This window comes from Sceloporus occidentalis, unplaced genomic scaffold, assembly GCF_023333645.1.
Source record: "Sceloporus occidentalis isolate IW3139 unplaced genomic scaffold, rSceOcc1.0.p SCAF_30, whole genome shotgun sequence".
NCBI lineage: Eukaryota > Metazoa > Chordata > Lepidosauria > Squamata > Phrynosomatidae > Sceloporus > Sceloporus occidentalis.
The window spans coordinates 6,889,605-7,033,783 of record NW_028317010.1 but is presented as its reverse complement, the minus strand read 5'-3'; the positions used below and the strand labels follow the sequence as shown (position 1 = coordinate 7,033,783).

The window sequence follows — 144,179 nt, the reverse complement described above, 5'->3', positions numbered from 1 at the left end:
TTAAACGTCTTATACATTCATATAACCAAAAAGCACATTTTTATTTACATGCATATGGAGTGCTGAATTGATGGTGCATTTTCGGATTAACATTTATCTGGCATAATTTCACTTGAAATATATCTTAATGTTAGAATCTTTAAAGTCTAAATTCACATGAGAATGATTGTATCTCTGATTGGGCTTTTTTACTTGATATTGTGATCTACGTTTTCATTGCAAGGTTCTTAACCAAGAGGAGGAATAGGATCAGGGTCTTCCCTATAATGTAGGGTGCTCACCAACTGGTTTTCTTTTCTAGGGACACATTATGCGAGTCCCAATATTCAGTAGCAATGGCATGATAACCAATTTTATATAACAATCAAAAAAGAGCAAATTACCAGAGCTCAAATCTAAACATGCAAAGAATACCTCTGGGTTTGAAATTGGAGCACTGGTAATTTGTTCTGTAAAGGGGAGTCACCTAAGGTGCTAGAAAACCCTTACAAAGTCTGGAGGATCTTTCCATGGATCATAGCAGGTATTATAGGCTTGAGCACCGCGGCATCTTCTGTCCTAGCACTAAGGCCACTGGTTCACATGACTAGAGGCAGCTCACCCTATTGGACGAATAGAGACCTCCCTTGTAAGCGAATTTAATGTATGTCTTATAAGGCAGAGGAATAGGACATCTAGTGTCACATGTGGAACTATAGGGTAAACTCAAGATTAGGTTTAAAACATCCCAGATTTATGTATGCTATGTGGCTATTGAGACTAGTTATACCTGTGCTACAACTTCTTACACGTATAATGTGATGTCGGTCTTGGATATAACAGACTCCGACAATGGTGACCAGCGTTCTTTATTTATTTATTTTCATTATTCTAGTGTTCCTATAAGGAGAATTTGGACACTCAAGAAATCACTGAAAATAACTCATGGTCTCGATATTCTCAAACAAACTGTAAGAATGTTTAATGAAAGGGAACATCTTATAGGTAGAGAGTAATTTGCATGTGATCTAAAACAAACAAGTTCTTAAACAAACAGCTGTAGACCATTTAACTACCAGGCCTGATAGGTCATCATTGACAATTCTTCATTTACAAATAACACCTTATTATAGAAGTACTTTTAAATAAGTGGAAGGTGACATGCGAGTATGTGAATATTTTCTATAATACATTAGCAGAAACAGAAACCTTCTTGTAAAGCAGGTTCTTTTGACACCATTTTTATATATTGCAACATTGAGCCCCAAAGCATAAAAACAGGAGGCATAATGGTGCTTTAGAGCATCTCTCTTTATTTCCATATATGAAACATATTTCTATACTGGGTGAGGAAACTCTTCATGTGTTTTTACAGCTAACTTTTTTTTACTATCCCATTTGCATAACAACATTCACCAAAATCAAACTAGTTTTTATAGGTCAAATCATTACATATGTATCAAAACATTACACAAGTTTTAATATTTTCTAAGGCTATTGACTTAACGTTGGATGTATGTGGATGTTAATTATTTTTTACTTCTGTTTGGTAGAGTTCCTAAAATAATCTGTACGTAACTTTTACAATTGATAAACTTGGGATAAAAAAAAAAGGCTTTTATATATTAAACTCAATATAACGATCATTAAGATCAGTAGCGGTTTTATTCTTACAGCTGTTGAGCCCTTTTTCCTTAATACAGAGAGGAGGTCAAATAAGTCAAAACGTACATTGTTTCCCTTCTACATCTCCCTTTTGGCTAAAATGCAGTGAGACAAAATGTGGACACCTAAAGAAGCCGGGTGGAATTTTCGGGTAGGAGGACCAGCCTTTACTAGCCATTTACCTGTCTAATGCTGACTCTGACATCTGATGAGGCAGCTTCCTCTGCTGTCACCCCCTTAGGAGACAGGATTTTTCAGCCCACACTTTGCTTAGTCCTGGCTGCTCTTTCATTTACTCTTTGTGTCCCTGAAATTTGCCTGGACTGTGCATTTTTTAGTCATACACCAGCAAAGGACAGTATGCTTTCATTTCGTCATTGTACAAGAAACCCACATCACCTCCCACACAGTACTTTCCTCAAAGAGTGAAGCAGGATGCCTGCTTTCTTTGAAGAAGCACATTTGGAACAATAGGATTCCCTATGTCTTGACTGCCCTCTATAATTATTCCTTTCTCACATGACATGTGAGCATACTCATCCATATCTGTCGGAAATGTACCCATCATATAGCAGTGATTGTTGTCTTGTGCCACATTGTGATTGCTATCTAGCTACAATCGAAGGGATGGATCATATCCAATAATGATATTACCAACCTCTAAAATCTATCAATTTTATAACGAGACAAAGTCCATTCTAAGGATCCATGATTTCAGGTGTTTATAGAATTTCAGCGGTTTTTAAAGCATTAGAGAGTCAACAAAACAAAAATCTTGACATGTCTTGCTTTAGGATTGAGCAAAAACAGAGGCAAGTGAAAATTTCAAATAGCAATATCAAAAGACATGCACCTAAGTAAAGAAACATATTTCATTAAAAAAATAAAAAAACCCATACATGCAAAAATCTTATTTTATCTCCTTTGTATTCATTTAATGTTTTATGTATATTTGCACAGATCACAAATAAAACTTTTTTGCAACTGTTTTTTCTGCCTACTTTGTTTGTCAGTTGGTTAAGTGTACTGAACACTCTGATTTATACAGAAATATAGTAAAGCAACACGAATGTAGTGTTATTAAGGTGATACTATATCTAGCAGGCATGTATTTGTTTTTGTGGGCACTTGTGGTAGGGGGAAAAAAATCCAATATTCAATATTCAAACATCATGGGTGTTTGATTTACAATGTTTTTTAAGTTAATATTTAATGCTTTAAAATATAAAACATATTCTAAATCAATTTTAAAAAAAAAACACATTCAAATCTGAGGGTGAAAGGTTTTGTCAGAAATTAGTCCTCATAGTGTGTATTTTTGCTGTTCGCAGTATGTTGACCAATTGTTATGTATTTCCCTGCATCTAGCCGCACTGGGTTAAGGCAGAGGTGGGTGAGGTTTGCTAAGTAAGGATACAGGAGCAGATCCATCAGCCTATATATTAATACCATTTTGGAAGTAAATGACACAAAGATAACAAAACGGATGAAGAAAAATGAAACGATGGATGACACAAGCTTAGTTAACTAACATCTCTGATGGAAATAGTGTTTGTGCACAGAGGGGATGGAGATCGTTTGGCCTACCATCTGATCTGCTACTGAAATCATCATTAACCACCCTCTTACTGGATGAGGATTATGAGAGTTGTAGCCTTATAACAGTCTATCTCCACATACTGCTTTCACGTGTTTCAATTTATGTCTTACAGTCTTAGAGTTCAAAGAAACCTTTATACTGTTAGGCTCACGGAAGATAGTAAGAAAATTAATGTATGCATTTTAAGGTAGATAAGAGAAAGAAGTGATACTATGATAATGAAACAATGAAGTCATAATGGTTTTTTATCTACTTGATGACAGCACACCACCCACCATTTAAAATAGCCAGGAGGACACTACACTATTGAGGGCAGTTACAGGTGAGGCTTTAGTATATGATAGAACTCGCCAAATTTGGGGTATTTTGGCGTAGCGCCGGGCAAAGCAATATATGGCCATATAGTGTGATGGAATCCCCAATATTTATGCCTTAATTAGGTGTTTGAGTGGTATTTGCTGGGTATGCACTGAATTCTTACCTTATTATGGTACATGATTTACTAGTATGCTTTTACTGCATACTATAGAGGCTGTGCCAACCATAGTGTAAATGGGCCGCTTGGGGCGCATTACAGATCTCCCTTGTAACTGGCTCAATGAGCAGTAGTGATCTGATTCACAGATTTGTGGTTGACTGATGCCAAAGCCACCTAAATTTATCCGTCTAGATCTGGAATAAACTTCTGATTACGGTATATCATTGACTAAAGCACTTCCAAGCAGAAGACTGTATGTTATTTAAACCATTTAAAAAATAGGGAGATTAGGGTCCCAAAAATGGACTGTCCTTCCTAAAAAGGGACAACTGGGAAGTATGTACTTGTAGATAACTCAAAGACCCATCGTACAGCACTGGGAAATATGGTGATCTACAAATCAACACCTAATAATTGTGCTGAATCATCATGAATATTTGATTCTTGATGTTTGTTTTACTGTTCTTGTTGTGCTGAATGACGTGTTTGGAAATCCTAGTCTATTTTATACCTATATACTTTTATTTTAATTATAGCTTACTATTTGCTGGATCTCTTACAACTTCAGTAAATCACATTTGTGGTGCTTATTATTGAAAGCATCGTTAGAGATTCATATATATTTTCTTTTTGAGGAGTGCTTTCATTTTAAGATAAGCCATCTTTGCTTTTTAAGATCTTTTTTCCCCAATCCCACCAATGATATGCATTAAACCCATAGCTGAGTTTTCCAGTTACTCAGCTACTGGGTTGCCACTCGACGCTTCTCTGCTTAGAAAGACCCAGGGAAGTCACAGAAGAATAGGTGAGCCCTCCCTGCCCTTCTTGTAATATGTTATAAAGCAAATCAAATATTTTCAGACCACTATATTACGTAATCATTTGGCTGACGGTCCTCTAAGGCCAACTTGTTGCCAAGCCCCTATAACTCATTGCAAATAAATACTCTATGCTTTACGAGTTTGCATTTTTTCCCATTTTGTTACTCATTTGTTTGTGTTCCAATTACAGTAATAATGGTTATTTATTAATAAATTAGCAATGAGGCTTCTTCAAAAAGATTTTTTGATTGCCTTAATTAATAATGATAATAGTTTGCTTTTAATTATGAAACGATTATTCATCATGGACTCCTATATCTGATTATAATGTGTTTGATAGTAATTATAATAAAACTGCTTCGTGTCACAATAACTTCTGAGACTTTGCAACATAATTATTCTCTGGCATCAATGTTTAGAATCCCTAAATTAATCGAGGCAAGATTACCATATATTTGTATGTATAGCAAAATTCTACTAATGGTGAAAATGCTATTTCTTTATACATATTTTTTTTTTAATTTATATATTTGGATTCTTTATTAGGAATAACTGCTTATTCCAAACCATTGTTTGCAGGCTCCCACTTAAGTGTCCATCACACTTCTAGGTTTAGTTAAGCATACCCGGGAGCCCCAGAGGTTTTAGGTATCACAGTTGATCAACAGGCCTCCAGGAAGCTCCTTCTCTGGGTTGGGGAGTAGCGTTGGCCACCACTGCTTTCAGCCCACTCCCAGCACAGTTTATGAAATGGTTCTTTCATTTTCCTTGTCGTGATCATGTCTCATCCTCATCTTTGTTGGCATCATGAAAAGCTTCTACAGTGAAATTCTTTTTTTTTGGTAGCTTTGGACGGTTGGCAGAAGAGTTTTCAGGTATACCCAGGCATACCCAGCGAATATCATTCCAAAGGTATTTATCTAAGGCATAAATATTGGGGATTTCATATGTAAGGAGAATTTGAAAATAAACTTGCTAACTGGGCATGAACCTTCTTGACTGAAGTCAAGGAGCGGAAACACAACCCTCCCATAAACTCTCACTTTTTGTCAGTAAACCACATTTTTTATTTTAAAAAGAAAATATAATGTAAGGATTGTAAGGAACCTGCTTGTAAATTTTGAACATTTTCCTAGACATACTTAAAACGTATACTTTAGTAATGAATAATCAGTAATTCACTATATAGCTACATTTCTCATTAAAATAAAGCTGGCACAACCACTGTGAGACCTCCCCTCCCAATGTTTTCTCATAAAATCCAAATCCAACAATAAAATGGTTAGAGTGTGGAAGGCACCTAAGTCACAATCCCAATCTCTAAATGGCAGCATGGATGAAAATCTTTTACCAGCATGCCAGCCAGCTGACCTCATGATAGATCTAGATTTACCTAGAGCTTTTATCCCAAGCTGGTCAAGGCACTCAACAATGGCAGAGGATACAACGTGTGCCGCTGTGTTTTTATGCACCAGGTGGGACATGGTGGGTGTGCAAATTGGAATAGTAAGGTGTCCAGAATCGTGGCTCTTTGGTGACTTAAAGGCTTTACATAGGAACTAAAACTTTTTTAGACATTCCAATTTTCTGCTTCAAAGGCATCACTAAATAAAACAAGTCATTTTCCAAATACTCTATGTACTTAATCTTTAATTCTCAGCATTGAGTTTTCAAAGTCATCAATATGACAGAGAGGCAATATTGCCTCATCTGTCATGATTTACTTAATGTTTTCTGAATATAGTAATATTTGATTAAAATTTAATGCAAACATATCATATCACGCCGCATATATTATTGCATCCATCAATCAGGTAACTGAAATAATGAAATGCTGAGAGGTTGGGTAAAAGGAAGCCTAATTCCCAATGTGTCATTTGAGTGATTAACAGAAAGATACAGAGAGTCAGTCGGGAAAAAAAAGGTTCATTAATATGCATTAGCTCCCGCTCTTCCATGTATCATCATAGATGTGTTAACTGTAGTTAAAAATGATTTTTTAATTTATTAAACAAACAAAATATTAATACCCAAGATGAATGGACACTATTAACTTTTATAATGACAGAATGTGACTTTAATGCATGTAACATAATACATGTTTGGAAAACTGAGACAGCTAATAGGTTAGCCTCGCTATAGGTTGAGTGATTTATGCTAGTTTGGATCCATAACAAGGTAAAGAAATGAGGCAGTTTCTCATAAGAAATAAAATGTATTTATTGCGGCTTTATTTAGTTGACAGTATTCAGCCAAATGAATAGCACCCTGCCATGGGGCACCATGTTTTCAAGAGACTACTAACCAGAATCAGATTGGCCAATGGGCAAACCTGGCAAATGCCCGGTGCTACGGTGCCACCCATGTGCCTTTACTGCCAGTTGTGTGGCAGATCACGTGCCTTAGGGTACAGCCGCCAGCACGATAAATGCGACCACATCCTAGAAAAGTAGGAAGAAGAATACACAGCATGCAACTGCATTTATCCAACAGGCAGTATGTATGTCATTTATGGGCCATTGGCCTTAAAGTCACTAAGCCAATTTTAATCTCTAGTTCATCTCTGCCAGTAACTACCTTACACACTGGACTAGTCTTCATTTGGTTTCCACAACTTTAGACTTTTAGATACAGTTCTAGGAAACTGATGCTTATGTGGTTACATTTCTACCTCTAAGGTGTATTGTGACAGGAGCTTTGCCAGCTCATTAATTTTCATGGCATCTGTGTTGTGTTCACGTTAGTGTAATTTTTTATATTGTCAGTTTTAAAGTTATTGTTAATTTAGTATTTTCCTCTATAGCACTATAGAATCTCTATGAATTCATAGAGAACTATGAATTCTCTCTCCCTCTGGGTGCGGAACGATCCCATCAGTACTAACAGCTTCACATCCCGAATGCTGTGTCCAGGCTGACAGAAATGTTCTCCAAAATCAATGGCTGCTTTATGTGCAAATCATCTAACGTGGTGTACCTCATCATCATACCTGGGAACTTCTCTGCTCTGTCTACCCGGAGCCTTCCCTTGCGGGACGCGGCCAGGACTGCACATTGACATTGGTCGGCGGTCCTGCTGACGTTGGTCGGCGGTCCCGCTGACGTCGGGGGCCTTCCCGCTGGCAGCAGCAGGAAACACCCCCATTTCAAGGAAAAAATGGGCGGGGAGCAGGGCGTGTCAAGACCCCGCGACTCGGAGGATTCGGGTCTTAACCCGGAGGATTCGGGTCTTACCCAGCAATCTCCGGGTCAAACCCGGAGAGTTCCCAGGTATGCTCATCATGTGTGCTAAATGCCCAACAGCATTGTACGTGGGGGAAACAGGCCAAGCATTACACAAACAGTTTAATTCCCACAGGCATACCATCAAACAAAAAATTGATACAACTGTTGGAGAACACTTCTGTCAGCCTGGACACAGCATTCAGGATGTGAAGCCTTCAGTACTGATGGGATCGTTCCGCACCCAGAGGGAGAGAAAACTAATCTGCCGGTTTAATACCCTACTCACTGGCCTCAACAGAGACAGAGAATTCATCTCCCATTATAACATTACAAACCATTAATCCTCTCACAAACATCAAATTAACTACAAACAATTCATTCCTGGGAACATTTGACATCTTCATGGATCTGGCATATGTGAAATGGTTTTATGGCCCCTCTAACCAGGAGTAAACTGACCAAGGATGCTCTGACTAAACCCTATCTGTCGATTAGATCTCTACTAGTCCAGCTAATTTACTGCAGAGCCAATTCCCCAATACCTATGTGTTTATTTAGAGTTTTTGTTAACCTGTGAATTGTGCTTTTGTATTTAGAAAATTCTGTTTTAGCTTTATTAATGCCTGAGGAAGGGACCTAACAACTTGGTCTCGAAAGCTCGCAATTAAACTCTCAGTTAGCCAGTAAATGGTCTCATTTTAACTATACTTTTCTCCTGTTATCATTTTAAACTATAACATAGATACAACTTCTATGTGTATTTAGAGAAAGGAAAAAAGTTCAAGTAAACAAATGAGTATACTTAAAAACATTATTACTTGTGATTTATAAATCAAATTGATTTATGAAATACAGAGAAAATCACTAAACAAAAGACAATTGCATGAAAACAGTAGATTTTTTTCCAAGCAAACACCTAGGCAGAAATAAAGCGTTGGAAAAATATAATTCCTTTTTTTAAATAACACATAAAGATAACTAATAATGAAAGCTGATCGATGTCATAATTCTTTCTTTTAGCAGCCGAAAGTACAGGCAACCACACTAGCCAGCTCGAGAGTGCTTGCAAAGCCACGTCTAACAAATTAGCCATTTATTTGCTTTTAAAGCTGACATGTAATGCTGTGGACTTTGCTTACTTAAACCATTAGTGTGCAAGGTTCACATGAGCAGCGAACACATTTGTTAAGGTTAATGTCCTCAATTCTTCCCGACATTGACTCTGATGTCCTTAGGTTGATTTTAAAGAGCATGTGTAAAGACAGCTTCCTCGAATGAGACGTCCAAATGAAAAAGGTTTCAACTTGACCTGCCACCAAGGCAACTTGCAGTGATTTTGTAGACTCCTGTTGTGTGCAAGTCTAAACAACATATTACATTCAATTAAAATATTAACAATATATGAATTTAAGGGATGTTTTATAGCAAGGCAAGATCCTCAGCTATCTTCAAACTATAATCATCAACCAGTATCCCAAAAGAAAATGAGTGCGTATGGAAACGCTGGGCATTGGACAAAGTCTGTTGTAAAAATAAACATGATAAACTGTGCTTGTGTTTTCTAACTTTTCATTGTTGTTTGCAATGTACGACATTTTACATAAAGGGTATAGCACAAATAAAGAATATTTCATGTAGTATGAACATAGCTTGGGACTTCCTGGGGTAGGCTACCCAAAGCTCTCCCTCATTTTGGGGATTGGCTTTGTGAGGTGTGAGACTAGTTAGCCATGTATGTAGGGGTAGCCGTGCATAGGGGAGTAGTTAGCCACAAACTATGTTGAGTAGAAGCGAATAAAGGCAAGGAGACTCAGGGGAGCAGCCCTTACCCGGAGGCTCTTGGTCAAACCAAGAGAGGTCCCAGATATGGAAATTATTAATTATTATTACTATTGTTATTAAATAATTAAAAAGAGGCATAAATAAAAACACAAATCAAACTGTAATTTAATGTCTTATATGTGAAATAGTGGTTAAAATATCAATGCAAATTACTTTCTAATGATGGTAACATAAGTATACCAATCATTAATGAAATCTACATAATCAAATTGTGTTGTGATGACAATGCATAGCCTACAATCTTCAGATATTGGCAAATGATCAAAGGTTTTAATGGGGTACAAATGCAGAACTTTGGGTGCAAATTTCTCAGTTTGCATAACTCTGCAAACTCATCCCCTTGAATTTTATTTTCATTATTTCACATTTTTACGTTTTTGACATTTTAAAAGTGTAGAAAATATGTTACATATTATACTCTGTGATTTTTGGCATTAATTAAAGACTAATAGTGCGCTGATTCCTCTCTGTGAAATGTATGTGTCCAGGAAATCATTGCTGATTTGGTTACCCAGCTAACAATGACCAATTCTGATTCCAAGAGCTATGTTCTCTTGGGTTGAGGATATTCACTTGGTTTCCCTGGTGACTGCTCCATGTTTTGCACTTTGACTCAGAATTACTTTTTATCAATTTGACCTGTTCACTTTTTACTAGAGGCAACACATAATGAGCCAATGCATCTACTTTAATGACATGTACAATTGTAATTCACTAATGTGGTGCTAATTAATATTAATTAGCAAATGAAAAAAATGACAATGCCTGTATGTGTGAGTACATAGTCTTTTAGTAATTAGTTACATTTCACAAGTAGACATTTACGTCATAAGTGTAAAAAATGTATTGAATAGCATAGTTGAATAATATGTTAAATATGAATGTTTACTAATTATTGTAAGTTGCATTATAATTAACAAAAAGTACAGGACACTCTGCAAATAGCATTTCTTGCAATAGCCGGGACCCAGAGGCCTAACACAAAATACAGGGGCCACTGCAAGGCTGTCTTAGGGGGCCCATGTTGCTCCACCCACAAGTATACCACACCCACAACAAGCGAAACCTTTATTTTATGCTTCATCACCTACATCAGAACCTGGAAAGTCCACAAACCCCAAACTATACGGACCTCGCTCACATATTTACATGTATGTGGGAACTTCCCAGGATAGGCTACTTGGAGCTCTCCCTCTTCCAAGAAAATAGCTTCATGAAGGGGCGTGGTTAGCTACATATAGAGGTGGGGTTAGCTACACAGGGGTGGGGCTATCCACAGACAGCCTTTAGTGGGTGGAAAGTGGACAGGGAGTGTGTGGTCAAACATCGCTCCTCCGCCCGAAGAAAAAAGAAATTTACCCAAAAATCCCATGTATGGAGAGTTCCCAGGTATCATTATTTCCCAAACAGATCATCCCAAATAAGACCTCCTTGGTAATGAACAAAACACAACCCTCACTTCTACAAGATATAGGTGTCTTTAAAACATATGACCTAAGGTAGAGGCTAGTATGCTAGACGAAGGGTTCAGCTAAGTTCAGCAGAGTAGGTGGAGCAGTACTTAAAAACGCTTTGTATTTTTGTACAATAACCATGATTTGGCCCTGTGGATGGCTGGGTGTTATGTGTGTAGCAGGGTGCTTGGGACTGAGGTGTTTTGTATGCTTGTGTGTACGTAATTTGGCTGAGAATATTGTATGCGTTAGTCTGGCTGAGAGCATTATGTGTGTTTGAGTGTATGTTGGTGCGTCTAAGAGTGTGTCTGCATTAGTTTGGCTAAGGATGATAACTGGGTTTGATTTTGCTTTCGTTTGGCTGGTGAGGGTCCATCAGTAGGGGTGAGTGTATGTCATTGGGTCAATCTCATAAAATATTTCCCTTTTTAGAAAACAAATCCTCTGTGTTTAAACGCAAGGGGGTTCTCCCCTGTTAAAGTCATCACAGCCTCCGCAGCTTGCTCTGCCCAGGCATTGAACGTCCAGCTTTTCCTTGTTTTGTTAATTCTTGACTAGAGTGCTCATTACTTTCCATAAACATTTAGAACCTTGTTGTTTTCCCTAACATAGAATGCAACTCAAAAAGAATGTTTATGGGCCCATCTTAATCTAATGCAATGCCTTCCTAGAGCAAAAACGTTAGGGTATATAGTGGTTTTCGGAGGATTTTTCCTGTGGCCACCAATGCAGTAACAGCCAGGATTCAGATTCCTCACTCCAGTAAGACAAGGGATACATTTACTAAATTATAAAATAATATTCATAATTAGATGTTAGGTCATATATTATCCAAAGATTATTAGATTAGAGAGGACACCACTACTAATGCCTTAATTGCTTGAAGCCCCTAACATGTCCAAGAAGTGGTCAAACCATAAAACTTAATATATACTTCACTAGGTACATCGATCTGCTGATGCAAATGAGATCAGGCTGATGCAGCAGTCCAGCACCAGGGCTGGACTGGGTGGCCCGGCACTTAAGTGCCGGCAGTCACATAAAGACGTAAGTGTGGCTGGATATACCAAACCGTACGCTACAGTTTTATTGTCATGTGGCCAGGCGTATCCAGCTGGTGGCCACTGGAGAGGCAGATCAGGCACATACGGAGAGACGTATGGCAGTAGCCCACCGGATAAAGGCATTTACACTGAAAGTGTTTGAATTCCCAATGATTGGGCGTTTCTTTCCTGTGGTGTCAAAACTAACACTGTAGGTAGGTCCTTTCGGTCTGTACCATCCCTACTGTGGTCCCTGATGATCCCCACTGTTGCTAATCACGCATAAGTGATCAGAGTGAGCTAATACTAAATAATATACTAAAAAATACTAAAAATGAAGCTAAAAAGAAAATTACCTTACATACTTAATTAAAAAATTTGAAAAAAAATTAAAAAATTGGCCCTAAAAAAACATACGCAAGTGGAATGATACTATATTTGGAAAATGCTGCTGGACACTGGTGTGTCAACAGACATATAGTAGGTAGTGAGTTACGAAAACATGTTTTCCTACAAGCTAGTAATAGAGTTAATGTATGGATACTTTGAAAAACACAACAGACATACAGTAGGTAGTGTGCCAGAAGAAAGTGTTTTCCTAAAAGCTAGAAATAACCAGATGTCCAGACCGTGATAATGCATGTGTTAACTATCGCAAATCCAAATTAGGATACAGACATATTAATATATTCCACAGATCTGTTTCCATTAATTATTTATCTTATTATGTTTATTATTTCTCTCTGCACAGAGACACAACTGAATGGAGTGATAAGCTTGGTGATATTTACTTATGCTCTAGTGCCACCTAGTGACCATCGCTGGCAAAAACGAGAAGCAAAAAAAGCAAGGAATGGAAAAAAGGAAGATATGTTATAACAGCAACTGCATTGTTTGCCTTCTCTCTGGCAGTTGCGTAAAGGTTTAAATCCAGTTGCCAATCTTCCTTGCAACAGGAGCCATAATTATTTTACCAAAAGTGCCAGGGCTTATGTACCATACCTGGGAACTTCTGGGCTCTGGCTAACCAGAGCCTTCCCATGCGGGACGCGGCCAGGACTGCCCACTGACGTCAGCGGGCGGTCCTGTGACGTCGGCAGGAGTTCCCCCGTGACGTCGGTGGGATGTCCTGCTGACGTCAGTGGGCGTTCCAATGATGTGAGTGGGTGGTCTAGCTCATGTCAGCGAGAAACACCCCCATATAAATGGAAAATGGGCGTGCCGTGTCAAGACCCCACCACCTGGAGGATTCGGGTCTTGACCCGGAGAAGCGGTGCTTCACCCGGCAATGCTTATTTGCATACCAGGAAACTTCTGGGCTCTGGCTGCCTGGAGCCTGCCCTTGCGGGATGCAGCCAGGACTGCCCACTGATGTCAATGGACGGACTCGCTGATGTAGGGGGCTTTCCCGTTGATGTCAGGAGGCGTTCCCTGTGACATCACAGGCAACACCCCCATTTAAAGGGGAAATTGGCGTGGATGGGGGCCTGTCAAGATTCTGGTGATGACCTGGAGAACCGGTGCTTCCCAGGCATTCTTACGTACTCACTCACTGATTTTTTTTTTACCATATGGAATAAATGCAGGGTAAGAAGAGAATGGCCCGGGAAGGGAATGATTAGTCCGCTTCCTCTCCACTGTCAATATGAGAAAAGTCCTTCAGCTGACTGCAACCTTGTCCCTCGTCAACACCAAGCGCTTACTGCCGAACCACAAAATGTCCTTTACACGGCACGTCAAGCACCAAGCATCTTCAATAACACCCTCTGCCTGGGAAAAGTCGGTAAAGTACTCAATGGTAAGACACGTACATTCTTTAACCTGTGCCCTATAACTAAGACGCAGCAAAGTCTGTGAGGAGTGTCTCATCTGTCACTAACCAGGTAAAGAATTCTCGAGGGAAAATGCATTTTATTTTGATGTATAAACCCCCCTTTACGCTGTTCACACTAATGTTATTGTAGAACATTGTTATACACTCATATCCAGCTGACATTCTGAGCTCTTAAAAAGGAATACATTGGTGGGAAGAGTAATGGAGGCATCTGGGCCACAGTAGGGGACACGGGGGGGGGGGGGGGGGTATCATGTTATGTAGCAATCATGCCACCAGTAATGACTTGTTCCAGGTATCTGCCCGACAGTCCAGGGCAGAGGGAATCCTGCGCCAGTTGTTTGCGTCGTGGCTGTAAAGATGAACGCTGGCCAAGAGAGCAGCCTGCTTAAAATTTCCAAATTGGGGCAGATAATAAGTGATTTTCTGCCAGGACATCTTTTTTTTGTTGGATTGGACAGGAATCAGAGGTTTTCTATTGATGATCTAAATGCTCTGCGAAACACACTCAACTACATGGAGTTTGTTTTTTTTGGTTGCTATGGTTATAAGACAGCTTTTAAAATGTCCACCATAATAACTTTCTATAAAATAAACTTTAAGCCTGATTATGTTCAGACAGTAAAACCATTTTTAGAAAAGAAAAAACGATTGGTTCTGTGAAATACATATTATATATATATATATATATATATATATATATATATATATATATATATATATATATATTAATTATCTTATATTATTACTCGTTACAGGTATAAGCTTGCGGCTTGAAGCTTTCCATACTGTCACTGACGCGGTCTGTTATGGTCATAGAAGTTTGAACACACGAGAGAAAACTGACAACAACGCGGCGACCATTTAATTGGATACCGAAATCCGGAAAGCCTATGGTGCTGTGTGCGCCTCAACACGAGGAGACATACAAGTAACGTGCCTTATGCCTCTTGCGTTTAGAACTCTATGGTAAACACCGGTCCAGGCGGCGGAGCGTGTGACGTATAAGGTGGGCGGGGCTTTAGGAGGAAGTTGTTGTTGCAGCTACTGCGGTAGGAGCCGTAGTGTGTTGACACCAGCCGGGATCAGCCCCAGATTTCCCCCGAGTATAGCGGTGACAGTGAGGCCTGATGATTGATCCCAGATACAGGCTTCTCCCTGTACAGCAGCCATAATCTACACAGAGCAGGACTCCATGGAAGTGATGGAAAGTCCTCTGAACCTGGTGAGTAGCTGCTTCCTGCCACACAGGTGCAGATGGCTTCGATGTGTACACTTGTTACTCGTCACTCATTTGTACCCCATAATGTGACATTAACACACTACTCAGCAGCTGCAACTCCCATCACCCCTCACCTACTGCCCTAGAGTGATGGGATTTGCTGTCCACCAATCACTGGGGACAGCATATGAGCTGCATATGGCTATTAGCTCTCTGTATAATTGGGCACCTTATCGTTTTCCCCTTTTTATCAAATGTTTTAGGAAGTGAAAAAAGGAACTAGTTTATTCCTCCTTGGCGGTGAAAGGGTTACATTTAGGTCGAAAGAAAACCAAAATTGCCCCCCCCCCCCCCGAAAATACCACTGCAGTTATTATGAAAAATGTATTAAATATTACTTTAAAAACTGGATCTCTCCAAAAATATACAATAAACCCTTTTCTTGACAAAACCGTGACCCCATCCTAAGAATGTTGAGTGATTCCGGCGGCCGCGGCCGGGGATCGGATCCTCTCCGTAGAAGCGTTTGCCGCCTCTGTGTGCTTTCTGTCGGAAAGGTCACCCTGTAATGGAAATCCTCCATTTATATCCCGTCTGTAATTAGAAATACCGTTTCACGTAATAAACCTCGATGTGCAAGGGGGGGCTGGACAAGCGGAATCCTCGGCCATCTACAAGGTGTACAGCGCTCTGGATTATGGTGGTGCTATATAAGTCAATACAAGTAGCACGTCATCCACAGGCGTAGCACTTTGGGCCCGGATTCCCCGGTGTCCCTTTGTTTCTCGTCTGGCAGACCTCGCCTAGAGTATTGTGTGGAGCTCTGGAGACGTCATCTCTAGAAGGATACAGAGATATCTAGAGAGCGTCCAGAAGGAGGTTATCAGACTTATACATGGTTTGCAGGATAAAAAGAATAAGGAAGGATGTAAAGCTTGGGGGGAGAAGAAAAGAGTGGGGGTGCGGAAACATTTAAATACTTAATGGATTGAACAAAAAAACTTGTTTCGAAGAAGAACAAATGTTCGAACAAGAGGTTGTGATCTAGACCTAGAAGGTCAGAGGCTTGTAAATGCGGAACTGCAGATACAGGGGGCCGTGGGAGGGATGACGGTAAATGTTAGATAAATGACACCGTAGCCCCCCCCCCCCCCATAATGGAGGTTACTTGTGAATCCCGGAAGCAAGCGAAGCCTCCTGACGGTAATCGTGATTATAAAATATATTATTATAACGAAGGTTTTTCCTTCCAGGAATGGCAAACATTTTAATTAGCAGGTAGTTTAATAACCTTCAGCCTCCCAGAAGCATTAATGAGGGACGTTTCCTTGAATGATAGTGATGTATGTAACACGATTGTCATGGCTGTCAGCAGAGGGTTAAATGGTCCCGCAATCTCCCTGTATTTGTACCCAACAGCAGTATTGCTGGGATTGATCAGTACTTTACGATGTCATAGAGAAGGACCCACCAACTTTAAGCTGTCATAGCGTTATTCACACTCCTACACCGTGCCTGTTTTCTGTATTCACTCGCATGTACTTCTGATTCGGGACCTACCTTTAATCCGCACGCCGTGCACCGCGGGTTTGTTCGGATCCCTCGCCGGTGTACAATGAACTGGAAATTAGAACAATGAATTAAACTCAACGTTTTGCACCGGATATTCCTCGCATTCGATGGGAATAAGGACATCCTCGATATACGTTTGAGGACTTCAGGACACAGCCGGAAAAAAGGGCAGACGACGGGCTGAACGCTTCGTATCGGCTGCCAAATTGTGTTTTTCATCTTTCTTCATAATGTGCATTTTTTAACAACGTAACGCTGACCGTCGCACTGCTCCCTTCTCTTGTATGAGCCACTCTATGGGGAGTTCGAAGCTTTAGCCCCATCACGGGGCAGCTCTGGACGACACAGAAGAAAGGAAGTTACGGAATCAAAAACATGCAGTAATATTTTGGGAATGGTGCGATTTCTGGCTTTCTTAGACATGTAGAGGTTTATGTATGAAGAGCGATGGTGTAAAGTAGTAAAAGTGAAGCATTTACCATGGCAACCAGTGGAATCTGCCCACCGATTGCATCTATGCACCAGGATTGCTCTTGGTAAACGAGGCTAATATAAATATAACTGTTTGTTAGCGGGGACAAGAGATCAAATATCGACTTGTCTAGCAAATAAACCATTTAGGATGTTTTCAACGTAAAACATGAAGTTCAACCGTGAAGAAGAAAAAAAAAAGATTTTTTTTCTGGGTTTTTAGACACTTTGACCAAAATTGAGTTAATAAAACTTGTTGACGCGGCAAATCTCTGTTTATTTACCGGCAGGAAGGCTGCGCATGCCGACGCTTATACTCACGGCTCTTTGCAAATGAAGAACGAGGGAGATGCGGACTTAATGACCGAAGCCAGATATCGCAGCCCTTTCTCGTTTGTTGTGATGCTGTCATCCATCGCACGGTTAATTAGTGATACATGTTTTGGAGTTTTGTCAGCCTCTGTTATTATAGTTCTGGGGAATTAGTCAGGACGTACGAAAAAGTGTCCACGTGATAATGTCATTAAGTGTCATTTAGCATAATTACTAAAATATGCTAATAGCTGCAGGATACACATGCTGACTACAAACCATGACTTACTCACTTGTTTGGCCCATAAAATGCAAGCGTCTCCATTAATCACAACGGTTAAAGCGGAAGTCCCACTGGTGTGGAGCGAAATGCGTTGGTGCAGCCGTAGCCTTCTCCTCTATAACACACAATCCATAGACAGAGTTCTAGAATAGAAGGGGTCCGGTATTATATGTATTTTATATGTAAATGCAAACCCCCCTATGTTAAAATAATGTGAGCAGATACTTTGTGAGCTGTTACCGATGGCTCCTGATCATTCATCGTCCAGCTTACAGCTTTCTCCAAATGAATCCCAGGGAATCTCCAACCGGGAAATAACCAAGGAATGGCAAAAAGCCCCTGGTTTGAAACTAATTCCACCCGTTGAAAAACCAAAAGCGCACACTTGTTTAATTAAATACACACTGTGACCTCTGTAAGTATCATGTCTACTTTAATTTCTCTTGTGTATCGGCCATGGAGAGAGAGTAGTCTGTTGAAAGATGGGATTGGTTGACCAGTCCGTGGAGAAGGTTACCAGTCCGTTTAGTGTCAGATATTTACGACGTAATCTGCTGGTTTTTATTTCTTTTTAATGTCTGCTGGACGTTTGGAGACCTTGTCTGGGAAATATTGTTATCTTGCTGCTTTGTGGGGATTTACATAAGAATGTAAGTAAATAGTGTAGCATATGCTGTTACATCATGTTAAATAGCACTATTGTACCCTGCTTTTGGTGTTTATTGATTCAATAGATGGTCAAAAATTAAAAACTCATAAATTGGATTCTACCAAAATCTATAATAAAAGCAGGTTGTGCCCCCTGCGTCGGGTTTCGGTACCCAGAGCGCCAGAAAGTGTCCCTTTTGCTGCCGTTGGTTCTGCATCCTGCGCCCACCGGGTGCTCCACAGCTGCTTCTCCCCGCTGGCCAGGACCTGCTCTGAATTATACCCGGAAGCATACAATGTAAATGTCTTATCAGAGGGATGGTTACAGCCGATGTACGTCCATTCTTATTAATGTTTTGTAGCCCTAACCGTTACTGGCCCTTCTGTTTCTTGGGCTTGGTGGTTCAGAGTGGTTCTTATTGAACTGCTTTCTTCTACTACAGACACAGACTTGGAAATGGTAACCAAACAGCTGATCTGTATCCCAGTGTAAGACAGCATTGCATACAGACTAACATCTGGTTTTACGTATTTATACCATTTATTATATTTTTATAGGCGCATCAACAAAGCAGAAAAGCAGACCGGTTTTTGGCAACAGGCAAATATGAAGAGGCAATCGCGTGCCACAAGAAAGCAGCTGGTACGTAACCAGGACTAATAAAACGGAAAACTAATATTTTTTAATAATAATGGCATGTAGTGCCTAGTTTTGTAATTTTGTCGGAATTAACGCTTTAGCTCGCGGAGGAGGAACTCCTTAACTTGCGATCAACAGGTTTGGAAAACATTAGTAAATCTTGCCCCTCGAATTGTAAAGAAACAGAACCTGAGGGTAAACATGACTAATTCAGTCCGTGTTATGTCTCTGGCTTTTTTAACCTGTCATGGACAATTGCATGTTTCCAGACATGACATCAATGGCAGTAAGCATAACGGGGGACATTTAATGGAGGTTGTTACATTACGGTACAGGGTTTTGAAATGTGTTGGAAACAAAAATTGTCTGGGGGATATTATGGTTACTGTGCCATGAAATCCCAGATTCCTGATCTAATATTACGCAAATATTTTCTTACATTTTCTTTTAAAAATATTCATCTTATCCACACAAGAAACATTGAACACTTTAATGACCTTTCCCTCTCTCCATCACCATCTACGCTAATACCATCCCAGCATTTAGAAAATATTATTAGAATGAATGGGATTTACTTGAGTAAAAAATCCTATCGTACACAAAAAGTACAATCGGGATCTACAGTTAAGGAAAAAAATAGAAATCAAATCCCCCCCCCCCCCCCCATTCTTTCTTAAGTAGGCAAGTTTACATCTGGTTTATACTCGGTGTTCTTGCTCTCTCAATTATTACCAAGGCGCAAAATAATACTTAAACATCACATTAATTACATGGTGGGTTTTTGCAGAGATAAAATGTCCTCAGTGCAGGGTGCTAACCAGTTGACTAGCAGATGTATAGATAAGTTAAAAAGAAGAGTTTGCCCAACATCTGTTGGCCTGCAAATATATATCTAACAAGTGGGCAGTGGAAGCAAACAATATTGTGAGCGCACTAGGGGTGCATCCAAACAAGAGGGTGACTCGGAACCTGTATATGTCATAAGACCAGCTTGCCTAAACCCCTCATAGTCCATACTCTTTCAGTTTTAGGGTTAAAATGGGCACTATGCAGTCGCCTACAGTGCACCATCTGCTGGTTTCAGTATCCGGGACGTTGCTGCAATTCATGCTACGTTGCTGATCTTTCCCCATTGCTTTGGTTTAACGTCATACACGCTTTCTTTTCTGCAGCCTACCTTTTGGAGGCCAAGAGGCTGACCCAGTCGGAGCAGGTAAGGTTACAATACAAGACATTGCCAATAGAACAAGCCTTTGAAATGCTGTTCCGCCCCGTCACATCAATAATTGCACTCTACGGTATGCCAAGAAAATGCAAAAGCTATAAATCCTCCAATCTCCCCCATAGCAAAGAACAATCCTTCTGTTAGAAACGCATTGCTTTGTGCCTAAGCCCCTCCACTTGTCTGCCCAGTAGGTTTCTGCGTCCGTGGAGTGGATATGGTGCCAGCGCTAACCCGCCTTAACCAGTGGATAAAATAACATTGTGCCTGCATGCAAACACATAAATATTATTATATATAGGTCTATGCAGTTTGGCTCCAGTGTATTTTGTTACTAAAATGAAGACTTTTGTTGCATTGACATTCAGCTTAAATCCAATCTGAAATGTCTGTTCAACATAATTCACACGCGCTAAGCACCGTGCACGTGAGCCGAGTATTTATAGTGAATCTGCGTCCGACCAGCAGGACATCACCAGAGATTGTGAGGAAATCCTTTGAGTCCATTACATAAGGAATTCTTTCCATTGCCCATCGTGAAGAAGCACCACATGTCTTCGCTGGATAATCATCTTAGAGATGCCGTGTATTTTTCTTTTTTAAAGGGCCGCTTTGTGCTCACCCTCACCCTAAATGCTATTGCCCCTTGCTGCAATGCTTAATTCATATAAGCGACGCTCTTAGATAGTGAGGGAAAATCAGATTGATTGCAGTTGAGTTCCGAAAATGAACAAGTCCCAGGAGACCAGTTGGACGACTTTTTTGTGTGGTTATGGATCTTGACCGATGTAACTTCTAACACTCTTCACTATCTGCGGCTTAAATGCTGCATACATCTGTCAATCAATTTGTGTTTCAGTAGGAGAATTGCTCTTGGGCAGGATAACGGCCTCATTTCTGACTTAGTTCTGGTCAACTCTCCAGCCCAGCAAAGGCCCATACCAAGTCAGGACACTTATGTATGGTTTCTAATGTATGTACGTGCCAGTGACCATGCATATGGAATAATTGCCTCAAAGCAACTCGTTTCCATGCTTAAAAGAACAAATTAGCTGTAGGTCCCTTAAAGACAAGGATGGCAACTGTGTGAAGGTTTAACCTACTTGATAACTGCACAAGTCTTCTTTGTCAAGTATTTACTTCTTGTCTTTTGTGACTTTCCAATCCTGAAAGCTTTCCTTATATACTTCTTGCCTAGAAGCAATGAAACTGTGTATTGCCGATTGTATGTGTGAAGCTTTACAGGGTGCTGCAGTTTTAAGCAAGTCTAATAATGTTAATTTTGCTGGGCAGGCTCAACTATCGTTGGAACTACAACGAGAAAGCCATTTCAAACAGCAGTTGTTGATCCAAGAGAGACTGAAGAGGGCAAGAAGAGAGGATAAGCTTCGAACCCAACAGAAAATGACCACCACGGAAAAGGATTCAACTGCTCATCTCCAGACATCTTACAAAATGTCTTCAGATGATGTTGACAGCCAAAATACTCTTGTTTCTGCAGGCCAGAAATCTAGTTCCAACCCAGGGAAGTATTGTCAAGAAACCCGTAATATCCTCGAAAGGGAACCAGACTCTCTCCTCTACTTGTTACAAAAAAGGAAAGAACCGTTGGAGGAGTACAAGGCGCACCGAACTCCAAAAGACGACAAAACAAAACTGGAAGAGCAAGCAACGAAAATCAAAGACCTAAACCTACTGGTGGACACTCTCCTTGCCGAGAATGAAAAATTAAAAAAGGAGAACAGAAAGTTGCGCGCTGAAGTGTTGAGATTGCAGAAGACTCCGGAAAAGGAACTGGACATAGATACTGATTTTGTAGAAAAATCAGAGCTGTGGAGTATGCAGCAACCAGCAGGCAGCACAACCAACCCTTCGACTGCCTGGCAGAAGTTTATAGCCAACGCTGGGAAGAGCGCAGACATTCCTATACCCAACCTTCCACCCTTAGACATTCCTTTACCAGAGCTTCCTCCTCTGGAGCTTCCGGAAGATATACAATCTCAACTTAAAGGACTAATGGATAGCTAGAGAACTTACTTCTATATTACAGCCATCAGGATAGGGAATATGATCAGGGCAGCAGTACAGTAAGGCTCGAAACTCCTTACCAGGAAGGAATGCTAGTAGACATGTCACTGTGAATCATTCAATCAAAGTTTTTGTCAAGTCAGATCTAAGAAGTGAAAAGCAGGCTCTTAAAGACAATATTTCTTCTGTTTTATTTTTTAATACAACTGCCTGAAATCACATTGCGAAAAATGTTACCTAAAGAGTTAAGTAATGTATAATTCCATAACAGAAATAACGCAGATCCTAATATTTAATAGTAGTATATTTTAACCTATGCTTTCTGTCATGCATCCAGAATGTATGCATCTGATTATGCACAACTGTTGTGTGATCTCAGATATGGTGTGTACATAAACACCTCATGTGTGTGCTACATTGCACTCTTACTCCAGTTTTAACCTCAAACCAGGAGAGACGATGTACAATATATATATATATTTTTTCTTTTACAAATGGAACCAAATTACACGTTCTTCTATTTCTAAATAATCAGTTTACAAAATAAAAAATCAGGGTGCATTATTATTAAAGTTGATGCATATTACTGTATGTGTTATGCATTGTTTAAAAATACTTACTGAAAATATCAGTATCTTGTTATAACGGTGCATGAGTGCCAGTAATGCTGAATGGCAGTATTTGATTGAGAAAAAAAAAAAGCAACAATAAAGGGTGTTTTATATAAGGAATTTGAGATTTTGTGTTTCTTGAAATCTGAAAATCACAAAAAATTTAAGTATAACAAGTATTGGTGCCCATAAACAAAATATGACATAACTCATTTGCGGAAAGTATGAGCAAAAAGTACAAAAATCTGAAAGATAAATATCTCTAGTTTATGGGGAAAAAAATAGTGACACCTAATGGACAAAGAAGGAAGTACACCTTGTGGATATTTAGTATTGTACTAATATTACAGCTTTATGCCAAAGTGAAAAAATAAATGTCACATTGTATAGAATATCTCTCTGCGTAAGGTAAGGCGTGAAATCTGGATATTTTGTCATACTACTTTCATACTGCGTATAAAACCTCTAGTGCAAAGTGTTCTAGTTACCATGGAAACGTTTAAAAGAGTAAACCCCAAAGGATATTAGGTAGCCCCTGGCTTTGGATTGTACATATTTGACAAGAATTTTACTATACTGAGAGTGATAGATAAACACGTATCTTATACCCCTAGTTTAAAATACTAAGGCACTTTCATTGAGGGGTTCAGTGAGGTGGAACATACATTACGGGAAGAAAGAAAACATCAAAACATGCTAAATGAGATGTGCGTTAAACAGTTTTTATATTGTCCACTCCTAGATTAGATTTTAAATAAATGTTGTTTAAATAAATTGACGGCAAATAAATTGGCCCTCTCAGTATGCCATTGTTTCATCTTATTTAAGACCTCAACCCTTACCCGGTCCTTGATCTTGACTTATGTTTTGGGTAGCTTTATGCCCATTCCATTTATGTTTTAATTCCTGAAGTTCACTAACCTCTACCACTTCTACTGGAAGGACGTTCCACTTACCACACAGTGGGGGGCTGGCGGGCTCGTCAACCAATGTTCACGATCGTTCCCGAAGACATGGATGATGCCATTTTGTGTATTTCACATAAAACCTGAGTTGTGCTAAGAATGTCTTATAAGACATATTAAAGATGATTATGGAGATGACTGAAGAAAATGAAAGTAGTTTTGCTCTCTAAAGACTCTCCTTGAAACAGTCTTGGAAGGTCAGCTACAAAGTAAGGCTTTGATCCCGCACAACTTATGCTCCTGCTTTCATCACAACTTCAAAACCCATATGAAAGCAGACGCATCCTCATCTATTGGCGGAATACTTTGAACTAACTACTGCTAGAAAAATAATTTTGCTTAACAAAAATGTATATGATATGGCTTACGATATTCTTTATTAATTTTATCATAAGGAGAAAACAGTTTTAATAGAAAGTGTTCATAGGATATGTTCATATTTGTATACCAGTATGCGTGTAATCATGTTGCTGGACTATGGTGACCTTTGCCATTCAGTAGTCATGTAAACTAGCCGGTTCCTAAATGCTCCCTACTGAAATCACCATGAGAAGCGTGAAGGGGAAAAAAGAAACAATAAGGGAATCCATAAAAAAAGAAACATTATAATAAATGTTCCGGTAAACAAAATGTCCATGTGGTGGCGCCACTCAAAAAAAGATTGTAATAAGTCAGCCAATCACATCCTTAGTGAATCTACAGAGGGAATTTATTTAGAGTAGCGTTAATCTCAAAATAGCACCCAAGCCACACACATAACAGAATACTCGGATAACGTGGAGTATATAATGTTACCGGTTCCGCTTATCCCCCTCCAAAACGCTATTTACTAAAGTTGCAGTGTCGCTGCGTCTCAGCATGGGGTGTCACACCCTCCGTCCAGGAAACCTCTTTTATTTACTTTACAAACATAGAAAGTGATTTCATCAAAACTACTAATTTAAGCCTGGCTAGATTTAACTATCTCTAGTAGCATACTGGTTTATCAATTAAGTTAAGTTCCCTAAGTAGCATTGAATCATGTTACATATTTACACTGGATTAATTTATTGTCTTAATTAGGATTCATCATGCAAATAATAACTCTCTCACATTTTCCAATCCAATTTATTCTGTATCTAGATTACTATGAATAAAGTAATGATTCATTTATTTACCCATTCCATTGTTTATTGTATTCATATTTTCTAACACATTTATTGGATTTCACAGTCTGTATAATTAGTTAGCAGCTCTCCTCGTTTTGTGGTATATTGTGGTTGATGCACAAGTAAAAAGAGTTATGTGCATGAGCTAGCGAGATTATATATATATATTATATATATAGGTACTGCTCTCTTCAGGATTTTTCTATTTGTGTGCTTATCCCTCAGCAGACTAAGCCAAGGGCTTTTCACTCACCCTTACCGTCACTCACGCGTTCCCTACTTTTTCCTCTCTCAATGTCTCCCTACCTTCGATTACCAATTCCATCCCTGCGGAAGCTTTGTTTCTAGTCTCGTCTCTTCTCTTTTTTTCTTTGTTCTCTTCGACCCCGCTACGTATCATCTCTGTTATCCGGAGTCTCCGCTCACACCCTCTCCTCTGATTGGGATAACGGGGGAGAGGCTATCCTCATGGTGCGTGCATATGGGCTCTGTCCTTTTGTGGAAGTACTCCAAGAGACCAGAATACTGCAGACGGATCCACAGAGAAAGAGGTACTGGAACGGAGCTGCGAAAAAGGAGACAGGGAGACGCCGACAGATAAGATAGGGAGATGCCGACAGAGCGCGTGAGCGAGTCTGAGAGCAGCAAAAGCTGCCTTCATAGGGTCCTCTATTCAGGCCTTTTCTTTTTTCCTTCCTTAAGTTTAGGGGGGGTTGTCTTATAATCAAGCAAATACTGTATTTAAATAAGTGATATTTGTGACATTACCGATTGAACTATGAATTAAAGAGGCCTATCTGCAGTCCTGGCAGGGAAACACCAGGAACGGCCCTTTCCAATTCACTGATTTCAGGTTGAAACCACACCCCCACTGCTAACTCGGCTTTAGTTTAACAAACAATTGTTACTAATTCTATAGTCCTTCTTCCCACAAAGTTGAAAAACAAAAAGTTGAGGTTATTGACCAAGTAGTTGTAATGAAATTTTTTAAGTGTATTTTTATAATATTCCATAATGGAGCAGCGTTTATTTTACCCGAGGCTGTTCTTAAAGCTCAGCTCACAGCAGCTCATTTCTGTGTGCTGATTTCGATCAGCCGTAACATTATAACCACTGACAGGTGAAGCGAATAACACAGATAGTCTTGGTATCATGGCACAAAGTTAACGTGTTAGAAGCTGGAAAAATGGGCAAGCGGAATCTGAGCGACTTTAATAAGGGCCAAATTGTGATGGCTAGACGACTGGGTCAGAACATCTCCAAAACTGCAGCTCTTGTGGAGTGTGCCGGTCTGCAGTGGTCAGTACCTGTCAAAAGTGGTCCAAGGAAGGAAAAGCAGCCAAGGCTCATTGGCGCACGTGGGGGGCGAAGGCTGGCTGCACGGTCAAATCTAACAGGCAAGCCGCCATATCTCACTGCTGAAAAAGTTAATGCTGGTTCTGACAGAAAGGTGTCACAACACAGACTTAAAGGATCTGCTGCCACCATCTTGGTGCCAGATACCCCAGCACACCTTCAGAGATCTATTGATCCATGCCTGGACGGGCCAGGGTTGGTTTGGTGGCAAAAGGGGCACCTACACAATATGGTGGCCATAATGTTATGGCTGATAAGTGTAAGAATGTTAAGCTTCTGTAGGAAACTAAGAACACGTTAACGAAGAACAAACAGGGGCAGAGTGGGCCTTGTAACAGGAACGCCTTAAATTTACTTTGTTGGCTACTAATTTGGCATCCAGCACCACACGAATAAACACGTTTTATCAACATTTGAGCTTTTTTAATGGAAAATGTAAAACCCCTTTCAACTTCAATGTACAAAGCATGTGTAACACTTGCACCTTTAACAAATTAAAGCAAGCCAATGTTCTTAAAAAAATACATCATTGAATGTATATATGTATATATTTACATAGGATATTAAGTTTAATATTTAGCTTCAAAAGTTCACATATTTTTTTCCAAAATGAGACAACTTGTTTCAAATAAATTACATCTTTTGTAAATGTCTAATTATACATTGAGTAGGCTTCAATAAAGCATTGAAGTGTCTGTCTATATACGGTCTTCTATTTTAGAATATACATAGTTTACAGTTATTTGGCAGTAATCTTTAAGATTATGTCATGAATGATCCCGAATGCAGGCAATAGCTGGTGATTTGTGTTCCCCCCCCCTCACAGTTACTGTCTCAATGTAGTGAAAAATATCCAAATTATTTTAGCAAACTATACAGGTCACATTTACATTTGATCAACAATATAGCATAGAACTTTTCAAATTTCATTTTCAAAAAAATAAATACATTTAAATCTTTTAACATTTTTTTCACAAACTTTTAAATGTACACTATAATACAACGGTAAGCACGCTCTGAGGCTTTAACCCTTTAAGTGCCAAAGTGGTGCACCAGGCAATGTGGTTCACCCGTCTGGCACTCAGAAGGCAAAAATTTATTGACCCCCCCCCCTCTGCATGATGGACCATCAATGCACTGCAGAAGGATGGGGGGCGTCCAGGTCTGCCTTGGGGGGGTGACTCAGACTGTGATTGTGAATGGTATACTGGTGTGGTGTTAGTAACAAGCAAATACTAGGAGTGGATTCTCTTGGCACCAATGTTCTCCGACTTTCTACTTCATGGGTACGCACGTCCGTTTACGTTCTCTTTTGTACGAGAATTTTAAACCCAGTTCATTCATTTTCACTTTAAGCTTCGTCCATGTCTTCCATTTCTTCTTCGTAGATCTTCAATGATTTTACCATTTCTTTCACGGAATGGTACAAAATATTCTTAACCTGATCCATCCAAAAGAGAAGGGGGGAGAAAAAAAAAAAGTTAGCAAGGAACATGATATTAACATGGAAGCATTTAAATACCCTATGGTAAGTGAAATGGCCACAAATTAAATGCTAAAGTTGCTGTCACACGTTAGTCGAAAGACAAAGAATTCCATTTTCAGGAGAACCCACCGCATGATGATACTTTGAATAGTAAAAATATAGCATACAAGCATGAGAACCCCACGCCGCTGGGAAATACTGCATTCTCACAAAAATAGCTTCAAACTTTGTTTTAAACTGATATGGCGAGTGATAACGCAAAGCTGCATGTTGGGGGAAATATTAATGAACCCTCTAGTAATGACATAAGACTTACACATTTTATTGTGTTCGTGTCTGAAACATGTGCCTCCGTATCATCCAAAGGACTTACTACTGGAAAACAACCGTGTTTTCTTTCTCATTTAAGTGAGACCTCAAGATAAAGGAGTTCTGTTCAGTTCTTACCTGCAACTTATCATCATAATTGATTTCTTCTTTAGAAAGCCTCAGCTCTTGAGTTAGATGAAATGATTGAACAATATGTTCCGGGGACACAAAGTCTTGAGTCATGTGGATGCAGCTGTGGAAATTTTGCACCTGTTGTGAAAAAAGCACCCAAGTTATGCAAAGAATATCTATATACACAGGTTTACACGTAATAGACGGTAGTCTCACAAGATCACAGGTATCTACTCCTCATCCAGTTTATATATAGTTATATATATATTTATATATATATATATATTATTTATATATACACACACACACACACACATATATATATATACACACACACATATACACCCACATTATTGATATGTATCTCATGTATGTTTCTAACAGATATGAAACACATTCCTGCTACTCCACCTGATATATCGCTCCTGCTGGTAAAATGATGGCATCACCAAGAAACTGGACAAGAGTATAGCTTTTCACACCATAATCCTCCAGGAGACTCTGTCGCAGTTTCTTATTCAAGTACCAGTTTTGGTCTCTTATCGGGTCATGGTCAGGAAGGATTTCTAGACATTGCTCTTTTGCAGCCTGAAAGAAAAACAACATGAATTTGTTAGACAAAGTATCTCTCGTAAAAACGTCCAAATAAAGTATACTTCAATATCTAGCACTAAACGAAATTTTGTTTATTAGCAGATTCTGGAGACACACTGTAATCCGGAGGTGATGTGAGCGTTACATGTCAGGAGCCCTTCACTGTCTTAAAAGTAGTTATACTTTAACAGATCCATCGTCAAAGTTAGAGAGGCATTAATGTCGCTTCCGTACAAGAGCAAAAAGGGTTATGCCCAGAATTATTAGCCCGCCATTCTCTTTCCTTTTCTTCTATAGAATCTCCTCCGGCAGACATATTTGCAGCTTGTATCTCTATGGTGTAAATCCCCGAAGGAATAGAGTAGAAAGGGGAATCCTTTCAGCTGGGAATGCTTCGCTTATACTGCAACCTCACACTTTTTACAATGGAAGGTGCACTTTACCTAAATGCAGTTATTTAACACAATCCTATACCCTCCAGATTACTTAAACAGAGATACCTTCCCCAGCAGATATCATTTCCCTTCTATTGAAATGAAATGTAAAATGTCACCTTATGCAGAAATTCCCTTATTTTGTCGGCATCTCTGGTCTCGTAAATATGCCACAGAGAACCAGGTACTTCGTTGGAGTCTTTCAATCTTTTTCTTAGACACTCATCCAAGTCTTCTTCTTCAAACTTTTTTACTACACCTTTGGAGAGGGAATGATTGTTACTTTTCAATACAAGGGCTAGTATTTTATTCTAAAGAAATCTAAAGAGTTTTTGTCCGTGTCTGTGTAATATGTGCCACTTATGTGACTCCTTGCTTTAGTATAAGGATACAGTTTAACGCCTGTACCGTCAATTTGCTATATTTTATGGTACATGGCTTAAGGAGAGACGAAAATGTAAATTAATGGACATCTCCCCAATACTCTTTAGGAGTTATCCATCCCCACAGCTCAGGATAGCCCAAAACTATCCAAATTTCTCCTGGAATGTCACAAAACTGTATAATGATCGATCGGCACCGTGCAAATAAATCCGGGGTACCTGATTTGGATACTATTCCATTCCCCTTTGCTGCACCAACGTAGACGAGAATGTTAACTAAATCTGACACTTCAATATGAAGATTTGTTGTTCCTGTGTCTTGATCCTTCGTTGCAATAACTCCTGCAATTTAATAAAGCCACACATTTATTTCTCACAATTATTACAAATCAAAACAAAAAGGACTTTTAGGTAGAAATGTACTCCACTTGTCCAACCGGACGGCACAACCACACGGCAGAACGTTGGGTGAATGCTGGTAACATTCGCTATTGAGTTGCAAGGTAAAATATTCCTGTTTTCACCCCTATGAATTTTATCCAGATGTAACTAGAAGAATATATGACATGTCCTGCTTGAAAAATGTACTACTATCCAGCTTCACTTGAGTTGTTGCAGCAGATCTAGGGAAAGAACTGCATTAATCAAATTAATTACACTCAGGCTGCAGAGCGCTAAACGTCTAAAGCAGACTCAACGGTTTATGAGCAGGAATTGAGCCCGAGGAACACGACTCCAGACCGATGGTTTGGTCACAGAACACAAACACTCAGAATTGTGATAAGTCAGCTTCCAGCTGCTGTGTTATATTACAGAACTGAATGAGGACACCATGCGAGGCTGGACTGGTTGTTTAGTCCACCTACAAAACTATTTCAACATCAGACCAGTCGCCAACAGTGCGCACTAATGGCCAAGTTGAACGCGTGTTATTTCTGCAATGAGGATTTGGTTCAGAACCAGGATCGACTATCCATAATCCACGTCACGTGCCTTTTAAAGGCAGGTTTATTCTTTGGTCTTGATCCGATACGTTAGAATCGGGAGTTAGATTATTGAAAACAAAACTCACCATATGCACTACACATTCTTGGTCCCAAGTCTGGGCGAACAAAAAACGATGGCATATATGAGGCAAGGTTAAATTTCCCATCCGGATTGCAGTATTCTGGCACAGGTAGCATTTTAAAGAATTCTTCATGCCTGATAAGATTTGGAAGAGAAAAAATATATATATAAAATGGCTCTATAAATTGGACATTTAGAAATATATACAGTATCTGAATAAAGCGGCAACGCAGACCCTTTTGGAAACGTTGCCATTGAGATAATAGAACTAATATATATAAGAAGAATATTTAACAGACTTTACAGTGATTACGCAGCGGCAGATCACCTTACCAGAGGCAAGTTATTTGGGCAATCAGACCCACGATGTCCGTGCCAAGAAGCTGCCTCGCTAACGGTCTTTTTTTGCTGACTACCAGCACTTAAGAAACTATTTGACACAACTGATGCCGCTGTTCGGATTCGAAAACACTGCAAGGTCTTCAAAAATCATTACAATGAAAGCCTACTGCAGGCGTTCCGAAAACACAACAGCGCTTCTCTGAGGGTTTTGTTAATATAACAATTTACTGAAAACACGTCTACGCTACCTCACTGGCATCATGTTTTTGAAGTCTTCTCCAGAGGGCTGGTCCTTCAATTTCAGGAGAACCGTCTCCCCATTTTTCAATTTTTGTCGCTCTGCGAATTCAAACCCAGAAAACATGTTAGGCCGGAAATGACTGCAATGTGACAAATATCTGTACATTTACTCTACTGTATGCAATTTCAAACTACGGTTCAGGTTTGTTAAGTGAGCCAATTATTAAGCTCAAGCTCTACTCGTTGCAGAAGGAATGAAGCCAGAAAGATCCCTGGAGTGGGAGCGAGGAACGGTGAGATCCCGGTATTGTGCATACACTCTCCAGGGCACAAAAAAAGCATAAAATTACATCAAGGGGTATTTTCTCAAGGTTAACTTAGTATTAGAATAACAGCTCTTGCAAGCGTATGTGAATTCAGGAGCAGATCTTACTTGCGACATCTTCAAATCCATCCCAAAACTCATTGACGTTCCCGCTTGACACAATGCCCTCTTTGCAGTTTAGAAGGTCTCCTTGGTGGTCACCAAAATCATGGCTCACTGCCTCTGATCTCCACAGGTTGATGTTGATCTTTGTGTGTGTTCCAGATACAAGCACCGTCTGAAACCCAAAGTAAATTACAATCTAGCGCTGCTACGGCCCGTAAAAACTCGTATCATGGAGAAGATGTGCAGCGCAGACATACTTCAAGTAATTACTCCAGCAAAATGGACATCAGAAAAACTTGGTCTTATAAATGTTAACCAAAGATAGTGGCTTATGCTTTACATAATTACAGTATTGTAGTTTGCTTTAAAGAATCACGTGAATGTTTTTTTACAATAAGAAATACTATAGAGCTCTCACTGTTCCAGCTTTTTTCAGCCGTGGCATTTTTTCTTTGCAATGCGAGTTAAGCAGGGTGACAGAAATGTAATTTTTTTGCTGGGCCGCACTTTTTGTTGCCCATATTGTGCTTATTATCAAGCTCTACGTAGAAGAACAGAACCCGAGCTTTCATGTTACACGAGACCGAATGCACAGATATTTCCACTTTACTTAATTCTCTGTTGGAATAAACAGGAGTGTAAACGCTGCATGTAAACAGTAGCCGTAGAAATACTTTTTATTATTGCCGTGCGATGCTAAGGCAGGTACGCGCATTAACAGTCTGCTTAGCATTTTGTAGTTTTTGACACCACCACACGACATCCTGACATACTCTATATCACATCTGCTACACCAATGTAATGCCGTCCATGAGCCAAAACATATCCGCGTGATGTAAGAGCTCCATATGTCGTGTGCGAGAATAGGAGGCTGAAAACTGTTGGTTGCGTGCGTGTGTTTTGGAGACCTTTTAAGGTTCGTTGTACAACTGTGCGCTCCTCAAAAGAATAAAAATGTTCTTATAATTGGTTCCAAAACTCTTCTGCCAACACTGCTGTTTCAGGCCTATATTTTCTGATAACACAATGTTTGTGAAATACTTGCACTTTGGAGAGGTCATCATACATGTGACTAACGTGATCAGGCAAGCTACTTCAGAGATTTCTTACATATTCAAAGTATTGAAAGCAAAACCCAACGCGCCACCAGAAACCTGTGCAAACAAAGTACCTTAACCTCCAAACTTCATTTCAAATCATTGGGCTTTTGTTTAACAGAAAGAGGACGATCCTTTTAAATGGACTCTTGCTGGTACTAAAGTAGACACACTAACCTTTCCCTGTTTCCAGTACTCTCGAAAGAGCTTCCAGTTGCCGCTGTATTTATGATCTTGTAACCATAGAATGTGCCTATCACAGATCCAAGAATGTGGGATTTCGTTGTGCAATCTCATGCCCTCCTCCAGAGATGGCTTGCGGCTTTCTGTAATTTCCTCTTTTGGCTCGGTTTTTACGTTGATTTTGGGAGCCCTTGTCGCTGGAATTTTATTTTCGACCACTGAGGCGATTATGTCATCCAAGATGTTTGGCATGGACCTTCCACCTTTACTACTCTGTTCGAATAAACATTTGCCACAAGTCAAAAACAAACATAGCCCAATGCGCCTGACAAAGGCTTCATTCTTCAAAACACTTAATTAAGAAAGACTTAATGCTTATTTTTTCTATCCCTGTTTCAGTCCTGCTGTAACATCAAAACATCTCCATTGGTTTGAAGACATGCGATTGAATGGGATGTTCTTCCTCGATCTTTACTACTGCAAGTTGCTCCTGCCTCAGTACTAAACGGCTTCCCACAGAAAATTGGGCAATATTTCCCATATACAAGAACAAATATAGAAAGGGTTCCCAATATGTCACCATAAACAAACAATCCAACTGGACACAGGGCTGATCCAGTTCTACTCCAATTAAAATATTGATAAAGTCAGGGACTGCTGGTGGTTTTCTACATTGAGAACTACTGTACTGTGTACGATACCAAGCCAGCACAGCCCCTTCTTGCAGAACGCTTTCTGGGATGGTCCTTCATGATATACAGTGAACTGAAATGTTGAGCTAACCTGCAAAATCCCTCTTAAGTGAAATATACATATATATATATACATACATACATATATATATATATACATACATACATATATATATATATACATACATACACATACATATATACATACATACACATACATATATACATACATACACACACACATATATATACACACACATATATATATACACACACACACACACCACTATGAATATTAATGTTGCTACGGATGGGGGACCCTCTATTGGTTCTAGAGGAATGAGTGCCGACTCTGCTGGGGGAGGGTGTAATGCAGAATGCCCCCCCACATGACCCTGGCAGTCATGCCTCTGCTAACAAGCTACAGTAAGACGTGTAGACATGTCAAAGGTCCTATTAATACTTGGTGGAAAAATATTTGTGTTTCGATGAGGTTTTGCAAGCGCACTGCCAATGTTTTTCCAATTACTAATAATGGAACCTTTCACATATCATGATAACTTGCCAGTTACATACTTCTCTACCCAAAATAACATTTCACGGTGTTGGACTTAATGTATACATATATAAAGTGTAATAGGGAGGGGTGCAGAGACCATTCAAATTAGACGTGCAAGTGTTAAAAAGACTTTACACCCTTTTGTCTGGAAATCTCCGCACCGGGGTTCAATGTGATGTAACTTGTCGGTGCCAATTAAAAGCTACAGTTTGCACTTGTATGCGCCATTCAAAAATAACCATTTGCCACTCTGGTCTCTACTTGGTTGTCTTTGGCGAATGAGCAGAGTCAGACAAGATATTTTGCCAAATGTTTTGCTTTTCCCATCTAGCAGATTTTTCCTAACAGTTCCCTACTAAATGTGAAACGGCACAAAACACGGGGTCTGTTTGGCTTTCCATCAGGTTTGACGGTGCGGGTGCAGGGTGGCAGGCCAGTGTGAAGCAGAGTATTGGCAAAGCCAAACACGGGTTCAGTCCTGTGCAAAACATTTACCAAAACGTAATGCACGGAAAGCCCATAACAAAAATAAATGGGGATCCATTCATCATGGCAATCCTCAAACAATATCTTAGAATGATGCGATAATGATGTCGTATAAAGACGGCACTTTACTTACTGGAGTTCCTGCGGAGTACACAGGAGCGAATGCAATGCCAGCATCCGTAGACCCCAGGCGCAGTTTCCCAGCGGTAGTAGTGAGCAGATCGCGTAGAGTTGATCCCTGTTCATTAGTTTGAGATGTGGGGGGAGAGGTTTTACAGTTTACAGTTTCTGAAGTGACCTGGTCTCTTTCTTCTTTGATATGCTTTCCAACCGGGCATTCCTTGTTTTCTGCAACGCAGAGGAAGAAAGGGCTCGGGATGTAGTCATACAGTGGCTCTTTATAAGGAGAATTCAGAAAAAAAAATAGATTTAACAGGTGTCAATGAAATGGCACAAATGACAACCCCTTGTACATGTAAGCTTAACACTTTGCTTTAGAAGGATACATAACATATTGGCATAAATTTAACATGGTCACTGAACTCCCACATCACATTAATCAAAACAACATGGTTTGCATCACACTAGACCACCAAAGAATACACACATATGACACGTTGATATATCATGTGCATTTTTTTTTTTAAACAATATACAATGCACCCAGGTCAGTTTTCATTTTTCTTTATTTTTTTTTTTTAATTAAGGAAGAGTGCCTAGAGCTCCATAAATACTAGACAGACAGATCGATGTAAAACAAGAGTGAGTTAGTTGTGAGGACCGTACAGATGAAATTGGCATTGGCATATGTAGATGTGTGGAAATTATTTAAAATAGGCAAAGTATGGCTTGGAACAGAACGCCACACAGTATATAAAATACAGAGCTCCAGGCAAATGCCTAACGTATCCCGTAAGAAATGCAGCCGTGGATATTAAACCGGAACTCCAGGACTTTTGCTAAACTAAGCAGCATGAAGTCAGTACCTTTCTTTTCTTCCCTGGACTTCTGCTCCGCCAGATCCGCCAGCCAGTGCAGTGAAGACTGGGACTCGGTTGACGTTAGCTTGCTGTCGGTGCTGGAATCGCTCCCTGGGCTCGCGTTACCATTTGTCTCTGGCTTTTGAGAAATGCCCTGCGGCTGAGAATCCGGCAGACACAGCGATATCTTATTACTGTGGTTGAGTACATTTTGCAAGACCTGAAGAATAGAAATACACATTTAATTAATAAAGAACATGAAGCCTTATAAGACTTGACATGTTTTTTGGAACATTAATAGCCAACTTACTGAACCCCACAACGTAGGGCCCCTGCCCAATCTCCACCTGTGCAAAGGAGCAAAACCTCTACAACACAGGCAAATGAGGCTGTAGAAGTTTTGGGTGTCAAAGCCCCTCTGTAACCCATTTAGAACCAGGCGCTGCACACAAAACAGCCCACGGCATTCATACTAGCCCAAATTGTGCTTTTGTTTGCCTGCATTGCGTTCTTTTTTGTGATTTACACTAAGTACACAAACTTAAGCAAATAATGACAGCATAAAGTCTCACCTGTGACACCCCGTTCAGTGCTGGGAACTTGCCAGACTGCGAGCTTTGCTTGATGGCACAGTGACAGTATGACTTGATGCCAAACCTGTCTCTAAGATGATGCATTGCCTCAAGGAGATCTGTCAACACTGCAACAGAACGGTAGCCAGAGTCAGACCTATCGATAACCAGACCCTGAATAAACCCCGGCCCACTTTTATTATAGCAGCCTCATGTAATACAACATTACGGTCCATTTATAAGGAATTTTACTGCACGCATTATTTCATCCTCTGCAGGACTCCTATGATTATCAATGAGCACCCACGGAAATTACAGGTAGTGGCAGCAGCCAACAACATGGATGCTAGCAAAACATCCGTGTTTATGTAACATACATGTGTTTGGAAGACGTTACCGCCACTGATGTCAACGGGAGTTCAGCTCTCTGGCTAGGATATTCTGAGCGTGTGCTGTATATATAAATGAGGCAGATAGAATACATGCAAAATCCACTATGCATTTAAAAAGGAAAATAAGGCTGGAGTGGACCTTTGCATATTATATATATATATCCTTAATCTTAATGACACCATCTGGCATGTACTGTATTTAATAGACAAAAAAACAAGTATTATATTAAAAAACCACAGGCTCAAAGTTCAACAATTTGCATGTTGTGAGTATGGTACAAAACATATTGAGTAGCAGCGGAAATGGACTTACCAGAACTTGGAATAATCTGCGTGGGCATCAAGTGCTTGTAATCATGAGGCTGTCCTTTGACACATTTCATCCAGGTATATAGTTCTTTGTCTGCAGAAGAGGAGAATCTTAGTTCACGAAAGGCAAACAGAACAAAATGTTGCACAATCGTTAAGAAAAGGCGATTTAGCTAGCAAATACATAGGTCGAGACAAGTGTCTTAAGCTCTACTGCAGCACTACGATACAAGCTCATTTATTTATTTTAGGTTAGTAAACCTTGAATGGGAGATTTTGCCCTTTTTATGCTCTAATCTACACATTTCTTACCAAATCTGTCCATGATTTGTATTCCCAACATGCGTCTATTCGAAGAGTTGAGCTACATTCACCTCTGTTGAAACACTCATATCTTTTTCACATTGTACAGCCAATACACTGGATTTGCAGCATGCTCACACTGTTTGGTAGGCCTCGTATTATACATTTGTATTATTTGAGCCTGAGACTAGCTTAGCGCACCGACATTTTTTCTTTTCCCTGTTTGCACATATTTGAGGTTGTTGGCTCCTCATCAGTCTGGTTGCAGCTTGCTGTCCAGGGGTTAATAGGGAGGAGGTTTAATTGCACCTCCCCCAACACATTAATGAGGTTTTGGTAGCCGTATAAACTGCTTTGTGTGCCCACTGTGTAGGAGGTGAGAGTAGGTTCTCACCCTATTGAGAGTGTGCCTGGCGGGTGAGCTTAATTATGCTTTGGCCAATTCATATAACCAAAACCTCTCATTTATATTATGTTTATATATTTGTTGCCAACTTTATTAGGGTGAGAAGCGCAGACAGTTTTTGTTTTTTGTATACATTGTACAGCCAATACACTGTTTTTGCAGCATGCTCACACTGTTTGGTAGGCCTCGTATTATACATTTGTATTATTTGAGCCTGAGACTAGCTTAGCGCACCGACATTTTTTCTTTTCCCTGTTTGCTCATATCTTTTTCAGTACATCTAAAAGAAAGCTAGGTCTTGTATAAAAACCTCAAACAAAGTGTTCCACACATAAATGATACTTAAGAAGTTCTAATGAACATGGCTTCTTCCTTATGAATTCTACAATACATTTTAGCGCTAACAATAACATAATGGATCGCACTTTTCTATTTATGTATGGGAATTATATATTTTATGTCCGGGTACATTAAACGCGTCCTTGTTCTTCTAATATGCTGTAGAAAAAACTTTTTCATGGTAAATATCTCCCTGGTTCAACCATCATCAAAGATCATTTGAGTGTATGTGTTTTGCATCTGCTCCACGTATTTCTGGCCCATTACATTTATAGCAATTAAATCAATCCTCTTTTCCATATTATAGATCCGATTAAAATCCAGCCTTCGGAACAAGGTCCAGGAAATTGTCTCGCACAATATATCTTAACGCTATTGGTCAAACTCATTACTCGGGGGAAAAGAGAGGGGGCTGCGTCTCATGTAATGATTCCCGTGTTGCCATATCTTGTCCAAAAACTAGTATTTCTAACCCAGTCCCAATGGTGAACCGTTAGTGGGATCACACGACACACGATGGACCCGGTCTCAAGCACAGAGGTACATATTGCACTAGCTGATTTGATTTGATAAAAGTAAAATGCATAAAATCTATACATCTTACTATGTAGATATTGCAAACTACTCTTCCTGAATAAAGCTCAATAATTGATAGTACAAATATGCTCACTTTAGTAAATACTAATTATAAGTCGTTCCAAACAATATCACTACAAGGCTGTTTCAGAAAAGAAGAATGGTCTGTTCTCTATTCTATTCTGAGTTGGAACCAAATCATCACATTGTGAGTAGGTCAAAAGATACAGGTTTGATTTGAGATCAGCTCCCCCGCAGGCTGCCCTCTGAAACTGGCTATAAAAACGCAGAAGGGGAGCGTTGGAGCGCAGAAATAACGAACATACACTGAAAGCACACAGCAGACTGCTAAACTAAGCATTTATAAGATAAACAGCGAACAGAATGAACCGGTTCATACAAACCAACCTCGAGAACTTTTCCTTTCCTTTGCTTTGTAACAATCCAGACAGACCACAAATCCACATTTCTGGCAGACCCAGTGAATGTTAAACAAGGTGGCTTCACAAGCATCGCACATCTCGCGCACGCCCCGGACTGCTCGCTTCCATGCGATTTTTGCTGAAACGCAGAACATTTTAGAAAAACATTAACATCTGTTTCTGCACAAACATTTGAAAACTGGTATTCCTCCCCCCTTCCCCTTTGACCTTGGCCGATAAGGTTGTGTCTACATGAATGTTTTACTTAAAGGTTCAGCTCAAATAATCCTGTTTTTTTTTTTTTTATACAAATGTAATTAATGTATATTCATATAAAAAATAGTAAAAAAAAAATCTCTTAAGAAATGACTAAAGAAAAAAAGGGTTAATTAATGTATAAACATAAATATCAATACAAAGGAGCAGTCTGGTTGTAGCTTTTAATCTTGGTGTCACAATCTACCTTTACGTATAAACGAACGAAGGGCTCTAGAGAGCATTTACTGAACAGAAACATTACTTGCTGGCATCGCACAGATGACCCCCTCTATACAACGATTGCCACCTCAAAGGAATACGTGAACGCTGATCACGTGCCAAAAAATATGTACCCTCTCCTCACATGGTTTGTGAGTTACCCGCTGAAGTGGCTGCACAGCGATCATACCTGGAGACTTCCCAGGGCAGGGAGCCCAGAGCTCTCCAGGGGTAGCCCCATACCGCCGCATTCAATGGGTGGGAAGTTTACAGGTAGAGGCCGTGGCCAAATACACCCCCCGAGAAAGAAGCAACGTACCCAGGGGGACAGTTCCCCGGGTACAACTATGACATCATATCCTGACACTTTGTAGCAAATAATAAAGGGGCAGATCTGTGCCTAGCAATCAAGTTTCGTAGGAAAATCTGTGCCCTCAGATACAGGGGTTTTACCAGGAACCGGTACCATATTAACAAGTAAGCATCATAAAAATCCCAAGCAAGAAATACACCTACCATCTTTTTTTACCCAGGACATCGCTGCCTTTTCAGACGTTACTAGCTGGCAGAATTTATCTCCGATGTACCCCAAGACATATTTAATTGTATCCAGGTCCAAATCATCATCATCATAGTTTTCATGAGTCCATAAACTTAATGCTTCGTCGTCATATTGGTCAGGAGATGAAAATCCATCAATTCTCACCACTCCATTTTTACTGAAAGACAACCTAAGACAGAAAAGACATCAAACAAGTGAAGACTCCAACCAAAATGCACTACTAGAATCACATTCAAAATACGTAACATACATGGACTTTTTTTTGGCGATCGGCACTTACCTTCGGAAGTAATAAAACCTGCAAAAAACCGGCGAGTGGGTGGACTCTTCCCCCTTTTTGGTACGGATCAGTCGGCATTCCCTACATTTCTGTAAATTTGGCCCAATCTCACAACAAGAATCATCCTGTAGAAACGACTCCCCGGTTTGCTTCAGTTTCTTAACTTTTCTCCAGTCTTTTAATACTGAACGAGGTATGCCAGCTGAAATCACATCGACACAAAAGGGAGAGAAGTGTGAGAAATACACAGCAGTGAGTATCTATGTGTATCAATGAGCATGACAAGCACTACGGTACAGATGTCAATAAATGCTAAAACATAACATTTACCCCATACATAACTCTTAACATTTATGATACCCCCTTGTGAATTTGGTGATCTCTCCCATACAACATGAAGATAGCCAACTAAATCCATAAATCACTGGAGCATTCTCATACTGATAACCCCAGCCAAGTTGTCCTCAAAAGACAGGGCAAAGATCAAATACGATGGGACTTGTGATACACCGAAGGCTTATGCGATCTCATCTTACTATACGCGTTGGCTACAAGACTCCGAGACCAATGTGACAAATTGCGAATTCTCCAAAAGCTATTTATGATTAGGCTTTTGTCCAAGGAATTTCCTAAAACTATATATATATTTGTTCATGTGCATGGCATCTATGCCTCCCATCTCTCGGCTCGCTGCTCACTGCGACCTTGCCATAAGGTTATCACTAGCGGGTCAAAATAAAATTAGAAGTAAATCAATGACACCCTTCAGACAGCAGCCATATAAATAAAGGGGGCAAGCGACCAGATAGATTCTGTGCCAGTAACACTGATTCTGTGCCAGTAACACAGACGCGGAAGGCTTATTAAATCTAATACAAGCACCAGGAAACATGTATGCCGGCATTCTCTCGGGGAACTGTATATATTTACAAGCTCATAGATCGAAACTAGCTCGAAGCTCAAGCTACATCATGTGGTATACATGGCTGAGATGGTTCTGCAGCCAGAGAAGACTCAAGTTCTAAGGGGTTCGCTTCGAAACGCAAAAAGCAAAAGTTGGGTTTGTTCCAATAATGAAAAGCGAGAAGGCGAGAACACGATCCCAAATTGTGACTATAGCCATCTCGCCCTTACGAGCTATTTACTTATAGTGCACTCGCTTATTCTTTTGCGCGGTTCTTATGTCAACATCTTAATTGCAAGCTCAGTAATCCGATTGCCCACGGAAATGTTTGAAGCGTGCTTACAGTTCCAGCTACGCCGAGGTTCGGAGACATGCAAAACATCGCCTGCAGTAAGGAAAACAGACCACAGGATAATTTCAGGCCACGTTCACCTTCAGGCAGTCAATCCTGCTATAGGAGAATGACTGAAATGTGGCAATGACTTTTCTGATGATGCAATCGGAGACTTTTATAAATACCAAGCCTTCAGTTTAAGATTTAATTGCAATTCCCAAAACATCAGAAAAGAGAACAAATCTGCTTTCAATGTAATCAGTGCAGTTCAGCTATGTTTATAAAAACATAAGTATTATGTGTTATTAGGAAACCTCATGAAAGAATCAACTATTAATCTTAAACGGGAGACAGCAGAATTTAAAGAAATCACAGACCAGGAAGCCCTGGCTTCTGTATTTTTACTGTCAAGCTGGCTTCTACATGTCTACACAAATCTGCCCAGCACTGACTACATATATAGTGAAGACACGCGCGCCTTTTGTGTTTCCATCTCTGTAGCTGCATCGGAGATCTATGGTTCCAAATGAAGGGACTTTTTATATCTCAACTCAGCGGGGCAAACAATGCCTAGTAATTGCTTTCCTCGTTCTGCGTCTATTCAACACACATGATAAAAAGCTGAGCTTTCTAATGGAATGAATAAACTTGTAAGCAAAGGTAATCAGTAAACTACTTTGCCAACTAGCAAAAATAAGATGTTTTTCTTATAAATTTGTAATTCACATAAACTTTCCACCTCTTAAGCTTTGGAAAGAGGTTAAAAGAAGGACCTTCGGAGTGGACCACTGAGGAATAAAAGAAGAAAGTGGCCCTCTGTATAAACACACAACAAACGCTCTTGAAACGTGGCAGGAAAGCGCCTGTTGGTCGGAGCCGAGATTCTCACACATACTTACTGCTGTTACTATTGCTCTGTAGCTTCAGTTTGGTTTTCTCTTTGGCACTCCTGCTGAGAACACCGTTGGGTTTTATTTCCTCCTCTTTGTCTGTGTCACCTTTTCGCCTCTGCATATCATTTTGCTTCTTTTTGTACGTTGGCTTGGGCTGTCGTTTCAGCCTTTGTCCCGACTTGCTCTCACTTTCATCCGAGTCATCGCTTTCGGAGCCGGATTCGTAAGTCCTTTTAACTCTCCTCCTTGTAAGCCTATCTTGATTAGGAGACTTGTCATCATGCGTTCGAAGGTCTAGGTTATTTTGAAGCTCGCTAGAAGTTGAGGCTATCAGATTAACGGTACAAGGCTTAATCATTTCAGACACAATAGCGCCTCCTGCGCTTTCTGTTTTATTAGTGTTTTTATCTTCTTCCGAATGTCTAGTAAGCCAAGCCTTTTTAAGTTTGGTATGGTAGTTTGGCTGGCTGCACTGGGAAACTTGCCCGTTGCCTACAGAGCTTGTTGTGTTTGTGGAGCTGCTGGTTGCATTGCTGTCTGGAGAACTTGAGGTCTGCGAGGTCAGATTTTTCATAGCGTTTGTTTCCGTATCGCTGACATTAGAGCACTTTAACTGAGCCGCAGCCAAAGCCGCCTTGTGCTTTTTTAAATGGATAAAATCACTTGAAGTAGAATATGCAGCACATGGTGGAATCGTAACACCCGTCTTACCCCTTACTGTGTTGATGGGAAGAATGGTGGTATCTCTGCTCTCTTGAGCTTGTGCAGCTGCCTGGTTTACCGCTTTAGAACTAGTGCTTTCTATCACAGTACACGCCGAAACAGAGCTCGACAACAAGTAGGTTACTTCTGATCCACTGCAGCTTGAAACACTTGTGGTTGTGGGGGCAGAGGTGGTCACGTCCGTTTTTGTACTGCACATTATATTGGTTCCAGGTGCAACTGAACTGGGAAGGCTGTGTGTGGGGGCGTGAGAGCTCTTCTCGAAATTCACATGAGTGCTGTCTGAGTTCATAATTGGCTGAGCAATTCTTCCAGTCTCCCGGGCTTCCAATGGTTTTAAACAATCCGACTGATTTATTCCAGCTGAGGCTCTCTCGCCAACACGCTCCTTTGAGAGCAACTGACTTACTGGCATGTTATCGTACTTCATGCTCGAAGGTGGGCGTACAATGACTGATGCCGTTGCAGCATGCGCCTTCACATTATTTTTCTCTGGCACCCATCCTCCCTTGTTTGAGTTTTGCTTATCGCTGGCCTTCCAGGATTCCTGAACACTCCTATCTGAACTCTTCTTATACGTTGCCGATGCTTCTTTAGGCTCAGGTACAAGAGTGGGAGGTTTCTGAAGCTCCTGGATTTTGTTCCCTGTGTTTACTGGCTGTACTGGAGTTAGTGTAGGTGGAGAAAGGTTGCTGTAACCGGCATCTTTTCTGTCTAGACTGTGATGAATTGGCGGGTGGAACACGGGTGCTCTGTGAAGGGCGGGCATGCTGCGGAGTGCATTGGAAGATGAAATGGACAGCTGGGTTGGACTTCTACTATCGCCTCTGAAAGAAGTAATTGTATGAGTTGTCAATTGTTGAGGCAGCTGCTCATTTACTTTGCCTGTAGATACCTCTTCAGGCTGATGTTTAATCAGCGGTGGTGGCTTGGACAAAGAGGACATATACGAGTTAAGAGTAGAAGAATTGGATGAAGAAGGGCTTGCCCTCTGCTTTTCAGAGTATACGTTTACAGGTTCCTTGGATGCGAACGCTCTAGGGGGATCATTTGCCACGCTATTGGACAATGTGGTAAAGTAGTTACTTTGCGGCAGACTTTGAGCTACAGAATTCTTCATTTTGTACAATTCTGTTATGGGGCGTTCCGCGTTATTTTCCTGTTTCACCACGTGGCTTTGCGGGCTGCAAGACACTACAGGCGTCACTCTCGAATAGCCCTCTATATCCGCTTCCTGTGATTTCAACTTTACAGGAAAGGAAGAAGAGTCAATGTTCTCCTGAAGGATTCGCCTATGTTCTTCTTTGTATTTATTATTTCTCTCCCCTGTCTCCTGTGCTGGCCTCTGTAATTTAGCGTGGCTCAAAGGATCCATATAATGTCTATGTATATGGCTGTCTTTCCCAGGTTGTGTTCGGCTGTGTTCTTGCTCAGCCTTTATGGGTGCTGTAGTAATTGTGCGTAACGGCTCACTAAATGGTTTCTTCTCGGTATCCCTGTTCAATAAAAGTGAGAAATTAGATTTTGACATGCAATCAGGGAAATATCCCTTACAGGAAACAATTTTTTAAATGTTTAACCTACTCTTTATGATGGTCCGTTTGCTTAGACAATGGGGGACTTGAATGCGTAGCCAGTTTGATCGGTCGGTGGGGATCTGCACTGGATGGTCGTACGGGAAGATGACCCATTAGGAGTCCATCTGCCGAGGTCACAGGGGTAGGCTGGTGTAACCAAGGACTCGCTGTGTTCTTTAATAGGAGGAAAAATAAACGGTAAGAAATAGTCACGCTTTATTTACGCATTATACAAAATTTTGGTTTTTAGAAACACCAAATGTCACCACATATCTATTTACAAAAAAGTCACAAGGAAATAGCAGACTTTGTTAAAACAGCAATAAATATATAATAATATAATTATTATTACTGTCCCCTCTCAAAGAGGTTAACTGAAGCCGTCTTCGTCAGACAGTCCATGTAAATCAGTAAAATAATGAACCAGCCATTTCTGCAAGAATACAAATTTCATTCTCTTCCCAACAATGTTTAAACAACGTAAGGAGCTTCATAGTGACAATTCTTGGCATCTTTGGTACTTGTCACAAGTACAAGGAAATAACTGCATACATTTTTAAACCTAAGTAGCAGAAGGTAGTCTGAATTACTAAGTTTTGGGGGTATTCTGCAGGTTTCAGGCAGCATGACATACCAGGAAAAAAGAAGGCTGAGTGTTTTACAGTTGTCAGATGCTGGAAATATTGGGTCATGGACAGAAGGCAACAGTGATGAACACATTTATTTTTAACTTAAAAAACCAAGGGGATTTTTTTCTTCAGCGCAAGAAGCTATGGCGACAGGCAACACAGGGAGAAATAAAAGCAGCTCATCAGAAGGATACGGGGGAAGCACTGCGCTCCGTGTTACCTCCTAACGTCCTACTGAGGAAAGATTCCAGCTACAAAGCCACGGCTCACTGACCTTAACGCAGCCTACTCAGCGGCTGGAGGTGACGACAACATAGGAAGGAGAAGCAGAAAAAGAGGCGCTGGGAAACAAATCTCTTTAATGAGGCTGAAGTGGCAAAAACCTAAGGGGTTGTAGTGTGTGATATGCTGCCCCCTACAGGTCCCATGCTCAGTGGCTCTGGGTAAAGTTCTTTCATGCCACTATTCACATACACTACCACTTCACTCACAGACCACTCACCCTTTTCCAGCGACGCTCAATCATTCATTTGGTTACTTAATGACATAATGTAGGACAGTATTTTAGCAAACTATACAATGAAATCAAATGCCATTTACACAATCTATTTACATAAAATGCACACATGGAAAATGTATGTCCTAAATGATTCTAGCCAAGGTGTTTACATTGGTCTGCTTCACAGAAGGACGTCATATCTGGGGAAGTCTGCGTGCCAACTTCCATTAGTGTTCCATTTCCCAGTCTCCTTAAAACAACAGTCCGTGTTCAGGATATTAGGCACAGACCAACATCAATCAATACCTTTCCCAAAGAGCACTAAATGAAAGGAATGGGAGACTAAAAAAGGCCTCTCTCTCTTTTATGAGGGTCTGATCAATTGCGAGATGTAATATGAAAGTCAATCTGCCTCCCAATGGAAAGGAGAATAACGCTTTCAAAGCCAATATGGCTCTATATTCGCTAAACACAGTTGAACCAGATTACTTAATATCTATAATCGCAGAGAAGGCAGCATAAAAAATATAAAAGCTTCAGCCTACAGAATCTGGTGAAGAAGCAAAGACTCTCAGCGACATCCCAACACTAATATATCAGGACAGTCTCAATGCCGGCAAATGTTAAAATGGACAAGAATGGATACAAACTCTCATGATTTGGCACGTGAACGTTCAAATGTAAACAAAAGACAATAAAACTTCGCAAGTGGTAAGGTTATAATACAATATTTACAAAGAAAAAAAAACCTGAATCACCCAGTAACAGAATTAACGGAATACAAAGCAGCTAGGGAGTTGAAATAAAATTTACCACCGCTTCATCACAAAAGAATAAATGTGAAAAGGAATGCCATGTTTGTCGCGTGCTATCACGCAAAAGGGTAAAGTGAACCAACAGGTCAAAAGAAACCTCTTCTCTTCGCGGTTAATATGGATAGTGATAAAAATGACAGGTTTCGTACAGCATAATTACCATTATCAGTACAATAATAGAGGGCTGACTATATCAGGCGTCAAACCAAGACCCGCATTTAGCGGTGACTGCTGTCGCTTTTAACACATTGAGTAATAACAGGCAAAGCTTGGAAAGGCCAGGCTGTTCTGCATGTAAGCACTGCCTCGGTTTACTTGGCTGAAGTTTAAATCTTAAAGACATATTACCCTTCTAATCGCAGCCTCTGCATTCACATGGTTTTCTGGATGCACCCATTTTGAAGAAGGCAGACCAAGACTTGAATAGGCATGGCTTCCATTCGGATACTGCCAGATAATCGGATAAAGTCCCAACTGGTTATACGAAGCTGGAGGGTGAGCCTGGCCAAGAAGATGAGGAGGCTGGTGCTGTAATATTTGCTGTTGCTGCTGATGTGCGAGTGCCAGGTGGCTAAGGCTGCTGGCATGTGCGGTCTCGAGCTGCGGGTGACCTCCGAGCAAGGAAGCGGGAGGCATACCCGACAACACGGTCGGAAGCAAATGAGGATGGTGAACCGAATGGTGAGAGGAGCTTCCGAGAGGATGAGCGTTCATCGCAGACATAGGCGTCTGATTTGCTGAGGACGTCAACAAATGAGGATTGGCTGTTAGTGCTGGATGATGGCTGTTTGGAGGTAAACATGCTCGATGAGCCGGAGGGTGGAGGGCAAAATTGTGCTGGTGCAAATAAGGAGACATGTGATTGGGAGCAGTCTCTGGTCCAACAAGTGCTGGGTCCCTGTAAACTGTAAAATGTTCATTTTTGTCTATAATAAGAGGGCTCTTCGTAGATTCGATGGTACTCACTCGTGCAGCTACTGGATGAAAGCTGGACCTGCGCGTATCACAATCCAGTTTGCTCAAAGGTCGTACTGTTCCAGAACCTTGACTGCTATGATAATTTAACTTATGTTTTATTGTATCTGGAGAATGAACAGACCGAGACTTCACAACATCCAGAGAAGAGTTGAATTTAATTTTACTAGAAGAATCGGATATATGAGGTTTTGCCTTGAGAGCGTCTATGGACTGTTTTTGAAGCCTCTTCTGCTCGTCCGTTAAAGAAGTGCTGCCCATGATTGGGGTATGGTGTATTTTATCTCTGTCATTTGCCTCCTTAGTGGGCTGGGGCAATTTTAACACCCCCGAAAGTGCCAGTTCTGCTTTATTATTAGCAATGTCATTCCAGCCATGCTCTGAAGCCTGCTTCTTGGAATCTGAAAAATTGACATTGCCAAACGAGGGTTTCAGGTCGGCATTTTGCACGTCCACCTGCGGAGGAGCCTGCAAGCCGAACTGACTTGCACTATTTTCCTGGGGAACTTTCTCGGAACTGTTCTCGCTATCTAAGACAATAGCAGTTTTGGGCGTGGGGGGCTTGGCAATGGCCTGCTCATTCCGCAAAAACTCTGTAGTGCTGTTTTTCTCCCCCACTTTATCTTGAAGATGCGGTTTATTGGAATTCTGCTCATAAAGTGCTGTCTGTTCAGAGACAAGGAATTGAGGCTTCTCCTCCTGCAGCTGTAAGTCGGCTGACTTCATTCTTTCTGCTTCTTGATGTATTTTATCTTCCTGTATTTCATCCCAGGGAGAATGCCTATCTATTAGAGTCTGTTCCTCGGCTCCCTCGCTACTTTGGGATTTTCCTTCGTCTCCATTTATCTTTGAAGTGTTCTTGCATTTCAACTCGTTCTCAGAATTCTGCTCAGAGGAAGAATCTATTATCCTTTTATTTGAGTTTTCTGAGTCGCTGCTCTCAGAGTAGTCAGAAATATTGTCCGTACGCAGCCTTTTAAGAATTAATTTCTTTTCGTCCTCCTCTGGTTTCCTCCTTTTGCTGTGAAAATGTTTGTTCCTCTTTAGGTTTTCTGCAAAGAGAAATACAAAAAACATTTACAATCTCACGGCGTCGGCAAAGTAAATTACGTTCCCACATTTATGTTCCCTTTAGCTTTTAGATGTGCTATGGAGGTGCTCCTCTCATTCGCATGCAGTGTCATGACTCAACTGGTTGTACATTTGATGCAATCATCATACTAGCCAAGAAATGTTTTCCCAATACTACACTAGTTTTATGTATTATAAAAATAAAACATGATGGTCCATTGGACAAATAACATAGTATTATAAGAATATCAAAATGCTCACTTTTGACAGAGATTAAAGAAAATGACACCATTTAACAAATAACTTTCTGCCTTGGTTTGCTGAATTTAACAGCATTGTGTACACACTCGCTGACGTGGATGTTCGGGATATATTGTATGTTCCTTAATGCCATAGAAAGCCTTATATAATTCATTATGGGCTAAGCCATCTTCAAACAGACCAGTTGATGGTCACACAGGTGGCTTAGTGCGTTTCATACCTGGTCTACCAGTTCCATCATATCTCTCTTCTTTAATGCGATCTTCATCAGGCATGCTGCTGTCGGATCCCTTTCTTTTGTTTAAGCGGGCATTTCTGTGGTGCTGATTCTGTTTTGAAGTGGAGGTTTGAGAATTCATTGCTGGTCTCGGACTATTAGCTTGTGCCCGTGTATAATGACCCTGCAACAAATAGAACGCATATTGTTTAACAAGAACATTAAAGATAAACAAATGAAAAACGGTGTTTGAGGATCAAACGACAGCCCAGCACAAAAAATAATTATATGACGTGTGTGTGTGTGTTTACGTACACACACTCATATCTACACACACTCTCTATAACAATCCATCATCCACTCACACTCATCCCCACTGAAATCTACAAAAGTCTAGATAAACAGTTTAATAGAAATATATGCTTACGTGAAGTTACTATCAGTGCCTGAGACCTCAGATAATGCTGTACACCCCCCCCCCCCACAATTTTATGGTTTTCAAAATACTGTAAGGGGGAGAAAATACTTACATGAATTGTGTTACTGTTCTGGTTTAAGCGAGACCTACGACGAGATGTGATTCCGATATTTTCACCTTTTAACAGAGAGTAAACAACATCATCTAGAAAGGTCATCTGAACCATAGAAGGGTCAACATTCTGAGGCTCTAGTACCTGGTGGAAGAAAAAAGTCATACATTGTACATACGGTCAAATGTTAAATAGAAAAAAACAAACAGCGGCAACAGTCAAAACCATAGCTAACATATACTAGCATTTCGTTCTGAAAAGAAAGTAACGAAATAACTTCACGGAGACTTAAATCCCATCACTTTCATCCGAACACATTCTTTAGGACAATTAGAACAAAATTCACACCAAAGCATTTTTAGTGCCAGGTCCACTTGAAAAGGGGAATGGAAAAAAGGCTTTTGGATTTTTCAGTAGCTCATGATAAGAAGTATGCTAGTTATTAAAGAATCTACCAAATAGGATGTGAAGAAATGTGATAAATGGCGGCCCTGATTCACAAATCATGAGATGACAGCTGACAGATCCCGAGCGTCTTCTTTGGCTGGTAAAATGCAAGATTAAAACTGTAATACATGACTGACCGTGCTAAGCTTCACTAAATATATATAGCAATAGCAGTCACATGACAGGCTTCCCCGGATTCATTTAATGTGGCTTGCTGCACTACTTCCACTGGACATATATTCCAGGTATCTACTACCCTTTCTGTAAAGTAGCACAGAGCACAGTATTGTGTCATCGAGAAGGTGGGGATTTTAATATTAAAATTACCAGGCTTACCGACTGCCTCGAAATACGAATGGAAATCGTGGATTGAATTGATCCTTCGTTCGACTTGCTGATAGGCGGCAGACATACTACGTGTTTGGGGAAAGGATCAAGGTTATCTATGGTATCTCGGACTCACCTGGTCATTCATAACAATCATAGTGCGGGTGAAAAGGTCATGGTGAGTAATTATCCCAGTGAACCACTGGGTGGCAGAGTCCTGTCTGTACACTCTCACTCGATAGCCGTTTAAGGAATAAGGACCTACAAAATAAGGCAGAGAAAACATTTAGACTCTGGGAAATCCATAGATCCATCGACATGATCCCAAATATTAGATCAGCAGACGGTTACACTACAAGATACAAAGTTCATTGAAGCAGTCTCTCCAAAGAGGTCCTCTAATAGCAGAAGGTCAAAAAATATGGCGCCCCCTGCCCCACAAAAATGCCCAGATGGTATTTATTAAAACAACGCATCAAGGGAATGTTTTGCTATCTCATTTAAAAAGATAGCAACCATACATGCATACATTAATGCAAGTCCAAAGTATAGAGTATAAATACTAGCCCAATGGCTAAAATGCTATTATTCCAGCTTTCTCGCCTCGCGACACGGACCCCACAAATAACGAAGCTGCGCAATCATCACGCGTGTCATTCCTTTACATCTGGCCCTTCAAGCCACAGGACTGGCATGTTAGCGGCAAGCCAGGTGGAGCAAAGAAAAAAAACGTGAAAACATTACCCCCTGCCGAAAAACCTCCCCGGGGAGATCTGCCCAGTTATAGGAACCGGCAGGTAACACAAAAGGCCGTCTCAAATAACTGAACTACCAGAAGAAAAAAAAATCCTCCCCGGCACTGAATACAATGTCAAGTATGCAGGTTAGGGAAGATATGTGTGGCATTCGGTCATGTCCATCCCCCACCCCTTCCCTGCAGTAACTACCCCCTGCCTCCTTGATCCAGCTTTGCCCTCCCCACCTCCAATAAGTCTGGTTCCCATGTCTGTTAAAACAATCCAGAGTCCGGGAAGCGCGTAACATCCTCAATGGGCCGAAAGGAGGATTCTACGGCAATCAGCACTGAGAGGACAAATGTATGGAACGCCCCGCGGGTTACGGCCTTTGGTGAGGCAGATGTCATGTCACACCTTGATAACCGAAATCTAATTTAAAGCTGCTGTTCCACCTACTGTGCTGACTTTAAGACATAAGTAAATGCAGCCCTGGATCGAGATTTCCTAGTATTATTCAACGTTCAAATCATTCCCGGAATCATTAATTCTGTAGTCAGGTAAACTTTTGCCGTATTCATAATGTTTCTGGGGCTGCTGGTCATTTGACGTTACAAGCAGGCAAACGTAGGTTGTTGCCATAGAAACCGGCACAGCTTGAAGGTGACAAATACAGCAGGGCTTATTTGCGTACCACGCTACACAGCCTAGCTAACGCTTTATCTAAGGGGGCCGCATCTTGAAAAACAAATGTTTAAAACACAACCACACAAGTGATTTCAGGGCCTGAGTACTAAATGATGCTTTAATCTTAGTGTTAAGAATATTCTTCTTTTGGACACATCCCCAGTGATTGGGGTTTGAGGATGGTTGTGGTCACTTGTGAGATTAGTGAACTAATACACTTGAAACCACTTCTCTCTTGTAAACAACGTGTGTCTAGAGCCACATGGGGACACGCCACGCTGAAACCTGAAGCCAAAGCCAACAAACTAGAGAGAGCAACACAGATCTCTAAATGCTAAAAACAAACTCCAAACATGCTTTTTCTTTAACCCGTTCAGTCCCCTTAGGACATACCGGTTCTTCCTTAAAACCTGTGCCAAGAAGCCTTTCTTGGTTGTATACTTTGAGACGTCCTGACTTTGTTGCCGCAGTAGAGACATCTCCCTGCCGCTACACAGGAGATCAGACAATTTAACAGCCTGAAGTCACCCCCGTCGGCAAAAGTCAGTAAAGCTGACCTCCTGCCAACTGATCATGAGTTGCGGCCAGCGCAAGTACACCAGCAAACATGGAACGGCCAATCACGAGATCGGCATTCCCTTCCGGTTAGTACCAGTGCTGACACCGACCAGAAGTTCACGCGAGAACAGAAGAGCCACAGTAGGGCTCTCTTATTGCTCCCCCTGCTGGCTGATCGCACGCATTGTGATCAGCAACACAGTTTTTTTGTTGTTTTTTTTTTTTTAAAGTGCCCTTTAGGCCTCCCACTGAAATTTTCTTTAAATTTACTACCTTGAAACCCCTTAAGCCAATAGTATTAAAAAAAAAAAAAAAAAAAAAAAGTAATACAGAGTAATACGTAAAGCATGGATATGGCCCTCTTGAACGTGTCCAAAAAACACCGCTAGCCCTCCTGCACCAGCCTTTGCATCCGTGGTCTTAAACAGAAGTCTAAACACACTTACCTTGCATAAAAATCTCCTGAACTTTATGTTCTTTTACCCAGGCCTTCACCTCTTCATGAAGCTGGGGGTTGTCCCTGAGAACTGGATTTAGACTGTCCACTTCATCCTGAAACACACAGAAGCGCTACGTTTAGCATCCTCATAAATACTATAAATGTACTCGCACCGGCAAGCGGCAGCAGCGAACATCAGACAGGAATTTCTGCTCCATATTTAGTCCTTGAATTCAGAATGCAGACAGTACTCCGTCCAAACAAGAAAATCCATGTATTTTTAGCATTGAAAATAAAGACCAGGCAAGCCACACTGCATAAAAATTATTATATATATATATATATATATATATATATATATATATATATATATATATATATAATTAGTTTTACTATTTATATGACGTGCTGCAAACCAAAACATTCAATATTCATATTACTTAAATAACCTTTCTGCCGATACGCTGTCAATCACCAACCAGGAGCTGCTCCATCCACACATATTAGGCCAAGAACTTCTCAATATTAGAAAAAAAAACAAAAAAAATAAACCATGGAGATGTGCCGCTACTTTACTTACAATTCTAAACCAGCGGATATCAGAAAACAGGACACACTTGAAGCTTGTTTTGGTATAGCAACAATACACTTGTCCTAGCATCCGGTGACTATCGCCTATACTTAACACGGCATAGGAAACGCGTCCATGTATGAGCAGCACAGGAGTGATGGGAGTAGTCCTAACACTAGTTTAGGTACGAAATTGGACTATTCATGTAGCAAATTAACCGGCGCCTTATTGTTGACACGGATTAAGTGCTTCGAATAGAGTAAAGTAATAAAAAGACAAATGACAAAATAGCCAATAAACAGCCAGTCGTGACTAATTCCACCGCATCTCATCATAAACGCACCATATTATCATCCTAATCATTGTCCGCGAGATAAACAGACAGCACAATAATATAAATAAACTAAGCTGGATATGTAATATAATGGCTACGTATGTAACACCGTTTCTAAGTACTGTCAACTTATTTAATAATCACTATGCATTCCCGGCACCAAAAAAAAGTTAAGTTGCCTGCCTGGCTCCTAAAATAAACATACTTTTGTCAAATCCTTTATGGACAAGCATTAGAAATAAATGCATTTATTCTCACTTTTCCCCTTTGCAGACACAGAGAAGTAAAATCGCAGCCACACAGCCTGAAAAACACGTGAAGTCATCAGAAGAAAGCGGACAATCGCTGGGCTTTATCCAGTGACAAGAAACAGATTCCATGGCGCTGTACAAAGGGTGATCTCTTTAGACTAAGAGTTATCAGCTTTCCAAGTACAAACGCAAACATTTTCCACAGTACGTGGAACTAAAGGGCCACCAAAAACATGCCCAATCGTAAAATGCAGCGATATAGCTTTAATAAAAATAAAAACAGAAGCCAACACCCAGGCGGCATCTTTTGCACACTTCTATACTGCAAAGATCCCACGTGTGTACACAAGAGCCCGCTCCCCCCTCCCCACTGACAGATAAAGCTAGCAGATGGTTTATGTGATAAGACGAGCTGACCCCGTGGTCCTTGTGAGGTCACTCTGACTTCTGAAGGCCAGAATTTCATACAGAAACCACAATTTTGGCTGCGAGAGCAAGCCAGGTCAACAAAAACAATTTACGGTTGTGTCCAAAAACACAAGTACACCTGCATTCGGGTGAGATGACGCGAGACAATCCCTCACTCCCCAAGCTCAACAAAAATAAAGCCGGTGCGTGTCGCTGATTCATTCGCACAGAGGTTTCTTCTTCTTGCCCGGGGGGGGGGGGGGGGGGGTGAATGCGGCTCCCGGTAAATGGGAAGTGCAGATATCGCATCGCTTTCGTTCTAAGCCGCCTTGTGATTTTGAGATCAGCTCCATAGTGAAGAGGCTCCACGTTAAAGATCTGCCTCGTCTTCCCAGCTCTCCTCTAAGCGTTTTGCTGCCAAACTCATTCATTTCTTGCTCTTCGGAGACCCTGCTTGTCTGTAAAGCCGGCGAGAAGGAGTGGGAGAGACGGGAAGTGTACCTTCCTAAACACTGAGCAGATAAAGAAATATTTGCCTTTGTGGTGCCGCTGGTTAAATGTCGGGGTGGAGCAATAACTTTCACGTATCAAACTATTATTGATGTGGCTCACATGGAAAGTAGCTACACAAATTGCATCCAACGACAAACGTGTCTGCCTTACAAATTATATTTAAACTGAAAAACAGATGCAAGCGACACAAGTGTACTTGAGACTTTGTTTTAAGTGCAAGAAACAAACCACAAGCAGAGCCGGACCAAGACCAAGTCTTCTACACAATTCGAATGCCAATGTAGGCTTAGATCTCTTGTGCATGCGTTGCACCAGATTGGTGGCATTTTCTGGGACAGGTACTGCTATAGAGAGGTAATCATGTGGAGTGGTATGAAGGCCATGTTTGACTAATGATAACGACTGAAATACCCTGGAGGGGCGAGCACCTCAATCACATGACAAGCTTCTGAAAGCTGGTACTTCTGGCAGGACGGGAAAAACAAACAGCACTTGTTAAGAAATCCCTAATGTTGCAAACATCACCGCGAGCGCGGCGAGAATTATTAACTTACACATGATTCATCCCGGGATGGGTTTTACTAAGCCTTGAACTCCAATTCTCAGTTCATTGAATGTGTATACAGCGGGAGGTGTAAACTGCAGCGTTCTTCAACGCTAACCAGGATCATGTATGTTTCACTGCCAGCTCCAGTATGGCACAATTATTCCATGTCTACAGGCTAGTTCATCTATGACCATATAAAATGTTTGGCAAGATTAGCCAATTGCAAACTCAAACGTCTACTGTGATATATTTATACATCGGGCTTTTATCAGTGTTATTTTATGACATGGTGAAATCACATTCTTATAGTTGCTGGCCTTGGACTTCTCTCATCTAAGCACGGGATCCCCCGGGGAGCGCCCTAACCCACCAGTATATCACACGTAGAATCTCAGAATCTGATGGCACAGAAGAACCGTTCAGCCGTCTGCTCATTTTTCTTGATGTAAAGACCTTAATCAGCCCTTGGTCTTGTCTTCAGGACAGCCATATGCCTTTCCAATGTATGTTTAAATTCCCTTCCTGTAACATGTATATTTATATACATCCACACACACGCCAGGTAGACGTGAGCACATAGTAAGTGTGTTTGAGGTCAGAGCCCCACCCCCGCATCTGCTCCTTGTTCTCAGCGAGTAATTAGAAAGCCTCAGGTAGCTTCCTGGCAGGAAACGGCCCACACATCGCCCGACTTTCTGCAGCGCTGCCCCTTTGTTCCACTTTTCTCAGTGGGGTAATGAACCCACGGGCAGTTTAGAGGGGGCAATTATGTACCATATATATACCGTATTTGCTCGATTATAAGACGACCCTGATTATAAGACGACCCCCCAAAATCTGAATATTAACTTAGGAAAAAAAGAAAAAGCCTGAATATAAGACGACCCTAAAGGAAAAAAGTTTTACCAGTAAATGTTAATTCATGTAAACTATTTTTTTTAATAAAAGCTATGATTGAGAAAAATATTTTTTTTGTTTTTATTTCTTGTATTTTCCAACCTGTCCCCCAGTTACGCACATCTGCCCCCAGGCTTGCCACTCCAATATGGCACTGTGGCCCATGATATGCCTTTTAACCCTCTATATGCCACTGTGCCCCATGGTATGCCTTTTGACCCCCTATGTGCCACTCTGCCTCCAGAAATGCCTTATACCCCTATATCCCATTCTGGCATTTAGGGGGTTAAAATGCATATTATGGGGCAGAGTGGCATATAGGTGTATAAGGCATTTCAGGAGGCAGAGTGCTCTATTAAATGCCCCCTTAACGCCACTCCAGAAATGCCCTATGCCCCCATTTAACACACACACACACACACCCTATACCCCCATTTAACTAACACACACACACACACTCTCCCCTCCCCTCCCCTCTCAGCCCTCTCTTACCGGTGCTTCCAGCCGGGGCAGCGGGTTGACGTCGCCTTCTGCTGCAGCCGGAAGGGGGTGGAGTTGGCAGCGGGGGTTTGTATCCGTCCGTCGCGTATACTTTCCCCGGCTGTCAGAGATCAGAGTTCCCCGCACCGGTGCGGGGAACTCTGATCTCTGACAGTCGGGGAAGGTTTGCGCGACGGACGCAGACAACCCCCGCTGCTAGCCACACCTCCTTCCGGCTGCAGCGGACATTGTCTACGCGGATCGCGTAGACGTCAACCCGCTGCCCCGGCAATACAGCAGGAAGCACCAGTAAGTGTGTGTATGATGGGGGGGGGGGGGTGAGACAGGAGGATCCAGGTCCCCTGCAGCGGTGCGGGGGATCTGGATCTTAGTCTCCTAATCAGACTCTATTTGAGGTCTGATTAGAAGACGACCCCGATTAGAAGACGAGGGGTATTTTTCAGAGCATTTGCTCTGAAAAAAACCTCGTCTTATAATCGAGCAAATACGGTATATATCTACACATACCTACCTACATACCCACACACACACTGCAAGAACAAGTAGCATAACGTCCATGGTAACGCTGGTCTATCTAGTCCTGACCTGGGGGTGATTCAGGTTTCCTCCCGAGACAATATTACTAAATAATTACTGTGAATAAAAATGAGCAAGATGCCAAAACCGGCACGTTATTAAACCGTATAACATAGGGCAGCAGAAGCGGAACTGGCAGCGCTGTCATCTGGCACAAAGTTATGTTTAACATGTACCAATACAACGTGCTCTGACATTCTAGCAGCCAAATTGAAACAAAATAATGATGCTTTCACAATATTTTAGAGACGCTGATTATTTAGAATCCGGAGCCTTTGGGACCTGTCTGTACGCTCCAAAAAGCACGGGTTTATTGAGCTCGACGGAGGCTCCCGGCCAATGGAAAGTGACAGACGTATAGTCGCGGACCCCCTTCCCCCGCACTCCACACACCTACGTCAACCAAGTCTGGTCTTCAGGATAAGAGGACAAATTCCCCAAGAGGATCCGCTTTATTTTTAGTAGAAAAAACGACTTGTTTCATCATTAATACAGCTTTCAATGTTGATAACGAGCTTAAGTTATTGTTGTACACCACAGTGTATGACATACTTGGCGCTGTACCTCTGAACACATGCTGAACCATACTTTCCATAACTGATGTCACATAAGCGAGGCTTCAACAGTAGCCAGCTGGTTCTCCACATAGTGAAAACCTTACGAATTCTGGCACAACAGGTGCCTCGGGTACAATGCACCCCAGAAAACCAATTAATGCGTTCAGACAGCTGTGAACCCGTTATCCCACTCGCCTGCCAATACAGACACCGCAATTATTCCACTCGCCCGTAAGACAAAGACCGCTTGTTATTACCGTCACAGCACCAGGACCATCAGAATGCAGAGAAATGCTGGAATATTAACGGGTTTGGATGCAGCTGTCGGCTCCTTCAAAATACCTCTTGAACCACTTAATTAACGCAACAACCAGTTATCTGCAATTCTTTGGCCTAGGTGTTTGGCCAGAGCTCAATTTATATTCTATTATATATAATATAAAAGTCACCAACTGCACAAGAGGCTTTACCATTAACAAAACACCATTCTTATCACTTTCATTCTCCTGTTTATATAGCATTACTTTATATATTATATATTTTATATTAGATATTTATATTTGCGTAGATGAGACTGGCCAGGCTGACTGTTCCTGTTTACCAACGCACGGTAAAAACGGGAATTCACTTTAATTTCTGTTCCGTTATATTGTAGGTTTAAGTGATGAGGGTCACAGAAGTGTTACCGTCGCGTGACGATGTGCAGAGGAAGGGCAGCAATGTTTACAGCACGGCTTTCTTTTAATTTTTGATGCAATCTGCCAGTAGATTAACCAGAACACTCATTAACCAACTGGCATGCAAGCGGCGGCATGCAATTATGTTACTCATTATCTGCGACAACTGCCAACAGCCACGCCGACAAGCTTCATATTCCTCTCCGGAGCCGACACCACGATGAGGCGATTTACAAAATGATGTCATCCTTCGCAGCGGAGTGTGACAGCATTGTAGAACTTTCTCCACTTCTCCGCCTAATTTACAGGCCATCCGTATTTCTTCAGCAGGAGAGCTATATGAAGATAATTACACCGAGCTGCGCCCTGTAACCGGTAACGAGCACGCCGATCTACATACAACACTAAAAACAGATCCAAATTATTCTCACCGCCTTCACTTATCGGGCACGTTGACTGTGCTTTTTTACTTGAATTAATGCAAGTCCCCACTATGGGTTAACCATTTCATGCACTCATACTGAAATGTACCAAGAATAAAAGGTGCTGCTCCACAACACGCTAAACTCTAAGCACATCTGTCATTTTCTTCTTTCTTCTTAAGATTTAATCACAGAAAACGTACTATAGAAGCCTTTTCAGTTTCCAAAAGCAACAATCTATCAACGCTTGCTTTTGGGTAACATAACAATTAAGTGTTCCCGGCAAGAAATGATGAATGGTGCAAAGATTTGACTTGATTGAAGGGTTATTTCTGGGAAGGGTTTATGCATTAAGCAATACTAGTAAAGGTTTCTAATGCTGTGTTTAATCAGACAAGGGTTACATTCAGCCCGGTAGTGAATACGATCGCCTCTGACTGAAGGCCTCGTTTGAAAGGACATATATGTGACAGCCGGGATTTGGGGGTTTACCGCGTTCAAAGTCTTTGTAAAGGAGCCTTCCCTGTCGCTCTTGCTCTAGGAACAGAACAGTGTAAGGGAGCATAAATAAATGAATACCAACCAGTGTTTTATGAAACATGACTACGGCTGGATGGAATTACTGTTCCCAGCAGATGCCTGGCCTGGAATCAGCATTCCGCGCACGCACACTCGGAACATTTCAACCGCAGCTACAGAGCACATCTCCTCTAAGCGATTACAGCTGCCGGGGTTGGGTTCTCACAGGGCTTTGCAGGAGAGGTAAAGCAGACCCCTTAGACAGCGTTTGGTTTAAAAAGCCAGTTTAAACAACCTCTCCCCCCTCCCCACCACCAGCATATCAAAATATTACCCACAGGGACCGTCTGTTCCCGTCTATAAAAGTGACATCTGAATAACCTTGCTATACAGCGACAATAAAAGGGGTAGAGCTGCACATACTCTATGGAACTTGAAGCCCATGGCGATTGTCCCCTATTAAAACATTTAAATGCGTGCAGCGGAGATGTACCAAGGAGACAATTCGTTCTTTTCTAAATGGTAATGATTGTCATTAAGCCTAATTTAATATCTGCCACAATCATCTACAAACGGCAGCGGTGCAATGACCAAAACAACGCTCAAGCGCAGCACTTTGATTGGCGTGAGGCTGGCACGGCCAGATTACACTGTATCCCGTCTACGTGCTCGGATCTGGCACTAAAAACAACCAACTGATCAGGGCTCAGATGATTTTTTTTTTTTTTGGTGCAAGACAATAGAAATATTATGGTATTTTTTCTTATTTCACATGCTGTTGGGTTGCTAGATATCAACATAGCACGAGAATAAGGGATTCATTCAAAAAGGAAGGGCTGCATTGACTTTGAATAGCCATTGTGCTGCAAATTAGTAGCCTCCAGTAAAAGCCATTTGCCTGAAACCTGCAAAGTCTCAGGAAAGAGACAGTTCAAAGAGACAAGAGACACTGATTCTACTCAAGAGTCACTGCCGGGGAGCTGGGCACCTGCTACCATCTCGCATGTCACCGGAAATCACCGACCACCTACTCCCCTCCACCACACTGAGAGTTCACACAAATAACCCCAAACACCAGGGGTGGGAACCGAGCTAAATTTAAAGAGACAGTTGCTCGGCTCTTTTAAAAAGGTGGAGCGTAAAAAGTAAACAGACTTATCATGAAAACAGACCTAGAGATGGAAAATGCTAAACCTGGAAACAGATTTCTTGCATGAAGGCAGCGTCTTCCCCAAGACTGCTAACAGAGTGCCTTGCTGCTGTGTATGAATGAACGCATATATTCAGTCTTTTTAACGTGGCTGCCACACGATGCACTGCGCCAGGCGGACACAGCAGAAAGTAGATTCAGTTGATGATGTATTGGCGGCCAAGTAAAAAGAGAAATGCAATTTACAAACACAGGCGCGTCGTAAGGCTTGTTTCACAGATAAAATACCAATGCTATTGATATAGTTCTGCTGAAGTGACACTAACCACAAACAAAACATACGACAAACATTTCACAGTTAAACTAATGGGCACGAGATGAATGAACCTGATCTACGTACAATTCTTAGTAACTTAAAGTTATTATAAAGGCCAAGAATGGATACTACTATCCAAGAGAAGCCACCAGCTCTGTCTAATACTAATACCAAGCCAAAGAACTGACTATTTTTCACACTGACCTAAAACAAACTCACCAGTGTTTAGCATGCTAAGCAAAGACGTATTATAGAGCACAATGCAAAAGGCGTTAATGTAACCTTAGTAAAACACCCGGTTATCCTGCAAGAGGACAATAAGCCGTGAGAATAACTGCAAAAACCAGAACAATCACGGTTTCACAGAACATTGCGGGATGCAAACAGGTACAATTAACACCACCTTATTTATTGATACATTTAATAATCCTTTATACTGACGCAAAGTTATACATGCCAAATAGGATTTAAAGAATGAGGAATACATATGTAATTTACATTGTAAAAAATTAAAACAAAGCCTGGCCCATAGGTCATCATGCCTTCTAAATATATTAAATACAACTGCATATGTGAAAAGGAACAGCCATAAACATAACATAAGAAAAGGAGAGAGCGAGAGCGAGAAGGAGAGAGCGAGAGCGAGAAGGAGAGAGCGAGAGCGAGAAGGAGAGAGCGAGAGCGAGAAGGAGAGAGCGAGAGCGAGAAGGAGAGAGCGAGAGCGAGAAGGAGAGAGCGAGAGCGAGAAGGAGAGAGCGAGAGCGAGAAGGAGAGAGCGAGAGCGAGAAGGAGAGAGCGAGAGAGAGAAGGAGAGAGCGAGAGAGAGAAGGAGAGAGCGAGAGAGAGAAAGAGAGAGAGCGAGAGAGGAAAGGAGAGAGCGAGAGAGGAAAGGAGAGAGACAGAGAGCGAACAAGATACATTTTCAAAACGTTTATGCTTTAATGTATGCTTTATAAATATAAATGCACAAACCAAAGACTTTCTATAAGCGGGGAGACCTGATGACACCGAATAATTCAAATATTCCCGCAACAGATCAGGCATTTTTTTTTTAAAAAAGAAGAAAAAAATCATAACATCAGCAACATTTATCTTCCGGTTGAAGAATTTTAAAGCGATGCTAAATAAAGCCTCGTCCACATTCCATGAAATACTATTTTTAACGTGTGGCGAGCCCTCTGCAGCATCGATAGAGAAAATACCAGTCCTGCAAACCATTCACACAGAAGTACCGATCCAAAAACATCAAAAACCCCTCTTCCATGATGCGCACGGCGAGCACTCGATAAATAAATGTTTGTTTGCGGTCACAGAAGGATGATGCTCTACGTAATGTATCAGCTGAATGGGTTAATGATAATGTTGAGCCGGTATAGTCTGCATTAAAGCGGAGCAGGAATAGGCTTTAGAATTAACATGCGGGAACGAGCACATGAAGTTCAGCAATTCAGAAAACCAGCCGTGTGGAGGCGGGAAGCACGTCCATCATGTCAGTGTGTTTCTTTCTTTTCTTGGGCTTAATGGTTTAATGGCCCCTTACTGACAACAGGCCACTTGATATGTCCTTCATGAAATGCACTTGGAGCCGTGTCCAAGCCAACCCCCACCACAGCAGGAATCCCAACAACCTGGAGAAAAAGTACCGGATAGAAGACCATCCCCTCGTGAAGAACATTGTGTACCTGGAACGGAGTGCGGCAACAGACTCTTTTGAAAGGAGTTGCGTGTATTTGATGTATTCTCTTAGTTGCAGTTCACAGCTCCGCTAGCCAACGACGACTTCGGCTTATCAAGAAGCCAAGCAAAAGACCCAATACTTCAACAAAACATTAACTAGGAGGCAGATAACACTACAAAGACACACAGACCTTGACGATGCGGGAGGTGAGACAGAAGAGAGACAATATCTTGGGGAAGTGGACATCTAAGACTGCATCAACATGACAAATAGAGGTACAAAAGGTAAACGCCTGCATATAACTCGGAGAAACCCTAAACCCCTGCAAATCTTGCAATCCGCTCGACCTCTCTTAGTTTGTGGCTTACGTCGTCCATGTTGTAGAGCTTTAAGGGCAGTACTCTGTAAGTGAACATGCAACGTTGGACTGCGACACCACCAGCTATAGAAGTGCCTCGTACTAAACTACTGCTTTAGTTTTCATGGCTTCTTAACGTTCAGTAAGGTTGAAGTCCAGTGCAGCGGTGGGAATAAGGGAGGCATTATACCGCCAGCTGCAGGGGTGACTCAAATTTACAAAAATAGCCTGCTGAAGCTGCCCATGTGTTCAGCGCTGTGTCACAGCATGCCTGGTGTCTGAAACATATGTCTAGTCTATGAACAAACTCAATCGAGCCGTTCCGAGAACAAGTGGCCGACGAGCGGCTCAGAAATTCTGCCTCAGACGTGCCCCGAGCCCTGGAAAGTCGAGCGTCTCTATGACCTACTGTGGGATTATCAAAATATAGGGTGAGACCCAAATAAACGGCTAAGAATAAGACACAAACACTGATGTCCCGTATATCTGTGAGTACGCCATATGTCCATATTGCAGAGATTTGGTCACTTTTAACCCACCGTAAGCATGCTGTGAAAGTCGCATGATCTAGAAGATCTCTCTAAAGATTGAAATTGCCTAAGTGTCACGCGGTAAGCCTGTGATATGGTTCAAAGGCCGCATTTAAAACAGCCTGCACATGCAAACGACGGGGCCCGTGTAACCATGGCTAATGAGCCACAGTCATTGCGGACATGCTTATATTGACTAAGAAGTTCTTATGCAGACTCACATATTTCATGTAAGTGGCCAGAAGCTACTAATAGAGATCAACCTTCCCTTCCCAGCTAGTTTTATGACCCCCATACATTAAACATTTATAGACTGGGGTTTGCCAAAAATAGCTTTCCAGATGTTGTTCGGCTAAAATGTATACATGATTCTGATTCAGCCTTTAGGCAGCGCAAGACCGATCATCCTGGGAGCTCAACAGTCATTTATCAACAGCTTAGATATTTGCCGACCCTGATACAATCCAGTGTCTACACAAGCGCATAGTAAATACGTGTGATATAACACATACACAACTCGGGAGATGCCTCTTTCCACCCCGTTATGAGCCAATTATCTCACGTGCGATGCTGAAAGCATCAAAGACAAAACACGGGATTTTAAGGAATTAGAAGGCACCCAGACGGCTGGGAATTACGCCTCGGGTAACATCTAACCCCGAAACATTCTCACTGCATTCGGTGTGATTTGTAACAAACCTTAAGGCAAAAATGAATCTTTGGAACCAGGTTCTCGATAGTGTTTTCCACGTACAGTAAAAACAGGTGCTCTGCGCATGCCCAAAACAACAGCATGGTTACTATGATACTTCACAGATCTCCCATGAACACGGCCATCGTTACCGTCATAAAACACAGGGAACCAAAAGCAGAGTAAACATCTTGCTTCTAAAAAGTTCTTTGTGTAAGTCTATTCTTTACTCCCATCACGACCGGTATATTTCAGCCCCAACGCCACTCGAGTGCTTTTATGCTCTCTGAGCAAAGCTGCTGTTTTGATGTGATTGAGGATGGCAGTATAATTCTGGTCTCCAGAAAGTCCAGGCACTGATCCAAGAAAATAAAAGTCAAGGGAGCAGTCATGACAGAAGAATAATAACCTGGAATTGGATGGAGAGAGCTTTCGGTGGAGACAGGGAGGGGACGCTGATCTGGAGCACTCTGTAATTCATCCCCCTACCGCTTAATGTTTCCTATCAGCAGTACCACCGCAAGATAAATGCCTGTGACACCGGGTGAGGACAAACACATTAACCTTTTTAGCTCCTGCAAGGGGGCAAAAGGGGCCATGGATTAATAAAGAATCCCCAGACATCAGCGAAGACTGGAAATCATATTTATTTCATTTGCAGGTGACATTGGAATTCTTGAAGTTGGAAGCATGTGTGTTGCTCTAGATGTTCTGGTACCAACAACGCTACATATGTAAGAATCATGACATGGCTCCGTGTACCACGCAAAGTCACTGTTCTAGCAGGTAACAGGGGCACAGAACATGCTACAGCTCGCGGTTCACCACAAACACACGCAGATGTTACAGATGTTACATTTCCCCCCCCCCCCCTCCTATTCCATCAGTCAGGACAACAAGGTTATGGCTTCTGGCCAAACGAGTCCTGGGGATGCCAAAGCATTTCAGCGACTAGAGGAGCAGGGGGCATGACGGGTATCTTCTGTATGTTATGGCAACCGAGGGTGAGGTATTCTGATAATAAATGGTATTAGCGAAGCACTTCTAAATCATACTCAAGAACATGCTTACATCTGTGCCGCAACACCGACTCATTCGCACAAAACAATACCTTTCACGTCAAACAGCTAGGTATCGAAAACGGGCACCGCAGAGATGAGACTGCATTCCCCACGCAGTGCAAGCCTTCCGCGCCGTCCATGGCGAGCTTCAGTCCTGCTGTTCCAATTCATTCACAGCCCACTTTTAAAAGCTCTTCCCTACGGCTTTGTGGGTTTGTTAGAGAGAAGGAACCCCGCCGTGCAGGAAATACAAATGTAAGAGCGTAAGTTCCAGTGGTGATAAGGGAACAACGCAAAATCCTCCTCATTTTCTATACACGTCTGCATGTTTATTTCACAGATGAGATAAACTCTCTAGAGGGGCGATTAATCTGGCGCCCGTCCCTAGGAAACAAACTCACGTTGACACATATATCCTTAACGCCAGCCATGGACGGCTCTCCAACCTCGAGCTCATTAACAGGGAAATTCACTACAGCGGTCATAACGTTAAACGTATTTCTCCCACTATGCGGCTGAACATTTTACTAGAAAACACACACTTTTATTATGTGATTACGCCACACCGGGAAAGAATTTGAAGCATTTGGCAGGATATCTTCAGCAGCGCGGAGCATGAAACCTCCAAACACGCAGATGTTTAGAAGCCGTAAAGTTGTACGCAGTTTATCGCTGGTCACAGCGTGCCGGCCGTGACTACTGTAAGAAACCCTGACCCCTGTTATTTGTTACAACATGTTCTATACACTAAACACGGCACTTCTGTAATGTTATGACTTCACACATGGGTCAACGAGTCACCGAAGAACCCGATGGCTACACAAGCCACCTGTCATAATAATAATATTATATATATATATATATATATATATATATATATATATATATATATATATATATATATACACACAAAAGCCTGCATGTTAAGGGCTCCCAAGAGAAAATACCCTAAAAAAGCAAAACATTGAAGACAAAAAAGGGTTCTTATATATTCACATAACTAGGAAGAGCGAACAATGCAGTTTTTGGTGTCACATAACTCCTTTACTAACAACCTCAGATCCGTTTCACTTGCACACAATCTCAGGCGGCAAACTGGCCAGTGTCTGCAGTCGCCCATAAACCACTGTATCTGATTTATCTTAACAATAAGAGATAGATCCTTCAAAGAAAGATCACACCCTACAGCAACCCCAATTATTTCACCCTTAAAAGTCGTTAGTTTCCTCTAATCTGTGCATTTTCTGGCCGTTGCCCATCCTTTTGGTTCTAGCCGTCTTCCAACCAGCTGAAAATACCTAGAATTCTGCTCTCATTTGCAATCTGTCAATCGGGACTATTTGTCTTCTGCTTATACCACGGTCATTACCGACTTTCTCCATTTCACACGTATGATGTCATAACCTTTACATACATTTTTAACACACTCCCAATGTCTTAACAGACGAGACATGCCTGTCTGTACCTGTCGTGGGAAATGGGAACTCTACTGAGCTGAAGCCAGCTGCTCGGGTACATCATTACAGTATATTACAATGAGAACAGAGGCCAACAGAAGGCACTTTCCAAAGAAAGCATTCGCGCATGCCGATGCAACTAAATAAATATATGGGTCAGACGCGCGCTCGGCACTGTTGCTGGCTAAATTGCTTCATTTACACAAGCGACTGCACAGATTGCAAAATTCACGTCAGCATTCCTGCTGTGGAGCTGCTAACAAAACAGCTATCCTCAAATAACCTCTGAGCTGATGAAGAAAGCTTTGAAATGCAAGAGGTCTCTAAGGATTTGGAGCAGTGAAAGGGAACATCAGCGAAGGAAACATGGCACCTAAACAACATAAAAAAGAAAAATTCACGCCAACTCCAAGGCAGCGCGTTCTTAATTAAGAACCACGATGACTGGATAGATTTCTTTCAGAGATCGCCTGATTACAGGACTCCATTATCTCAGGTACATTGTACGGATACCGCCCATGGGTTGTACTGGGCTACTGTTGATGGGGTGCTATACACACGGAAAGTCTAACTTCTAGCTAGTATTTATTTGATCACTGAAAGTCGGAACTTCCTTTCTAAAACACCACAGTGTAATTATTTTTTTTAGCGGGTTCTCTTCTTCAATCCCTGGAGAGAAGGGGAACAGAGAGCCAAACATTTTGCTCACAATGTTTCTGTAGCAACCGAGGCGTTCAAAGAACTGTCACCTTATGCAAGGTCAGGCGGTGACGCACAGCACCGCTCTCTTCGTCTGCTTCACCGTATGAGATAAAGTAATGAATTTCAAACTACTCATGCGCTGCTGGTTGCTTGTACGGGGTAATGGCACTTAACGAACACTGGGTGATTTCTACATTAATTCAACAACCGCGCTTAACTTCTTGTGCTCTCCAAATACTAAGCGTCTCTAGATGTTTCCTTATCCGTAACTTCTAGATGTACATGTCCATTCCTGGATAGCCCTGTACATGAGTTTGGTTCACATACAGAGGATGGCATCATAGGCTACAGGACCAAACAACTCGATGGTGGGTACTTATTCGCAGGCAAAATGGGGGGCGCAATATGGCAGATTGAAACCCCAAAAGCACCCACTTTGTCCCTTATGAGACACACAACTCCACCAGGCTCAGCCAAGGCAGCATTATAGCCCAAAACACGTTGTGGATCATTGTTAAGCCCGATACTTGCTGGTATTGTGGTTAGTTGGACCGTAAGAAAACTCGCTTTACTCCCTTTTGGCTACTCTGCCAGATTGTGTGTGTGAATTGTGAAACCTAACACAGCTGCCAATGACATACAACAAGCTTTGCTGCAGAGCTGAACACATGTGCTTATGTTTAAGAAAGGAAAAAAATACAAGCGCTCATGCCAAGGGTGGGGTTAATTTAGAAACGAAGGAAGGATTATAGATGAGACTCCAACAAAAACAGAGTCGGCCAGCACTCTCACGCAATTGGGAGGTACTGAACATCCAGATTATAAAGCCTTGGGCAGGGGCTCCCTTAATTTCCTCCTTCAAGCTATTTGATTTGTGGGTTTTTTGTTCTATTAGAAACCATTCAATCCAGAATCATCATCTGTATTCAAACTTCTATTATTTTTGGTCTAGTTGTGTATTCCAAAGACATTTTTGAAAAGACTACCGTTATCCAAGCTTGTGTTTTGAAAGCCGGGCTTTTCTTTGTCAAAACCATTCTCTCTTATGCAGTTGGGGCAACGTAAGCCGGAAACCTAAATAACATCGTCTGCATATGATGCACTAATCATGTAATACCTGCTCGTTCCTCCTGCCTGTAATCCACACTTACAACTACATGCAAAAACACACGTTACTCCAGGTGTGAGGGAGGTATGCCCAGTACTGGTGTGCCAGGCCCCCTGCTTGGTGTGTGCGTATGTGTGTGCGTGTGTGTGTGTGTGTGTGTATGTGTATGTGTGTATGTGCGTGTGCATAGTGCCAGTCAGTGTGTGTTCTAGTTTATGTTAGATAATGCATGCATGTGTATGCATGACTATGGTGTTAGCATTTATGAATGTATAATGTTACGTGTGTTAGTGTATGGAATGAGTGAGTCTATGTCAGCATACAGTGTACATGTGTTAGTGTGTAGTGTTAGCAAGTGTGACTGCAAGGTGTTAAGTGATTGTGAGCATATGGTTACATAGGCTGAAAAAAAGAAATGCATCCATCAAGTTCAGCCTTTCCCCCCATCTTTTAATTGCTGTTGATCCAAAATATGATGTTAGCATGTGTTAAAGTAGAGCATGCAAAAGTGTATGCTAGTTACAACTTATGTGGCAATGCAATACTCTATTAACTTGAATGTAGTAATAATTGAATGTATTAATACGGTATATCAGCTTATTAAATGGATTGTTTTCACTAATGTATCAATTCTTTATTACATGGGTTAATATATATTTGCAAAATATTGAATGTATTGGTCAACACCGAGCAAAAGTTGGGTATACACACTGTGGCATTTACAGGGACACAAAAACTTAAATACGTCTGCAAGAAAAGGGCACTAAAATAATCTAAAATTTAGGACCTTGAACAAGGTCTCAGCCCAAAGACTTTAATGGAAGCACAACAAACCAAACACTTATTAATATAACCTTCATGAGCAGTCGGCAGGCCAGAGCTTTTTGCTTACCTGATAGGGCTGAAAGGCACTATCTTCAGTTGCGAACTCCAAGTGTTTCTCCACCAAAAATTCTATTGCCGTGATGGAATTATACGCTCCCTTTCCCACCAGGGCCTTGAAAGCCTGAATAAGAGAAAAACAAATCTGATGAGATGTCTAGAACAGGCTGGATTACAGATATTAATAGAAGGTCATGAGATGAAACCAACAAACGCGCAACATGCGCAGTAATGGCATTGTGAAGATCATACAGAAAATACAAAGGCTACGGAGAAGCCCGTGCTTTATCCGCTGAAATAATGATACGGCGGTCATAAAAAAGACAGATAACCAAAACTATTCTGATGCAACAATCTTGCGTTACCGGTTACTTTAATAATAAGCAGTGTATAATATTAAAGGCCGTCTACTAGAAACCATTATCTGGGAACTTTCCTTACCATTACCCTATAATAAGCCGACATCCTTAGGCTCAGAATTTTAACTAGTTATCTAGTTAACAGATAATGACATTGTGATAGGGGTGTATGAGTGAATCTGGTTTGTTATTTCCACAACAGCGGAATAAACCAGTCTGTGATAACACAACCCTTAAAACCTTGCACCAGGATCACATTTGTCTTTTCCAAGGCTGCCATTGGCTTTTCAAGATATAGGGAGAACAAAGTAAAGAACGCAGCTGAAAATTTCTGTTTAAAACATGGTTTTAGTGACTTCAAATAAAGAAGCCCATTGCAACCAGCTGTATCATTTTGTGAGATCCATGCTACAAGCTTTTATGTCTCCACAAACTCTGCATATGCACTTGACCCAAAACAATTAATGAACTCCAGGGTCTCTAATGTTATTTTAAACGCAAGCTTTCTTTCTAAGAGATAATTAAGGAAAACATATCTCAGGTCATCATTACATTGTTATGAACGAAGCTGCAGTCTTCTGCCACCGGAAGGTCATAGGGAGTGGTATTTATTCACTAAGCGAGATAACGTCAGGTAAATCACTTTTTTGGGGATAACACTGTTACCGGTTCATAACGATCACGTCATGACATGTCAACCATTGCCCTGAGAATAAAGTAATTTACACGCCATTTAAATCAGCAAAGATATTGCAAGATTCATTCAACCATTTGGTTTACCATGTAGCAACATCAAATGGAAAACACCATTACAGCCTCAACTCACTATATGTCCTTCGTAAGGCATTCACACGTATGCTACGGTTTCAGATCCATAAATATTTGGATATTCTTCTTAATATTGGCCTCCAGCCAAAGGCATGTACAAGTCAGATAATCATATAATGAGCAAAATAAACTAATGGCTGTCCATGAGGGCAACAAAACAAAGCAATAAATACTAATACATCGAAGCAACAGTCTAAGACTCTGCTGTTATTCTGTGGAGTCTTGAAATTAGGGACAATTTTCGTCAGCTTTGTTTCTACTTCTAAAATAAAACCTGCCATTAACGGTTTCTAATGAAAATTGAGGATAGAAAAATAAAAGGCAAATGACATCTCCCCTATTGTATGCGTGATATGGCAACAGACGTGTTTAATGCATGAAACTGCATTTCCCTCAAGCTAGGTTGCCAGCGATAAAAAAAACAAATCTGGGCTAACTGCTTAATGATTACCTAGGACCTGTGATAGTAAGTGGAGCACAAATGGCCACTAAAAATAACATATATGGAACAGACTTAAAATAAATAAAGCAGGTCAGCAAAAATGAAGGAGGAGAACACGCCTGATTGCTCGGTGTGTTTTCCCCACGGTTACGCAATTATTTTGCAAGAACATTGCACTTCCCAAGAGAACACAGACTATAACCACTCAATGTTTATATATATAATGTAGATCTAAGGCTGCATACACAGTGGCAAGGCACCCAGTAGCCCAAGGCGTTTCACGGCATACAAATCGGGCAATATGTTCTTTAGTTACCGGAGGTGGAAAAACACCACTTCTAAACCATTTTCCTCCTTCCCTGGCTGCTTCTACTAAAATAAGGAAGTGTTATCTGGAAGCATACTTCATTTAAATTACCGCACGTGCTCTCCGAGTGAAGTAAAGGTGTTGTGGCAGCCGACGTACGTTACTGGAACACCCGCGTTCAGCTAGGATCTACTGCCACTTACACCAATGTCGCAAAGTACGTACAGTGTGCTTAAGTATGCTTCCCGGTTTCAGTAGATATAGCTGGGGGGATACATCTTACACAACGTCTTATGTCATGAAAAGCACACACTAGTTCGGCAATGTATAGATGTGGCAAGTTTCTAGCAAGCTCAGCAAACACTACTGTCTGGCAATAACTTGGCACGAGGCTACCAAGCACTGTACACCGATCTATGCTTGATGGCTGAAGAAGAGACCGAAGATGTATGAAGAGCGTGTGCTCTAAAGCTTCCCAGTTAGCCAGACCGCCTTGACTCAACGTGGTTCCAGTATTTACATGGTTTACATTGTTTCCTGTACTTGACATAGTTAACGCTCCAAGTCTAGGCTCTTCTTCTTTATGTGAGAAGACTTACTGGTCCTTCTGACCCCTTCTAGGAAGATCTCTAGCAGGACAATTGAGTAAATTGTTCTGTTGTTGGTTGTGTATATAGATAGGAATCTAACAGCAAAAGCAGTACCAGAATTCAAGGTGCCAAATATTTTTACCTGTCCTACATACACACACGGCCTCCCCTCAGACAGGTCAAACCCTGACCTTTAATCGGTCCTCAACACATCACACTTTTTCAGCATTTCAGGACGCTTTAAGGGGTTGTTCTATTTTTTTTCTGCAACATCACACAAGTATTTTACTTAAATCCACCGCAAAGGGTAGGGGCGCATAATCCTAATAGGATTATAAAAACAGCCGGATGGCTCCTTAGTCACGTTTTCTCAAAAGTAACAAAAACAAGGCAGCGGAGTCCAGGGCTTTCTGCTGTAAAGCTGCTTCTGGATGCTCAGCTCCCTACAACGCGACCTGGGAAGCAAATTCACCGAAACTACATCATTCAAGACCGCGTTCTTGTTTTTTTTCCTCCCGTTGCTTCAGAGTATGAAACGAATCGGAATTTGACAGCTTTATCTAGGAATAAGGTCGGTGTTTCGTCACGGGATTTTATCTAACTTTCTAGAACGAGCTTTGACCTGAATGGAAAACTAGAACAGGGGGTTTTATTTACAATGAAATCTGTGTTAAAGCGCTATTTCAGGGCGCTAATGTCTGCCGTAACCGCAAATGCCCTCAACCCGCAGGCTCTGTGAAATAGGATGTCGTCGGTGTGCCGGGGCGGATGTGATGCGGTGCTCTTCACAGGTTCACTTTATTTCGCTACAGGCTGCCAAATCGCTCTGCCCGGGAGCAGCCATAACCGATTTGTTACTACCCCCGGGGTAACAATGTCTTTACTGCTGGGGTGCATAAGCCAAGAACCACGTATCATAGCCCTGAAGGGTAGGTGACAGAGCGGCCGTGTGCCGGAGGTGCCAGAAACCGTCTGAAATCCCCCGGATCTCATGGAGGGGAGGGCAGCTATGGCCTGGCACACATAGTAAGAAATGCCTGGCTCTTTATCCTGTTAGGGACCCGAACTGCCCCACATTTCATTCACACGAGTGAGAAATACATCACATTCACTATATTAACCCTTCAAAAGGTGTACACCCAAGGAGCATGCGAAGGGTTAAAGATGATGCAGGAAATGTCTGCAGACTGACATGCGCCCCCCTCCCAAATACGAAGCCAAGCTGCACGGTAACACGGCATGGCCGGTCTGCACACGACTGGCAGGACGTGAAAGCCCGGAGCAGCGGGTAACCGGGCACATGCACCCAACACATATAGCGCCCACCCTGCACCCGAGGTAATGGGAGGGCTGGGGTTCTCAGCCCTGTGCCCGGATATAGGCGGATGCAGCCTGGCACGCGCACGGTTCCCCGGCACAGGCTGCCGTTGACCTATATATCTGTATAGTGAGTGAATTACGGATGTCTACCTGTGTTTCTCATTCGGTGGATGGCCGGTAAAGAGATCTGATCGTTAACTTGCAGCCAAAGGCCAAGCGATGTCACAGAAGGGAAGAGACTTCCAGACCCGGCGGACGGGTTTGTGGCTTCCAGAGCTTGTCGGCAGATGACGCGGAATTAAAGCCGGGGTGGTGGGCGAAGGCAGAGGAGGCTCAGGGGCTGGGATGCGAGCTCCTGTGCGGCTGATCACAAGTCACCGAGCAAAAGATCTGGGTCATGATAACCGAGACACCCGGGTCCCAGGAGGCCGCTTACATAAGCAGGGGGGGTTGCTAGAAGCCTCCTTCTGAGCGGCAGGGAGGTGGGGTCCTCCCCGCAGGCATTGCCGGGCTTCCCAGGGAGTCGCAGTGATCAGCGTAGCCGACTAAGGATGGCGGATCTCGGCTTGAGGAGGCGGAGTTGCTGCTGGAGGGGAGGGTGGAGGCTGCACAGGCGCTCCCAGCAGACAGCCAGCTCTGCCGGCTCGGGGGGCGGTGTAACTAATCTGCCGTCACAGGTGCTGATGGAGTCACTTCCAGGCCGGGTCACATTACTCATTACTCATGTGGCCGGCTCGTACACACACGGGGGGGCGGCGGCTCAGACGAAGGTCACATTATTCCAGCTGCCAGACGCGGCCTCAGACTGACAGCTCCTCGCACAGCCTTTCACTTTCCTCTGGGGGTATTTTCCGCTTCATTCTTCCCTAATCATACCGAGGAGCGGCCGCAACCCGCCGGGCACCGCCGCTTGGATACAAACCGGGGGTGGGGGGTCTATGTGTAAGCCACACCATGAATCTGATCACAGGCTAAGTGTAACGGCCATGGCACCGGAACTAGGGGGTTACACCTTACAGTCCCCGCCCCCTTTCTTTAATGGGGGTCGCCTATATTACTCAGGTTTAACCCCATAGCTGGGGGCACCTATGGAGAATGTATCCCGTACCTCTGCATTAACCCTGCAATGAGAGATGCAGAGTTTGTAGACTGCTCTTTCACTGTAACAAGTTCAATCAGCAGGGGCTTTTCAACGGTTGCTATGGAGATAAGACTACTTTTCAAGTGACGCACACAGCATTCCTCGTGTACGTGCGGCAGTATGATCAGCGATGGGAAACATTGTAGATGGAGATCTTCCTGTACTTTCAGAAATGTTAATGGTGTTTGTCATTACGTTGATTATATAATATAAGCGATAATCCACTGAAAACACGAACCTTTCCGAGACATCGGATGTTTAGAGAATATTAATCTCTTGTCTCTGATTAAACACACCATTAAATGATTTCATGGTGGCCGTTTCCGCAAACTGTTTGCAGCGACGCCTGCCTCCATGTGGAAGAGCAAACCCTTCTTATCTCCCTCGCCCACCGCGCATGTATCGGCCTTGCTCGGGTATGCTGCAGAACGATAGGCGCCTGTTTATAGTAACTGTTTGTTTCACAGATAGGTAAACACCGGCCAGGGAGCAACGGCTATAAAGTATGCATACAATATATATACGTCGCAGGTAACCGACACATAGCACTCCTATCATTCCCAGCCAGCCTTTGTACGTCACGTCTGAAAGTCATGGGAATTTTACCTTAGTAAAAGATCCCCGAGGTACAGCACCTGCCCCATATCGGGCCTAGGATGGCAGACAAATTGCCAGGGAGGGTATGTAATAAGCAATTCTGGTACTAAGAGGCGCCATCAGCAGGCACATTCCATTGGTTGCTATGGTGACTGCCCTACTTTCTGCATTTTATATTATGGTTTTATTATCTATGCATAAGCCCGTGTATGTCATTACTGAACGAATATAACCATCCAAGAAAACGAGGCCAATCGTCTATCAGAACCGTAGTTCTAGATCAGTCAAACATCTTTGGTGGAACATTAGGATTCATGTCTGATCGGGAATATAATAATAATAAAAGACTTGTTGGAAGTAATGTAAACTGTAAAGACCTGGCTACACCGTTATACGCTGCGTGCTACCGGAGCAGCAGAACCCAATTGTATGTCTGTGACCCAGATAATGACGGACGGCTCCAAAACAGCAATAATCCAAAATACAGTCTGCGCCCGCGAAAGGACACCGTGTCCAGTTACAGCCGGTGGTTTTAGATGCTACTGTCCTTTTTCCTTAACCCCGTTTAAACATCGCGGCGTGCTGTGACAGCAAAGGGATTAGTACGTTTGTTGACAAAGGACCAAGTCTATTGTCAGCGGCTTTCATCTACAATGGCTTCTGTCCAAAGCGCTCGTTGCTCGATCTTCATGTACTTATTAGGACTAATGAGAGTGTGCGCACATCACAGAAGAACAGAAGTCTGTTGTTCAAAAAGAAATCATAGTTATTTCCTTTACTTAATGGATGTAGTTACACGGGTGTGAAAAGAGCTCCTGCTAGACCAGCTCAGTACTTTCCCAAACGCTTTATAATTGTCACTGGGAGAGGCAGACGCTCCGTGGATATTTATTATTTATGAATAGATTTTAAGTTAACCTCTTCGCTGATGGACAGGGCACCGGGACGTTACTCTTGTTGAAAGACAATGATTGACAGACATTACATTGGTTAACAGCCCGGCCCTGGACAGAGCCAATGCTGGGGCCCTTGGAAACTGGTTTGTTGCTTTTATTTCTTCCTTTCGCTGCCGTGTGATTTACACCACAACAAAGCTCAGAAAGTCATTTCAGAAGTATAGAGGTGCCTTACAAGGCTTCCTATTTAAACTGATCATTGCAAATAATTTCAATTAAAAGGGACACCACAGCCATCATATCCACTAATGTACATGATAGCGGTGTTTCCTTAGGAAAAAACACAGTTTTCGACATTAAAAGATCGTTCAGATCGATTGTGCCTTAAAGCTCACAATCAGCGACACGAATATACCGAGTCACAGTTAGAGAACAATCAAAAGAGCACTGATGGGGTTAAAAACCCTTCACTTCCACTTAACGTATAACTGATGCATTTCCTTTTAGCAAGTAGGATCTGTGTATTTTTGTAATCTTACACAAGAGTAAAACTGTTGGGGAATTTATAATGCTTTGTGTAAAACAGAGCAGCCTTTGTTCCCCGGCACTATCAGTCACTTACAGATTCCAACTGCTCAGTGAGCTGCACTCAGCTAACAGTCTGACCTTCAATTACTATCTTGGCTGGAAGCCTGTGCTTGTTGTGCAAGAAACACTGTGTCCCTTTACCGACAGCAGTGCACTTAAAGCTGAGTTATCGTACACAATAAAAATGGATCCTCATATAGCTCCAAAGCATACGCAAGATGTGAGAGGTGTGCTCTCCAACAGATATTCTCCAGCTACTGCAGGCATTTGCCTCTTAACGGCTGCGACACTCAATGAGCAAACGGTGGATCTCTTACACACGCACACGCACACGTAAAGATCAGGACACATTTCTCTGCCAACATTGTAAAGTGTAAATAAAAATTCAAATGTATGCATCGCCCCAACAGGACCCAGAGGGACGACGAGCATACGTATACCCTATATCTGTATCCTACACATTTCTCCATATCAAGATGGCTTCCTACTTATTGGGCCTCTGGGGTCTCGTGACCCGTTGAGTGGTTCCTCGTGCAACTTTGTCATCAAGTAGAAGGTAGATGAAGCGGACAGAAGTGGGACATCATATTACCAAGTAAGGAGGCAACAGGATTGCCCAACAACAGTCCTGGACTAACATTCACTTTGACCGGAGACCAGCGCTAGATAGCAAGATATTGACTTTTTGTTGCAAATTGCTTTCCCTTTTTGTTGGAAACTGCTGCTTCCTACTAATAGATTATCACAAGCAAGAAAATCCAAGAACATATTTGCTTTCCCGCAGGTCACTTACAAACCCTCATTGTTCACGTAAAGTTGGCAAGGCCCATCTGAAATGCACTTTGCAAGCATACCAGGGATTAGAAGCCAGGGTGAAGTCCTCCTGTACTGTATAAACAACGTTATTCATAAACTGCAGGAAACATTAGCTGATGGTCACAGAACACACAGCAGGTCGGAAAGATAAGTACCAGAGTTTATGGACTATAATCCAAACTGACACAAAGGTCTGCCTGTAAAGCGATTGCTTGGTTAAATATGTAAAAAGTGTTCACAAATACCGTATTTGCTCGATTATAAGACGACCCCCCAAATCTGAATATTAATTTAGGAAAAAAAGAAAAAGCCTGAATATAAGACGACCCTATAGGAAAAAAGTTTTACCAGTAAGGGGGGGAGACAGGAGGATCCAGGTCCCCGGCAGCTGCGGGGGATCTGGATCTTAGTCGTCTCATAATCAGACCTATTTGAGGTCTGATTATAAGATGACCCCGATTATAAGACGAGGGGTATTTTTCAGAGCATTCGCTCTGGAAAAAACCTTGTCTTATAATCAAGCAAATACGGTAATCAAATTCAAAAATAAGAACCAGATTATTGGTCAAAGGAGGGATAGCCCATTTTTTTATTGCAATGAACTGTAATGAATGTCTCTCCCCTGTAACAATATGTCACCAATAAAAGATCTTTTACCAAGGCAACAAACGGAAAGGCCAAACGACAGAACTCATGTCACTAAACCATAGTTCCCATGAACACCTTTTAACAGAAAGGCGGTTCAGGATCATTATTGAAAGGTTGATTTGGTTTGGTCCAAGATTATAAAATATTTGGGTAAAGTAAACGTATCCCATTGTAGGCAGCCCTTTTCTTCAGCCATATTTTCCAGCCAGCTCACTTACAGTGAGATGCAATTCAAAAAAATAATTTTGAGGCTGTGAACGGTGCTGGCCACGCACTCCCTATCATGACTTAGCGTTCCCTTTATTTAACAAATCTTCACAACCGTTATAATACAATACGCGTGCTGCCTGGTTTACTGAAACCTCCCCTGCGCCTACGAGGGTGTGATTAAACAATCACAAGATTCCCCATTATTATCATACATGCAAATAGGTGGCTAGTTCATATGACCTGTTCCTTTTTTATACCACACTGCAAAACCTATGTATCGTCCCACCAAAACCAAAAAACTAATTCCCAAAATTAATTTTGATGTTTTTGTATCTGCTTTAGAGAAAGCAGTGTTCCTGTGTTTCAAAAACAAGAAGTTAGGATAGTTAGCAGAGCGTGCAATCTTTAAGGCCATCAGACAGGCGATCTAATCCAGTAGATTTAATTTCCTTTTGTCCGATTCTTTTCATTTGCCAATATATTGGATTACAGCTTCTATGAGATTTTACACAGTGGATATTCAATAGAACGGGAAGAGAGACGGGTTGCCAAGCAACAAGATGATGTCATACAAGTTAAGTACATGCTACCAGGTTAATCGAGGACATCCATATTTTTTTTTTATTCATTTTGAAAGCCTAATAAACTTAATAAAATAACATATTAATATAAACTACATAAACTTTTATAAACTTGTATATATAGAATCTATTATGTCTATATACTTTTGTATGAGGAAAAGCAGATACGCTATAAATACACAAGAAAAGGCCCTTCTGCACCCAAAGCCCACTATTGTAAAGCAAGGTTCGTAAACGAAAAGGCTGAATTTAGACAAAATAAAATTTTGCACATCAGTATTCCCATCATCTGCTTCAAAATGTCTCTTCTTTAATCACTTAATAGCTAAACACCTAAAGGGAACCCAACAGTGCAGCCGGGTTCAGGGGATTTTAACCACCCCAATGCGGGCTTTCTGGGTGTAAATGTGGTCCTCCTTTCATTAATTCCATCGGCCATGCCCATCATACGCACAACCCTGCAGAGGATCCATATATATATATATATACACATATACACACTATATCTGCTGGTTCAGTCATGGCTAATGGTAAGTCCTGAGTCTGCGAGCCGCCTGCATGATGACCAACGAAGCCTAAAATCATTGCACAGGCTACTCCAGCACAAGTTTTTAAACAAATGTATATATTGATGTTGCTATATGTTGATAAATGCCCCTTCTTAAAGCTATTGTGCACGCAGCAGATGGGGGCTGGGGCTTCGTCTGGTATGTTGCATAGAAATATTTTAATCAGACCGATGGATATTGAAATTTTTTCTGAACGGCCGAAAAGGCCATGGTGGAAGCGGATCCCCTAGAAAGGTCATTTTTTTCTAGTGAGGTAGCCCTTATGTGTGGCCCCCAACCTCTAATTCTTTTCAGTGGCCCAGCACCTTGTGAGAAACCTTTAGTGACAATTTCCTTTAGTCCGAAAGTGTTTCCCGGGCTCCATACAGAGAGGACTCAGTGGGGGCTGCATGAACACTGGGATTCAGGATACTGTTTGGGAAGCTGCACAATATTTCATCATCACGAAAGGGGAACGCATGTGATGACATCACCATCAGTGACTGTCATGGCAGACCTCACAGGTCCCCACGGACATCTTTTGTGCTCCTAGATTCCAGCTTGGCACCTTGTACCACTTTTTGTTCTGTTACTGACAGCGACAGACCTTTCACTGTTTGACTACACTGGAGGAGCATTAAAACTCTGGCTGTATTATTGCCCTCGAGGGTAAAAGATTGTCACTTTATTATTATTATTATTATCCTTTATTTATATAGCGCCAACAGTTTACGCAGCGCTTAATACAATACATAAATTCAAGGGATATGACAAGACAAGAATTGACAGACTAAGACAAACCGATACATTTGGTGGAGAGAGCCCTGCTCGCAAGCTTACAATCTAGAGGGAAATGGGGTGACAAACATAAGGCATAGAGAAAGGGTGAGAGGTATTGTGGGGGTTGTATCGATGACAAGGAAGTTCTAGCAGCTAAGATGGTGCGGCTTCTCTGAAGAAGTGGGTTTTTAGATGTTTCTTGAATGTTGGGAGGGAGGGAGAATGCTGAAGGTTCCTTGGGAGAAGATTCCAGAGATATGGGGCAGCTCGAGTGAAATCTTGTAGACGGGAAAAGGAAGAGGTGATGAGTGAGGAGGAGAGCCTTAGCCCATGGGAGGAACGTAGGGATCGAGTAGGAGATTATTTGCTAATGAGGTCAGAAATGTACGGAGGAGCAGTATTATGGATGGCCTTATATGTCAGTACCAGGATCTTAAATTTAATTCTAAAGGTAATTGGGAGCCAGTGGAGGGTTTCACAGAGGGGGGAAGCAGAAGAGGAGCGACGTGCAAGGAAGATGAGCCTAGCAGCCGCATTAAGGATAGACTGTAGAGGAGAGAGTCGAGACAGTGGAGTGCCAACCAGAAGAGTGTTGCAGTAGTCAAGACGGGAAATGATAAGGGAATGAACCAGGGTTTTTGTGGATTCTTGGGTGAGGAATGGGCGGATACGAGAGATGTTTTTTAGGTGCAAGCGGCAGGATCTGGCGAGGGACTGAATGTGAGGGATGAAGGAGAGGTTTGAGTCAAGGATGACCCCAAGGCATCGGGCCTGGTTAGTAGGAGAGATAGTCGTGTTGTTAATGGTGATAGAGAATTCAGGTAGTGGAGTGGAGATGGAGGGAGGGAAGATAATGAGTTCAGTTTTAGAAAGATTAAGTTTCAGGTAGTGTTGTGACATCCATGAAGAAATAACAGACAAGCAATTGGTAATACGGGACAGGAGAGATGGAGAGATATCAGGAGAAGACAGGTAGATTTGGGTATCATCTGCATATTGTCACTTGTTTAAATCGTGGCTGCAGGGATTTTGTGCTATGAGAGGGGAATGGACTTTGGGCAGTGATGACTGGCGTGAATGAGTCCACTAAAAAGGCCGTTATCAGAGGTACAAGAATCCTTTCAGGGTTATCTCTGTTTCTCATACAGAGCCCTATTTGAACGGCTGGTATAGATTACTCATTTACTCGCATTTAAAGGTTATCCAAGAATACATTTTGTTTACATTAACATGACACAGAAAACGATACATTTTCCAATATTGTTTTGATGTTTTTCATTTCTCCTTCTCGAACTCCTTTTATTCTCCACTTTGGCATTATTCACTAATACGTTTCGGTGTGATCTTCTTTTCATAGCACACGCTATATTCACACCGTGCCGCCAATATAGCAAGACCGACGACACAGAGTAATGCCCATTTCATAGAGCTTCTGGGGAACTGGATGATTTAGCACATTCTTTAACAGTTTACACACTACATGTATGCAACTTATCAGCCCCAATAATAGCCATCTTCACCTTCTCCGTGAACATGCGCTTGTTGATTGCAGTTATAACGCAAGGAGTTTGTCTGAGAAGGATTAAAATAAAAAGCTGCATGCCTGAGATATTCTATTTTCGGTATTTGTTGTGGGGATAAACAAGATATTAAACCAGCTGATGTTACCAAGTTATAGGTGGAGCGACTATGAATATAATACATATTTTCTTATATTCAACTGGATACGCTGCAAAACACACAGAATATTTTGCGTGCAGTAAATCCATAGCTCAAACATAAGAGTTATGCGTTATACATGTTGTGGTTGTATAACGGGTTACTGGTATGCAGATAGTAGCACCTATGAAGGGCTAACAAAGTAAACCGGCGTATATAATAAAGGACTGGAGTTTGACCTCTCTTGTGCAAGGTGTTGTCTTCCATAATCAGAGGCTACTCCGGTTAAAGAGTCATTATCACACAACCCCACCTGCAGCTCGTGTCCTGAATTCATGCAAGCTTTCGAACTACGGCCAAAAAAAACAGTCAAAGAAACCTTAAAAGGAAAATCCAATTAATAATAATGACTTAACTTCAGGAGAAGCTGCAGCACAATACCCCCTTTGTGGCCCTGGAGCAGCCAATCAGTGGTATGAAAGCCCTCCCATTAAAATCAATGGTATTGCTTTGAGTTCACGATTGGGTCTTGTTGGACTCCACTCGCTGACCCCGCTGGACCCGACTGGTGGGGAGTACACGACATGGGCGCAGGCAGCAGAGAGATGCAACCTATGGATCTGGGGAATTTTGTAGAATCCCTCCATGAATTTGCAAGGGGGACCAAACAAAAAAAAACAAAAACATACAAGTTTAAACGATGGCTATGGACTGTCCTTTGAAGCCATTTTTCTAGAGGGTTGACTCTTAAAATGCACCGAGCTTGTTTTGGGTTTTACTTTCACCAGAGAGACTTCATGTTAACCAGCTGTTAGAAAAGTTAACCACTTAAGCACTAGACTAGCTCATTACACGCTCTTGTATTACAACTTTAATTACGGTGATATTGCTCAATGAACTTATGCAACCAAGGTCAGGGTGCATGTAAAACTGGTGCCTCTGGAAGCCATCATTTTTATCGTAGTTCTTATCAACCCAAGGTACGATTAGCAGGACCTGAAATGGGCTGTTTTCAATACCAGGATAAGGCCATCAGCCCATCTATGACACAATAACAATCTGCACGTTACAGAGCATAGCACATGACGCTGTCTTCTATCTTGTAAGACTGAGCAGGGCCCTCTTTTTCTGCAAGTCCAAACTTTTATGTAATAAAGTACTTGTAATGTCCGGTTTATCCTTTGTACAGCGCTGCAGAACATGAGTGCGCTATACAAAGCAATAAATCATCTGAAAGGATTTTCAGAGTGTGTATGTTAAATGGTTAATATTAGGTTGCTTGGTTAGATAAAGGGTGGGGATGGTGAAAGGAAATGTTGTCCTATGTAACAGGTAGGTTGATGAAAAGGAGGGGGTGCTTAGGACACGAATAAGTACATTGCAAGTTCTGCCAAACGTATAATAGTAATATTTTAATCACAAAGTAAATATTCCCAGGCTAATCACACTTCTATAAACTACCTGCTGCTTAAGTCTTTTACCTCTTAAGCAGTATAACTGACATTAACGTGACACAAACAGCCATAACTTACCTTCCCATCCCCATTTTCCTTACCCCGGTTACAGAGTCTACCTCAATGGAAAGTAGCCAGGCTCGGGCACTCATACGCAAGCCTTTAATAGATTCCTCCTGCAGTGGGGTTGAGGATTAAACCCATCCACCACCAAATACTGTGCATACTAACAACATGTAAACCCGGGGAGACAAGACCAGGGGCCATACAGCATGAATCACACATTCCACAAAGTATCAGAGAAATAATGGAAAAACAATCAAATTCTATTGTTCTGATTAATAGTTCCATAAAGCAAAACTTGTGCTCACTTAAACCTGGAATCCTTGTCTAGGGACGTGGTAGAGACAGACACATGGACTCTTAGAAACACAGATTGCCAGGCATGACTATGCCCAATATGGTCCAGCAGCCTGAGCCAGTTTATACACAGCTTTTGGAACAATATGTGGGTGGCAGCGAGTAATCCTACTTGCATGGAACCCTTCCAAACGTTACTGTGTCAAGTCAGTGTGGGTAGAGTCCTGGCTACCGAGAGAGAAGGAAATAAAATCATGTATGATGGCAGGAAACATTCTTTACAAGCTATGTAGTGTTCTCACTTTCTTGAACACCCAAACCTTTGGCATGGAAACTAGGTTTGCTGATCGAAAGAAAAAAATCCACTGTCTAAAATGTAAAGTGAAGATGAAAGCATGTAATGTATTGTCTATTTCTGAATATTTCATTAACAACATCTCACAACATCTCTACCGAACTCTTGGTAGTTTCATTTGGAGATGGCTGTTTCTAATAAGAATGAAAAGAAGGCATTTTCATGATCACAGAAGTTAGGACTATGAATAAACCTCCTCCAATCTTACCCAGCGGTTACTTATTTGCACATCTACAGTTAAAGCATCAAACGCACGCAGTTTATGAAAATCGACAGGAACATCATGATAAAAGATGTCCTCAATTTTTGTGTTTTTCAGGGGGGAACTTATGGTCCACCAATTTGTGGTCAGTAACCCTGACAGATGTATATCTGCTTGAAGATTAGGTGAACCTGTGAGTAGATCACACTATAAAGGGAATCTAGATCAATTAACTATTACATGACCAGAATACACTAATAAGGCTGCGAGCAGGCACATTGTCAATAGGCAGGTATTTGAAGCCCCCCGCTTGCCTCCGTCTATCCATTTCACTGTGAGAAAATCATCTATTAGTTGGCAGTCAGATTGATCCCTGCAGGATATTCGTTCTCTTTTCTGAAATAGAGATCGGGTTTAGTGCCATCTTGTTTGCACTTAGCTGCAGAGTTAAAAAAAAAAAAAAAAAAGAGTGGTTTCGGAGAATGAAAGCCGTTGTCATGGTAACGCTCTTGCACTTGTTTCTCAGGGTGCTTAAGCCTTTTCATTTTCTGAGCTTTCTTCCTATCTGAGCACCTGGCACCGCCATATTTATGAATTAGTATATTTCAGATAATTATTAAAGGTTTCCCGATATACAGGAGGAAACCGATGCCTGAGACATTAGGTATAATAAGCTCCATAAAGTTGGGGGGGAGGGGGGCTTTTGAATTTAGAACAGGTTTATTTTGGAAGAAGACCTTTTGTCACACTGGATACAGGGACATTTACAAGTAGTGTTATATGCGAGAAATGTTGGGACACACATCAATGTTAAACATTAAATGAAAACTCCCGTGTACCAGGCAGCCCCACCAACAACGAATACAGAGCAGGCTCGTCACATTAGACACTGTTAGAGCTGGCCGTTGGCGAGCACAGTGCGTGTGTGCACTGGCCAAGCACGTCATTTGTATCGAAGTACGTATGACGTCCCTATAACGCAAACTAACAAGCTCTTTAACGCCAAGAGACTCGAACGCTTCAACTGGCTGATGTGCAATATTGTGAAGGGACAGCTCTTCCTGCAAGAATCTTACCTTTTATTTATTTTTATTGTGTTAATTTAGCGGAATGACTTACAACAATTCTATTCACATTAACTATTTATTATGCAAGGACAACTCAGCCCTTCACATGGTAAAAATTCACCAGGGGTGGCCCTTAATAATGCTTAGCAGTCGAATCAATAACATTTGGATAAATTGTGTACCGGTACTTATATTTATCACGCAGAATACTTGGTAGAGCCACCAGGATCTTTAGAGGGGAATCTATATACAAGTTCTTCATATGCTGCATTATTCGAGCTTTCGTCACTTACTAGTAAAAACTATTTATCATAGCGTGTTTTCCACATTTCTGTACATACATAGTGCATTCCATAAACAGGCAGCATACTGTGCGCCGTACAGGTACATTATTTCCTCCGCCCGGATTATATATATGTGATCTGTTACTATTTTTTTGCACTGTAACCTAGAAATGCATGCTGTACAAATAGGAGAGGAAAAAAGAAAGTCGTCTAATGGTATCCAGTCAGGGGGAGTATGCAAAGCAGGGAGTTCAAGGGCCATAGAGGCTGATCTATAAGAGAAAGTAGGTTCAGCAGTTAATCAGAGTGAAAAACTAGACAGAGGGGAGGGGGGCCCAGACTGTGTGGGTGAAGAAAGGAGAAAGCCCCAGAGACACTGCAATTTATAGAAGCTGAGCTTCACGGAGCACTGCGGAGGAGAGTGTGGTGACATTTTACCCGGTATGACCTGTTTATCACTTGCTTCCATGCTTCAAGCCTCACAGAGCTGCTCAGAACAAAAGCTTGTTTAACCAGCAACGGAAAAGAAAATGCTGGGGAGAGCAAAAGACGAGCCGGTGGGCCGAGCACACTAACAGTGTTTACGGTACAGGCTCCCACCTGAAGCCGCCAGGTCCGCAAACCTAGCAGCATCATTTCACTATTCATTTGCAAGCGTATTTTATATTTCATGGTATTCGTATACACACATACAATAACAATATGTTGATGTATGTATTTAGATTGTACATGTCAGGGCTGAACCCCCATAAAAAAAAACCTCTTGCCTAATTATCTTTGTGATTTACTGTTGATCATTGAGGTGCATCCTTCCTAATGAAGTTGGCTTTCCAAATTCTCCAAAGTTTTGCTCATTCATACACATTTATATTCCGTGAATTCCAGACTCTTTTAGTCAACATTATGTGGGGAAAGGAAAACAAAATCTGATCATATACACCCATACAAACATGTACACATTAGATGACATCGTATCTGCTAATAGCTAGCATTAAAATCATTGACTTGACTCAATGGACCCTTAAGTAACCTTCACAGACTGTTCTGACAGGAGAGAGCTGCGGTACAAATTCAATGGCTGCTGACTCTAGCAGATGCACTAGACACATATCCCAATTCCCCTCAGCATGCGGTATTCTCTTTGTACCATTAAATCTGATTCATGAGCAGCACTCTGCCAGAAACCAAAGAGCAGCCAACACAGCAGACAGACTGCATTATCTCCTGCCTGCCCGGCACAGAATACAAAGTAGCGCTAAGGTCGTCACTCCTAGAATTTCCCGTGGAGCGCCTTCCTTTATTCTCTGGTAGGACTGTGCACCTTATATTCATACCGAGATTTACGGGGTGACACTACAAAAATCAGAGCAATAATCAGTTTTCATAGGTTACAATGGAATAAACTCGTAATAAAGGAAAAATCAGGGATCCTCCTGGTGTAGGAGATATTACTATATGCAGTACAACGCAAATCAACATTTATATAGTACTTACATCACAAGCACACACGTTCCTAACTTTATATTTAAATGTACACGTGCATAAGTATTATCAGATTAATTTTTTCTCCATTAGTACAGTATCTTAAACATCTGTAGATATAGCGCTACAGGGCGGCGTTAGCGTGATAAAACGGTGTGTTTTGCAAAGTCCAAGCGTGGATCTGGCTTTCCCGCTTGGATTGCTTTGCACACGGCTGTTATAAAACACAAATCTCCTAATTAAAGTGTGATATATGCAGTAAGTGAGAAAGAGAAAGGTTAATGGATGCTTTGAAGGTCCCATTTGCTTTAGTTTTCATTAGATGTACTAAATGAAAGGCTCCTCAATCTAAAAAATGGAATCTCGTGTTCGTAGAGCGCTCGGGATCCATATGAACCTCCTTTGATTTTGTGTCTCACTTGGATTGCTGATTATCTCAATAAACATGCTTTACAACTGTACCGATATTCTCACCCGGAAAAAAACAGGAGACGTGAATGCCAGGGAAAATGTAATATTCAGAGAATAACCACTGTCCTACAGAATATCTCGCAGATATCACGAGTGGGCAGGAAATTCCTAAATAAAGCAGAAACTGGTAAAGATGAAGACTTTATAAAGAGCGCACAGGACAGGGTACTCCCTCCGGAAAAATAACTGCCAAAACCAATGAAATTAGATAAAATACACAGAATTGTTCGCTGGCCCTTTGAAACACATGCAACCATATCTCAAATTTTAGATGTTCCATCTATTTCACATAAAGGTTGGCAAAAAAGCATTCATCATCTGTGCAGGACATATTTTGGGGGGGGGTTTCTGGTAAAGCAGTAATGTTATACAGTTAAGCAGAGCACTTGTTGTAAAAGCATCAATTTCCACAAGCTGTATGGCTTTAACAAGCCAATGCCGAAACTGAACTCTGAACAAGGGCTCTCTGGGGCAGTCAGAAACCTGCGTGTCTTAACATACTGGGACAATCCCAACATACGGTCACCTGCGCCGTGTTTGTTATGCCAGACCATATGCAATCTCTGTACGGAGTCTTTAACAGGCTCTATTCTGAACACTCACTGTTAGCTTTATAGCACAACGCGCAGGCTGCCTCTGCATGCTGAGATTTGCAGCCCAACATGAGCCAGATGTTATTAAAAGCATATAAAATACAGATTACCAACATGCACACAGCTCTGTTCTTGCTACATGACTTTCATCAGGAACATACCGCGCGCAGCAAGAGAAATCATTTCTATATAAACATGTCAGCGGCCATTACATTTGGAAGGGGTATGCGGAGGAATGAAGCCAGCTCATTATGTTATAGCGAACACAATCTCTAGAGATGGCTCCCTCGATAAACTCTCTGATTTGCAATGCCTCCTCGCTCCTAAGCCAAAGGAGTAGCATATGCAGGAACGGAGGGGTTGGAATAACCCCGGACTGCGGTAACCGAGTGAAAGGTCACTTCCCAAAAATAAATGATGGTAAAGAATTAATAATCCGTTTGGATGAGGTTTAATGGAGTCACAGCGGGGTGGGGAGGGAAGAGAGGTATCCTGCAGCTCCTCAAAATTATACATCACGTGGGGTTGACAGGTTTTTTTTTTTACCATGTGCCTGTTCATTAACCACTATTGTGGTGGCACGCCGAACGCTACTCTTTGGCTCAGTGGCACATGAGCTCGTTTGGTAGGGTATCGTGCCGGCAATGCTAGATCCTGTACCCCCTCTTCTAGAGAGTATTTATGCTTCCAGGAAACAGCAGAACGATGTCATTCATCAAGACTGAGAGCCAAACAACCCGCATGAACACATTATGAGTATGCACATGGGTGCTCCCAATGTTTGCCTTTGGACTTTTTTTTTTGCTGACTGACCACAAGTGACCATAACCGAAACACAGAAACCAGGACGGAATCTGGGAGTAAAGTAATATGATCAGCATACGCTTCACTTTCCAATGTAAGAAAATGATTTAAACTCCACAGTGAAATGGTGATTCATAAAAGGGCTCTCCTTCGCTCCCTTAGAAAACGTCTGGGAAGGCTCGTCATGCAGGATGAGTCACAGTAATCCTTCAATACAGACATAACACACATTTTCATTCTCGTGGCTTTATTTCATGGTCACCTGGCTACAGAAAAGGGAAAATCCACAGCGTGCCAGACACAATGAAGCAAACCTTCCATTCGCTCCCATCCAGAGGTGCGTTTTTCCATTCTGTTATTTCACAATTTTGTTTTCTTAACTACATAATATAAAAAATATCATTGAAGGAAACACCCATGACTGCTTCAACCTTCATTCGGAAAACAGTTTTCATTACTACAACCACTGGGTTATGTTAACTGTGCCTTAATATTTCGTACCATAAATGGATTTTCTGAGGATTCAACATGATTGACAGACTGTGTAGGCCCTCGTAAAACCAAGGAGCGTTTGAAACAGCAATTGCTTCGAGAGACTCGGTTCCATCAATCCGCAGTGATTGGTATTCTCTCTGTACTGTGGGAAACGCAGACGAGACAATCAATAAACGACCGCGGTTCTGCACTTCTGTAAGGATTAACCGTTTACATTTCAACTACGTTATTCCTAACGGGAAATGTAAAAAGTTATATTAGGGTCTTGTGCACATGTCAAAAAGCAGCACCAACATCGCAGGCGTTAGCACCGCTGCTCGGTTCCTGTGGATCCTGTCCAAATGCAGATGCTCATTGATCCAATTATACCGTCAGTGAAAGAACACAAGGACATGCAGTGTCAATGCCGTGCTCAGCTTTCTAATAGCTGCTAATGTTTAACCTCAAAGTTCGACGTATAAAAAGCCATATGTATAAATTTACCGCATTGACTGCAGTATGCTCCCCCAGCACCTGTCAGTGCTCACCCACCCCCATTGAATAGGCATAGGGGCAGGCAGGCAGCCGCAGCACCCGTTGGCATACATGGCACAGGACGCCCTAATCTCATTGATTTCCCTTCGATAGGAGCCCAACAATGCATTACATCCACAACTGTCCAACAATTTAAAACAAGTGGGGGGGGAGACTATCCTTGAATGAGTCCGCAGTACTAACATGTTCCCTGCTTACACCGATTCCCTGCAAAGCGTCATGCAGATTTTTAATTTTTATTTGTGTTGGTAAAATAACACATTGGAAACGAGCCTAACCTTAAATTAGCCGACTTAGAAGGACTTTAATACGCTAGATATCATTCAAACATGTATATTTTTATTCTCTCTTCACTAGGCCCATCAGGGCGACAGGCTCACTTTAATAAAGCCGGCGTAAAGCAGTAAATGTGACCATTTACAAGTAAACTGCTGGTAATACGGATGGCTTTTGCCGAGACAGGGCTAATAAAAATAACCGGTAACCGAAACTTTTTAAGAAAAGGCAGAGATCTCGTTTCAACAAGCAAGCAAAAAAATAAAAAAATAAAACCACTGTTCACACCGCGACTCTCATTGGTCTGAATGTGGTGCTCCTATGGCCAACAGCGAGAAAGCTACATACACAACCCGATTATTTGGAACCTAACTGTTCATACAACATACAAGGCCCTCCACAGACTCAACATGTCTCGGCTAGAGAGAGTGACTCAGAGAAGGGCAGAATGTCCTCCTTTGGATGTTGGCCTTGTGGCTACAATGACACCACCTCATTACAAAGGACCAGCTGCTACACCCAAAACCTTCGCTTGTTATTCCAGGACATGCACAATGGAAATTCCTTCACAGCATCGACCTGCCAAACAAATACACGCACAACAGCTATAGATTGATTTTATTCATTCAAATACATTTGGTGCATGTTATTCTGATTGTTGATCCTCACTTATTTTTTTGTAACAGGTTTTATGTAAACGCGCCTTGCACTCGAATTGCTATAGTGTGTTATTTGTTGTTGGTGGCTCGAGTCAAACAAAGCAACTTATCACAGACACTTGTGTACTACATGATTCTGGTATTATTTATAGAACAAATATGTAGTAGGCAGCCAAAAGAAATGTTGCATAGGAAGGAATTGAATGTCTTAATCTCTCTAAGTATTCTCCAAGTGCTGGGTATAAGTGAATTCAACTCACTTGGATGACATGTACAATAATGTGCCATACAGGCACACAATATATATATATACACACACACACACACACACCTATACACACGCACTGCCCGCTATGGTGTTATGATACGTATGAAATGAGCAGTCATTAATGAGTGGAAATTGCAGAACAGTAATTATGAGTGCACTTGGCCTAGATTGACAAGTCTAAACAATACTCTAGTTACTCCTGCTTGTAAAAACAATCAGGCTTTTCAGAGACGAATCCAAAACAACGCTAAATGTGTGTAAGTTTTTCATAGATTATTTTAACCACAACTTTACACCGAGGTTATTTGTAAGAACATCTTAAATTACAGACACACAAACAGACTGCTTGTTTGTAACATATGAAAGATTGTATTATAAACATAATCTTATATGCAAACAAAAAAATGGCTCTGATGCAAAGTTTAAAAAGCATTCTTCCCACCATAGCCATGTTTTTACCGACTGAACCGCTCCACCGGCTGCTGTGGTGATAAGACCACTTTTTCACATAAAATACAATACAATAAAGAGACTTATGGTCTAAATATTGGTGACAGGAGCTGGATTGTTCAACAATGAAGACTGAAAAACTGAGAAAAAGAAAATCACCCAACAAGTTGCCTCTTTTTATTGGTTTTATAACTGGTTCCAGAAAATCCTTTTCGTTAAAAAATTAGCATGTTGTCTAGAGCTGCTTTCTAATTTACAAATCACCTTTTATAAAGTGCCCAATAAACCGGGATTTCCTTCTGCATGTGCCATTCCACCAAGTGCGCAAGCTTGCATGCAATTTCGTACGAGGATGGATCTTTAACGTTGAATTGCAGTCACACATTTTCTAGATCACTCCAATCGAATTCAAAGCAATTAATATAGTGTGTCATTAATGTGCCTGGTGAAAGCTCTGCATTCGCCCCAGGGGCTCTGGGCATTGCTGCTGATTGTTAGCCCCCTGGGCTATTCCTGGATTAGGGACAGTAAGGGGAATACTAATCACACAGATCCTGAGATGAGGAAGATACCTGTTCACCATGTTATTAAGGGTGTGTGTGTGTGTGTGTGTGTGTGTATAAACACCATTACATTTGTTTAGTGTTTTTAACATGTTCTGGTACGCACCCAGCCTCCACTAACAACTTTGGAGTTGTGTTACCTAGATTGTCTACTCAACCAGGCAGTAAATTGTTATATACAGTTCTAGATTCTGCTCTATTGGAATAATCCACCCTTACCCCTTACCCAATGATTTTTATTTTTTTTTTGTCCCCCACATGAACTGCCTGTAAAATATAAGAGCTGAAGGAGAAAACACAGGATATTTGTTTAACCGTAGATAACTCCTACAACAGCAAAATACAAAGGCCGTTGTGATAGGGTTTTTTAGACTCCCCAACGGTCAGGCGCCTTTGTGGTGACAATAGACTATTTTAGGTCATATTAAACTTTGGAATACTATGGGGGAGAAATAGAGACTCAACTCAAGTTTGAGATACCTGGCAATTTTATTATTTTGTGCTTTGTGTCAAATTGTTTAAAAATTTGTATATGTTTCTAGATGGACACCTGCAATACACAGGACTCTAGAGAGGAAGGAATACCTTGTAACAAATACCTAGCTTTGCATGCTCTGCATAGTTGCCTTCTTAGACGAAAGAAACATTAAGTGTATGTTCCGTCCCCAATAGCGATTGTGCTAGATGTCTGGGAACAATCTATTCCTGTTTCCTTCTATTCCTTTTTGTTTTTCGTTCTCCTTGGTCTGTAAACAGGATGAGTGTTTGTAACTTGACAAAATAAAAAACAAGAACAAGCTAGGCCTTAAAGAAATATTTTTTAACTTGCTTTCCAAAAGGTGCAGATATAATTTGAGATGGGAGACATTTATATCTGGGGCTTTGTATTAAAATGACCAATTGGTCAACTACTGGGGATTAAAACCAAGACCTGTCTGCTCACACCAGTCGTGCTAGTTGGGCAGTTTGGGAGTGAAATACATATTATTTGGAGAGAGATTAAATAACGACGGAGGACACTTGGCATCTCACAGCAAATGCAACCTGTGTGCACACATTTTCACATTTTCCTTAGGGTTGTTTATTGCCATTCGTTAGGACTTTCCATTCAAAGTTGCCAGGTGCTTGGTGCATGACACAGGGACTGATCGGATGTCCCTGTTTTCAGGACTCCTGTTGAGACATCTATCTCCAGTTTCTATTTGTGATATATTGACCCCCTAAAAGCCAATAATGGCAAATTGTATATAATTTCCTCCTATAACAAAAATGTCCATTAGCCAATGCATGTTATGCAGGATTACTCTTAAAACAGCGTTGGTGAATGCACTTAAAACTGTATGTAAATAAGTCTATATCTAATTATATCTTATTTGTATTCACTTCTCTTTCATTCTACCAAATACAAAGCATGCACCCTGCTCCTTTACCTATAGCCTGTTGGAATGACCCTCAAGACATTTAAAGCATATCCTTAGGTAGCCGAAGCGTATCTGTTTAAAATAAAGCACCGTGGGTGTGTTTGCGTTAATTGTTGGTTGTCTGGTACTAGTTGTATGTACAGCATTTAAAAACACTTTAAAATGCGCAGGAATAAACATCCAATTTATTTATTGAATACATTACGGGAAGTTGGACGAGGTTTTAGAAATGCTAACTAAATCCTCACACAGGCAGACGGACAGCAGTCTTTGGAGGCCCTTAGATTTAAGGTTTAGGACACCATCTCTTACCTAATCAATGAATATCATTGAACACAAACAAGTACAACAGATATGACATGTTTGTTAAATAATACTACAATGACACTACACCATCAGAAATCTAGATCATCCTTGCCTAAGTGTCACTCATTTGTCTTCTAGCAGGGGGTCCCATAGAACATTGGGGGGTTAAGCTGCCTTTTAAAATGTTTATAAGGTTTTGAGATTCTGGCTAGATTACATTATCACAGTAACTATGGATCCAGTTACGTGATCATTAAAAAAGGTTCCATTCTGTATAATATGCAATTAAAAGTAAATGCAAGCAAACAAAACCGGATCATTTGCAATTGTGTAATTTATACCTATTAGGGCATTCTAATCAATGATATCAAAGTTGTGAAAGCACTGGGTGACAGATGGTCCATGTAATAATTAACCAAGTGCACAAAGCTAATGGCTCTGCTTGCCACAGCGTTAATCAGTAAGCAAATTGTTTTTCTCTCACGCATCTGGATTCAAAACGATATAAAAGGCAGAATTTTAATTGCTTCAGGAAACTCAAGTACTGGGAACTGGCCGCCTACTGTAAATACTTTAGGAATATTAATGTGCATTTGGCTTGGTTCATACCGTGTTGGTTTAGTCTCTAGTTTGGACAAACTTTGATGAACTGAAGGTTGATTAAGCAATCAAAAAATGACCTCTCAACTAGGCACGGTAATGAAATGTATGTAACCAACAGCCTTGTTTTTACAGAAATGCTCCCATGGGTTTCAATATATTTTTGGAGTAGTATGACCTGTCTCATTGACTTGGTGCATAATATTTACCAAATATCACATCTCTAATTCCACTGGCTGTTTTTTTTCTCTTTTCTTTTTTTTTTTTTTTTTTTTACATAGAAAGCCAGGGCCAGACTGGGGCTGAATGTCAGGTCTGCAGATAAAGGATTATGTTATGTGGTGCTGCCAGGTGGCTACGCATGGCCACACACCATGCTCTTACACCAGCGTGGCAAACAAGGTATGTAGAAGGGGCCATCGGGCTCCAGCCCACGGGGCATTGGTCCAGTCTGACCTGCTGAAAGCTCAAGCAGTTAAACACACAGAGTCTCAAACTGCTGTATATCTGAAGGTCTCATTTTCCTCTTAGAGATCCCTATCAAGCCTTTAGTTGAAGGTGATGCCTTTTATTAGGTCAACATGTCTTCCCATCTAAGTAAGAGCTCTGAGATCCACATCGTTTTCTTTTTTTCTATGTTGGCACAATAAAACAATGCATCACCACCCACGATAACGATCTTCGTTAGGGCGATTGTCAATGTAAAAAAGATGGGGAGAAACAAGAGTTGGGTGGTTACTTATCTAGTTATTACTATTTCCATCTTTTTTTTTTTTTAAACTGTACTTCTATTTTGCATTTTTTAATTTATATACAGTGTATTTATTCTGGATAGTTACTACATTTATCTAATACAAATATGAACATGACTGTTAATGGTATTGATCAAAATTACTATATTATTCTCATATTTTAAAATTCTGTAAAAAAAAAAAAAAAAAAAAAAAAAAAAAAACCTATTGAAAAGGAATATATCACCTTCCTAGATATGCTTTTATCTACCCTACATCCCCCTGTAATCTACAGCTACCACCTTAAAATTTGCCCTGAACTCTGGCAGAATAGGGCTCGGTTCAGCATAAAATCTCCCTTCCTAGGATCTGGACAGAAAATGTTGACACCAGAGACTGTGCAGATGAGCATACAGTCAGGATGTAACAGACGAAGGAAAGGGCACTCATTACTGGTTGAACATCAATGAGAAAATGAAGCCAATTATCTTCCATGATATAATATACGACTGCGGGGCTGCAGGCCATTCTGGGCCTCTGGCTCACTGGGCTTTGGGTACTTACAACACAAAATGCTAATAGGGCAATTATATGTTAAAGAAATCTACAAGTCTTCCAGGATTGCAGTTTTTCAGTACAGAGATAAACTGTTCTGTCATACAAAGCAGCCCAGTCATAAAAGAAACAGTGATTTATTGAGAACATATCGTAGTTTATGAACAGAATAAGACTTTACCCACAAATCCAGCGGCTCTTCCTACAGAAAAGAAGAATGCCCTTGTCTTTAATGACTCCCTCGGTAGCCAAGGCTGCTGCCCTCTTTAGGCACAATGACATAAGCAGCCCTTAACTGTGTTTTGATATGACGGCTTTCCTTTTGCAGTGCATGTTAATAGGCACGCAATACGTGACATTTTATAAGAGACACTTTTTCATCACACACACACAACCTTTTCCTACATCAGAAAAGCAAATCTTAATCAGAAGTATACAAAACATACATCCATTTCTATTAAAGAAATTCCTCCTTTCACTAGTTAGATCAGGCGAAAAATCTGTGTTTGGCCATAAACCAGATACGGTGACCCAATTGTTTTGGAAATCCTGGGTGGTAGAATTTTTTTTTGGGGGGGGGGGTCATGGAGTGACTAAGGGTGGAGACTAAGGGTCCTTGTACAATAAATGGTTAATTTGCCAGTGAAATGAAATATTTCATCTCTCTGGTTTTAGTTATTAACGTGGGTAAAAGTCAGTAAGCTTTAAATAAATGCATCAAGTTACTCCACCCAGCAGTTATTACATGTTATTGAACAGTAGTTAGTAATATGCGGATTTTAAAGAAGCTACATGCGATCATTGATAAAAGGTCCCTACAACTGGTTCACCTCGTGTTATCACTTCACAAATGGGTGTTACAAATCAGCCATAAAAACAAAGGGGCTGGAAGACGGATTAGTTGAAAGGCTAATGACGATATTCCGTTGACCCAATCAGAAAAGGGTTGGAGAGACGTCAATAGTAGCAAAGTAAGAAGAACACAAGGAGAACCGTGGTGAATGATTTACTTTGGGGATAAATAGTAAATCAGACTCAGTAACTGAGGTTACTGTGTGGCAATTACAAGTCAAACATTAAGCTATGTTGGAAGCTGTCCATTATTTCTTACACAGCAGAATATGACAGTTAACTCTTACACTACCTGCTCTGAAACCACGAGCATAGGATTAAAGCCTATGTAATGAGGGCAACACCAAAGGGCATCCAATCTAATTTTATATTGATTTCAAAATATTCAGTGCCAACAACTCGCTTTAAATAGTTTGTTGAAGATTTACTAATATGCATTAAGAAGAACCACCTTGTGAGAAGGGTCAAAGCTCACCCTGCTTTATATATAGTTTAATCTGACATTTCATAGGCATCATGAATGCGGAAAATTGTCTCCAGCAGTTGGAGAGATAAGCAAGATTCTCATTTTGTAACATACGTGTCCTGCTGTCAAACTACTACAGTGATGAACGAGTTAAGCATGAAGATGTAAAGCCCTGGGTGATCATTAACCATGAATGTCTTGTTGCACGTTGTATACCTTGTCTTTCTGCTGACAGGAGAATGGTAAAGGTACCTGTTGTGTTAACACACTTTCTAAGTGCAACACATTCACAAACTGCTTTAACCCTTGGGGGGTGACATGTCATTTAGTATTGAAGTGATTTTCAATGAGAAGCACATTGCTGCTATACCATTTTATTGTTATGGATTATCACGACTGGGTTTGGGGTCTCATCTTTTGAATGAGTTACAATGGTATTTCTGATTCAGTAATGTTAGTGTAAACTACAAACAAGGAGCACAGTAGTTTAGACCCAAACAGCTTCTTTTTCTCGGTTTGGAGAAATCCCAAGCTGGGAATCAGTACATATCCCTGTGACGTGGTGCAGTTTGAGATTCAAGAAACAGTTCTTTGGTGTGGTGACGGCATGCTTCTGGTGTCTGTGTTGAGGTTATTGTGGGTTTGTGCTTCGTGTGTCCTGTGGCAGTACAGAAGATTTCTGGTATGTCTTAACCACTTGGAAGCACATACCAAGCCAGCATACAATGGGAGCAGCAAGCCCGCCGCTTGAAATACCCATTGAAAGAAACATTTAAACCGTAGCTGCATACATGGTAGGAATACGAGAAGCAGATCATTTTTAGAGGAATTAAAAAGGACACAAAAGCTAGGTATCTGTAGCTGTATAAAGCCCTCAGTCATTTACATATGGCTAAGCTATAAAAGAAAGCGTAGTTTAATAAATTACTTTTATATCCATGCTGCCGCAAAGGCCCCACAATGTATGCGTGTGAGCCTCACACCTGCCGTGTGCTTAACAGGCAAACATCTCCATGTTTCATCCGGGGGGGTTCTGTAACTGAACTGCCAACCAACGTCATCTAATGAACAAGCTGACCACTTCAATAAGAAACCGGCAATTACTATTTTGCCCACGTTGCCCATTTCCATTCCCCCTCTTTGCCCTCCTTGTCAAGCCACACTGCATCTCACTTTTCCTTTATCCATTTTTGGAGGGTGCGGGGTGGAAATGTTCACAATGTTCTTTGCCGATATTTAATAAGAGAGACATCAAGCCTCACCACCTCCACCACCCTCCTCCGTCGGAGTGAATTGTTATATCGCAAGCAGTGCTTCATTCGGAATACTAAGCAGCTCCAAAATGAGTGCAAGGCAGAGAAACGCAGCCAGATGAATCACATGAAATAAAACCGCATGTTAAAAATGGGGTCACATCCCCCTGTGCTGTCTAGATATGCCATGTGCGCCATATAAACCCACAAAATACATGTACTAAAATCCAAAAGGCCAGATAAATCTCACAGTCCAAGCAGACAGGGTTCCTGGAGTTTTACAGACCAGCACAAATATTTCATTTTTCATATCACTAATTTCGTTCAATGTTGTCGTAACATCTTCAAGACAATTCATTTAAAAGTCAGGCCCTGAATTACTGTTGCTTCTCCCCGTTTCTCAAAGCGGATGAAGACCTTTATGAGTTAGGTGAAAAACATGTAAATCCTGCATTAATTAACACGTCTGCTCTGAATCAAGAGAAGCAAGTTACCGTTGTGATCTAAACTAGAATCTCAAGTTACCGTTACAATGCACAACACTCCTCTAGACACCATAGACGACACGTGTCAGGTCAGCAGGACTATCACTGCAATAAACAATGAATTCATGTAAAACTGCAGGAATTAAGTGGTTTGATTCTAAGTATTAATGAAATTATTCATTGCTTAATGCGCTACTGGTGTCATTGAGCAAGGCAACAAACGGGTCGAAACAGAAGCTTATTGAGCCTTTACATAAAACAGGAGTTGTGCAAAGCACTGAAACGATTGCTTAAGAGGGGAGCACATGAAGAAATCAAAAGGGCTTAATTAAGCACCATATGTCTTCCCGTCTCTAACAATCTCTCTATAAAACATCATACAGTGTTTGCTTACCTGTATCCAGTTTCCCATTATCTGCTTTGTGTTCTGACAGTTTTTGGGTGGGTGGCGATACCCAGGTATACATCAACTTTAACAGAAGTGGACCCTTGCATATACTATCTGTTGTGTTAACCAAAAATTCTACTTGGAACAGCCCTTGTTGTATTGTATACGGAAATAGATGGCTGACAATGGGCACATCACATTGCAGATTTTACACCTATAGACTGCAGCTGTACATAGGAAGGAAAAACCACATACTTTGGCAAAACAGATATATTTTTTAAAATAAACATGGCTGAATGAGCCATTAGTGGCAGTCAGCATATTCAGTGGAAAATTGCACCAGACAAATCAATGTAGAGCCAATGAGAGCCCTGTAAGAGCCACCTTGTAGTTTTTATTGCTCCAGGAAGAGATACATCCATAGAAAGCAGTACGGATCTCTCGTCATCATCATCTCTCAATGATGCCATAAGGCATAAGGGAAAATCACACAAAATACGGTAGCTTTCTGCTGAGCGTTACAAACGCTAGGCAGTAAAACATTGTCAACTTACCAATGCAGGCCACTGGACATGCTTGACTTTTGATCCCTGAGACTGGCTGGGGTCTTTTCGCTTAGCCCAGACCAGCTGGAACTCAACAAAAAAAGCTGTGAAATCTTCATATACCTTCACCCATTCACGTTTATCCCATTCCAGGTCATCAAATTCAACATACACCTGAAAAAATACAGAAAGTATACATTATAGTAACATAAGGTGTTGCAACTTAAATGTAATGTGTGGGCACGTGTATTAAATAATTGAGCAGCAGAACACCTTCAAATGTATCTTGAGAAAAGGAAAATAATTCCTGGACTGGGTTTCTCTCAGGAGACATGGATTTACTTGCACTGGACCAAATGTTTTGTGACATAAGCAGAGGCAGAAAAATCAACTGAGCTTACATACATCTATCCGAATCAAAGTCTACAAAATGGTCTGATCACCTCTTCCCGCAATGGTATAGTTCTTCTTGACCTTGTTTACATTTAATGGGAAAACATTTGACATCCCCTCCAAAGTCTTTTAGACCTGTGCTAATCACACACCTGCAAACGCGAAGAATTACACCACACGCTAAATTTGCGGGCCGGTGTTATAATCGGAAGTATAACATAGCATAAGACCACAGCAGCCGGAGTTACGCAAACAAGCCTTGATACGCAGAAGAAGCATTCTTGGCGACACTGAACCAACCATCATGCTTCAATAGAGAAATCCTACACACTACACTAATACAGGCTGTTGAGGAGGGATGTTGCATATCAGCAATAACTTCTCAGCAACAGATTCCCGTCGGTGTCATTTATCTAGCGAGGAGACTGAAAGCATTAGCAAGAGTCTATGTGGCAGGCCAAAAGTCCCTCTGGGTAATTAAACTTTCTAAATATAAGCAGTAGCCTTGGCAAAGCTCACAAGTAAAAAGGCTGCAAGATGAAACTGTTGTTGTCACCGGTCAGTAATCAGTTTTTCTGGCACTTTTCTCCATGGGGGGTATGGAGACACACAACAGCCAGACTGACATACTGGTTAAGGTAGGATTTTCTTGGGTACCTGTTAAAAGGATCAACACAGAATATCGTTCTAAAAGAAAGCAGACGGCCATTGCTGTGGTTTTGGTGCAATACAAACCTATGCTGAAGATCCCATTTTCTCTGCTTTCATTATTTTGGAAAACTTGTGCAAGAACTTTATTTTGAGCAAATAAATAAAAGCTACTGAGATCTAAGTTTCATTCCCGTATAGCAAGAGCGCAAAGCGGGACACAGAAGCACTAGATGGGCATCCATCAAATAGGAAGCAACAACAATGTTCTTCCTACAAGATCGAGCCGTGGAATTGGTGATCTGGTACGTTGGAATTCATGCATTAGAAGAGGTCCGCTGAACATACCAACAACGTTCTAACAGGAATGGAGCCAGTAGGTATATAACTTGCCATTAGTAGAATGCAACTTGCCCAATTAACTACCTGCCCCATAATATTTACCAGGTCCTAAACCACTGTATAAAAACATAATTAGTGATGCTGCCATTGCCAAGAGAAAGGGCCACACTGTCCAACTCATTTCCAATAAATCCTCAAAGTCTCCAAATCAGCGAGCAATGGAAATGTTTAGCGGTTTGATGATAATAATTGACAATAATTCAATTATTTGATGATGATAATTAAGTCACTCTGACCCCCTCTCTGCTTGAATCGGTTTTTGTGAGCGGTTTTATGCACATCGCAGCAGCAATAATTCTGAGGAGCAAAATAATGCGGCCTCACTTTGTTTTTAAGCATAGACGAGGTGTACAGCTTGTGATTCATAACCATGAAGATACACCATTTATTTCTTCTTCAATCAGATGTGCGTCAAACAAAATTGCATATGGATTTGCACTTCTAGAGCAATTACATCAGTACAGTGTTTTATGCAAGAACCGAAAACCACGATTTTCTTATGCAATCAAAAATATTCGAAAGTATCCTTTTTTTGCGTAAGCATTACATAATAGAAATTGTTGTAAATCCGGGCTAAATATATATATATATATATATATATATATATAAAAAACACTTTCAAAAAGATGGTCGGCACTCTAGGTCTTTAAATTGACAATTTCATTTTATTCAAAGTCAAGTCGACGTTTCAGTCATTACTGACTTTCATCAGGACATGATGAAAGTTAGTAATGGACTGAAACGTTGACTTGACTTTGAATAAAATGAAATTGTCAATTTAAAGACCTAGAGTGCTGACCATCTTTTTGAAAGTGTTTTATATGGAAACTGCTGGTTACTAGCACCGGGCTTGGAATATTTGGAATGGTGTGCAATGGACTCTGTGAGTAAATATATATATATATATATATATATATATATATATATATATATATATATATATATATATATATATACATACATACACACACATATATATTGATAAGCTTCATGGAGAAAATGAACTACTTTTTCATTGAAAGTAAATATACTTTACCTAGACATCAAGCACAGTTTTGCTGTCCAAAATATACCTTTTTTATGACACCTATTTCGAAGCACGTGTATAAGTTTAACATGGAGAGTATTTCTTCTATATTTAACATCAGTTACTATGTCAAGAAGCAGAACTGCAGCTGATATACAGATGGTGCATAAAAGACAAGAAAAGCATTACACCCTCTGGTATTAGTCTCCCCATTCAGATTAGTGACAACACACACACGAAAACTACCGGTATAACACACAGGACCGAGAGGGACTCGTGACTCATGAACCTGGGAAACACAAACACTATTTTGTACATGTTCTACTAATTCCCAGGTGAAAAGCCACGATTTCAGGCAGCCATTAACTACTCATCATACTGAGCTTGGCTTAAATCAATAACTACGCTCCGTAAGGTCATTCTGCACCCTGGATCCTGCAACGGCCAAAACAACGAGAGGAGCATACGTTTAGGTGACCTAGAGACAATTTAGTGGACGTGATCGTCGAAAATGCATGTCTTGGGCAAATCCCATTGTAGTCAATGTGCATACGAATGTCACAGAAGAAAAAAAACACACTACTTGTACAAAGCACAATGAGAGCCTCTTACGGGAATTTTCAGGTGGTACCTCAACCATCTGAACGACCAAAGAGAAAACTGTATAATGTATAGCAGCTTTACTGTCTTAGTAAAATATGTATTGTGCAGCCTTTTAGTATCATATTTGCTCCAGAAAAAGGTATTCACCGTGTGTCAGATTTCCTTTGCTTTAACATATTTCCAGGGCCAATGAGTTTGACATGCCACGTGCATCCATTTTATTCTTCACGTCAACGATGAGGTTTCATACAGAAAACAGTGATAGATTTGTTCATTGACACAACTTCTGGTCTCAAAATACCTTTTGTTTTTTGGGTTTTTTTTTTTTATTTACTTCTGTATGTATGGAGACTGTAATAATCTTAACAAATAGAGCTTGCTTTGACATCCAGTGGCACAGAAAAAAACCCATAATAAAGCTCTCTGCTTTCAAGAAAAAAACACAAGAATAAGATAAATGTTTATATGTAACGCATGAAGTAGAAGCTGACATCTAAGAACATTGTTTAGAGTAGCGAAGGAGAGGACAGGACATGGCATGGGTTTGCAGGCTTTACGGTCATTGGCATTCCACAGGACACATGAAAGCTGCCACGAGCCTCTGGGCACATACTGATCGGCATAGGTTTGCTACAGATCATTGGAAACGTAGTTTCACAGCAGAAGGTTGCGGTCACCGGCCACTATCTGTGAGCTTTGACGTTATATGAGAAACTAATATGAAGTGTCATTTCATAGTTGAAAAGTCAACTCTTTGAAGGCTTTACCACTTCTGTGTCATACAATAAAGTGTGTTACACATCATGGCTGTCTCATACATGCTAAGGCTATTCACAGTACCCACTAAAATACTGTAGCGTCTCTTAAACATGTCTGCAACACAACTGCGCCCAAATGGAAGGACAACTTGACAACAAAAAGTTAAATCCAGTTGAAAAGAACCGCTAAAAAATAAATATCAATTACAGGCATAGATACTACAGCATATGAATCATTTAGTCCCAAACAAAATGATTAGACAGGGCTGTCTACATGGGTTAAACCCTTTGATGAATACTGTGATAGGCAAGTGAGCCAAAAAGCAGCGACTACTCTGCATATTTGAGACATTTGGCAGGCAAGATAAGTAAACTCGCTGCCAAGAGCATAAAACTGGAATCGGCAACAAACGCTACAATGCTGTGGAATACCATAAATGTCCCAATATGTTATCGTGCCACAATGTTCTTTCTAAAGGTCTACCCATGACTATGTATCCCTGCAGCTCAGACAGAAAACGTGGGCACCAGTCAGCTACTCTGCTGGAAATGTCTAGAATAGTCAAGTTCCCGGAGGAGGGTAGAGCATCCCGCCCTTCTAGAAACTCTTCCTCGTGCCGATCGGGCAGGAACTGGAGGAACGTCAAAGAGGTGCGCAGTATACTGCGTTACAGAGAGAACAAACAAAAATGTGAGTCCTCGCTCACTGAAATCACACACAAGATGGAAAACGCTACAGGGCGTGACATTAAATCCTTGGCGTAAATTCTAATTTTCTTATTGTGGAAAGTTTTTGTTCCTATTGTCTCATGCCAGAGAGTAGAAGCAACAGTGGGAGGAATTCCTGTTAGGAAAGAATACGTGCCGATAACCATGACAAGTGTATGGAAAAAAGAGTTACCAGACTTCACAATGAAACCGAGATATCATCACTTAAAAGAACAAGAAAACTCCTAACAACCCATGCTTCAAATAACAATAATGGGTATCCAGAAAATTCAGCGTGCCAGCAGTTGTATATTAAAGCCATCAGAATGCCTGGTCCAAGAAACAGAACACAAAAGCCCGCACACGTCTAAGTCTAATAAAGACCATAGGAAGAAACATCATTTTCTCTACTCCCACATATTAATCTTTCCTCGCCCACAGGGCTGGGGCACTGCCGCACTTTGGAGAGACAGCGTTCACCCTCATAAAGCCCCTAAGCCTGTTAACGGATGAATAAGCAGCCACGCTACGTCTTCTTTATTTTACCAACGTCCATGACAAGACAAGTGTCGGCATTTCTGCCCAAAGATCTTAAAGGAAACCCCACATATATCAAAAGTGTGCCAATAAGTGTGCAGAAAAAAAAAGGGTTATCCCGATGTGGGAAATTACCGGCTGCAAACCGTAATGTTTCTAAGGGTTCACGGTGAATGCAGAGCGCTTCTCTCTTTAAGCATTTTCATCAGGCATCCAAGTCGGCGATGTCACATGTCTGCCCGGCAACAATCAGACACCGGGTTTCGGTGTGAGCATCGCTATACGCCACCACCGGGTCTGTGGTTGCTAGGCAACTGGAAACAGAATTGCTGCAGTAGTATTAAAAAAAATGGCACGGCGGGGAGAAAGGATTAACTGTGCTACAAACACAATCTTACATAAAACAAGGAAGAATAACAAATACCAAGTTTTCAGCGTTTCCTTCGGGTAGGATTAACACAGCAGCCAACACGTTCTCCTTTATGTTTGTACCATCTCTTAATTATAAGGAAGTCACATGCCACGGAGGAAGCAATAAATACAATTTTCTGACAACTTAACAAGAAAGTGTCCTGTCTAATGTATTATCAAAGCCATCTATAGTTTGGCTACAGTATATATTCTCTGTCCCAAGCCATAAAACGGTAAAATACACCGGAGATCACTGGAGTCCATGTGGGAAATGACAACATACACCGCGCTCTATACGTTGTTTTAGCCGACACAGAAACACCACATGTATTTAGCCTTAGAAACGAAAAACATAATGAACGTGCCGTGAACAGGAGTAAGATGTATGGTGTGTGAGTATAAACATTATAATCAAGACTGTAACCTCGTTTGAGCAGGGCCCTCCTCACCTGTTGTCTCTATATAAAAACAATAACTAATAAATAATAATAATAAGCATATCTCAATTATCTATGAACACCATATTACAGCTTCCAAAACAGAGTAAATACTAAGTACGTTTTCAGACGCTATTCGCTTTGTAACATGGTGTGCGTTGAAAGGACATGTCGGGGACCACACGCTGCCTGCTGCCTTGATGCTGTTGCGATGTTGTGTGTGTGTGTATATATATATATATATATATATATATATATATATATATATATATATATATATATATATATATGCGTTTGCACTTTCCTATTCCACCCAGCTATTTTACATGCAGGAGATGTGTCGGCTCTGGCTCGGGTGCCTCCCGGTGCGCATGCACAGCAATCGCTCCCATCGCTTTCCCCGACAGCGAATTCCTGCCACTGACTGGCTGCTTGCAGCAGGTACAATCATTTATTTTAATGCACGCAGATAAACACGTTTAGTTTTCCTCATCAACAATATATTAAAACCAAAACAGATGTGTTGCTCCCTTGTTAGTGTGCCTGCGTGGAGGACAGCGGTTTCTTGGCGGAACATGTGGCACAGATACATTATGAGTGTGTGGCCAGAGAGAGATTAATACTGGGAATTCTCAGATGTGGTTGCTAGGTAACCGGCACACTATCAGGTTTTCTTGCTCCAGCTTTACAACAGATGTCTGCAGAGGAGAAAAAATAATCATCGTGGTGACTCTGTAAATGTGTAACAGCAGCAGGCACAGGAAGAGAACTTGTCAAGAGGCACATTTGCATCGGGAAAATAGGGCAGACAACGATCAGCGGTCTATATTTCAGCTGCTGTCATCAATTATAGTTAAACACATGCTTGGCGCAGTTACTTTTTTCTTCACTTCTTGAAAATAGCTGTCCATTTGCGAGCTGTAATGATCGAGGGGCACTAATCAAGCATCACAAAACGCACATTCTTCTGTGCATTGATACCCACATGTTGCTTTTATACAAAAATAAACCAATGTAAAAAAAACAAAGCAAAAACAGTGGATTCTCAGAAGATGAGGTTTATATTTTGTACAAAGCAAAAAAAATGCAGTTTATTCACATTCGGGAAAGGGCTCGTGAGACACTTATTAATGGAAACCATCCTGCTTAATGGAAGAAACACGCACTGGAATAAGATTGCACCGGCAGCTACATACTACTGTGATCATCGAGCTACACATGTAAAGATCACAGCATATGAAGATTATTCTTAGAAGATCCGAGTAAGCAAATATAGTTTGTTGCCATTGGCCCAATTCCACCGAATCCCCTGCCCTTCTTTCCACATAATGTCACCATACGCCTGGTATAAACGTCACTCTAATAAAGGGGCATCCAAAGGGCCTCAACAGGACTAATAAGAAAGAATTGTTATGATTGCTACGTCTTCGGCAAAACGGCACTCCTTCAACTCTCATTTATTTCTCCACTTATCTGCGTCAGAAGCAGACAATACGTGCCTCGAATAAACTCAGCAGAACTCAAGAAAAGGGTCAACCACTTTCAGGGCAGATGCAGCTTCTGCGGGTAACTGGCAAGCGAGGCAAGTGCTATTTTTAAAAGGATAACTTCTCTCGGTACACATGGAGACGTACGAACAATACAACGCAGGAACACAAACTAGGGTTTTTTATTCTCCTAAATGGAGTACACATAAGAGAATGAATGGGCGGTTAAGATATTGGTTTAGTTGTATAACACAATGAGGCATCGTATCTCCTTTGAAGCGGCATCTCAGGCCACCAATGACATAAGATATTTGCAGTTGGACCTCACAAAACGCCTACATCCTTCTACAACAACCATCACTATTCAAAAACACATTCGCCAACGTATCTTAAAAACATTTCAACAGCAATAAAATGTGCTTGCGATGGTTGGGTAATGGAGGCAGGGACCAGTTTCCTTACAGGAACTTAACGGACTTCGTTCATGGGGTGAATTCCATTGGAAAGTCTGAATCCTTCTCTGTGTAAAACAAGGGATAACAAAATGTAACATGTTTCTGTCTCTCGGATGAATTTGTGCGATTCTAGTCCTGCTGAAACCTGTTATTAGGAGATAAACTGATGAATTGAAACCGGCACAATAAGTATTGCTTAAATAAACACAAGTTACCTATTTAATATCCACCATCTTCAGAGAAGTCACTGTGCTATAAATTAACAATAAAAATGTCAGTGGCCACATTAAATATCTCTAAGGGTACCGTATGCAATTCCTGCATTTTTGATGACCTCATCATTTTGTGGATTATGACACCACCTGTTAACCTCATGCACTTTACAGATGATTATTCACTAAACAAACGTATCCCGCGAAACTCACACAAGCCCTATGATAATGAGCCCTAGATTTGAATAAATGCAAATGAGGAACAAGGTGTTTAGTACAGTATATAAACCCCGGCCAAAACAAACACACCTACCATTATTTTGCCTCTCGGATACTGAGCAAAAACAAAGAGGTGAAGGAAACTGGGTGAAGGCCAAACCAAACCAATAAAAATGAACCACGTTCACCGAACATGCCAGATATTTTACGCAACCACTCATCCATTTAAAGCAGGATCCAAGTGCATACTCATTACATCAGAGCGCTCTTAGAAGCTGTATCTAGAGAAGAAAGCGACAGGGACAGACATCAGAAATTTACAACGTAAACTACAAGATCAGAGCCAATGGTTGTCTTATTCGCACTATCCCTAGAGAGCGGCTGCCCGTTTGACCCACACTCAGAAATCTATTTTTTTTTATCATACAACATAAAACAATACGCTTAATGAATTAATTCTTAAGTGGTAAGTGAGCAAATACTGTCGTTTACAAAAAATGTGATAAAATGATGAAAAGGGGGCAGACATTGAAGGCTAATTCTGTGTAAGAGGTTTCACCCCGTGTGTTGGGATGTGTTCATTGTACAAGCCTCACATTACTCATGTCCATACACCTACTACTATTTAGCTTACTAACTTTAGCAGGGTAATATGATATTACATATGGCTCCTCGGCTAAAAAGGAGAAATACTAAGCAGCTGCTGCTATCATTTGTCACTCTCAACAGCACTAGTAACCGAAGATGATCTCGGTAGATCGCTCTGTAGGAGCTGCACAGAATATCGAACGTATCTCTTACTTCGGAAGTCTCAAGGACACTATCTTCTGCTGTATTATGTTGTGTTAACTTTAGAAGATTGTGTACATGCTCTATAACACTTTAATACACCACAGGGGTATTTTGATAATAGTTCCAATAAAATGTTACACTTATTTCTCCTGTCTCATTGGTGGAGATCTGACGAATGGCATGGAGCTGGCGGCACATATACAGATTGCCAATTTTTAATGCCCCAACAGTTAATGTCAAGTTTAGGGTTTTTACCACTTAGCAACACATTTTACTTAGGCTTCGAGCCTTAGATGGTGGTGTAACTCTTCACAACTCTGATGATGCTAGGCGCTGTGGCCCCATTGCCTCGTCCATCTTGGATTTCATGGCACCCTGGCACCTACTGAAGATATCCCTGCTGGGAAGCTCTAACTTTCTGGCCAGGTTTCTTGATAACATTTATGCCCTAGGAATAAAAGGTAGACTTTCTGGAGTATATATAAAGGATCACTTGTTAACCCTTGTTATACACCGAATATAGGGATCTGCAGCACAGAACACATTAAGGTCTGCCAGACCCTGTCCCAGGGGTAAGAGGACGTGGGATACACGTGTACACGCAAGATGACAGGCTCCCTAGGTCTTTACGGATGACATCATTTCCCGTGAGGTGACTGGGCTGCGAGACACTGCATTAACACACATTGCTCACCGTTCTGACCTAGAAAGCAAATGTTCACCATTCTGAATCCACTTCCTGCGTGACTCAATTCCTAGAAAAGGTTGGGCAAAAAAGAGAATGAATTTCAAACTGGTAATTTTGATGTCTTTGATTAACGCACCTTGAAATGCTTGAATGGAGTTGCATAAGACCTGTGTTTATAATGAAGCTTAGTAAACTAAAATGTGTAGTCGGCTTGTAAGTGTTCCCAGCCTTAACAAATGACCCTTGTACAGGTCTTACCCTGCCAAGAAGGTTTCACGTTGCAAAAACAGATTTTGAAATAGTGTGCGGTAGCCACAATAGCGTCACTGTTTTCATAAGTCTTTACCGTAACAGGACATTTTAACTGCTTACTTGCTGCCAAGTCACTCGGAGTTAACCCACTAGTGACCAATGAGCATATAACACGTGGTACTGGCAACTAATACACCGAGACCTTTAGCAGGGAGGCTGGCATACAAGCTCCACTGTCACAAGTAAATACATTAACTTCTTAGATGTCTGACCAACCAAATGTTGCTTGTAAATTGTGTGAACGAGAGATGGAAACATAACCACCTACAGAGTGCAGCAGGACGCGCACACACACACATATAGGTAACAACAACAACTGACCAACAATGAGGGCAGGTACTAAAGGAAAGTACTCAGAGGTTGGGCAGACTGGATGGGCCTACTGGTTCTTATCTGCCGTCACTTTCTATGTTTCTATGATGTCCTGATCACCAAACGTTTCGAACAACTCCGCTGCTGTCACTATTTTTAGTAATGATTACATTTGTCCTTGCTCTTGTGCCAGTGAGGGATGCCTAAAAACAAGCGACTGCACGAAAACACCCTCCTTCACGTCCAATGGGACTCCTGAATAGCTTTCACTAAGTTATGTTAGAGTCATTACATGTGTGTTTATGTGTGTGTGTGTCGCATACATAAAACACACACACACACACACACACATTAGATGGCAGGCTCCGAAACATGAAAAGCGATGAATTCTATACGCAACTATAAAAACCATAAAATCTATGCACAAAAGCATGTGAAAAAGCCTGAGCCTTGTATATTAGGCTGTTCCTTCATAGGTAAGAATCCTTTATAAATATGTTTGTGTATGAAAGATAATTCGGGTAACAATATAACAGCCAAGTATTTGTTTTCTTAACATAAAAATAGAAAATTCTTTTTACCCAACCTTTTTAAAAACACAGAATATTAACAGATTCTCAGTGATAAATTATTCATCACACTTTTCCCAAGAATTTCACAAAGACTCTGTAATCAAAGTTTGTCCAGGGGTATTTTTACGACAGTATGCAGCCCTCGGCAACAGCATGTTTCAACACCCAAGCGTCGGAGACCTGCGGGATGTACGAGCTCCGAGGGCAGGCCGTCCAAAAATAACCTTCTTCCCATCGCAGCCAAAAAGTTATTAACGCACTGATTGGAATCGACACACTGGAACGCCGTGGAGAAGGAAAGGCTCTACGTGTATAAAACAACACGTAAGATCATCAAACATTATTGTACGTGTATTGTACACATAAATGAAATAACTTTGGGTAATATTTTTCTACTAGTTTGTGGAAGTAGACAGATGAAGCCACATTCTGTATGTAAATGCAGCACCAATCTTCTAACAACTTTTATAGACAGCCTAACAGAGAACTGGCGTCTTTTTCTGTACCTGGTTAGAGGACTTGTGTGCGTTGCTGGGGAAGCAACAGACCTTAAACGTTCATGGAGCCAGCGAGCAAGAAAAAGAGAAAGTGCCGCGCACCTGAAGAAGCCTAAAGGGGGCGAAACGCATTGTGTTACATGTCCAGCTAGGAAGTGGAGCTAAATGGAGGTCACATGATCAACTGGATTTCAACGGTACTGTGTAAAACACACTATTATCTGCCACTGGTTACCCTGTTTCCAGTCCTCAGGAGCATTACCGCTTATCTGAATATAATAACGCATATGCCTCTGAATAAAAAGTGAGTATTTTTATAAAATCAACCCTAAAATAATAATTCTGCTTACACGCTCCTTGAGTCGGAAATCAACAGCAAAAACAGTCCTTTTTGAGGTCCTCTTTTACTTGATGTTATTTCAACAAAAGATAAATAAATCTCAAAAAGATTTTAGGTCTCCCTACTGTTGCCAGGTGCAGCTGGAACATTACCATCCCGATCCGAGATGTCGCAATGAACCTTTCTGTACAGAAAATGCTTATCTATTGTTCGTTTCTTTGGGTCTTTTACCAAGACACTGGCATCTTACCATTGAAAACACATGCATTTGCCTCTTTCCCTGTCCCCTAGTACCTATACTTGCAGGTAGTCCCCAGAGAAAGCACTTCTGTTGGCTTTCCTGATTCCGACCGGCTGCTTCAAGGTGCCGACCTTGGCACAAAAGACAGAACACTGAGGAGCCGGTGCCCATTTAAAGTATATTAAAGCACTTTGATAGGCATTCTTCGTTGGAGCGGCTGCATGGAACACGGGAGTCTCCCTTTAACGGCCAGTCCCAGGGAGCTTCTTCTCGAATCAAACAGCCGAGCTGGTCCTACAAAACATGTCATTAAACCAATGGGATGTCATAAAGGGGGAAAAATAAGTGTTTACAACACACCGATATGTGGCCAAATCTTCCTCTCTGAAAATATATGAAAGTCAGGAATTTCAAATTATCTAATCAGCGGGAGACGAGGCAGGGCTCTGGAGGAAAGGAGGCTTGTCCTGTTTATCGGGATTTCCAGGGAAACATATGTTTTTTGCCAGGAGGATTAACCCCGTCCAGACACTGCGGAGGGTGTTCAGTGCCGGACGCACCAACGCTACCCACTCAAAAGTAATGGGGGGGAGTCATGAACGAAGTTGGTCTAACGCTGCATATACAACTGAACCCTTTCAATCGGATCTACTTCCCCAGGTATTAGGAATACAACATTCCTTAAGTCACCTCTTAAAAAGATTCAAACACACACACATTGCACAACGATTTCCTAAAAACAGCTGCAAATAATGTTTTACTTCTCCCGCCGGCAGGCATCTGCTGACTTGAAAATGTTCTTGGCTTCACGCGGGATTTTAACTAGCAGGATGCCATAAAGAAATACATTCAGCATTAACGCGTACCATTTTGGGTCAATTTACAAAATTATCTAAAAAGGATTCAGTTGCATCAAAAAACGGCCGTAAAGACCAAATACTGCGGGAGGTTTGGCTGCGTGTTGTGAGGGTTCAGAATGGAAAACCTACATCAAGCCAGCCAGAGGAGAAACATCTACTAGCCCTCGCGTTACACGTTTCCTATTCCTGTACCAGAACACTTTATTCTTTATAGACTTATGAAAATTCCAAGTACTAACAGTCATGAAGCTGTATACACATGTGAAACGCTCGTGTTAAACAGAGAGAAGAAGCACCAGGAAATACGGGCTTGTAATGAAACCCAAATGTAAACAGAGAAGAATGCTGACGTGAGAGTGACTGCCTGCTTCTAGAGTTGCATACATTAAGGTATTCTGAGGCTTCAGTGTTACATATGGCACAACGCGATGTACATAAAGAAATACTATAAACAATGTTTCATACATTCCCTTCCCTGAGCCGTTAACTTGTATAAGTGAAACATGTCAACATAGGGGAAAAAAGACCAGCTAAAGAGGTTTACTTTGCCATCGTGTCTAAACCAGTGTCCTTTAAACTTTCGCTATGACCTAGAGCAGTAATGTTACATACATGTACAGCCCTGTCTGTGTGCTTAGAGGGAGGGCGAGTAAACCTTTGCCCCATGGGAAAAGCCCAGTGATAAAACACATTTGGGTGGGCATATGATGCTTACTTGTAAGTCTCTAACTCAGAAATTCTTTGTAACAGCAATTACAGAGTTAAAAGCTGTTATACTTTGCAGTAAAGCGAGGAAAGAGCGAGGGTCCGGGTGCAAACCTCAGACTGGCATCTCGCGACTCTGTATAAGGTCCTGACCTCGAGTTTGAAGAACTGTGGCTCGGTGCATACAAGATTCCCTTTGTGTCTTGAATGGAAAAGGAAACCCCCATTGTGTGTTTGCAGATCCAGGAGAAAGAACAGACTGCGTGTTATGATTATGGCACCTGCAGAGCAGTGTTTTGTTCCACCCTGATTAATTATATATATAAATGTCCACTTTGTACGGTAAAACACAAATAAATCTACACCAATGTAAATGCTATGTATGGGAAAGAATTTTCCATCCTTGCGTACACCGTTTCTCGGCTTGTCAGGAAAGAGTAAAAGGAACTGAGCGAATGAGATCAGTAAAACTTTTTGCAACTATTAGAAATGTAACACATAATATACAATGGGATTGTTTTTGTGAAGAAAAAAAAAAATGTACAATAAGCATCTAAAAGTTAACCAGCTGAGCTGTATAGAGCACAATGTTTTAATGGAGCTCGCGTTTTATATCATACGCAGATATATCATACTCTGTTTATATAACAATTCCCGGAGTGCTTTACATATAGGGTATGCGATATACAAGAAAGTCAGCGTTTCTGTCCCTGATTGCTCAGATCACGGCAGCTGCCGATAGCGCCTATCAGCCTGCAGACATTGGAGAATTCGGCATTCATTCATTTAAAAAAATACATAACTTAATTAAATGACAGAGCGTAAAGGCAGATACGGGGGTGGGTTCTAGCATGAATTCGAGTCTCTGTACTCCGTCCTCACAGACAAGATTGGCAACGGAAAGATTGCTTAAGAACCTAATCAGATGTGTTGCGCAAGAGCAGCGCTGCTGGCTTTCACTCAGCCGGTTCACCAGGCTGCGGAGATTCATTTTCAGCAAATAAACATACGTGCCATGGCGCAACTAGAAACAATCTTACCAAAGGCTTAAAGAAAACGGTGTAAAGCGAAGGGGTGGGGGAGGGAAAGTGATTTTTGTAAGTTAGGCACATCCATCACTATAAAATGCTGACGGCAGCTTGTTAAGGTAGCTTTGGGGTGTGGAGCTCTCCTGGCGCAGGAGGAATGCAAACACCTTAATCATATGTCAGCTGGGCTATTGTTCGCAGAAACAGAACGTACTTAGTGAGTTCGAGTAAGTTTAGAAACAGCTGTTACACTTACAAGCTTTGTTAGTTTATTCACAAAAAGTGCAGAGTGCAGATTAGGGCATCTCCCCCACAGAGCAACAGCGTCAAAGACATCGCCTTCAGGGGACCCGCAAACAGGGAGGACGCCTTCTCAGGGTACAGCGCGGGTTCTTAGGCCACATCGCCAGGCTGTTAAAATGCAGGACTTCAAAGCATTATTAGCAATACTGACTGACTGGTCGATGTACTCTTTTGGCTTAACTCATCGTGTTAAAAAGGGCGGCCGTTTGAACGAACGCCTGTTTATGGAACTAGGTACTAAAAAAGCACAAAGACAATTGTGAGATAAATCAAAGAATAGGCCTTTTTATATATTGTCAGAATCATTTCATCATTACTGCCCTCTAATGGAGTTCCTTATAAAAGTACAGATTAATCAGTTCGATTCTATCCGTTCCCCAACCATCCACAGACCGAGGACATAAAGGACTCGTTATTTCTAACAGCTCGGCAGCATGCAGATCAACAAACACTGAAGGTTTAAATGACTTTGCAAAGTTATACAAACTACCCAATACAATCTAGTATTAATGTTTTTGCAGGGTGTCTTGATATGCATGCGGTGCGTTCCAAATAACATTGGACACAAAGAAGTGCCACGTTTCTATCCGATACCTATTCACTAATTTACTGCTCTATTCCGGATAGACAATTTGCATTAAGGGCACTGTTAAAGCCACATACGCTGGCCTTAAAGCCACATACGCTGGCCTTAAAGCCACATACACCGCTTTGGAGGCTTCCTCGGTTCAAAAAGGGATCTCAACAGCAACCAAATCATATAATACAGAAGAACGTAGACGACTCTGGTGTTTCCCAACCTGCCGTAACCGCGTGCACTTCCCACTCGCAGCAAAATAAACTACTCAGCGCTGGCCAATTTTAACGCATCATTGCGACAGGGGCCATAAACACATTAATCAGCGTATTGCAGTTCACGCCGATCTCTTTAATTAACAGACATTATATCATTTTCTTTTGTCTTTAAATCATTAAATGTATTCAGAGGAGAGGGTGATTGAAAATTGCAGTATCCCACTGGGATCAGAAGAGTAATTACGAGCGTCCCAGGATATGACTAGCCTTTTGAATGGTAATACGTAGTCAGTATTTATGATTAGTGGCTTGAGGAGGATTCAATTAGCTCTGACTTAGGAAAACACAGTATGTTCGGTATGTGAAGAAGCCTCACACCCCAGTTTCTGCTGAACCGCAACAAATTGCGTTTCATCACATCTAGTTGCGTTCCTTTACCGACAGTTGAATAATTTTCTTTTATCAATAAGCATAAACATAACTATCCCATCAATTCTTTTTTTTCTCAACATATAAGCAGCTCAAGTACAAAAATACTAAACACTTAACGTTGTTAAAAAGGGTTAATACCAAGACAAAGTAGAGTCTTTTATTTCCACGGCATTCTGTGTTGGGAATTCAAATGCAAGGGTTGTCCAAATGCTGCAGGGGTTTGCTGTCCATGGCATGTAATTTCACAACAAGACGTGACAGGCCCTGTATTTACAGAGGATTACTGCACACCTAAAACGTCGGGAAGAATCGGCTTAAGGCCACAAAACTATTTGCCAACCGCAAAGTGGAATAATTCTTATAATTGTATGGTGCTCAAGTGTCTAAAATGTCGATATCAACCTACAAAGCACAGCAAGGTGAACTGTGGGATCCACAAAGTGATTGGCATCGTTATGATACTCTATGTACTGGAGTACACTCCACTCAGTATAGTATTATTTTTGTTTATATGAATAATGTAAACTCGTCTGTCTATAATCAAGTATAAGGGATTGTATAAAAGGTGGACAGCTGGCAGGAGACTGTGCAGAAGGGTTGTGGTTTTTACTCTCTCACTTTAATATTTGTTACAAAGGGCCAACACTAGCAAGTATTCAGCTTGAAGGGCTGTGCTGGCCCTGTATAATGCATAATTCAATGTGTAAGGAGGCTGAAGAAATCTCACTATTTAACTACAGGGCCAACCAAGCTCATCGTTCAGCAGAAGCTAACTGGGGTTGGACCTTTATACTATTCAGTGAAGTGAAGGAACCGAAACTCTTCTGTAGACTCTGTCAACTTTCTCTTTAGTGAAGAACCCCAAAGCATGAAAAATGAGTTTTAATAATCCAGATAATACCACAGAGCTGTGCGGCAGTAGTGAATGCGCTTCGCAGGTTACTAGGAGGGGAGCCATAGATCTGAGCAGTCATAGGTGCCATGATTCAAGCAGTTTCTCTCTATATCTTCATGTCAACATTGAAGGACAGTGAAGAACATCTACTAAAAAAAAAACAGATGCCAAGAGGGGTCAGCGGGTGTCCCAAGCCTCAGGAACTCAAAAAGACTAAAGGTGAAGGTGCACAATCACAATGCTAAGCATGCAAGACCGTTCTTAAGACTATTGAAAGAAATATCTTCTCTTAGATATCAGAAAGGGCCTCAAGCGCATGCGGAAAGAGCAAGTAAAATATTGAGAAATAGTGAAAACTCAGAAAGCAAGTTTCCAATCAGGTATCCTGGGATTCTACGTGTTCGGTAGGAAACACATTAATAGGCTGACACAATTTCCCCTGGTTTGTACTTTTACGTTCAAGTTTAATTTGTAAACATTTTTAATTTCTCCGACATTTGTAACATCCTGAAAAGCAATTAGAGATCCCTTAAGAGAATCGCCACCTGCAAGAAAAATATTCAGGCAATGAATGGTACCGTCTACCAATTCCTCGCATGAATCTCAGAACGTTCTGCCCTTTCCTGTAGACTGGAAGAGTCTGAGAAAACAGAGCGCTCAGTGTTCCTGCGAAACCTCCACGATTCAGCCGCTCAATCTGCTGCATCCTTCTTCACCATTTTCTTTAAGTCTTCATAAATAGCTTGACATGTAGTCACATGACAGCCAGATGCACCCGATTTCAAAGCGGCTCGCTATTCAGGATTTCACGTCTCAAAACAGAGATGCTTTTATTGTATATTTTACCAGAACAAAGCTTTTCAAAATGAATTCTCAATTTAACTAAACCTGTTAAAAATGATCATTTTTGTAAAAAAAAAAAAAAAATACAAAAAAATTAATAGAGTTAGATAAGTGCGTCAAAATATCTTTACAAAATGTATCTAATATTTGTAAAGGAAAACATTACATTCGAGAATGTTCCACGCATTAGTAGCCGGTAATTTAAAGATCTCCGATGGCTGAAGACATTGTTTCTTTAGTAATATATCATGCAGTAATAAAGTAACACAGAGAAGATTTCTGTAACCAAGAGAAAGCCGTGGTTTGCTTTCTAAAGTCGAGTGCTCTGCTCAAAGGAGCTTACAATCTAAAAGGAGCAAAAACCATGGCTAGGAGTTGACTGCCTAGAATACAAACAAAAACGGTTTTGTGCTGAAGTTCAATGTGAAGTAAACCGATACAGGGCAAACAAGACATACCTGGTACAATGCCAAAGGCCGAGAAAATATCCATTTCACATTTACATTAAGAAAAAGGAAAACCACAAGAGTCCATTTCAGCATCACTTATACAAAAATAATCCCCCAAAAACATATTCCTTGACTGACTCTAAGAAACAATGTAATCATTATATATTCAATTAAAATCGGTGTCGCTTTAGGCAAACTATATGTAAAACGTGCATCAAAATACATTTAAAAATTGCACATTTTTCTTTATATCTGCCGGGCTGCGTTATCGAATGTCTGTGACTTATGAGGTCAGCGCAGCGTACCTACATGGCTTCTGCGAACATAATAAAGGAGAAATCTGTCTGGTCTGCTGATCTTGATGCATGCTGGCAACTTCTCAAACATCTGTTAAAGGTCAGATTTCCACTGCATGGAACCAATCAATAGAGCTATACAACCCTACAAGAACCAAGACGGGCCTGAAACAAAGAGCACTGTTTCACATGAAGAAGGAATTTTAAAAGAGAGGAGGGAAAAAAAGTTCAGCACGGGATCTGCAACCCCCACAGCTGAATTAAATATATTTGCTGGAGGCTGCATCATATCAGTTTAGACTTTATCCACTTATGTCCCACATCGCTAGTTCACGAGTATTCATTGCTCCATAGGTACCAGTTTAGGGACCATAATAGTGGTTAATGGTCCACGTTTCTTGATCTGGGCGCACGTTGCCATTAAGAGGGGTTAAGAAATTTCTTGTTCTCCACTGAAGGTCCATAAAAGCAGAGTAAAATGTTTTAGCACAAGATTGGAATTACGGTAGATATTATTGAAGCCTTTACATCAGTAAATCTACTCATTTAGAGACGAAGATGTAATAAATGAAAAGGGTGAAAGCTACGGCTACACCAAAACGTTGCATCATTTGGAGATAGTTGTACAAATGCTGGCAACTGGGGTTACAGCAGACCTATAACATAAATAAACGTGAAATTAATCTATAAATCATAGGATCAGACTGCAGTTTTGATGTATCGTACAACTTGTGTGTTTACTTTAGACTGAATGCTGTGAAACTCTTCCTCTATCTTTTGGGCAGATGTAGATCCAAGTGTCCTCCCATGTCTCGTTTTTTGCTTCAGCTATAAATTGTTTAAATAAATAGGTATGAAGCTGGTAAATACCCATCCAACCCCCGGGGAAGAAATAAACGCCATTTTATTTAGAAACGTATATTTTAGAGAAAACTGCCATTTAGTTTGTCGGTATAACACATGGTCGGCCTGGTCACGCTGTACAGATTGATTTGGAGCCTACTTGACATCATCCTAATTTTACACATTTTGGAGAACACACCATAGAAGAAGAATATGGTTATATAGTAAAGGCTCCACCAGCTTGTCCATGAATGATTTAGTCTGTCTGCTTTGACATTGATTCCATGACCTTCTCCTGCTTTTTGGACTGCAACACCGCGTCTTCTCTTTCTCTCTAAGCACAAGAGACAAGTCTTCGATTTATATTCACTGCACTTCACCATACTGAATAATATATTTTACTCTCAGACTACTAAGCTTCCCGGGGGTCACTGCCGCATGTCCTTTGCTCCATCCACAGTTTTATGAAATTAAATATGAGATTGGAACAGGGGCGGCATTCTGCAATACCTCTTGTAAGACGGCAAAGCAGGCGCATGTTCAGCCCTTGCAGTTTGTCCTTGGAGCAGCCACATGATGTCTGCTTTGTTTATTGCACATATAATTCCCCACACATGCCGTCTGGCTTCAGCACACATACAGACACGTTCCACATGACTGACTGGTATTGCGTAAGGACGCTTGCGTCACACGACAGACTGCAGCAAACAATACAGTATATTATGGAGAGAGGTCCGATAACGAGCGCCACACTCTCTTTCTGTGAAGTTTGACCATACTGAAGTTAAATGTGAAGCCAAGCCGGCGTTCACCATAAACTTAATTAGTTTTAATTGCTGCCGGAGGCACTAGTACTTGTGCAGAAGAGCTGTCTGGACTATAAAAAAAATAAATGGTTCTTCATCAAAATTGCCATCACACTATGACAATTTTATTGGACAGAAGAGCAAGAAATGAGCACACAGGAGCGTCTGAGAAGGAATAATTCCACACTACAAATATTCCCATACAGACGTGTTTGTTGCTCTCAATGTGCGGCTTCTACTTTGAAAATGCTCCAGAAATGAAAACAAATCCTGAGCAATGCGTCCACCTCCACCAGGAGGCCATTTTTTCATGAAAGACCACGGCTAAGCTTGACTTGTCATGTTTGGAGTTCTGTTCTCGTTTTCATCTCAGTTGGAGAGTATCCAGGAAGTTTCCACTGAACTAAATAAAGCAAACCATATGTGTGAAATCACTGAGCTCAGCAACAGCGGGGTCATCAGCTATTCTACAGCGAGTTTAACCACTTCAGTGTTGGGGCAGCGTTTATATTAATAACCCTCCCCTATCCAAGCTCAAGACGCAAAAAAAGATACATCCGCAACAACCAGATGGGCTCTCGCCGAGTACAACTGAAATCGCTATAGCTGTTGGAAAGCCAAAGATGACTTTACATGGGAACCAAAGTGGGAAGGATAATGTCAGAGAGAGTAAAGTGGGGAGTGGAACGTAATGTGGTTGGGGGAGGGGCGGCGTGTTCATGTTAGGGGAACCGAACGTCGTGTGTTACATAGAAAGTCGTAGGTCTACTGACAGGGATGCCCTGGGGGTTTTCAGGCTTATGGCCGTCAGCCTGGAACTGACGGCTCCCATCATAGTTCCACAAGAAGACTAATGCATGGAGCTCGCAGTCCCAAAAAAAATTAAAATGCCGGAGGAATGCAAGCATTTGAATGTTTGTACACAAGGTGCAAGGTATACGGCAAGTCAGTGCTCCTAAACTATATTTTGTAAAGGTCGATGCCTACAAGTTATTAAAACAGGGGCATCAATGGGGGCAGCAGGCATAGCTACATACAATGGTTTATGTTACTGCGCGGTTAAAGCCCAGGGCGTACTACGAGGCACTTTAGTCAAAGCCAGGGAGCAACCGTTCAGTGGACCCCAGAATCTGCTACTAAAAACACTGACATGTGGCCTGTCTGAGAGAAGAGAAATACAAATGGAGGGACTAAAAACACGAGGATGATGGATGGAAGGTACTCCTAAAATAATAAAAACACAATAATATTAATACCCTCCACCCAGCGGTCACATGTCAAATCTATGTAACCCGTTATATTTGTATTATTATTTCTAGAAGATCCAGAGCGTACACGTATTGGGAAATCTACAAAACCTCACATTTAACACAGTGTTACTCGGTAAAGTCTCAGCAGCACTGACCCCACAAATATAAAGAGTGGCTTCGGTTTTCCAGCAGAGGCTGGACGCATTCCTTGTATTCGCCGGGTTTAAGTTACACGGGGATGAAGAGTTTTGGAGAACCGCAGTAAATTGGAAAAATGTGGTTTTTGCATTTCATGCAATCAGGACGAGGAAAAGAAATGGTTTCCAGATTACGCAACTGAATATAGATTTGCCTTTGCACACTTAACAGGAGTCCTGTAATCATTAGCATAATGCTTTAGACAGCAATTTATTTTTCAAGAACCCAAGCTCATGAAATGGCACATTAAATCACCCGAGTGCAGGAGCCGCTTCCTGATCGCGTTCCTTCCTGTAACGGTTCACGAAAAATAGGAGATACCCAAGAAACAGAAAGCGGTCATTATGTTCATTCATCTAAAGCAGGGATAACATTAAAGGGGGTTGATCAGTGCACATTAACTGCATTCTGTCCATTGAAGCAAGTTTACAATGTCGATGGAGACCACCACTTTTATCCCAGGGGGATATATTCACACAGCAGACAGGAGCGAGTACCCCTCATCCTCACACGCAGACGGCACAAACATACCAGACCCCAATAAAGACAAACCGTAACACAATGCGGTTTAATGCTTTTTGGCACATAGACATACCACACACACACACACACCATATCCATATGATTCTGTGAGTATTCTGAGGTTGCTATGGGAACAATAAAGACCACCCTGTAAGATAACACATTTAACCCTTTCAGTGCCATGTAGTTAATATCAACAGTTTTAGGACAGGAACCATTTTATAACAGTTTACGAGAGAAATCGAGGCGTCACCTATGGTCTTCTTTTGCATATTAACTGCGCATAAAATATACAATTACTTACGGATGTTCTCTTCACCCATTAACATTATCTAACCATTTAAACAGCGATCAATGCCATCCTCCTGTGGTACTTTTACACATATGCGCCGAAGGTTTTAAGGCAACATCTGTACACTGTCAGTATGTACATAATTTACACATCTGGTAGCTGGGTGGTCTGCACTAACACACAAGTCAATGTGCCCACTAATGAGCCAGGAAAATTCACGTAAGCCTCCCTATTTATAAACGAGCTAGCACTGTGTATGCGGACGCCACTTTACTGAACCTGCAGCAGACCCCCGTCATCAAAAATGTGCACATGGCTGCTCCCCTTTCATATTAAATGTATTCTACTGCGCGTCACACTCACGAAAGTCGCTTTGCTCACAAATAATAAATAAATAACGTAGGAAAAGATTAATGCACCTACAATATGCACTGCTGGTATAGCCATGGGTCAACATGCTAAAAAGCGGAGATCTGTGACACAGAACAGGACCTTTTTTCACTTTCATAGATGGCATTTACACAGAATATGTAAAAACACAGAAAAAGCTGTTTCTCTGTTTCAGACGCAAGAAAGAAGAGAAAAAAACCTTACAGATTACAGAAGTATTTGCTTATCTGGTCGGTTCATCGCACACATTTACACAGCGAACAGAGCAGGTCCTTCCATAACCAAGACTCAACAAATTGTAAAGGAGGTAGATAAAAGCATGCATGTTCTGGCCAATTTTAAATCTTTGTATACATTTTTTTTTTTTTTACTGCTTATCCTAAGCACACAACTAACATATATAATATGTTTACACAATAATAATAATAATAATAATAAATAAGGCTACACAATTATCGCTTTGAAAATCTCACAGCAACTGTAACATAAAAAAAAAAAAAGACTTTTTTTCTTGGCTGCAAACATCAGGTTTACTGAATTTTCCATTTTTGCTGCCAAAGACGGCTGCACCCAAGTGTTTAAATAAACTGCGCCTCTTAAATGATCTACAAGTACTCCTCATTTTTATTTCATTCACTAAAGTATCTTGCTGACCGTTTCCTCCAAAAAAAGGAACACTGAATAGAAAGAAGGTCTGTTATAAAAATTAAGTGAGATATATATATATATAATAAAAAAAAGAATACGCCTGTAACAGATTCGGGGGATAACAGACTAATGGATTTACTTGATTTCTCCCACAATACGAACACTAAGTCATGGAGAAGTAACAAACAGGACCACAGCAATCCGGGGATACAATACCTTGAGAAAGGTACCCTGCACCGAAACATAGTCCATCGCGTGTACTCGTCTGTGCTGTAAGCGTGTTTACTGTTGGGGTATGTACACTACATTTGCACACATTAAACATTTACACTTGGAGTTACATTTTATTAAACTAATACGCATTGATACTGTACTGGGGCAGACTGCTTGTGCACCCATTTTACATATAATTCTGTGCCCTACGCGTGGGGAACACAGAGATACAATGTCAAAGGACAAAGGTATTCTGATGGTCAGAAAATTCAGATTAACTTGCAGATCACACGTAGGACATCTATTTTCAAAACAATGAAACAAGAAACAGCTAGTGTTTATTGTCAATCCATAGAATAAATACCAGGTGGAATCACCCAAACGTAACGATAAGAATTAGCTGTTTAAAGTTTTAACTGCCTGGAGTTGCCTTTTTGGCACCCACACCTACAAGAAAATCGCGTTTGCCTTGCGGCAACAACCCATACAGACAACGCAGATCAAAAGCAAGAGAAAACCTGTATATCACAAAGGTCATGTTACGGATCAGAAGGATTAGGTGCATTCACACACTGGCATTCTAATTCTGTTGCAACGTTGTCAATATTCACATCTATAGCATTAGCAGCCTCCAAAATCTCAAACAGTGACATAATCCAAAGCGGGATGAGCCATGTTGGCTTAAGCCCACCATCCAGCTTGGCTCTGTCATGTAAAGTACAAGTAGGGCCAGTTCAAACCCTTCATCCAGTTGGGTTTCTGGCCATTGTGAGCTTTCCTATGGATGCCGTCAATGACTTTCCGTGTATTACTGACTAATGCAAACATTACCTGACAATGCTTGCTCTCAAACCTGAAAACAAAGAAAACTCACAAAGCCAGATTGTCTGGGTGGGTCTTCTAAAAACACAAGTCAGTTAAACAAAGATGGTTGATATTCTGTTGACCAACTTGTTTTTCCAGCAAGACTATCCTGAAACCAATCACCTAACTGTTGATGTTTAATGGGTTACCAACCACTATCACGTCGTATGAATGCATACAATAAAACAATGTTTCAAGAAGACATCCATTGTATCTTCATACACAGAAGTGTTAAAAGCGAGTGCACCGTATTAATGGAGCAAATCTAACAATTCAGATAATGAACATGCTCTTCGTATCTAGAGGATCACACTGGAATAGGCAGCTATCCCGGTGCTATGACAAAGCTGTGTGAAAACCCCAAAGCAAGAGGAAGAAGTTGCTGGATTAGCTCTGAAGTCTTATTTCTGCACTTTAACACAACCCCAGCGCTCACAGAAACAGATATACGTTTGGGTTTCCAGAACAAATCCTGTGTTTGAAGATTTATTTTTAACTACATGTTAGTTAAGAGCTATCCAACTACTAGACCACCAACCCATGTTATCTATGTCAGCCTAATAAGCTGGTCAAGGGAGGCCTGCAACTTAACAACTGCTAGAGGGTAATGGTCACTGTTTGGAGAAGAGATGGTTATAGCTAAATTCAAATGTGACAGATTTCTACATAAGTATTTTGTATTTTATGTAAAAACAAAAAAGCACAATTAGTAAACAAATCCTAGAATGTTGGCCTCATTACAAATGTTCTCCAAGTCCTGTCAAAGGGCTCTTGTGTGCTGCAGCTGGTGGTCCGTTCTGCAGAACCTGAGCTGGTGATCAGGAGTCAGGTTCAGTGTGAAGAGCGGCACTGTGTGCCCCGACTGTCCCATCACCCACCGCACAGCGAGACACACTAAACGAGTATCCAAAAACATGCAAGCAAGTCACAAACTGCAAGCATTCACTGCATTGCCTGAAGGCTAAATGGTTATGCTTTGCACTTGCTTTTCAGCAATCCAGACACAACAAACACTAAAGCTTTAATCAAAACTGGTCTGCTTTTCTTGTTAGAATGACCTGAGTTGGTCCTTCAAGATGCATAGTTTCTAGAAAATGAAATTAGTAATGCAGACTGTCACGCTTGTTACATGTGGGCTTTTTGCTGCATGTATAAGGCATGTGCCAAAACATCCTATTTGACGATACAGCCACTTGCAATCAAAACACAAAAAAATCCCACATGAACTTTCGTGTCGTTCAACAGGCGCCGTACAAGTCAGGTCTGAGAACGAAACACTTCACTTCCCGCAGTATTAACATGCTAGTCCTAACGTAGCAACTGGGAATTCCAACGACCTTCACCGAAAACACAGACTTCATATCGTCACGACTCCAACGGGAAAGGGTTTTTGTTACAGAAAGAACATGTAGTGGGAGCAGGAGTAACGCTATGAACCCGGGGAAGTACTTCAGAGCTAATCAATAGAGACAACAGTATACATACATGAAATATACATATAGCTCCTTTGAGGTTCTTACCTCCTCAGTTATTTTTTCCAGCTGTGTGCAGTCTATTCGACAAAGTAAAACTAAATGGCCAGTTTATTTGGGTGGAATCATCCAAATTTTACAATTTAATTTTTCACTCTCACACTGGAGCTGGTCTTCCTGAGCATACAGATTTATGGAACGCAAATAACCGAGATAACAAGACAATGACCATCAGATCGATCTGGTGAAATGTCAACTTGTCCCCTTTCTAAATGCTGCCTAGAAGGCATGCACTTCCACTACTTTGTGGCTCACTGTTTAGCCAAAATGTTTGGGGTAACACTGCCATGTGTTTGGGGTAACACTGCCACTGCTACATCCATACCACTTTATTCTAGAGCAGAAAAATAGATTCAAATAAGCACTTGGAATAAAAAAAATGTAAATATTACTGGCTGCATATTAACCAACTCCCTTAGTCCAGTCCTGACAAAGTAATAAACAGCAAGCAATTCTCCTGCTAACTCCTGGTAGATGAAAGAATAGTCTGGGGTACATATTACATTCCAGAATGTTACACACACTCGGCTCATGAAAAAGATTTCACAACGTGCTGACATCACTCGGCAAGCTGGGTAAGTTTAACTGACTCACCATAGCTTCATCGTGGGTTCAGCACATCTGCATTTGTGATCACAGGCTTCTCGAAAGTTAGTTTTTAATCTTATAGTGTAAAGGAGCAAACCCATTTTTAAGGGGTTGGCTCAGCCAAATATTTGCTTCACTGTCTCTGAGTGAGAAAAGCTGCTCTGTTATCCACCTCTGGCAGCTCCGGGGATCTTGGGTCTGTGACTAACTAATAGGGTCTCTCCACCATTTCCCAAGCATGGACAGCATGCAATGGGTATCCCACCTGTGCCATGGTCATGGACTCACAGGCTAAGAGGTACGAGGATGGTTTTTTTTAAATTATATAATAAAAAAAGAGGGAATAATGCTTTATTTCAGTTGCTGAAATGAAAATAAGATGACCCTTTATCAAGAAGCCAATGTACAAAAATGTAATCCCCCCCCTTAACACAAGATCCAAAATATACCGTAATTCAAAGCAGAAACACTTGTATCTGCATAACAAAAAGCATGTTTTTATTCTTTCATTAGACAAAGTAAGGTATTTTACCCTATACGCTCCAATGAGCTGTACAGAACAGGTACGATGAAAAATTAATAACAAACATATGGCACATTGGTTAACATTTATAACCTTTATAAAGTATAAGAACTTAAATCCATCTAATATAAAAAATACATACACGCTAAATGTTAATACAATTTGAAAAGCTAGTCAAATAACCCAACTGAACAACCAGTTTAGCCAATATCTAGCCCTGGAGTCCGAGTCAGAAACGGCTGATTAATGGAGTAACCAGAATCTTATTCTGAAGCCGAAAATAATCTTTTAACCGTAAACAACTACAATTTACAATCATTTCAAACATTTCAAAACGTAGAAAGATGTCAGGACTGTTAAACTAAAAGGTCTATGTTTACAAAAACATCAGTAACGGATTACAGATGGTCTATCTACTGTTCAGATTAATATATATGATATAACACAGGACGTCGTGGCATCTCCATAGCGGCCGTCTCTATACCTCTCCCTGGTAACGACGCCGTTCTCCGTTGCTGCAAGATGACATCAGTGGCTCAATATAGTCCACAAGCCATAGAAAATAAACAATAGCATCCGATGTTCCCAACAGACACTATTGTCTTTTAGAACCACATTAGTCATTCGAAAATTCTACCAAGATAGGCATTCAAAACATAAAGCCAGGGATACACGGCAACTTCAAAATCACAGCACTGAAAAGGTTAATATGTCTACATACAATTTTGGGGATACATTTCAAAATGGCGGCATCATTTATTTGAAACCATAAGACGTTAAAAACGAAACGAAGTACGTTTGCCTTGTTTTTCCTTTTCTTTCTTACTGGCGCAAATGCTCATGAAATGACGACAAGTCAGAGAAGGGTTAATGTGAATAGATTTGCAAAGATGTTGAGTTAACATCAAAATACAGCCTGAAAACAATGTCCCGTATCTTAAAGTTATTGTACGCTTTAGATTTCTACAGCCTCACAACACGACTCTAATGAAAGCAACGTGTATCATCCACGCAACCTCAGCACACAACGCAGAAAGGTCACGCTCAGCACGAAGACGGCTGAAACATTTCAATGCCAGACAACAAATGGTTTTAAGTCTCCATCTGTGGGCTCGGATTGCATGTCCGGCTTTCTGTCAGGGAAGAGGTTAACAGATGAAAGTCATGCCAAGAGCGGTTTCAGTTTTGTTGATGAGCTCGACGCTGCCAATAAGACATGCGGGAAGCGCCGGTGGGGGGAGCTGCATCCTGCCTCGAGACGCAGGGGCTTTCAGCGCACATGGAGCTAAATAAAACAGGGCAATGGAATTGGAAAATGAGGCCCAGATGTGGAAAAGGGAGCAATATCAAGAGTAACATCCTTTACAACTCAGAACCAGGCGATATCACAAGAGACGCGCGCATCCATTCGAGTATTATTACCTGTAGGATTTGTATCATATGGGATGTTACTGCTATTGATGACAATGGATTGCACATGGACATTCACACTCCTTATGGGGGGAAAGCAAAACATTTTTTCACGACTACTGCACGGATTCTACGATCGAATTTAACGTCACCCTCTTTTACACTGTGAACGCCAAGTACATTGGTGCTTCATAAATACGAATATAATATGAAGGAAACTAAATATTCAGCTTGTAACGTACTACTAGGCCTCACATGTTTTACTAAAAACACTGAAAACGCAGAGAGAGACAATAAATCTTTAGAAAGACCCAGTTTTTCCTCCAATGCGCACTTTGTTTGGTTCCAGCATTCTTTCCAATATCATGTATTCAGGACTCGGGACTAATCATGTCATTTACTAATCACCAAGTTACCAACATACAGTCCTTGCAAGCCCAAAAGGGGTGTTCTATGCAGTAATGTATTTAACATCGCATGCGGGACAGGATTGTTTACTAAAAGTACCACTAAACGAGGAGATCCCTGGGTTAAGCAGGCGAGCCACGGCCCACGGAAGAAATCTAAGAGCAATAACGCAGTCCACAGGCATGCAGTTGCACAACATTCTTAGGTTAAAAATAATACAGAGTCTGTTGCTGATAAGGTTTTGCCAAGTTTAAACATGTAAATATTGCTACACGTGTGTGATGAGAGACAAAAACAAAATCTAGCCATTGCGCAAGAGCTAACTGCATGCACAGAGACAAAGGAATGTTTATGAATGTAGTATCCGTGTCTCTCATACACACACGTGCCGACTGTCACCGGTGATTATTCTGCACACACGGCCATCGCGACGACACCAAGAAACAGACCCATGTACCATAATAAATCAAGGTAAAAAAATGGAATCCGCAATGGTTGCCGTGTGCCTTTAAGATGTATAAAGCAATGCTGTTTATTTTACAGCCAACATGAAGACTGCATTAAGGTTTACGGCGGAAGCAACAATAAGCCTCCAAACCGTATAAAGATTCTTACGGTTAAGAATCAGATTTTGCATGGTATCTGGCAACACATCAGAAGTCACCCTTGGGCACTCTGTATATAAATATAAACATCTGTCATAACATATTTGGGGTGGGGGACATATTTCTTAGATCATCCCCCACTTTAGCAGATCAAGAAGTCCAATAAATGGTACAATTGTAATTTACTATAATCTGCAGACACCGGTAAATTGGATTATCAAATTGATTTTTATTTAAACTGCTCTTCCTAACAGGAGTAAGCTCCCAAGGACACAAAGCAGAGGTAAATCTCATATAGTTGGATACTTTTTTCTTCAGGCTCTAATTGAATGTCTAAGCACGTAAAGTCTACAGCAAAGACCACAGAGTACTACCGCTACCATCACCATAGCAACTGCCTATGTAGAGTCTTCATGAAGAAGGCAACCATGTTTAAAAGGAACGGGCCATTGATTTGTTAGGCATGTTTTTCTCTGTAAGAGAAAAGGACCAGGGGGATAAAACATTTTCAGCAATAAAAGAGTAGCTTTTACTAAAACCAAATAAATAGGATCTCATAAACTGATTAAAAAGTATATCAAACATTAAGAAGAAAAAACAACCTGGCTTTATTTTAGAGGATCAAGTTATAGATTAGTCAATAAAAGGAGTAAATGTATTCAGGAAAAGACAGAAAGGAAGACGATGTTGAATAATCCAGCGCGAGACACACACTGAGGCAGAGACATTATATTTGGCACTGGCCTCCAGCGTGGAGGAGGATGGGTGCATCAAGCTAAGAGATGCCAGCTGTGCAGAAGTTCCTCCCAGCTGTTTGGCTGATCTCCATCCCAAGGATGAAGGCTATTGGCACCAACTGTGTACGGGAAAATTTTAAAAGGGATCCAAAAAAGAACATATTAAATGTACACGCGTGCTCAGATTCCCACGTATGCACAATTACTGCATTTGCCGTGAGTCGGGTAGAGCATTATATTTTCAATTAAATAATAAAGCAGACGGCGCAGGCAATGTTTGCAAGGTGATGTCACAACCCAAGTTGTTTTGCTTCACAACGCACTTTAAGCTTTCTATGCACAAAGATCCATCACATTCTAAACAGAGAGATCTACAAAGGGATACAAGAAAGGATACTAAAAATATTTCCATCAAAATGACTTTGGCCCAAGAACCCTGCAATGCATCAACACCACTGCTAGCAAAGGGAGTAAATCTTGCCTGCCATGGGTTTGGAGAAGCTAGCAGAAAGTAAGGTCCAAGTGATTTAATATCCTGGAGTGCACAACACCACAAACTGAAGGAAGTCTGCTGACCTCAATGAACCTTTCCAGTTGATGGGGGAAGGGATGCATTTTGTATGTATCTACTTCTTTGTATAGACTTCTTAGGAGAAAGCAAAAACAGACACACAAATGTTTTTAACGAAATTGTTCTCTGTTTATTTTAAATAGTGTTTTCATTTCATAGTTTTGTGAACGCAATATTTGTCAAATAATAGACAATACAGAAAACAGTAAAAATACAGAGACGTGAGTAAAGCTAAAAATACACAAATTTGTAAATGATCTCTTCTAGCAAGCAATACGATTTGCAGGCTTTGGTGCTTCCCTTCAGAGAATGTGTCTGAACAAAATAGCACATACCCTGGCTCCTGCTGAACATTCCTACACCCCTTACAAAAACACCCCGACACAAACATATCCAGCTACAAGGGAACAGAAAATCGCAGAGCCTTATTTTTTCCATGTTGTTTCATTCCTTTTTTCGCCTTCCAACTAACCCTCTCCAGCATTGTGTACCCCTCCCCCAACAGCAATGTAGTTCTGTAGCAACAGACAGCCAGAAAACTACAGTAAATCACATCAAAAATGGATGGGGGATGGATTGACAAACACCTCAACACGATGAGGGAATGGGGGAGATGACTGAAGAAAAGCACATCTGCACCCATAAGACCCAGACTGTTTCCATTAAACTGGGGGAGGGAGCGGAGAACAATATATCAAACAACCGGTGCAAAACTGACTGCGATCAAAAGGAACAGAAGGAAAGAGGCAAATGGCAACACGCCTTATGAGAATGAGAGAAATGCTGGTTTTGGGCACAATACATGCAAATTATATATAATTTATTACAAGGTTTGCAAATAACACTTAACATTTACACACAACTGACTTCACAGGCATTCTGTCATTTCCAGCGCACAGAAGGCTCAGAGAAGGAAGACCCCTGACCTCAATCATAAGAAAACACCCCACAATACAACTTTTTCCCCAACAGGGAGCCCACTACACCTCTACACAGCAGAATACCTCTAGGATTGAGGCACACGTGAAAACTGCCTGTGTACAACCCCGAAAAACACAGAAAACCGTGACTATGCTCCCAACACCCTGCAAAAAGTCATTAAGTCAGCGCTCCAACAGAAATTAAACAATACCTCTACGGCTGTACGTGACATGCTATTACATAAGCACACTTTGCATGCACCCTATTCACCCTGAAATACAGGGTGCTACTCCTGCATCTTAAACCTGAGGAACAAACACCTCTTATGAGCCAACGCAGAGCAACGCTTCTCTCCGCACTACTGACATATACCCGACTTCTAACAATTCCACAAGAAAACCAAACAGTGCACGTTGTCCGCTGTGCTCCAGATCTACCCCGCCAAACAAAACCCAATACTATGCACCTAAGCCCACCATAAACATATAAACTTCTCCAATGGAGCACACATTTTAACAACGTGCAACAGAATGAACACAAATGGGACATTACTTTGGCCCTTGGATACTACGCAGAGAACCCAACATACACCCATTGGGACCCATACTCAACACACAAAGTTCCTTCACCTGTACCCCCCAACAGCCCAAACCCATCGGAGGTGTTCTCCTGAGACATGCCACAGCACAGATATGTGTGAGTAAGCTTCTTGTCATACATGTTCAGGTAACAATAAACTGCCCTCTCACACAACACATGGACGTCTACTCCCAGCCATCAACCCAAATCCTGCACACACATCACCAGCAGTGCGATGAAATACCCAACTAAAAATGTAAATATAAAAGGGGGACGAGTGGAAGAACAGAGACAGTAAGAGCCCGGGTACAGTGTAAAGCAGAGGGCTGTGATGAACACTCAGAATGCGGGACCCCAGATGCCTTCACAGCAGCACATGACAACAGCCGTCTTAAAGGGCCAGTGCCGGTCACCTCATACCGGGGAGCGATTGCCTACAGACGGAATAGTGAATAAGTGACGGAAATCACCGAACAATAAGCCGGGAAAGCCAAAAAAAACATTCTATACTAACAGGGCAAGAGGAACCCCAACAACCAGCACCCCTGTGACAGGAGGCACCCCACTCACAGGAAGAGACAAGCAATTTAGCAGTGACTGGGTAAATAGGCACCCCGTGACAGGAGGCAGCCCCACTGGTCCCCGCAGAGCCTGGCGGAGATGTTATCCTCCCGGCAGGCATTAAGGCACTCTGTCCCGGCTGACAGTCTCTCAAGGAACAGGGAAAGCCTTACCGTCAGTTCAGGGTTGTGACTGTCCCGGTGAGACACCGCACGGATGACGCCGGCTCTCCAGCTCCTGCGGCCAATATGCCCGTTCTCCCCGAGCTCCGGCGGCTCCTCTCCTCCCCGTACCACACACACGAAGCGCTTCCCAACCAACTCCGGCCGCGATCCCAGCGCCATGGCCTCCAGTCCCGACAACACAAAGCAAAAGAAGCCAGCGAGACGGCCTCTACCTGCGGCCGCACATGGTGTAAGGGAGTCCAGAGCCCGGGCTGCTACAGTGAGGTATGTGCCGGCTCAAGCCGCTGCCGTGTCCCCCTCACTCCCCGAGGCAGCCTGACACTGAGCGCTGCTCTCACACGCGAAGCCCTCCGCCCGTGTCAGATGCTACGAGGACGACTAGCGGCGTAGACTGTGTCCTTCCGCCAGACTCCACTATGTTTGAAAAGAGTGCCCCTAAATCGTAAGGGATAAAGTTGTGTACGGAGCGGCGGCTGCACACGGCGAGCGCTCCATCATAATATTCATTTCATCCGAGGGCCATCCAATCACGGGCAACAATGTGAAACCATCCAATGGCTGCTGTCCTCGGCAAAACAGATAGGAATAAGATGAGGCGCCTTGCCTTGCGAGACCTCAGTTACCTTACGTGCGGAGCTGGAGGCAGCTGGCAGCGGCAGGGCGAAGGAATTCAGAGCTGGGCAACAGTGGGTGACAGGCACTGGGGCTGCGGGAACAAGCATATGAATATCGGTGCTTAGGACAGGAATTGTGCAGCTACTAGTATTTTTATTAATTCACTCAAATGATACATACATACATACATACAGTGTGTATACACACACACACACACCCTCACCCTCTATAAGGGCCCTCAACATTTTTTTGAGGGAACCTTTGCGCCATATTTGGCATCTTCAGGCGGCCTGTTCCCTGGTAGAAGCTATAGGTGTAATGAGTAAATTAATAAAACTGGATAAATGTTCCCCTCTTCCTAAAAGTTTCTAGTTATGTAACATTGTGATATATATTTATCTATATATCACAGTCCTGGTGTGAAAATTGCCCCGGAGCCCCCCAACTTCAACAGCTAGGCTGTGCGATCATTGCCCCCACACAACCGATCTGTGCCTTCTTTGCCCCTTGCTCTCCCTTCTAACATATGCTCACATACATGCTCACATACACACAAGTAAACATCCATGCTCAAACACACACAAAATTATACACACAAGTAAAAAATCATGCTCTAACACACACAAGTACACATCCATACATACATAAATACAAACACACATGCATTTATCCCGCCCCCGCTTAACTCTCACCACTCCTGCGGCTTTTTCTCTGGCTCCTTGCACACAGTGTGCGAGCAGCCTCTGTTTTCCACCTGGTCATGTGATGTAACGTGACCCTGATACGTTCCTGTCTCCCCATGTCAGTTCAAAATAGTTTAGATGGGGCCCTTCCGACCTAGATCCGTGCTGTCCAGATTGGAGGGGCCCTATCTAAACAATTTTGAACCGGTACGAGGAGACAGAAAAAAGGGGTCGCACCGGGCCCCCCTAGAGGCTGCGACCCCTGTAGTTACGCCAGTGTCACAGTCCTTCCCAATGATTAACCATTCGTTTTGCAAAATGTTAATCAGTTAAGGATACTGCATAATGGGAAATAGCCTAAAATCCAAATGTTTGGCATCACTGCTCAACTCCAGCTACCAGTTAAAATTATATTATAATTTGATATTATTCATTACTTATTAATGATGTATAGATATTACTCCTGGTGAACCTGCAGATGCCGTTTCCTTTCTAACATCTATCGAAACTTCCTGCTCTCAAAGTCTGCACGATGAATCCAATCCATCAAATCATCTCTCTCCTGTTGTTAAGTTGCTGATTGTGGTTAGTTGGTTTCAGGCAGCCCTTTTTTAAGTATGCGGAGATTGGAGGTAACTTGAGGATGTATAGATAAAGGGACAGTTTGGTGTCTCTGACACCCTACTATAAAATAATGCATAGTCTTCTGTGAGGACTTTTGTTTGTATTCTTCCATAATGAAAATAAATAAAACCCTTGACACCTAATCTGCAGCCATGCTCCAATATCTTCTCCATGATCCAACGTTTCTTGCTTCTCAATGATCCAACGTTTCTTGCTTCTCCATGATCCAACGTTTCTTGCTTCTCCATGATCCAACGTTTCTTGCTTCTCAATGATCCAACGTTTCTTGCTTCTCCATGATCCAACGTTTCTTGCTTCTCAATGATCCAACGTTTCTTGCCACTAATTGGATGTTGGATCTATCAATCATTGGCAGTATGTATTTCCCGTGAAATTAATGTATTTCTATCACTGACGACATCTTGTGAAGTCAGTCAGTAGCAGGAAAGTGTTCTGATTGAAATCAATGGCAATGGGGCCTAAACAGACCCCCGCACACAGCATTCAGCAGAGCCAGTGCTGGAGTCCGAATGCCTCTTCTGCAGGACATATAGCGGGGCGGGGGGGGGGTTAAATGGGTACATTAGCTGGTGTGTGCCTTTCAATTAGATGTGCTGCTTTAGCCACCTTATGTCATAGATCTCAGCTTCTCCAAAAAATTTACTGTCTAAAAGTACAAAATGTAGGTTTTCTTGTTATTTATTTTGATAAACAAATTTAGTTTTTACCTCCCATCACTGTTTAATTTGTTGCTGGTGAGATGGGGGTCCTGCCAGTAAGAAGTAGCACCTGTGTGGTGCTATCAATGTATGTGTTGACACTGTCCATGGTGTCTTTTCCTGGAGTAACGAGTCCTGTGTGTCAGAATTCTGTGTTTCAGTGAGCTATGAGAGGAACCCAAATGGGAAATGTGACTTAGAGAAAATAGAAGGGTGAGTGACTTGAGAATGACATTTGAGGCAGACTGAGTTTGTAAAAAGGACGAAGTGTTTGTTTAATACTCTGGGACTTATTTCAGCTTCCTGGTGTCTGGGGAGCACCTGAGATAACATCCTTGCTTCTGTCTCCTTGAGCTCCCAGAAGCACTGATTGAGAACTTCCCCAGAACAATCCAGGCACTTCCTTCTGTGCTACCTTGAAAAATTACAGATACATAATGGCCCACATCTAATATCTAGTATTTGTATTGTCTAATATATAAAGGACCCATTATATGTGATCTCACAACTGCTTTTTTTCATTGCACCATCTTTCACCAAGACGTAAAATGTGGAAGATAGCCCAAAATTGGTTGACCTAGCACCTTTTGTTTTAGAAAATCAGCCTTGTGATTATTTGCTCTTGAACTATTAGAAACTATTCATTTGAATTTTAGGCACTAAGGGATCCAATTCCAATATCCACCAAGAGCCTTTATTGATGTTTCATGAAGGGTGAAGAGGGAGATATATATATATATATATATATATATATATATATATTGAGGGAAGTGCTGCTTTGGTACTTGGTATTTCTCATGACTGGTGTCTTCAGCAGAGGCAGACATTAGTAACTGTGACATTGCCCTTTAGAGTAAATAATGCATATCTCCATGTGTGCTTATAATCATAAAATAGTTTTTTTTAACAAAGTAAAACATTTTAATGAGGCATAAAAGAAGTACAGCTAATTACCGTATTTTTCGCTCCATAAGACGCAGTTTTTTTCCTCCCAAAGTAGGATGAAAAATCAGCCGCGTCTTATGGAGCGAAGATGCAGGCAGGGAGGGGTGGGGGGGCAACGATATACCGTATTGGCTCGAATATAGGCCGCACTTTTTTCCCCCACTTTAAGACTTTAAAGTGGGGGTGCGGCCTATATTCGGGGTCTAGCGCCCGACGCCCGGGACATGCAGTCCCGGGCGCCGGGCAGGCAGCGGGGTTAGGATACAGATCCCCCGCAGCGGTGCAGGGGACCTGCATCCTACTCCCCGATACGCTCAGACAGCCTCCCCTGCCAGCACTTCCCACGGGGGGGGGTGCCGGCACGGGAGGTTGTCTAAGCGCATCGTGCGGATGCGTTTTACCTCTGCACCCCCCGCGGACTTACCGGAGCAGACTCCCGGGTGTCTTGCGGGGTCAGCGGGGGACGTCTACGCAATACAACTTCCGGTGCCGGATGTGCCGCACCGGAAGTTGTATTGCGTAGATGTCCCCCGCCGGCCCCGCAAGACACCCGGGAGTCTGCTCCGGTAAGTTGGGGAGGGGGGGGCAGAGGGGGACAGTGGCAGCGTATCTCGGGGAGGGAGGACAGTGGTAGCATATCTCGGGGAGGGAGGACAGTGGCAGCGTATCTCGGGGAGGGAGGACAGTGGCAGCGTATCTCGGGGAGGGAGGACAGTGGTAGCATATCTCGGGGGGCGGGGGGGGCAGAGTGGCAGTATGTTTTTTGGTGCTTTTTTAAAGAAAAAAACTTTTTCTTTAAAAAAGCACCAAACTTTTAGGGTGCGGCCTATATACGGGGGCGGCCTATATCCGAGCCAATACGGTACTCACCAAAAGTGTCCCGGACAGTCTCTGTCTCGCTTCGCCGTCCAGGGGAGGTCTTCATCTGGAGACCGCCGCCTCTGTCGCCGCCTTTCCTCTTCTCTGGTCCGTTGCGACGGCTAAGGGCGGACTGGATGGAGAGGACGGGGGGATTTGACGCAAGCGCCGTGTCACGTATGGCGCCGGCGCATGCGCAGTACGGCGCTTGTAGTCCAACTACACTTCCCATCATGTCTGACCAGCTTTTTTCTGTGCAGGCATGACGGGAGGATGATGTCCTTTTTTTATAGCCCATTTTTTAGCTCAAAATATTTTTTCCTTTTTTTTCTCCTCTAAAATCTAGGTGCGTCTTATCAGCAGGTGCGTCTTATAGAGCGAAAAATACGGTAACTAATGAATAATCACTATAAATTAAAACAGACCCTGTTGTAATAAAAGTACCCTTGATATCCATAGACATGTTTGCTAGTGTTTGTGTCTATTTTGTAGAAACATATGGGTGATATATCTTCCCAGAGACAAAGAAAGCTGATTCTGTATCTCAAAAAAACCTGATGTTCTCCAATGCATAGCCCACTGCTATGGTTACAAAGCTTAATAGGGGCGCATTATGAACACAGTCAATGTTCTACCCTATTGCATTGTGTCTGAAAAATGTGAAACATTACTCGTCTCTTTGGAAAAGATTATTTTTCAGACATGAACACAATGTTCTAAACTGTAAGAGCTGTTATCTGCTAAGTGCATCATAGAGTGGACTTCATTACTAATGAAAAATGATTTCTGGGTTTGAACTATAAATAGGGAATACTATAATAAGATAGATAGATAGATAGATAGATAGATAGATAGATTAAAATAAAACAGATCACACACTCATCCTTGTTGGCTTTTTATTTACTAATAAATTATAATGATGTAATAAATACTATTGCATATTTTTTGTATTAGGGACTACACATTCAAAAGTAAAACTATTAAAAAACCAAAACATAGATTCCTTGTATTTTTGTGTTCAAGAGACATTTTCATATTAATAAAGTACGCGCTGACTTTTTATATGTCTACATGTTGCAGCATAAATGTAATTGTTTCATCCATATGATTCACTTATATTGTGGAAGTCCTTTTGAGAGCCCCGTTTCTGACATTGTGGAATTATTGGAAGGTTTTCAAGCATTCAGATTTAATCGTGGTCCATATCTGTGTCAAGAGCACCAGGTTGTCTGTTTGTGACAGGTACAGATGGATCCTTGAGACAACCTTCAGTGTATGTGTCTGCCCTTATAGAACTGACACCACCATTTCACTTGACTAGTGACACAATTGAGACTATTCAATAAAGGCTGAGTTGGCCAGAGCTAAAACTTTCATCTGTACATACACACTAAACGTTTCATGGGGTCGGGTTATTCCATCCGAAGGACAAAATCCCAGGACCCTATTGTGTTAAGTCCTACAAAGCAGTGTTTGTTAGATTTGACTGTTCCTTACATTTACATTTCTGGATAGCAGCAAATCTAATATGCCTATTCCATGCCAAGAGTGGCATCTGGATCCTTTGCATATTCCTGTGGCAGCTGTTGGCTGCTTTGGAATTGTATATGACTCTGTCATGGGGCAAAGCTGCAGATGCTCTACTTTGTCCTTTGGAAGTATTTTGTTTGTGAATGCACAGAGTAATTTTAGATTCAAATATATGTTTTATTATAACATACCCCTTAATAACAGTTTATGTATTATAAAAATCTTTTAGTTATAATTAATGTATTAAATATAAAAATAAATATATCCTAGATATTGATTCTCTTGTGTGTGGGGAACAAGAAAATACTAGAAGAAATGTAAGATGGTGTATTGCAAAACCGCAGTGTTTATTTGCCAGGCTGGTGAACAGCAATCTATGTGAAGGTACTGTACATGCAGCAGACCTGTGGAAAGAGAAGAGATTATTAAGAAATTAAAGGGACAGTCCAATGTCCCATGCAGCCCCATCAACAAAGAATTCATATTGAAGTATGTATTTGAATATGGATTTTCTACCTGTAAAAATAATATTTACCCAAGTTGTTATTGACTTGTTCTCCAATGCAATGCCTATGAGAGTGTTTTAAGGATGTCGCTGGCCAAAAGTAAACTATTAAGGTGGTGCCAACGTTGTGCTTATTGGTCGGTTGGGGAGATCAGGGCCCACTGAGTTATTGCGCCACAGGGAGCCTGATTGCCCAATAGGGTGATTGGCTCCCAGTTCTGCTCGTAGGGGTGTGTTTCTGCGTGTGACAGCATGGCAGGATAGGAGACCAGTTAGGGTTATTTGGACTAGTTAAAAGAAGTGGTTCTGAAGTGAGGACCCAAAAAGGCCAACTAAAAGTCTACGCAGCCAAATGTATCTGCAAGGTGTTCACAGTAAATCAATGGGAAATTAGGCCTCGGTATAGCATTGGTAGAGATTAAGTTTGGTGAGTTTGGATTACAAGAGGAATGAAGATTAGAATTAGAAAAAAATATTTGTGGACACCTCTCAGAAAAAGGCAGTTGGGCATTTCCAGTGATTATGATATTGCCCCACAGGGTTGGGGAAGAAATTGGAGCTCTTGCTTCAACCCTTCTGCTTTATGGGGGAGGGTAAAGACACTCATATATTCTAATATTTTGGTAATGTTGTGTTTGGGGGATGTTGAGGGGCTATACTTTATCTTTACAACTTCAACCTCTACCTTTGTGTTGAGCTGGAGAACTGCAAGTTGCCGCTTTATTTCAACTTAAACAATGATTCCGTAAATAGCACAGCTGAATAAACTCACATGGCATCTCTGGTGATTTCTGTTTCAGATTGGATTTTTACCTTTTCCAGAATTCTTCATTATTTACACTCTGTGCTATTGTTGGATTGTGACTTATTCAAATGCTAACAGGTTTGCATCAGAATTCATTTGCAGATTTTACACTTGGGGATCATTATCAATTACATCAAAATTAACATTTGTAAAGGATATTTATAAATATATCATAGCATAAATTATTTAGGGGGTCTTCTTTGTATGTATTTTCCCCAAATCCAATATATGGAGCACAGCTTTCAAATACAATAACCAAGTGACAAACACAAAAGAAAAAAAACAATCACATGCTGGCATCAGTGGAATAATGTTTATATTGTATTAATATTATACATTGATATCCAGTATAATGTCTGATCATTGCCAGCAGAGAAGTGAATAAGGAGATGTGACATTTAATTGGTCTGATGCACCACAAGACAAAAAACTATTCTATTCTCTTAGATGTGTTTCCATGGAAACTGCCAATAGATAGTTGGTAATATCAAGCGGAAATGTATGATGCTTCACGCACCTTCATTTTAGCATTTGCAAATATCTTTTTCTTTGTCACTTTCTCTTTTTGGATTTAAGCAATTATGGATTCATACTCTAAAAGATTACAAAACAGAAACTCATTACTGAAGCATACAAACTAACCTTCTAAGACGTGTCCAAAACAGGACACACTGAATTATTGTTCGGTTAAAGTAGAATGTGGTAAATCATTTCCATTAGTTTATTTTGGGAAGTGGGGATGTTTTTCACATAAAATGAGGTTGTTGCCAAATAGTAGTATGACCTCTTCTGAGCATATGGCCTATTGAACTCATATTCACCAAATATTGTGAGCCGTTACATCAGGGAAGGAAGTCAGGAAAGAAGGATTTGGGTCCCAAAGACAAAAAGACATTTTGAAGATATGAATATAATTGGCATGTTAAACTTTTCGGAGGGTTCACACCCCGGGCTAATGAATAAAAAGCAACATTACTTTAATATTGTGTCAACTTCCATTGTTGATTTCACCCACTGTTCCACCGACTGAATTTACAGTGTTTTTACCCAAATGCTTCCCAGATATATGTTGGTTCAATTAAAATGATGTATCATGCAGAATCTTTGCTGGGAAGACCTAATTTTTGTTCTTGACTCACTAAAGAGATAAAATACACATTTGCCTCCTTCAAGGACTGAAATGAAAGCGGGGGAATGCAATTCTCTTTCAGCCTGCTCCATGTATGTACAGGGAAACATAAAATGTTCCCCGACAGGGACGAACTATGCACTTTCATGCCCCAATGATCCAATCTGCTCCAGACTCTAGAAGCAGCACATGCCAAGAATAATATTTTATTTTTAGATATTATGAGAAAATGTCAGTTTCTGGAGAAAAAAAATTAAATAGATTCTCCAATTGACCACTTCTTACCTCTCAGAGGAAATCCCGGCTAACTTCCTGGCCAATAACATTAACAGATTTTTATCACAAGAAAAACTATTCTTATGGGCTTGATTTTTTTTTCATTTTAATTGTATTTTACTTTAACAATGTATACAATTCAATTATTTTCGATTCATTTACCTTTAATATTATAATTTAATTATATGGAATGTAGTATTTTGAATGCAAATTTCCTTAAAAAAATAACTAGAAAATAATATGTTAAAAGAAAACATCAAATACATTTCAATTCTGTTAGCAATCGACAAATGATTGATTACAAAATTCAAAAATAATCTTTGTTGGTCTTCCTAAGGGTCGCAGAAGAAATGAGTACTTTTACCAGGGGCACCAGACCCCCATGTAACATTCCTATATTTTGTTACCAACCTACATTTGTAAGGAGGGTACGTTTATTTAAAGGTGCTGTTTCACTTGGGCAAAACATTAATCCTGCTCCCTAGAAAGCTAAATACATGAATTTGTCAATTAATTCTTTAGTGGTTTCATAACATAAAAACAACACATATACTTCTAAATTTCTTTCTTTTAGTTTCTATGACAACAACCTATCAGTGCCTGCATCTATGTCCCAGAAAATAATTCTGAACAAGGCAATATTTTATATGATTAAAGAATGATTTCAAGAAAATGTTTCAGCATTACTAGTAGTAATGGTTTCAGCCCCTGCTTTTTTATTTTTACATTTGAAACACAAACCTAACTAGCTTAACACAACAAAGTATTTTTTTTTATATTTGCTTTTTTTTAACCCCTTAATGACAAAGCCCATACATGTATGGGCTCAAAATGCATTGTTTTCAATGGGTTTAGGGACTGCCCATTGTCCTTAAGGGGTTAAATTTACTATTGCTTAATTGTATTTCTTTTCTAAATTTTGTGTTAGTGTAACCCATTGTTATACATTTGAAATGTCATGTCATAATAGTATGCTGTCATCAAACATAAAACATTAGTTTTCCTAGGTATTACCAATTTCTTAAATAATATATACAATTTAATCTTCTATAATGTTGCGGAATAATGTTTCTAATACATGAGTTTACATGGTTTACATAAATCCCTATTTGAACACAAATGATTAATCCCTAAATCCCATAGAGACCGACAGACATACAGGCTGTGACTATTATCGAAAGTAATGTATTTCTTAAGAGAATACATAATTGTTTGTAGTTTTGGTATGTACCAAGTCTTTGTGTCTGCTGTCTTCAATTTGTGTCAGAGATTTCATGCCATATACAATTTATTTCTGCATTACCCATAGTGCATAATGTTAAAGGGATACTCCACCCATCATATATATACTTTAAGGCATACGATAGCTAAATGTCCCCTTAAACGTAATATTTCTACCCTTGAACATGTATGGAGGGGGATTCACCAAGATCCCCGTATGCATCTGCGCCATAACCCCACTGACCAGAGGAGGGCTGCAGCAATGCTTGGATTCATTTTTCAAATTCCTAGAAATGATCTATACCAGTGCTGTTCAACTGGTGGCCCATGGGCCTTATGCAGGCTTCCATGTGCTTATTTGAGGCCTGAGGCAACCAGCAGGGAAGGGAGCAGGGTGGGCTGGTGCAGGGGGTAATTTCCCCTCAGGCCTGTCCAAAATTGTTCAAGCAGGGCTGAGCCAGGGTGGACCGGCCCACTCATGGAGCGTGTGTGACTGCAAATGTGTGTATTAATGCGATTGTGTTTTGTGTGTGAGTATGAGTATGTGTATGTGCATTAGCGTAAGTGTGTATGTGTATGAGTTTGCTAGTGTAAGTGTGTATGTATATTTGTGTTTGTATTTGTGAGTCCGGCCCTCCAGCTTGATGGTCTGACAAATTCTGGCCCTCTACACCAACAAAGTTGGACAGAATTGATCTATACTATAGTAGAATATGAATCAACTTAATTGCTCCTTGCCTCCAATGATATATGGATGTGTTGACCTTTGCTTCACCTCCAATAGGCTTCCAGAAGAAACACGCCTTGCCCATACATGACTTTCAACCAATGTACACAAATACTTCCTAACAGTTTACAGAGGAGGAACTTGAAAATTAAACCCTAGACAACTGTTCTTTCTAATTCAATAAGTATTATTAGCAGGAACTCAATTTGGACC

At 41.3% G+C, this 144,179-nt stretch overlaps 2 protein-coding genes across 2 annotated transcripts; one reads left to right on the top strand and one right to left on the bottom strand.

The window, feature by feature from the left end:
* The first annotated feature begins 15,135 nt into the window (after positions 1 to 15,135).
* Positions 15,136 to 22,338, top strand: LOC149298994 (nuclear receptor-binding factor 2-like). Its single transcript, XM_089486980.1, has 4 exons — positions 15,136 to 15,165; positions 19,007 to 19,091; positions 20,261 to 20,301; positions 21,604 to 22,338. The coding sequence occupies exons 1-4, from the start codon at positions 15,136 to 15,138 to the stop codon at positions 22,336 to 22,338; spliced, it is 891 nt and encodes a 296-aa protein (XP_089343106.1).
* Positions 22,339 to 27,769: 5,431 nt separating this feature from the next.
* Positions 27,770 to 133,485, bottom strand: LOC149298993 (jumonji domain-containing protein 1C-like). The gene is made up of 26 exons (XM_089486814.1): positions 133,318 to 133,485; positions 100,036 to 100,200; positions 69,808 to 69,921; positions 53,099 to 53,204; positions 50,810 to 50,934; positions 49,900 to 50,043; positions 49,373 to 49,553; positions 47,194 to 48,872; positions 44,910 to 45,076; positions 42,609 to 44,821; positions 40,472 to 40,673; positions 40,146 to 40,360; positions 39,139 to 39,291; positions 37,111 to 37,200; positions 36,406 to 36,533; positions 35,840 to 36,053; positions 34,987 to 35,201; positions 33,111 to 33,389; positions 31,840 to 32,008; positions 31,415 to 31,505; positions 30,829 to 30,959; positions 29,976 to 30,098; positions 29,493 to 29,632; positions 28,757 to 28,933; positions 28,352 to 28,483; positions 27,770 to 27,859 (listed from the first exon to the last, which is right to left on the bottom strand). The coding sequence occupies exons 4-26, from the start codon at positions 53,103 to 53,105 to the stop codon at positions 27,770 to 27,772; spliced, it is 7,065 nt and encodes a 2,354-aa protein (XP_089342940.1). The 5' UTR covers positions 53,106 to 53,204; positions 69,808 to 69,921; positions 100,036 to 100,200; positions 133,318 to 133,485.
* Between the last annotated feature and the right edge of the window lie 10,694 nt (positions 133,486 to 144,179).

Bases quoted from the DNA above. Each gene is read 5' to 3' on its own strand.
- LOC149298993 (XM_089486814.1), bottom strand. The intron at 36,534-37,110 runs GTAAGTCCATTT...GTTCTGTTGCAG, and splicing joins GCAGATTATTCCAAGTTCTG to TGTTGACAGATCTCCTTGAG. The intron at 30,099-30,828 runs GTGAGTTTTGTT...ATTAAATTGCAG, and splicing joins AAGAATGTGTAGTGCATATG to GAGTTATTGCAACGAAGGAT.
- LOC149298994 (XM_089486980.1), top strand. From the start codon at position 15,136: ATGGAAGTGATGGAAAGTCCTCTGAACCTG. The intron at 19,092-20,260 runs GTACGTAACCAG...TCTTTTCTGCAG, and splicing joins GTGCCACAAGAAAGCAGCTG to CCTACCTTTTGGAGGCCAAG. The intron at 20,302-21,603 runs GTAAGGTTACAA...TTTGCTGGGCAG, and splicing joins GGCTGACCCAGTCGGAGCAG to GCTCAACTATCGTTGGAACT.